The sequence below is a fragment of the Girardinichthys multiradiatus genome, chromosome 12 (genome assembly GCF_021462225.1).
Source record: "Girardinichthys multiradiatus isolate DD_20200921_A chromosome 12, DD_fGirMul_XY1, whole genome shotgun sequence".
Classification (NCBI taxonomy): Eukaryota; Metazoa; Chordata; class Actinopteri; order Cyprinodontiformes; family Goodeidae; genus Girardinichthys; species Girardinichthys multiradiatus.
The window spans coordinates 4,839,848-4,984,026 of NC_061805.1; the positions used below are offsets into that span (position 1 = coordinate 4,839,848).

General features: G+C 42.0%; 1 protein-coding gene across 6 annotated transcripts; it reads left to right on the plus strand.

Moving 5' to 3' along the window:
• The first annotated feature begins 597 nt into the window (after positions 1-597).
• LOC124877366 (cyclin-dependent kinase 1-like) lies at positions 598-110,931 on the plus strand. Of its 6 annotated transcripts, XR_007040502.1 has the most exons (9): positions 598-736; positions 58,897-59,090; positions 61,453-61,574; positions 62,016-62,064; positions 75,631-75,734; positions 107,802-107,842; positions 108,163-108,340; positions 108,686-108,769; positions 110,286-110,931. XR_007040502.1 is itself a non-coding variant. In XM_047380487.1 (6 exons), the coding sequence occupies exons 2-6, from the start codon at positions 86,004-86,006 to the stop codon at positions 110,589-110,591; spliced, it is 612 nt and encodes a 203-aa protein (XP_047236443.1). In that variant the 5' UTR covers positions 77,778-79,125; positions 85,890-86,003; the 3' UTR covers positions 110,592-110,931. The 6 variants fall into 6 exon arrangements, 5 of the variants coding, with proteins under 5 accessions (XP_047236444.1, XP_047236442.1, XP_047236443.1 ...); XM_047380487.1 differs by lacking the exons at positions 598-736; positions 58,897-59,090; positions 61,453-61,574; positions 62,016-62,064; positions 75,631-75,734 and adding exons at positions 77,778-79,125; positions 85,890-86,006; XM_047380488.1 differs by lacking the exons at positions 75,631-75,734; positions 107,802-107,842; positions 108,163-108,340; positions 108,686-108,769; positions 110,286-110,931 and adding an exon at positions 64,625-67,171.
• Positions 110,932-144,179: the final 33,248 nt, after the last annotated feature.

Below are 144,179 nucleotides of genomic sequence, written 5' to 3' on the forward strand. Positions count from 1 at the left end.
GAGCAGACCTGTTGTAGCTGATTTCTAATGTCAGAAAGTATTGTCAGGTTAAAGATCTTTTGCCCTGTGCTGGCTATATCAGTTCAATTAACATGTTTGCGGAAAATGTTGTGACATGAGATGATTAAACCAAAGAGTGCCATGTGATAAATGTTATTGGAATTTTAATCAAACGTCATAATACCATCGTGATCTAAATTTTACATGGGTTTCACACCACTACCATGACAGTTTAACTCTCCTGTTTCTACATAAATTTGCTGATATTACAACAAAATAAAAATTTCTGGTTATTTTTTTTTTTTTACTTTCTATTTTCTTTTCTTTCAACTTTATTTCTAATGTTTGTAAATATATACATCAACAAAAATTTAATTTCTACTACAACTACAACTAAACAACACATTAAAGGAATTCCCATCCGCTCAGATAGAGGCGCACACCTCTCCGGCCTGCCTGCCTTAGGCAATGGCGTCCTTTTCCCTGTGTGGGCAGAGTTCCATCCGCCGACCTTCTCATGCAGCCGCTGCCTAGGCAACCGCAGAGGCATGCATTCACAGAAAGGAGGGTCCCTCACCCGCACCGTCCGCTCCGAAGTAAGCAGCGGGGACCTTAACACCATCCTGCATGCTTCTGGTGGAGAAGAGAGGCTGCCTGCACAGCAGACACCGGGCTGCAGCGGATATATGTGACGCTTTATTGACACATGAAAGCAGAGCTCATCTTCCTCAAGCAGGTAAATATTTCCATTATTATATCTGGTCAGCCACATAGACGAAACTTTTTACTCTTGGCTTATATTTACAACAGAAGAGACCAAAAAATATCAAGCTTGAGAAAGAAAAGTGAACTGAGTTCACATGATGTTGATTTTACACATTGTAAGTAATCATGTTAAAGTAATTATGCCAAAGGTAAACCAAACTAATATTCCCAAGCTCCGCTCTTTGTTGTATTTCTCTCCTGTCGACTTTTTAGACTTGCAGCCTTAAATAAGCTGTTTAAAGAATCAACACTGTAACCAGCTTCAGGATACAAAACAATTTGTTTTTCATGCGGTCAAACATTCCTCTTATCCTCTTTGGAACTACTTAATATATATACAGTACAGACCAAAAGTTTGGACACACCTTCTCATTCAAAGAGTTTTCTTTATTTTCATGACTATGAATATTGTAGCTTCACACTGAAGGCATCAAAACTATGAATTAACACATGTGGAATTATATACTGAACAAAATAGTGTGAAACAACTGAAGATATGTCTTATATTCTAGGTTTTTCAAAGTAGCCACCTTTTGCTTTGATTACTGCTCCGCACACTCTTGGCATTCTGTTGATGAGCTTCAAGAGGTAGTCACCTGAAATGGTTTTCCAACAGTCTTGAAGGAGTTCCCAGAGATGCTTAGCACTTGTTGGCCCTTTTGCCTTCACTGTGCGGTCCAGATCACCCCAAACCAAAGAAGGTCCTGGGTTCAATTCCCGACCGGGGATCTTTCTGCATGGATTTTGCATGTTCTCCCCGTGCATGCGTGGGTTCTCACCGGGTACTCCGGCTTCCTCCCACAGTCCACAGACATGCCTATTAGGTTAATTGGTCACTCTAAATTGCCCTTAGGTGTATGAATAAGTGTGTGCTTGGTTGTTTGCGTGTTGCCTTGTGATGGACTGGCGACCTGCCCAGGGTGTATCCTGCCTCTCGCCCATAGACTGCTGGAGATAGGCACCAGCTCCCCCATGACCCACTATGGAATAAGCGGTAGAAAATGACTGACTGATGACTATATAAATATATATATATATATATATATATATATATGCATGCATGCATATATCCCCCCAGTGCCACCCCAGCCCCTCCCCTTGCTTCGCCCCTAAGTACTAGCAAGAATTTAAAGCTACTTTCTACTTGGTTACCTGTTTTGTAGTGGGCACAGGTGTGACATGTACGGACATAAGCTCTGACATCCTCAAACAAAGAGGGCCACCAAAAGGAGCGTCTGATGAGGGCCGCAGTTCGACCCACCCCAGGATGGCAGGAAAACTTGGCTGTGTGTGCTCACTGGATCAGTCGGGCACTAACAGAACTGGGAATTAACATGTTATTAGTTGGGCCATTACCTCTATCAGGTTCGTACTTCTTTGCCTGGGCCACCTGTTTCTCAATATTCAGGGCAACGGCTCCAACAATGCATGAAGAGGGGATTATAGTGTCAACAGGAACCTCTTCATCAGGTGCAAACTGCCTTGACAGGGCGTTGGGTTTGGTGTTTTTGGATCCTGGTCGATAAGAGATGATGAACTGTTATTTAAACATTATTTAAACCAAGATGGCGCCGAAGATGGCAGCTTCGGAGCTTCGCTCTCTCTTTGTTTTTGTATTTTGTGTGTTTTTATGTGTTTCAAGCCACAGTACTGTGGTGTCGGGCCACAATCCTGTGGTCTCATTCAGTAGAGAGGAACTTCTCAACATCAGAGAGTCCTCTTTTGGGATTTTTACACCATCTTTCATCGATCCGAGGTTCACTGAGTTCCTGGCAAGCGGAACTGCGGCACTATACGGGTTACTGCGCCGAAAGCGGCGGAGGGGAAAGCGCGCGGGCGCGCTGGTAAAGCTCCGCAAAAGAGGACTTCGCACACCACTGCCTTCAATCCACCTGACAAATGTCCGCTCTCTAAACAACAAGATGGACGAGCTGCTTCTTCTCACCGATAAAAACACAGACTGCAATTCTCTGCTTTACCGAGACATGGCTGAGTGAAAACATCCTGGACCGCGCACTGCTGATGCCGGACTTCCAGCTGCTTAGAGCGGATCGCAGCACGGAGGTATCGGGGAAGAGGCGAGGAGGCGGAATTTGCTTTTATATAAATGAAGGTTGGTGCAGAGACGTAAAAGTGCTAGGAAAAACATGTAGTCCGGATCTGAAGTCAATTTCCATAATCTGTAAACCGTTTTATTCACCGAGAGAGTTTTCCTTGTTTATAATAATTGGCTCATATTTTTCACCGCATGGCTGCACTTCTGCCACGGAAAAACATCTTGCTGAGCTGATTACAGACGTGGAGAAAAAATACACGGACTCTTTCATCATAATACTGGGAGATTTTAACAGACCAAACCTCTCCAATGAACTCCCCAAATACAGACAGCATATTAAGTGTCCTACCAGAGACAAAAACACACTGGACCATTGTTACACAGCTTTAAAGGACTCATATCATGCGGTTACCAGGGCTGCTCTGGGTTTTTCGGATCATTCTCTTATCCACCTCATCCCAACCTACAGACAGAAACTAAGAGCTTCCAAACCCAAGGTTCACACTGTTAAGAAGTGGACTGAGGAATCAAAGCAGATGCTACAGGCCTGCTTTGAATGCACAGACTGGACTGTTTTGAAACCTCAGCCACTGACCTAAACCAACTAAATGATGTGGTGACATCATACATCAGTTTCTGTGAAGACATGTGTGTGCAGACTAAGACCTTCTGCACCTTTGGGAATAACAAGCCATGGTTTACTCCACACCTCAGGAATCTGCGCAGGGAAAAGGAAGAAGCTCACAGCAGTGGAGATTGGGCGCGGTACAGGCAGGCTAGGTACAGACTTACAATGGAGATCAAAGCAGCCAAGAGAAGCTACAGTGAGAAGCTTAAGAACAGCCTTTCCACTGGTGACACTTCAGCTGTATGGACCGGTCTGAGAAACCTGACTACCTATAGGAGCCCCCCCACCCATCCTGAATAGAGTCGTCTCCTGGCCAACCGTCTGAATGTCTTCTACTGCAGACATGACAAGAAGCCATTCACACCTCAAATCATCCCCTCCACATCCCATTCAGGAACAAGTTCTTCCCAACCCCCTACCTTCAGATCCTCTGCCTGCACTAAAGATCTCCAAGGAAGATGTAAATAGGCTCTTTCAGCGCATGAAAACAAAGAAAGCTGGAGGACCTGATAACGTCTCCCCATCATGCCTGAAAGCCAGTGCAAATCAACTCGCTCCGATCTTCACAAGGATCTTCAACAAGTCACTGGAGAAATGTGAGGTCCCTTCCTGCCTCAAACGATCCACCATCATCCCGGTGCCCAAGAAACCCACCATCCTAGGATTAAATGACTACAGGCCTGTAGCCCTGATGTCTGTGGTCATGAAATCCTTTGAGTGGCTGGTGTTGAAGCACCTGAAAGACATCGCTGGACCCCCTGCAATTTGCTTACCGAGTAAACAGGTCGGCAGATGATGCACCTTGACCACCCAGGGACATACGCCAGGATCCTGTTTGTAGACTTCAGCTCGGCCTTCAACACCATCATACCAGACATCCTCCACCAGAAGCTCACCCAGCTCAACGTCCCAGCGTCCACCTGTCAGAGGATCAACAGCTTCCTGACAGAATGACAGCAGCAGGTGAGATTGGGTAGCATCTTCTCCCGAACCAGATCAATAACTACTGGTGCCCCCCAGGGGTGTGTTCTATCCCCACTCCTCTTCTCCCTGTACACAAATAACTGCACCTCATCGGACTCATCCGTGAAACTCCTTAAGTTTGCAGACGACACCACTGTCATTGGACTGATCCAGGACGGTGATGAGTCTGCATACAGACAGCAGGTGGATAGGCTGGTACACTGGTGCAGTCAGAACTACCTTGAACTTAACCCACTCAAGACTGTGGAAATGGTGGTGGACTTTCGGAGAACACCACCCCCATACAACCCCTCACCATCCTCAACAACACTGTATCGGCCGTAGACCACTTCAGGTTCTTAGGAACCACCATCTCTGAGGACCTGAGATGGTCTTCACACATAGACACTGTTCGAAAGAAGGCCCAGCAGAGACTGTACTTCCTGAGGCAACTCAAGAAGTTCAACCTTCCACTGGAGCTGCTGGTCATCTTCTACACTGCCATCATTCAATCTGTCCTGTCTTCATCCATCTCAGTGTGGTTTGGCTCATCCACAAAACAGGACAGGTCCAGACTGCAACAAATAATCAGGAATGCAGAGAGAATAATTAGGGCTGACCTTCCCTCCATCCAGGACTTATACAGGTCTAAGGTCAGGAAAAGAGCTGCTAAAATCTGTGCAGACTAGAGGGTGACACGGGAGTGGATTTTCTCTCCTGTCCCATCCCGCTCCCACAGAAAAATTTCTTGTCCCATCCCAATCCCAGGCCAGCATAACAAAAAAAATCCTGTCCCGTCCCACTCCTGGTAAATTGACTCCCACTCCCATCCCGCTCCCATTCAGAACGACTCCCACTCCTGTGCCACTCCCATTTTTGTTTTCTTCATTTAGTCTTTTGGCAATTTCTTTCTTTGAAGGACCAGTTAGGTCCCTGTTTTTAGCTGTAGTAAAGGCTATTTAAAGTAAAAAGAATAATAATGAAGAAATAATAAAATATCAAACAAGGAAACAGACCATGCCTATCTTAGTTGAATAAACAAAATGTACCTAGTTGTATTTTACTTATTTATTAAGTGATAATTTCCTTTGAACAATGACATCACTTTTATGTTTCAAGTTGCTGGAACAAAAGAAAAATGCACCTAGTAAGAGAACTGTACTTGTTGAACAAAAGGACAAAAAGGCATTACCTTCATAATTTAGAAACTGTACCTCAATGGTTCACAGCCCTGGTCCTCAGGGACCCCTTCCTTGCAGGTTTTAGATGTGTGTCTGCTCCAGAACACCGGATTCAAATTCTGACATGACCTTCTATGCAGGCATCAAGAATGGAGGGTCAAACTGGACACAATTAATACAATAAAATCATCATTAAATAAATAAATGTTGTGAATGTCCCATAAGTGAAGTAAATGTAACATGAAAGAAATGTAACATTAAATGTGCCATTAAATTAAAGGTACCATTTATTTATTTAATACATCATTAGAAACAATAAACGTACCATTATATCATGAAATGGACTATTATGCAATTAAATGTGCCACTGAATAATTAAGTATAATTTTAAAGACGACATGACGTAATTAGTGGTACACTTAATATTTAATGATGTATTAAATAAATTGTACATTTAATGGTACATTAATTTTTTTTCTATTTCACAACATATTTATTTAATATCTTCCCTCGATGAAGCCTTTCTATAAGGAGCCCGCGAGGGGACAAGGGGGGATTTTTTTTATTTTTTGTGTCCCCACGCAATAGTCTTTGCGTTATTTCGCAATACTTTGTGGGATAGTTTCCAAACCAGATAACTGCAAAAATGAAACAAACACTACACCCGTTTTGAGATTTATTGAGTTTTATTTTGAAATCAGCCTTAAATAAAATTATCTTCAAATCAGACTAAAATACAGTTTTTATCCACAAGCTGTCAAACAAACTACTGAACTCTGGACAATAATACTGCACGAAACCACATCTGTGACTCTTTGTTTGCTTATTACTGCTGCCTGATGTGTACTTTTTTTGTACGCCATTAGTGTTTTGGTTTTTAAAGTGAGTTGAACGGTTCTTGTTATCCTAAGCATTTTATCGCATTGTTTACTGCGTGTTAACCTGCATATGACAAATAAACCATATCAATGACATATCAGTGCTGTTTGTTTTATGAGCAGTTTGTCATCTGTGCTGTTGCTCCAAAATGCCGAACGCAAAAGTATTGCGTGGGGATGCAAAATAAATAAATTTCCCCATGTCCCCTCACGGGCTTCCGTACCTTACCTCTTAAATCTTTAGTGCACATGCAGCAATTTTGTTGGTCAGATGAGACTTGACACATGATGGTACTTTTGGTTTGATGAATGAAGAGATGCAGGACTGATTCAATCCAGAATCTGTTTTACAAGTGTCCCTTAATCACTGGTGTCCTTGATTACGACTAAACACGTTTTACAAGCAGCAGACTGCGTGTTAACACCGCTACATTCAAATCTCCTGAAGTTCGGTAATATTTGCGACTTTCTTGTCAGATCTATGAGTTTAATAGATAAGTCCTTATTTCTGACTTTACGTTACAAATCCAATTTTACCACGTCCAGTTCTCCACCTGCGTTTGCTCCCTCCATTCTGAACGCAGGTGGAAAACATCGATCAGAAGCACTGTTGGCTTGTGGGTCGTGTAGTTCGTTTGACTCACATTATAGTATATGCTTCTTGGAAAAAAACTACACAATGGCAGTGTCGATCCAAGTTTTTTTTTTCTTAACGTTTATAACAAAGTCTCAGTTTTACATTTCCAAAGACAATTGATCCTAGTTTATTTTCCCTCCTATTGGTTAGCTCCCGCTTCCGTCTGCTCCCGTTCATTTTTTATCCTGTACCGTCCCAATCACGTGATCTTTACTGATGCCGTCTCCCGTCCCGCGGGATTCCCGTGGGAATCCCGAAAAAATGTCAGCCTCTAGTGCAGACCCCACACACCCTGCACATAAACTGTTCAGAGCTTTACCTTCAGGTCGCCGTTACAGAGCACTGTTCACTAAAACCAGCCACCACAGAGACAGTTTCTTCCCCCAGGCTGTTTCTCTGTTGAACATTCAATAGAGTACAAAACAACAGCATACAGATGTTGCAATGCACCTTTTTATTATATATGTGTATATTGTACATTGTGAATATGTATATTCTGTAATACAAAAACAAAACCAAAGAGCGAAGTGTACCGGAGCCAAATTCCTTGTTTGTATGTACAAACTTGGCAATAAAGCTGATTCTGATTCTGTTAAACTGTGCAAAAAATAAGGACCAACGGGTAGATAAGCAAGATTTTTATGGTGTGTCCACACTACAATGGGATGCTCAGCTCCCTCCAACCAGTGACGCCACTCTTCGAAGGCTAATTTGATGGCTAAGAGTTCTCTATCACCTACATCATAGTTTCTTTTGGGCAGTGTGAGCCATCTAGAAAAAGAAGACACATGGATGGAGCTTACCGTCTGGGTCTGAGTTTTGCGAGAGAACGGCCCCCGCCCCTACATCTGAGGCGTCTACTTCTAAAATTAACTGTTTAGAAGGATCAGGTTGTATAAGGACAGGGGCTTTAGCAAATCTCTCCTTCAGTTCAGTAAACGCCTTCTCGCCATCAGGGGTCGAGCAGAACTGTCTCTTAGTGGAGGTAAGATTTGTGAGCAGAGCAGCAGTCTGACTATAATTTCGTAAGTCTCAGGACGGTTTCAGCACAAGCTGCACTTTTTGTTGCAGGACTATACATCACCGGAAGATGTGTTGGTGCTTTGCTTTTACTTTCTTTTCTCCATTTTCATCAAGTGACACTCTACAACTAAGACAGCTAAATGGGTGTGAATCTGGTGTTCGCCAAATGAAAGAAATTATTTCAAGAAAGCAGGGAACTGCTATAATAAATAGCAACCTAAGCACAGGTACTGACATTTTAATTTTTCTGTATTCAGTGTTGGTACAGAGGACTGAAAGATGCAATGGTGTGGCCCCTCCTGACATCTAGGCCTCTCCTTTTTCCCCAAGAAGTCAGAAATTCTGTTTACACTACAGAGAGTTAGGTCATTTCCACATAACATAATCACCTTAGTTTAATTTTTGATTGTGCTATACATACAGTATACTGTATATATGCCTCTGTATCTACATTGCTATTGAATATATTCAGTCTCTTGGTTTTGTTTTTATTACTGTACTAACAATCATGGTCTACGAGTTGAAGGGGCGTGGTTAATTAGCATATCTTCTGAAGATTTAAATTCGAGATTTAGATTTAGATTTAACATTTAGATTAAGAAATATATTTAGATTCAAGATATAGATATAATATTTACGATATATATTTAGATTTAAGATTTAAATTTAAGATACATATTTAGATTTAGATTTAAGATATATATTTGAATTTAACATTTATATTTAAGATATATATTTAGATTTAAATTTAAGATTTAAATTTAAGATACATATTTAGATTTATATTTAAGATATATATATATAAATTTAGATTTAGATTTCAGATATATATTTAGATTCAAGATATATATTTAGATTTAGATTTAAGATATATATTTAGATTTAAGAAATATATTTAGATTTAAGATTTAGATTTAAGATATATATTTAGATTTAAGATATATATATAGATTTAGATATAACATTTAGATTTAAGAAATAGATTTAGATATATATTTAAGATTTAGATATAGATTTAAGGTTTGAATTTAGATTTAATATTTAGATTTAGGATATATTTCTAGATATAGATTTAAGATTTAGATATAGATTTAAGATTTATATTTAGCATTTCCCAATAAATGTAAGAAAAATTCACTAAAAGTAAAGAAAGCGTGCTAAATAACAGAAATGTGCTAGTGAATTATTTTTTTGCTGAATTTTTACATTAGGCACCCCATACCCAGGAAATGTACTGTTTGTCCCACTTCCGTCAATGAATACAATTTGGGAACATCTAATCAAAAACAAAATACACTCAGATACAGTTTCCGTCCCAAAGCAGTCAAGGGAATTGTCCCCCTGCAGACAGACACTAAACATTATTGCAGACAGACAATAAACAAACCACCGGCCCATCTCAGGACGGTTTCAGCACAAGCTGCACTTACGTAAATACTATGTCAAATAGAATGTCACATTCTATGTACATATGTTCTCTTTCTTTTAATTTTGCAAGTGTTTTTAATTTATGTCTGTGCAATACATGTGTATCTTTGGAGCAGGGTCTCAGCGAAATGTCATTATGGTGACATAATGACAATAAAGATGTTACGGTGTGGTGTGATTGACTGGTCCTGTGTGTGTGTTTGTGTGCATGCTTTTGTACATTTGTGAGTCTTGCTGTTCACCAGAAGCTCGGTGGTGGGTGTTTCACCAGCTGATCAGCACGCCTGCGGACAATCTCTACTGCTGTGCTTAAAAGGCTGGACAAACATTTATGGTGGACTGATCCTGACAAAATTAAAAATAAAAGCAGAAATATATATATTTTGTTTTTCCTTTTTCTTAGACATGCATTTTCATCAAGAAATGTATATATTTTCTTTTTCCTTTTCCTTACACATGCCTTTGTTCTTTTTACATTTCCTCGTCTGTCTTTTTCCTTTACCGTATGCATTTCTCCTTCATTGTGCAATGAGGAGAGCTGCCTTCTTCTCTCCAGTTCCTCTACTATTGGTCAATAAACAGGAAGGAGGAGGATCCATGTGCAGGCCGAGGGTGTGTCCCAATTCAGGGGCTAGATCCTTCCAAGTCCTTACTTGTTGGCTGATTACGTCACAGCGTGGCGCGGAAGGTCTGTCAAATGCGGCAGACAAATGTGTCCTTCTTTTGCCCGATTTGAAGGATGCGTTTTGAGTATCCTTCGCAGTCCATCTTTTCCCATGATTCATTGCGGGTCGAAGCGGTTTGGTCAAACAGGGGCAGCCATGGCGGACTACAGTGGCAATAGCTGTGAGTAAACTGTGAAAAATTACACTTTCTGTGACACAAATGAACTTTCACAATGTTTTTAGTGCGGGAATATAACTGTGTAGACGTGAAAAATCTGCTTGATTTATCAAGACATCGCTTAGTTTCAAACGTGCTCCGACGTGTTCGGAGTTTTCCGTCCCCGCCGTATTAACTCCCGGCTTGCCCCGCCAGCCCTACCGGTGGTGAGGCAAGCTAGCCCGGTAGAGATTTGGCCGGACTGTCGGCACTGAGCTCCTGCTGCCAGTCATCACAGTGAATGTTAAACACAAGTGATTTTTAACAGTTTATGTTAGTATTATTTTAATGTATTGTGTCATTTGTTCATGTAAGTCGATTTGATATTACAGGTGATATTAAAGTTAACCTGAATAAATGGACAATTTTATGTAATCTTACCGTATCGCCGGAGAGTGTGATTGAGAATAAATAAGCTTTTAAATATTCATTTTTGATGAAGAAATCTGCTATATGTGTTTTTAAAAGTGTATTTATAATTCAGCTAGCATTATAATTTGTTATTCCAGGTACAGCTGAAGAGAAATACACTTTCAAATGCAAGCAAATCTCAGTAAAGAAGTGAAAAGTTTGAAAGAGCTTGTTTTAGGCATTTGCATAGAAATATTTTTATATGTTCTGCAAATTAAGACAAATGTAAAATTAAAAAAGACTTTTTTTACACTGATAATAAGCAAGATGTTTTTTTGTTGTTGTTTTTACTGTTTATGTACAAAGCTACAAAGGATAATGACCACCTTTTTACTGGAGCTAAAAACTCAGCCACCGTGGCTTGGAGGAACAATAACAACATTCTTTGCAGTCAGTTTCTGTCCATTTTCAAAAACACCTATCTTTCTAACTTTCATAAATATCCTTCCTTCCTTCTAACTTTAGGATTGCAAGTATCCAGGGTCAGGAGAGGGAGTCAGTGAAAAGCACACTGCTGCCACTTGGCCCTGGTTTGTCCTTATGGATGAGATGTTGGGACAGAGGCCTTCCACAACACCTCCTGTCCTAATTGCCTCCATCCTTGAGAAAACTCCAGGGCCAATTGGAGCGGTGGGCACCCAGATGGAGAAGGAAGACAGTGAGCCACCCTGTATGCAAAGATGATCATGTTCAGTCTTCCTGGACCTCCTGTAATCCACCATGTCTTCCTTGGTCTTGTTGGTGTTCAGGATGAGGTTGTTCCTTGAGCACCACTGAGTCAGATTGTGGACATCATGTCTGTACTGGCTCTCATCATTGTTAGATATGAGACCCACCACAGTGGTGTTGTCTGCAAATTTCACAACCATGTTTGTTTTGTGAATAGCAGAGCGCTCGTGTGTGAATAGGTTGAAGAGGTCAGGGTTGAGAAAGCAACCCTGCAGCGTGCCAGTGTTGAGGATCAGCAGATATGAGTTTCCCTATCCTAACCACCCGGGGCCTGTTGGTGAGGAAGTTGCTGATCCAGGAGCAAAGTGGTGCAAATAAACCAAGTTTGTGGAGCTTCATGGCCAGCATTTCAGGAAGGAAGGTGTTGAAGGCTGAGCTGAAGTCTACAAATAGCATCCTAACAGTTGTCAGGGTGCTCAAGATGAGTCAGAGCTGTGTGGAGTGCTAACGAGACAGCATCTTTTGTGGAGCAATTCCCTGTAGGCGAACTACAGGCTATCCAAGCCAGCAGGGATAGCATTCTTGATGTACTTCAGGAGGATCCTTTCAAAGCAATTCATGAGGTCAGAGCAACATGACGGTGTGAGAGAAAATTTAAATTGCTTTGTTGGAAGTGCTCCTCGATGCACTGCTTGTACCTTTCAGATAATTATACATTAAGGGCCTGGTCTTCAAAAGATTTCCGCACGCAAGCCTGTTTGCGTCGGCAAAGCTGATCTACAAATGAGGTGGTAATTGGATTGCCTTTGCAAAATCAGCGGAACCGCGGGTGCAAACTTCTCACTGTGTCTGCCTTCATGAATATGCAAAACATATGATAATGACCCAAACACGCAAATTCATGGGAAGAGGATATGCAAATGTCATCTCTTACCACCCGTAATGCGATTTTCAAAACCTGAAACTGTTTGCGGGCGCAATTTTTGCATGTGGGTTTAGCACATTTAAAGTGCAGATGCTAACTGGGACGAAAAAATGTCCGCTGTCACTTTGGCCAGAAGGAGGCATAGATAGAATGACAGCTTACAGGGAGAGAGAATCTTCTGTACATGTGCCAACAGATTTGGGTTTTCAAAAATAAAAATATTAAACATAGATGAGAATAGAGGATTGTATGTAGGATTATCTAAGCTCTGATTTGGAGCCACAAACAAACATCACAAACAAAAGCCATGATATTTCTCCTATGGTAAAACTCCTTGCAACACTTCAACATCATTCCAGCGTCACATCGCTGTCAGTGATCATCTTCTGAAGGCGCACAAACCTGATTATGGCAAAGTACGCACATAACTGATCAAACACGCACAGTCTGTACTCGCACATCATGCAAAAGACCCACTGTGCTTTGAAGTTGATAATATAATTAATGGGAAAGAACTAAAGACATTATAAGGCGGATTAAATCCTTCATTTGCAAACCAGATGCTAAAATCACTTCTTACAAGGTGAAAAATCACCATTTCAAGGTAGCTTTTCCATGTGGTGACAAAGACAATGTATGCTTTAACCTTGTCACTAAACAAAACATATTGCATTATTGAAAGTAATGTTATGTCATTGCAGTGCAATCGGATCTGGATCAGTTTGATTACGTTTAAATGTGAACATATGCCAGGGGAGGGCTGTTCAATAAAAATGATTTTGTGTCACCAAAAAACAATTTAAACAATCAAACACATTGTATATAGTTAAAATATTTGTCATGATGTAGGGTTGTTTGGTTTTTGGTTTCGGGTTTCTTCTTATGTTTTTCACAGTTAAGGTTTTGACTCGTTCTTTTGTTATTATTCTTCTTAGATTTTGAATCACGCTTCTGTTATTTTCCTGGTCATGCTTTAGTTTTGTCAAGTTTGGTTTTCGGATCTGGTTATGCTTTAGCTTCATGTTTTTCTAGTTTGTTTATTAGAGTCTCTGTTTTTGCCGCAGCCACGTTTTGTTCTGTCTGCTCACCTGTCCAAGTTAACATGTCCCCTTGCTCCACCTGGTTTTCACTCGATAGATTCACACCTGCTCTGTTTGTCTTCGCGGAAACATCTTTCACTCTCATGCTCATGTCTAGCTTTGATTCTCATGTCTTATACTCCTGCTCATGTCAAGTTTTGATGCTCAAGTCTTGTTTTTGGATCATGCCATGCCTGTCTCGCCTGCCCGTCCGTTGTTTTGTTCCTGCCTCCTGCTGTGAGTGAGTTTTTGTTTTTTCGTCATTAAAACCTTTTCACTTACCATCACGCTGCCTGCTCGTCTGCATTCGGGGTCCGATATCAAGTAAACCGTGACAATATTGGCAAAACAAGCAAAACAATTTCAGTAAAATCATTGGAAAATAATTTATTTTTACAAAAAAGTTTCACGTTTGTACATAAATGTTCGAATGAATTTTTTTGCAGGATTGTTTGTTTTAAAATTAGCAAAGCTATAATATACAGATCAAGTCCTACAACAAATAGTTTGTTGTAGGAGTTGCTAATATTACTTTCAGGCTTAAATATTGTGGCTGTTTATGATAACTCCGAAGTCTTCAAACAGACGCTCACCGGCCACTTTATTAGGTACACCTTGCTAGTACCGGGTTGGACCCCCTTTTGCCTTCAGAACTGCCTAAATCCTTCATGGCATAGATTCAACAAGGTACTGGAAACATTCCTCAGAGAGTTTGGTCCATATTGACATGATAGCATCACACAGATGCTGCAGATTTGTGGGCTGCACATCCATGCGAATCTCCCATTCCACCACACCGGCAAGGTGCTCTATTAGATTGAGATCTGGTAACTATGGAGACCATTTAAGTACAGTAAACTCATTGTCATGTTCAAGAAACCAGTCTGAGATGATTTGTGCTTTATGACATGGCGTGTTATCCTGGTGGAAGTAACCATCAGAAGATGGGTACACTGTGGTCATAAAGGGATGGACATGGTCAGCAACAATACTGAGGTAGGCTGTGGCGTTGACACGATGCTCAATTGGTACTAAGGAGCCCAAAGTGTGCCAAGAAAATATCCTCCACACCATTACCACTAGCCTGAACTGTTGATACAAGGCAGGATGGATCCATGCTTTCATGTTGTTGACGCCAAATTCTGACCCTACCATACGAATGTTGCTGCAGAAATCAAGACTCATCAGATCAGGCAACATTTTTCCAATCTTCTATTGTCCACTTTCGGTGAGCCTGTGCGAATTGTAGCCTCAGTTTCCTGTTTTTAGCTGACAGGAGTGGGACCCGGTGTGGTCTTCGGCTGCTGTAGCCCATCCGCCTCAAGGTTCAAGGTGTTGTGCGTTCAGAGATGCTCTTCTGATGCATTGGTTGTAACGAGTGGTTTATTTGAGTTACTGTTGCCTTTCTATCAGCTCAAACCAGTCTGGCCATTCTCCTCTGACCTCTGGCATCAACAAGGCATTTGCGCCCACAGACGTTCCGCCCACTGGATATTTTCTATTTTTCGGACCATTCTCTGCAGAGATGGTAGTGCATTAAAATCCCAGTAGATCAGCAGTTTCTGAAATACTCAGACCAGCCCATCTGGCACCAACAACCATGCCACGTTCAAAGTCACTTAAATCACCTTTCTTCCCCATTCTGATGCTTGGCTTGAACTGCAGCAGATCGTCTTGACCATGTCTACATGCCTAAATGCATTGAGTTGCTGCCTTGTGATTGGCTGATTAGAAATGTGCGTTAACGAGCAGGTGTACCTAATAAAGTGGCTGGTGAGTGTATATACACTGCATTAGTTATGAACAGAAAATATGATTTTTGACAGTATGTCATTTTTTAACACAACTGAGAGAAAATGCAAAGCTAGGTTGTGTGTACACCATTTTTCAGCAGCTTATAAAACCTTAAGCAGCATTTACCTAAAGTAGTTTTCTCTATGACATCATCAGTCACAGTGGGGAAATTCTGGCGCACAGTTTTACTATTATTCTTTTAATATTGAATTTTGCAATGACAAGATAGCTTAGGATAAACAATAATCAAATTTACTTAAACCCACTGTTTCACTTCTGTCATCACAAAGGTTACTCTAAAACTATAACATATTTTTTATACATGGTTTGCAGCTCTAAAATCCATGAAAAAGTTCAGATGCAACTTTGTTAAGTAAGCCTTGCTGTCATATTCTATTTAAAGAGACTGGCAACTGTTCCAAACAAGCCCAACTAATTGAGTATTTTGCTAATTATACGGTCATGAACTCCAACATTTAACATGTAAACTGTGACCTGTAGTGCCTAAGATGATGCTCTTGAGTTTTCAGCATTTCCCTGAGTATTGCATATTGTGACCTTAAGGTGAAATTACAACTCATCTCCTGGGAAGATTAATGGCTTTCTTGAACTAATAAAATGTATCACTATGAAATTGTGGACTCCTGATTGCTCCTGATTTCTGATCTTCTTAATGCAGGGCATTGTGTTATCCCACACCTGAATTCAATTATATTCAGTTCAGTTGAAATGGAAGTTAGATACTGGAAGAAACTAAAGAAAGTTGTAAATATAATTAAACTGCACTTAACTAAGAGTGTCCAGGGTGTACCCCGCTTCTCGCCCATAGACTGCTGGAGATAGGCACCAGCTTCCCCGCGACCCACTATGGAATAAGTGGTAGAAAATGACTGATGACTGACTGAACTAAGAGTCTATGGCAGCCTGTCTCTACTAGAAACTCATGTTCTGTTCATGGTTGTAAACATAAACCACAGTGTTTTTCGAAATGCATTCAGGCCTTTTTGGAAATTGAGACTGTCCACCCCCATCAGCGTCTTATCTCTCTGGTTATGCAGCCATCTAAAAATACTGCGCAGATTTGATTACATAACAGAGTTCAATTCAGTTCAATTCAGTTTATTTATATAGCGCCAATTCACAACATGTCATTTCAAGGCACTTCACAAAGTGAGGTACATACATTCCAATTAATCCTAACCATTGAACAGTGTAGTCAGATTTAGTTATTTATTAAAATTGGGTAAAAAGTTTTTCTATCTAAGGAAACCCAGCAGATTGCATCGAGTCAGAGACTTGTACCAGTCACTCCTCCTGGATGAGCATGTAGCAACAGTGGACAGTCACTGGTGTTGACTTTGCAGCAATCCCTCATACTGAGCATGCATGTAGCGACAGTGGCGAGAAAAACTCCCTTTTAACAAGTAGAAACCTCCATCAGAACCAGGCTCAGTGTGAGCGGCCATCTGCCACGACCGACTGGGGGTTTGAGAGAACAGAGCAGAGACACATAAAGAATACAGAAGCACTGATTCAGGAGTACATTCTATGAGAAGGAAAAGTAAATGTTAGTGGATGTAGCTCCTTTAGTCGTCTCATCTAGAAAGAAAGAACAGATAAACTCTGAGCCAGTTTTCAAGGTAGGAGTGTGAAAGAGAGCACATATAGTAAACGCTCAGTCAGTAGCTATGTCTAGGAGAGAGACAGGGTTAAACACTGAAAGACAGGGCCAAGTATATCAACGGTAGAAGGTGAGCATTAAGTTGTTGCCAGCAGAAGCTTGGACAATGCCCCCCTCCAGAAAGGTGTCTGTTGGACCACTTGTTTGCTGAGTATTGGATTATCTGCACGTTGTTGGACGTCACTGTGCCCCTCCAATGGCATCGGCCATTTTGCACCCAGGACAGCCCGCTCCTACATATCCCATCAAGCATTGCGACTGATATGACTGGGCGTCCCAAGTCTGACGTGACAGGGTGCTATATAGGAAGGCTCTCATGTTTGAAAACTTGCCTTCTGCTAGAAACCTGTCTAGTGACTGAAGCGCACCACTTTAAGAGAAGAGCTCTTTGCAGAGTTCATTCATTCTCTCTCGTTGGACAACGAACAATTCATAACTGAGGTTTTTGGACTAAGAAGGCCAGAGATTTCACTTTGCCGATCGAAGACGTGAGTTAACACGTAACTGAGAACACGGAGTTTCGGAGAGACGAACCGCTATCGTGTTTCATTTTCAAGTCGACTTTGATGGTCAGATCATATTTTTCCTTTTTGTCAAGAAGACCAAAGGACGAAGACTGACCGCTCCCCTGAAGTTGATTGTGGACGCACAATTAACTTACCCCCACTTTTCCTCGCTCGAATTCCCTCACTCAGGAAGAAGACAACACCAAGTAAAACCAATCTTTTTATTTTATCTTTTATTTCTTTATTAGAAGGCCTGGGCAGGGTCAGAGGTTGTAGAAGCGATCAGAATCGCTGGTTAGGATCTCATGTGTTCTGAATAATATGTGCATGTAACCTTGCTTATTGAACTTTGAGGTGTTATGTTGATGTCGGGATCCGCCGCATTCCCAGAGCTGTTTGTGTTTTTACTATCTGAGAGTCAACGCGGGTGCGTTGCAAGACTGGACTGTTAAAACAACCTCATGGTAAAATTCTCCATTTCCCTTTGTCTTCAATCCCACTGTGCTAGCTTGCCGCCAAAAGTTAGAATCCTTTGTGCTCAGGAGTTAGGGGGAAGTTTTATGATCAGAAGACCATAAGGACAGTCGGAGCTGCGCTCCAACCCCCACCACTCGCCACCACACCCCTTTCATATCCTCATTTTCCTTCGTCTGTAGTGCCATAAACTGCTGGCTGACTCAATACATACCCACTACCGTTGGTTGATTTTTGCTTATTTAGATGTGTTACCCCTGTGTTTGTAGAATTTTGCATGTTGAGTAGGTGAAAATTAATAAATATTCACATAGATAAAGAGAGAGCGTTTTGTGTTTCATTGTGTGCAAAAGGTGATGTGTCAGTCAAAATAAGGTTCAAGTTCCACACGTTTCGGCAGAAACGGTCGATTAAACAGTGACATCTCCGGCAATAGTTATTAATTATTACGGAGTATTCAACGGTTGTAATTGTCAAAGGCGTTGAGCCACAATTACAACACCAGAAACATCTCTGGTCTCGATTCATAAATGAGGATTTTTGGTTAAGAAATTGATTTTGTCAGATTATGATTTGTAATTATAATTATTGATCAAGATTAATCAATCAATAATCATAAACCCAACATATGGCGTCCCTTTGACAGGCCTTAAAAAGACAGACATCAAATCACTGTTGCACAGAATGAACAGTTGTGATCTCTGTTAACAAGACGTTTATTGGGAGACTTGAGTTTTGCACAGAACGTTTGGGAATTAGGGGATTTTGATTAGGTTGTGCTCAGTTCTACTGCAAAGGATAACATTATCTTTCAGAGGTGTTTGTTGTGGATGCAAGGTGAAAGTTGGTTTAACCTGTGGAAAAGTTAAAGTTAATTTCCAGTCGCCAGCCTGCTGCAGCTGTAAAAACCAGTGCTGATAAGCAGCAGACCTGCCCCAGTGTCCGCTGGGCGTAATTACAGTTGTGACCAACATTCTCCCAGTCGGTTAGAGAACAACACCTACATCTGGTGGCCATTTAATAGATTACAGATTGCAGCTGGATTTCCCAAACCGCAGACCTGCACTCAGTACCATCTGGTGGTCACTAGCGCGAATTGCATTTCCTACTTTGATTTTTCATTAACACAGGCAGATTATTCCATCACCTATGATCAAAAGGGCATAACTTAAAGTTGAAAGTTGAAGTTACAGATCATTCATTACCACTTTTGGATAAAATGTAAGCATTTTTGCTGGGTTTTATTGTGTGAAGCATGTTTTGATCTGACTCATAAAACTAACTTAGTTGTCTAACAGGAAGGTAGGTGATTCATATTAGAGAACACTAACACTTATTTGAAGCTAAGAACAGCATTGAATGTTTAGTTTCGTTTTCCCATTTTTAAAATTTTATTTTGAACTTGGTTTCTGGGTTATTTCAAAATTCTTTCCCTTCTTCCCCTTTTTTGCGTGTTTGCTTGATTAACCCTATTAAAGCATAGACTTGGGTAAGCCACAGTTTGAACGGTCAAACCTGTGTGCCCATTTTAAGCAAACCCATACACCTGGAAGATACAGGTATGAATCAGACAGCTAGCTGAATAGCTTAGCCTGTTGTGTGCAGCTAATTAAGTTTAGCAATCCTTAATCACTGAACAGCTTAGCCTGTTGTGTGCAGCTAATTAAGTTTAGCAATCCTTAATCACTGAACAGCTTAGCCTGTTGTGTGCAGCTAATTAAGTTTAGCAATCCTTAATCACTGAACAGCTTAGCCTGTTGTGTGCAGCTAATTAAGTTTAGCAATCCTTAATCACTGAACAGCTTAGCCTGTTTGTGTGCAGCTAATTAATTTAGCAATCGTTAATCACTTAATAGCTTAGCCTGTTGGATTGCTGCTAATTTCTTTAGTGGTGGTTCATAAATAAACAGTTTGTGTGTGTGCATTGTGCATTTTGGGCCAAAGATGGAGGGAACATCCCAGACTGCAGCTGGAGATGTGTGTATGGTGGAGGACCCCATAGGAATGCAGGCACAAGAGGTGATTGGGTCATTGATTCTGTTGTCCCCCGAGGAGCGTAAAGGCCTCAATGATTATGGCATTGAGCAATGTGAAGCCAGGATTCAGGAGTTGCTCCAAGTCATTATAAACCCACCGAAGGACAGACGGGTCTCAGATGTGTTAGGACAGCTCACTCTGTTGTATCAGTGAAGGTTAATGTTGGAAGTTGACCAGCGCGTTAAACTGCAGTTCGAGCTGAATGATACTTTGCAGACGGTGGATGTCCTTCGAGGTGAAATAACAGAAGTGGGAAATAGATTGGAAGCAATAGAGGGTAGCCATGCCACCCCTCCCCCCCTGAAAGAATGGGGGGACGAACCGAAACCCACCTCACAGGTTGAAACCTTTAGAGGTGAGCCACACCTGCGAAACCCTGAGAGAACCTGCAGGTCAGATCTGGAGGATGTAGAAGCTGCTCTCCAGAGATTACCTTTCCAGGCTCATAGGGTTCCCCAGACATCCAACGAGGCAAGAACAGGGGTAAGTAGTCAGAATAGGTTCAGTGGTGCGGTGCCCCACCCCACTGCAATCAGCAGCCATGAACGGTACCTAGCTGGGGACCCAGCAGGTGTAAATAGTTCACGGTTCAGATGCGAGCAGCCGTCAAACGTGACTCGCAGTACGGTCCTCTACGATCCCTCACCTCCGCCAAGGCGACAGGAGTGCCGCCTCTGGGATTCAGGTGGCTCCTACCGCCCTCAACCGCTGCCCAGGACCCGAGTCCGGGAAGCACAGGGCCCACAGTTATACCGGGAGCAGCCTCCACTGCCTCCTCCGAGGATGAGGCGTGATGCACCGACAACCCCTGAGTGCAGCCGGAGTGAACTCTCCGATGATGACTCAGATGGGCCGGGACCAATCCCTGAGAGTGGATTACGCACCCGCCAGCTTGAGTCCCTGGCTAAAGACATAGAGCGTTTCGACCCTAATAAGGCAGAATCAAACGTTGATGATTACCTTAGGCAAGTGGAATGCTGTCTTCTAGATTTGTACTGCCCATCAGCACGGGAGAAACTGAAGCTCATCTGGAAGACAACGTCCAGGAGCGTCCATGTTTTCATGGAGAGCCTGACACCTGCAGTCCGAGACCGTTATTCAACCCTTTGCGAAGCTTTAAGGGAAGAATATTCTGTGTACACGGACCGGTCCTCAGCCACACTTGGTGCTTTCACGATCCAGCAAAAGAAAAGCGAAGCACCCAGGGAGTATTACCGGCACTTGAGAGCCGTTTACTTCCAAGGACGCAATGCGCCAGGCATTGAGGAGGAACATGCTTTTAAATCCCTGTTCCTCCACAACCTTCATGAAAGTGTGCGATACGATGTTACTATGTATTGCAGAACCAAGGCCATGAGCATGCAAGAGATCTGCAAATATGCTCAGATGGCGTGGGAAACACGTGCTCGCCCGACCAAGGGATCGGAGAGCGAGGCTAGGGTTTTACAGGTCCAAACTGACAGAACCAGCCTCGCATTAGAAGGTCAGGAAATACCTCCAGCAGTAACCCACGCCAAGAACCGGTTCAAGGAACAACGTAGGTTTAGTCCGCAGGACCGGGGGGGAGCAATGAACGGCACCCAAAGCCTGGTAAATCTGATAACCCTAGGTCCAACAGGCGCCCTGACTACCAAGCGAGGCCGAAAGGTTAGACTGATGGAAAGGGATGGGACCGACCTGCAGAGGGAATTATGGGGAGAGAGATGAAGGAGGCCTTACGTAACAGAAGCGGTGCGTGAGGCAACCGCACCACCACCACCTTCAAAACGCGAAACCAACCACCTAGATAAACCAGATCCGAAACCCCCGTCAGCGTGACTAGGCGTAGATTCCGCCTCCACGGCAACCAGAGTCTATCTGGTCGGGTGGGGAGAAAAACCTGAGAAACCTCAAGTACCCCTTGAGACCTCGTCAGGAAAAACACCCCGGACTCCCTTCCTAAAATTCTTAGGTGAACTAACCCACAACACACATGCCAGTCGCCTATACTGTCCGACAATTATAGGGGGGTGCGTCAAGGCGAACGCACTCCTGGACACCGGATCAGAAATTAGCCTGATGTGCTCAACCCTGTTTGAGGAGGTGAGTAGAGCTATGCTCGCTCTCGGTAAACCATTTCAAATTGAGGGTTGCGATGTAAGCATAACCAGCTACACCCAAGACCGCTCATACATAACCAGTCGGGTGTGGTTGGATGTTTCATTCCAAGACATGACTTTGGTCCACCCCATTTACATTTGCACACTGGACACAGAGCCTCTACTTGTCGGCCAGGACCTGCTGGGCAGGTTAGCCCCGCTCATTGACTGCCACCAGGGCCAACTCTGGGCCCTTGTGGAGACGCCAAAACCCCTGGGCACGAGCAGTAAACCGCCGTTTTCCATCAACCAAGTTTCCAGTGTGGAGGGTCCCAAAGAACCTCTGGCGAAGCTTATGCTTTCGACAGAACCAGTCTCGGGCACCTGTGGGGCACAAGTGCATCCGGCCACCCAGGGAAATGCCCTTCGCGGTCATGACTCGTTTCTCTGCTCTCTGGGAAATGAAGGGGTGAAACCTTACAACCCCAAAATAGTGGAAGGTGTGCACCTGGAGGACACCTTCACACCGGAAGTGATGTTAGCACTTTGGCTGGAGAAGTCCGCAATCAGCAGGGAGTTATATGACCGTCTGTCCCAAGAAAACCCACATCTAATTGAGGCGCGACGTAGCCACAGTCTGCTCTCAGCAGGCTGGCCATGCCGCCTGCTGAAGGCAACCGGAGTCTGCATCCTCAAGGTGCAGCTGGGCGTGAGACAGCTCGCCCATACCTTCAGTATTGCTCAACACCTGCACCCACCGGTTTTCATCGGGGCAGATCTACTGGTTCAGCTGGGCGCCCAGTTAGACACCTTTAACCAGGTTGTTTGGGCCCGAGCCAACGCTCCCTCAAGCCCCTTCCTGGGAACCCCTGAGGTCATGCTGTCGGGAAAAACTACCCCTCAGGCCTGCCAGGCCATCAGTGAGACCGAGTCACTAATACCGCAGCGAACAGCAGGGGTACCGATGCGACTGACGGTCAAAACCAGACAGAAGCTTCAGAACACCCGCGTTTTTTCCAACCTCTTCCCTACTTCCGGGACTTGAACCTGGTGGTCTGTGGCACGCCCATGCTTGAGTTGAACAACTGTTCGACTTATCTTTTGGTGGGGAATCCAACCCAAGTGCCGATCCAGGTAGCCGCAAGGAAACCCCCGGGCATGCTCATAGACAGTTCTCATAATGACTTCGAGCTAACCATCCCCGTGATTGGAGACATGCCCTTATTTGTATCCGATAGACAGGACTCTCCAGACGTGGTGTCCACGTTCCCGTCGGGCATGATCACAATTGAGAGACATGAGGTTTTAACAACCAAATCCACCTGTGGTGCTACCCTGGGGCCTGAATGCAACCTGGTAGTGTACGCACTGGCGACACACCCAGAGCAGCCAGCTCAAGAAGAGCCTGGGACCCAGGCCCTACCCCGGTTTTGAGACCGAGGTCCGCGAGCAGCTGGAGAAAGCCAATGCGCTAAGCACGGAAGAGGAAAGAACAGCTCTTAACAAGTTGTTCTATGAATACCAGTCAGTCCTCTCGAAGGACTCCCATGACTGTGGGGTCACCGACCTCCACATGGTTCGTATTCCAACGAACCCAAACGCACCCCCCACGTTCGTGCGTCAATATAAGATACCTCTGGCCGCTTACGAGTCGATTCAAGAGATCCTCGACAAGCTGTTGGAGAAACATATAATACGTGAATGCAACTCCACGTGCAACTCCCCAATCTGGCCGGTGTTGAAACCGACCGGGAAATGGCGTCTGACAATCGACTACTGTTCACTGAACAAGCAGGCACCCCTCTCACGCTGGCCCATGATTCATCTGGCCAGGAGCTGGCTAAGGTGAGAGACGCTCGCTTCTTCTCCACAGTGGACGTGGCGAATGGCTTTTGGACAATGAAGGTAGACCCGGCCGACCAGTACAAATTTGCACAGGTGCCCCTTTGGGTACTCGAACTCTCCAGCTGAATTTAACATCTTCCTTCACAAAGCCATGTCCGATGCCGCAACCCGGGGAAACCTCATTTACGTCGATGACATCCTTATGAGGAGCAGGACCTTTGAGGAACACCTAGACGAACTTTGGCACGTCCTGGACCAGCTTGGCGCGGCAGGGGCTAAGCTAGCACTCGCCAAAGGAAAATGGTGCAGGACAAAGGTGGATTACGTCGGTTTAACCGTGGGCCCAAACGGCATTGAGCCCCAAGCCTGCAGGATCCGAGCCATCCAAGACATAAAGGCTCCAACGAACGTGTCTGAACTTCGGAGTTTCTTAGGGGTCTGTAACTACTCCCGCCAGTTTATTGAGGACTATGCAGAGATGGCCAGATCCCTCACAGAACTCCTGCGCAAAGACACGCCTTTTACATGGGGGGAACCCCAAGAGCATGCCTTCCAACTCCTGAAACAGAAACTTGGTTCTGCTCCCTGCCTGGCCTACCCAGATAAGGACAAGGAGTTCTACCTGGAAGCGGGTTTCTCCTCCAAGTGTCTAAGTGCTGCTTTGAAGCAGAAACATGACCGGGACATGCGAGTTGTCGCATACGCAAGCCGACCTTTGAGTGACATAGAGGTTAAGTTCTCCGACTGTGAGAGAGCTCTGCTTTCTACAGTTTGGGCAGTTGAACATTTCCGCAGTTACATTGGGGGGCAGAAAGTCATTATTGAGACGAGCCACCAACCGGTCATTTTCTTGAACAGCGAACGTTTGAGAGAGGGAAGAGTGTCCAACAGCCGCATCGCAACATGGATGATGGCACTCCAAGGTTATGACGTTGAGGTCAAGTACGGTCAGAATAATAAAATGGTGTTGGGACAAGGGTTAGCAGAATGTCAGCACTGTGAATGTGACACCGTAGCGACCACCATTGACAAACTGGCCACCTCCCAGTCTTCCTCGGATCACCGCTATTTAGATGAAAACGTGTGTGAAGGGCTTCCAAGAGCCTACATTGACGGGTGCGCCTTTCTTCATGAAGGTCGACTACAGGCCGGTGTGGGCATCATCTGGGTTGGACACCACGTCACCGAACCAAACCACTACCAACTGGGGCCGAAAACAAGTCAATATACAGAGATCGTAGCAGTACTCATCACCCTCCAGCAGGCTACAGCCCTGGACATTAAACAAATGGTGATCTGCTCCGACTCCAACTATGCCCGGCACAGTTTCGTCTCCCATCTCCCGGTGTGGAAAGAGAATAGAATGAAGAATGCCAGGAATAAAGAGGTAAAACACTCCGAACTCTTCCTGGCATGTGACCATCTCACCACAGGGCAGGGAATGGTAGTGTATTGGAAAAAGGTGAAAGGTCACTCCCGGACGTTGGGCCCAGACAAGGAGACAAGGACGGAAATGATGAGGCAGACCGTCTAGCCTGATTGGGAGCTGAAAGTGGAACCCCATGGAGTTTCCAAAAAGAACAGCGTCCTACCTCTCATACCCATGTCATCTGTGCCGTTACTCGGCGACAGACGAAGGAGAGGCGTGAAAACCCCCAAAGCTCTGGGGAGACTCTCCACCTTGGACGAAAACCCAGTGACACAGACTTGGCAACCATGCAGAGAGCATTAGAGAGCTAGTGGCCAATGGTCGGTCAACGGAAACGTCGCCATTGGCGACGGGCGAGACCAAAGAACTGAGAACCCTCTGACGTAACCTGTCCCACCTGAAGCTGGAGAAAGGTTTGCTGGTCTACACCCACAACGGGTGCGGGACGCCCCGATGGGTGGTACCCACTGACCACAGGGGGGTCATGTTAGCCTACGCTCATGACTCTCCTGTAGAGGGTCACAGGGGTCTTAAAGCCACACTCCACACCCTACAACAGGTGGCATACTGGCCTTCGATGGCTCACGACGCCCAAATCTACATCCAAGGATGTTTGACTTGCTGTCAGTCCCAACCGTCACAACCACTCGGTCGGGCCCCACTTCAGCGTAGGGGGGTCACATTCCTGTGGTCCCACCTGCAAATCGACTGGGTTGGACCAGTCCCCAAATCGGCCAGAGGTAACAAATACTTCCTAACAGTGACGTGCAGTTTCACCAAGTGGGTTGAATGCTTACCTGCACCAAACGACACAGCTGTAACCACAGCTGTTCTTCTACTGAACCACGTTTTCAGCCGGTGGGGCCTTCCCCTGTCCATTAACTCGGACAGAGGGACGCATTTCACCTCAAGCGTCATGACAGCGCTGTTTGACATTCTAGGGGTGGAAGTAAAATTTCACATTCCCTACCACCCTCAATCGTCGGGTCAGGTGGAGCGGATGAACCGTACCATAGTGGCCATGCTAAAGAAGTATGTTAGCGGCAATGGAAAGGACTGGGACATCAAACTCCCTTTAGTCCTGATGGCCATCCGGTTCACCCCCCAACGCTCTACAGGAGTGACACCCTTTGAGATGATGACTGGAAGGCAAATGACTCTCCCACTCCATCTATTGTACCACCCAGAAGATGTGAGTGTGACAACTGCCTACACAGCACACCAATATGTCGCAGACTTGAAGGAGCACCTCAGATCCACATTCGCTTGGGCGCAAACAAACCTGGAAGCCAGCGTAGAGGGCGCAAAAGCATATTATGACAAAGCAGCCCACCGTGAATACGAAGTGGGTGAAAAAGTCTTCTATTTCAGATTTGCCCTACCAACCGGACGCTCTAGAAAATTTCTCCCAAAATGGGCTGGCCCCTTCGAAATTGTAGGTAAACTCTCACCGGTGGCCTACAGAATAAGAATCTCAAAATCCAAACAGGCCCCGATGTACAAATGGGTTCACGCGAACCAGATCAAACCCTACCACAGACTCTCCTCCACAGAAACAGGGCTCCCTTCTGGAACTGAGGGAGGAGAGGGGAGCGCATAGGGTCAGTCAGATAGGTGCATGTAAATAAACTCCACACTAACATGCACTAACCACTAACAACTCCATCCATAAATTTTTCCCTTCTATAATCAGGATTTCTCTGTTGCAGGATGGAGGTCATCTGGAAGATTGGCATTCTTATTGGCTCCACACTTGCTCTACCAACCGGCGTAGTACAGATAGGACCACCAACCGGCACAGTCCTGCAAGACACCCCCGGGCTCCTTATTACGCACTGTAGACTCCACACGCAGAGGGTCTTCGTGCGCCTAGACCCGTGGGACGTATACCGTAAACACATTCGTCTTCCGCCACTGATGACTGAAGGAAGACCTCAGGGGACTCAAAACCCCGACACCATAGACCATGCCAAACAGACTACAATCTATATCCTCAAACAACTGCAGAAATTCATGGTCACCGAAGAGGACCTCAGCGGCAGTAAACGCCCAAAGAGATTCCTAGGTGGATTGATAGCCTCAGCTGCGGCGCTGGGATCTCTGTTTTCCATTGGCCTTTCAGCAGCAAATTCCGTTAGCCTGAAAACTATTCAGAGACACATGCAAGAATTGGATGACGAAATGCCAGAAATCCAACAAAGACTCCTCCTCCAACAGAGACTATTAGACATACAAACCAAGACCCTCCAGGGCACCGTGGTTACTGTAAACTTACACTCCACCCTTATTAACAATACCCTGCATGCACTGCAAACCCTCACAGAAGTGGTCAGGAATGATTTGATGTACACACAGGTTGTAAGAGATTTGATGCAGGACCTGATTAGGGAAGTTGGTTCATCGGTAGACAGCCTAACCGAAGGACGGATAACCACTTACCTAGTCCCGCTGGATTTGGTGGAGAAAATCCTAAAGTCCACCACAACAGACACCTTGCAACCTCCACAAACACACCTAGCTTGTAGCTTAGGCAGTGCAATCCCAATTTTCGTAAATCCGGATAACCTAGAGATAGGATTTATGCTCAATCTTCCTATCATCAAAAGAGCAAACGTATACAAGCTTAAAACAGTGTTAAATGTCGGGTTTTGGAAGGAAAACACACACGTACAACTGAAAACCCCATCACTTTTGGCTTACCACGAGGCCGACCCAAAACTTTATTTGATTCCCAATTTAGACCTGTGCACCAAAACCAAGGACCTCCATTGGGTGTGCCCGAGTAACCCGTTTATTAGAAATGTCACCGATTACATGTGTGGTTTAAGGGAGGGAGCTCCCGAACAAAACTGTCAGGCAAAGATAACTCTGAAGGATGTAGGGTTAGAAACCAAGGTCGAACATGTGGGTAACCGATGGCTTGTAAGCACCCCAGTAACAGAAGCCTTGCTATCCTACGATCAGCACAACACCGTTACCAGAATAAAATTACCCAACCAAACAATGTTCGTCTCCGTACCCCAAGGTGCACTCCTACATCTCAGGGACATAATCCTTCATCACCTTAATCTCGATCGATACGATACAGAAATTGAAATTATGGATGCTTTCAAGGGATATAATTTCAGCATTGACGCTAGTATTGAAAAGCAACTGATAGTGGAAGGTACCAAACAGATTAAGTTCAGCCTCACCCCTGCGGAACTAAGTGTCACACCTTTCCCTCGGTTTCCCCAGCGTACAGAATGGACAGAAACCCACACTATGACCGTTACGGTAGTTCTCCTTGTGATCGGGTGGGTCGTGACGGCAGGAATGGCACTCACCGACAGACAGGTTAAGCGTTTACAGGTCAGGATTGATTCCCTCACATTCATTCCCCCACGGTTCATAGCACCGCCTTTGCCAACGACACAGCCAGGGTCCAGTGCCTAATAGAAGTTGGATGAATAAGCTATGAACCATGATTTTGTTTTGTTCTTTTTTTATTTTTATATATACATATAAATACAATACATAAAAGTACAATATCTTTTATTGTTTCATTTTGTCTCAGGATTAGCAAAGCTGATGACCAAAGAATGTAATGATGATATGAATGTATTGTCCTGTATTTTTCTCATTGAACAATGTAGAAAGGTATGAGTTTAGTCAGAGTTTAGTCCTGCCCAGGCTAACCTATATCCTGCCCAGTCGTAGGTTTTGAGGAACACAGAGACAGTTTTGTTTTGTTCTGCTTCGTCACGGATCACTGATTGTTCAGCAAAGGACAGAATGGTCCCAGTAGCTTCAAAGACTGCGATTCGTCTCACCCTTTGAACCTAGGGGGGAATGTTGGACCACTTGTTTGCTGAGTATTGGATTATCTGCACGTTGTTGGACGTCACTGTGCCCCTCCAATGGCATCGGCCATTTTGCACCCAGGACAGCCCGCTCCTACATATCCCATCGAGCATTGCGACTGATATGACTGAGCGTCCCAAGTCTGACGTCACAGGACGCTATATAGAAAGACTCTCATGTTTGAAAACTTGCCTTCTGCTAGAAACCGGTCTAGTGACTGAAGCGCACCACTTTAAGAGAAGAGCTCTTTGCAGAGTTCATTCATTCTCTCTCGTTGGACAACGAACAATTCATAACTGAGGTTTTTGGACTAAGAAGGCCAGAGATTTCACTTTGCCGATCGAAGACGTGAGTTAACACGTAACTGAGAACACGGAGTTTCGGAGAGACGAACCGCTATCGTGTTTCATTTTCAAGTCGACTTTGATGGTCAGATCATATTTTTCCTTTTTGTCAAGACCAAAGGACGAAGACTGACCGCTCCCCTGAAGTTGATTGTGGACGCACAATTAACTTACCCCCACTTTTCCTCGCTCGAATTCCCTCACTCAGGAAGAAGAAGACACCAAGTAAAACCAATCTTTTTATTTTATCTTTTATTTCTTTATTAGAAGGCCTGGGCAGGGTCAGAGGTTGTAGAAGCAATCAGAATCGCTGGTTAGGATCTCATGTGTTCTGAATAATATGTGCATGTAACCTTGCTTATTGAACTTTGATGTGTCATGTTGATGTCGGGATCCGCCGCGTTGCAAGACTGGACTGTTAAAACAACCTCATGGTAAAATTCTCCATTTCCCTTTGTCTTCAATCCCACTGTGCTAGCTTGCCGCCAAAAGTTAGAATCCTTTGTGCTCAGGAGTTAGGGGGAAGTTTTATGATCAGAAGACCATAAGGACAGTCGGAGCTGCGCTCCAACCCCCACCACTCGCCACCACACCCCTTTCATATCCTCGTCTGTAGTGCCATAAACTGCTGGCTGACTCAATACATACCCACTACCGTTGGTTGATTTTTGCTTATTTAGATGTGTTACCCCTGTGTTTGTAGAATTTTGCATGTTGAGTAGGTGAAAATTAATAAATATTCACATAGATAAAGAGAGAGCGTTTTGTGTTTCATTGTGTGCAAAAGGTGATGTGTCAGTCAAAATAAGGTTCAAGTTCCACACGTTTCGGCAGAAACGGTCGATTAAACAGTGACATCTCCGGCAATAGTTATTAGTTATTACGGAGTATTCAACGGTTGTAATTGTCAGAGGCGTTGAGCCACAATTACAACACCAGAAACATCTCTGGTCTCAATTCATAAATGAGGATTTTTGGTTAAGAAATTGATTTTGTCAGATTATGATTTGTAATTATAATTATTGATCAAGATTAATCAATCAAAAATCATAAACCCAACATGTCACAGGTAGACACAGAGTCAGGCCAGGTGTAGCTTCTAGGAAGAGAAAAGAGAGAGAACATAAAGTTAAAAGCTGAAATAACAGCAAATAATGCAAAATTGGAGAGTAGTGTGAGAATGTAGTGAAGAGGGTGAAAGTGGTCATTATGTCCTCCAGCAGCCTAAGCTTATAGCAGCATAACTACAGAGATAGCTCAGGATAACCTAAGCCACTCTCAATATAAGCTTTATCAAAAGGGAAAGTTTTAAGCCTAGCCTTAAAAGTAGACAGGGTGTCTGCCTCAAGGACTGAAACCGGGAGCTGGTTCCACAGGACAGGAGCCTGATAACTAAAGGATCTGCCTCCCATTCTACTTCTAGCGACTCTAGGAACCACCAGTAAACCTGCAGTCTGAGAACAAAGTGTTCTGTTAGGAATATATGGAACAATCAGATCTTTGATGTATGATGGAACAAGATCATTAAGGGCTTTATATGTGAGGAGGAGAGTTTTAAATTCTATTCTAGATTTAACAAGGAGCCAATGAAGGGAAGCTAAAATAGGAGAAATATGATCTCTGATTTTCATCAGAACTCTTGCTGCAGCATTTTGAATCAGCTGAAAACTGCATTTTGTGGACATCCTGATAGTAAAGAATTACAATAGTCCAGCCTTAAAGTAACAAATGCATGGACTAGTTTTTCAGCGTCACTCCTGGATAGGATATTTCTAAAGATAGATTGATGCCCCAAACACTTTGAGAATGCCAGCGATGCTTCACTCTGTTTTTTCGGCAAAGATCATTTCTCTCTGAGAACAACATGTCACTTGTTGAGTATTTCTGTTCGTGTCAGCAGCTTCTCTCCACTTCGACAAACTTGGACTCACCCGGAACTCAACCAGACTGCAAAGTTGGTCAGGTACATGATATAGCTGGCACATTGTTGCTCATTAGCTGGAGGTTTGAGACCACCAGAGAGTAATAATGGTATTTGAATCATATTGTTTGGTAACATCACCTGCCAAAGGGAGTCATTTTGAACTCCTGTCAGAAGGGTACTGGTAATCAAAAAGATTAAATTAAAATGTTTAGTTTTTTTCCATAGAGATGGGGCCAGTTCAGTTGATAATGGACACAAAATTAAAATCAATATTGACTGGGATACTGGAATGAAGCCACAATGCAGACATCATGGTTGTGTGCATTTAGTAATATCATATTTGACTTAAATGTTTTAACATACTGGTGGAGCCTGTTAAGGAAGACTACACTCCAGAGATTTCAGATCTTTGTTTTGTGCAGACATTTATAATGATGGAAGTTGTTCGTTCGTTCGTTCGTTGTCTTCCGCTTATCCAGGACCGGGTCGCGGGGGCAGCAGACTCAGCAGAGACGCCCAGACGTCCCTCTCTCCAGACACCTCCTCCAGCTCCTCCAGGGGGAGCCCAAGGCGTTCCCAGGCCAGCCAAGAGACATAGTCCCTCCAGCGTGTCCTGGGCCGTGTCCTGGGCCTCCTCCCGGTGGGACGTGCCTGGAACACCTCCCGAGGAAGGCGTCCAGGAGGCATCCGGTATAGATGCCCGAGCCACCTCAACTGGCTCCTCTCAATGTGGAGGAGCAGCGGCTCTACTCCGAGCTCCTCCCGGATGGCCGAGCTCCTCACCCTATCTCTAAGGGAGTGCCCGGCCACCCTACGGAGGAAGCTCATTTCAGCCGCTTGTATCCGTGATCTCGTTCTTTCGGTCATGACCCAAAGTTCATGGCCATAGGTGAGGGTAGGAACGTAGACCGACCAGTAAATTGAGAGCTTTGCTTTTCGGCTCAGCTCTCTCTTCACCACAATGGACCGGCACAGCGCCCCCATTACAGTGGCAGCTGCACCGATCCGTCTGTCGATCTCCCGCTCCATTCTTCCCTCACTCGGGAACAAGACCCCGAGATACTTAAACTCCTCCACTTGAGGCAGGAACTCCCCTCCAACCTGAAGAGGACAAGCCACCATTTTCCGGTCGAGTACCATGGCCTCGGACTTGGAGGAGCTGATCCTCATCCCAGCCGCTTCACACTCGGCTGCGAACCACCACAGCGCATGCTGTAGGTCTTGGCTAGAGGGGGCCAGCAGGACCACGTCATTCGCAAAAAGAAGAGACGAAATCCACTGGTCCCCAAACCAGACCCCCTCCGGCCCTTGGCTGCGTCTAGAAATCCTGTCCATAAAAGTTATGAACAGGACCGGCGACAAAGGGCAGCCCTGCCGGAGTCCAACATGCACTGGGAACAGGTCCGACTTAGTGCCGGCAATGCGGACCAAACTCCTGCTCCGCTCGTACAGGGACCGGATGGCCCCTAATAAAGGGCCCCCGATTCCATACTCCTGGAGCACCCCCCACAGGGCATCACGAGGGACACAGTCGAATGCCTTCTCCAGGTCCACAAAACACATGTGAACCGGTTGGGCAAACTCCCATGAACCCTCGAGCACCCTGTAGAGGGTATAGAGCTGGTCCAGTGTTCCACGGCTGGGACGAAAACCACACTGTTCCTCCTGAAGCCGAGGTTCGACTATCGGTCGGACTCTCCTCTCCAATACCCTGGCGTAGGCCTTACCAGGGAGGCTGAGGAGTGTGATCCCCCTGTAGTTGGAACACACCCTCCGGTCCCCCTTCTTATAAAGGGGGACCACCACCCCAGTCTGCCAGTCCAGAGGCACTGTCCCCGACCGCCACGCAATGTTGAAGAGGCGTGTCAACCATGACAGCCCTACAACATCCAGACACTTGAGGTACTCAGGGCGGATCTCATCCACCCCCGAAGCCTTGCCACCGCGGAGCTTTTTAACCACCTCGGTGACTTCAGCCTGGGTGATGAAAGAGTCCAACCCCGAGTCCCCAGCCTCTGTTTCCACCACGGAATGCGTGATGGCAGGATTGAGGAGATCCTCGAAGTACTCCTTCCACCGCCCGATAATGTCCTCAGTCGAGGTCAGCAGACTCCCGCCCACACTATAAACAGTGTTGGCAAAACACTGCTTCCCCCTCCCGAGGCGCCGGACGGTTTGCCAGAATCGCTTCGAGGCCAACCGGTAGTCCTTCTCCATGGCCTCACCGAACACTTCCCAGGCCCGAGTTTTTGCCTCTGCCACAGCCCGGGCCGCAGCACGCTTGGCCTCACGGTACCCGTCAGCCGCCTCAGGAGTCCCACAAGCCAACCACAGCCGATAGGACTCCTTCTTCAGCTTAACTGCATCCCTTACTGCCGGTGTCCACCACCGGGTTCTGGGATTGCCGCCACGACAGGCACCGCAGACCTTACGGCCGCAGCTATGGGCAGCAGCATCGACAATAGATGCAGAGAACATGGTCCACTCGGACTCTATGTCTCCAACATCCCCCGGGATCTGGTCGAAGCTCTCCCGGAGGTGGGAGTTGAATACATCCCTGGCCGAGGGCTCCACCAGGCGTTCCCAGCAGACCCTCACTATGCGCTTGGGCCTGCCGAGTCTGTCGGGCTTTCTCCTCCTCCAGCGGATCCAACTCACCACCAGGTGATGATCAGTGGACAGCTCAGCCCCTCTCTTCACCCGAGTATCCAAAACACGCGGCCGAAGGTCTGATGACACGACAACAAAGTCGATCATCGACCTCCTGCCTAGGGTGTCCTGGTGCCAAGTGCACTGATGGACACCCTTATGTTTGAACATGGTGTTCGTTATGGACAATCCGTGACTAGCACAGAAGTCCAATAACAAAACACCACTCGGATTCAGATCGGGGAGGCCATTCCTCCCGATCACGCCTCTCCAGGTGTCACTGTCGTTCCCCACGTGGGCGTTGAAGTCCCCCAGCAGAATAATGGAGTCCCCGGGAGGGGCACTATCCAGCACCCCCGACAGGGACGCCAAGAAGGCAGGGTACTCTGCACTACCACTCGGCCCGTAGGCTGAAATGATAGTCAGAGACCTCTCCCCAACCCGAAGGCGCAGGGATACAACCCTCTCATCCACTGGGGTAAACCCCAACACGAGACGGCTGAGCTGGGGGGCAACAAGCAAACCCACACCAGCCCGCCGCCTCTCCCCGTGGGCCACTCCAGAGTAGAAGAGAAGTGGAAGTTGTTACAGTAATAATAACTGAAAACTGTAGGAGCTCTACAGTGGATTGACAAGGTGCATCGGCAAACAACAGTAAGGCTACGGAGTACACAGGGTGGACTTTTTTTTATTTTTACTTTAACATCTCTCTGCCACTGAGCATAAATGATTTAGAACTGTCAGCAGCATTCTGGAAGACTGACACAAGGTTTACAGTATTGCAAATACACTGATACTGTTACAGTTATCAATGCTAACAGTGCTAATGCTACTTGTACCATTTCTCATTTCTATACATGGCTACGGCTCCACTTATGACTAACTATTCAGTTCTGCTTGTTAGAGAGGCATTTTATCCCTGGATGTAGCAGAATTTCAGAGATGACTTTCACACTCCTTTTTTTAAATTATAATAATCAATGTTCTAATGTTTTAGCAGCAGGAAGGATTATTGTTTGAGTAAAACAGAAACACTTTTATTCTTCCCATGTATTCCCAGCAATTTTTAGATGCTTTGGTGTTTGTCTGAATACTTAGGGCCTGATCTTCAAAGATCCCAAATAAAAAAATTTGCGTGTACTATAAATAAATTGCATGTGCAATGAGTGGGAATGTTTCATGCGATTTTCAAAGATTGCGCATGCTATGGATAACAGCTGCAAAGCAGGTGCAGAGCGCCCTATTTAAATGAGTAAAATTGCGTGTGCTACTGGCTGGAACAAAAGGAAAAGCAAACAGATCCTCTGCTGTGTTGCTAGAAATATGCAGGGATTGTTACGCTGAATCAATATAAATGATCCAGTTGCTGATTTTTTCCTCATGTTCCGTTCAGCCGTTGCTTTTCTGGACTGTTACAGTTAGTTTACTTTTGTTGTGCTACTCACAGCAGGTTTGTCATTGGCCCTGATGAGATTATTTCTCTTATGTTGCTCGACGCAACAAATTTGCAAATCAATATTAACAATATAAAAGACAAATAATTTATTTGTCTCCTTTGATCTTTTAATTCTTTTCAGAGACTCACCAGGTTCTGTTGTTTTTTGAGAGTAAACAGTATGTATTCATTATTTCCACATGAATGGTAGTTACTGTCATTTGATTAATATTATTTTTAATGCATAAAGCAGTGACATTAATCAGCCTAAAACCAATTACTTACAGCAAGGTTTTAATTTTCAGATGGGTTTATGTCATGTTTGCAGTTTTAATTCAACTTAAATGTAAAAAGCAAGAAATTCAAAGTCCACATTTATTTCCTTCCCTCCTAATTATTTTAAAGTTCAGAATAAACCAAGTACGGAGTCATAAGAGGTGGTACCTAGCATAATCTCCTTTAAATTGAGTTCATTCTCATGACGTATCCCTTTAGCATTTATTTCCCATAGCTTCGACTGTTACATATGCCATGAAGCTCAGGTTTGTAACAGTACCCACTTGGTATTAGATGGTGTACAACAAGGCACCACTAGAGTTGTGTTTAAATGTCAGTCAGTCAGTCCCTGAGAGGAGACCCCAGAGCAGACCCAGAGCTTCCTTGACGAACTGAATATATAACTTCTGGCCTGGGAACACTGGAACCCATGAGGAGGAACTAGAGAGAGACATTAGGATTTCCTCTTGGACCTGTGACCTTTATGACCTCACCTCATTTAAGTGGAAGTAAATGGGTGAATAGGCTTCATAGCGAGTTTTATACACCTATCTGGTCTTTCATCTGACATTTGAGAACAATCACATTTGTTTCTGTAAATAAAAAGTGATCAGGTTTACTGCTCTTCCAACGTCTTTTTCAGCTGTTGAAACCCTGCATCGAACATTGGGGTTCAAGGTTACTTTATTTGTACCTGTAGGTAGATTTGTTTTGCAGGGTTCAAGAAACACTGAAAAAGAAAAAAAAACATCTTAACATAACCAGAACCATAAAATATAGCAATGCTCAAAAACCTCAAGATTCCACAAATCAAGTCAAAGGACACAGAAGAGAACAGCAAGGCTAAATCAAGATAAATAAATAAAAAACAATCAGGTATACTGGGAATATACCCAATACAGCCAAAACAGAACCAGACTTTGTTAAAAATAAGTAAAAGAACAAATAAAACATGACTAAATAACTTGTGGTCAGTAAATACTAAATTTAAAGAAAATATTAAATTGTAGTAAACTGTCAAGTCAAATTTATTTATTTAGCGCTTTTCAGCAACAAGGCACTCAAGGCGCTGTACATGAGGAAAAACATCACAACGATACAGAAAATCAAACACAGAAAAACAAATCAAATGACACTAATAATCCTTGGGAGTTTACTGGTAAGAGCTGGTTCTAATCCAATCTTTCTAATAGAGGTATTTAGCTCATTAAGTCCTCTTTGGTAAGGAATTCATCCGGTGCTAGAAGAAAAATTATAATATTAATCCTTGAGGTCGCTGGTATAAAACTGCTTTAGTTCCAACATTTTAAATACTAATAATGTTTGGCAGTCACTGGTATGATATAGTTGTAATACAATCCTTTTAAGAACTCAAAAATTATCTGGTCATTGGTGTAAAAACAGCTTTAGTCCAAATTTTCAAATACTAATAATATTATTTGGCTTTCGCTGGTAATCCTTCTGAGAAATCTGAAAATCTATGAAAAGTAATGAAATCACACATTTAGGTAGATGAAAAAAGAGAACACATTAGGTAAGAAGAGGGGGAAAAAATCATATTTCACACTTCATCCTTAGCAGGAAGCAGTTTGAGATTGCAAAAAAAAAAAACCTCAGCACAAAGAAGCGACATATATACGAAACAACATCATGCAGGGGATCCAGTGAAGGCAGTGTGAAGGGCTGCATATGTTTATCTTGAGCATGTGTGTGTGTGCATGTGAGTGTGTGCAAAGTAAGTCCGTGAAGCACTGTCACAGAGGCCATTGTCCATGATACAATGAAATGTTCATCAACCGGCCATACAGTTCTGAGCAGGTCCACAGATGTCCTCAGGGAAGGGAGGGGACAGAGGGAGCAGAGCATCATGTTTACATAACTTCCAGGAGAAGTTGAAGATAGCCAGCCATCAAGGCCATGCAGAGGAACCAGATTCAGAAAAACAACAATTATTTGGGTTAGGCTGACTCTTATTTTTCCGTCAACCTTGAGAGTCTCGCTGGTGCTTCTCAATGGCGAATCTAAACAACCAAATTCTAGGTCCTTTTCGCCAGAGCGAACAACTTTCTCCAAGATTTAACTCATTTCACCCCTGAGTCCAGGAACCGCAACATGCCTGCGATCCTGTGTAAGGATCACATCCAGTCTATGATTCAGCTCACGTAATGTCTCAGTCTGAGTATTGATCGCTCTGCAGATCCCAACATACATGCCAGGCAGCCTTAAGATGGCCAGAACAGTTGCCGCCGTTCTTCGAATTTCTCGATATGCCAGGTAACCGGCAACTCCAAAAAGCAGAAATCCTGTTATTAAACATCCAATTGTGTACACATCTTCGACATCCTCGACTGACAATATCGACAGACACACAATCCTCCACTTCTGCCAGGAGTCCAGTCTGGACTAGAGGGTTCCCCTTCACCTTGTCTTCTCGTCAAGAAAATTTGATCAATTGCATTGAGAGACCAGCTGACCAAATCCATAACTCAGAATTTTGGAAAACATGCAAAAAGAGGCTCCAAAAAGAAAGACAAGACACAGAGCTGAAGCAGGGCAGATATGCGAGGGTGCGGGAGACAGAGAAAAGCATCCTCCTTCACTGAGAGCAGAAAGACACAAAAAAAAAAAAAACTGGCGACAAGGTCAGTGGGTGGTCAACACACAGTGATGCTCATAAGGCAGCAAAGGCTGGTCCAAGTGGTCCAACTCAACAGACAAGCTTCTTTAGCTCAAACTATTGAAGAAGTTCATGCTAATTCTGATGGAAATATGTCAGAATACACAAAGCATTGTAGTTTGTTGCATATGGGGCTGCATAGGTGTAGATGAATTAGGGTCATAATGCTGGGCCTGCTTGGTGAGTTCCATAGTGTGCAGTGTCTAGACCCAATAAAGACGCTATTGAGTCTGGATTATGTTCATGGTGATGTAGATAACTGGGAGACTGCATTTTTCTCTAATGTGTGTTTCTTGTCTGTATAGAGACACAGTTCTGATTCTTGTGACCTGTGTCATGATTGCTTTAAGCCGTAGCCTGTAACCTTTCCTAAATGATGAAATGACGCTAATCACTTAGCCTGCAAGACACAAGAAGATTTTGTTCCCCTCCCTCCTCTTCCACAGTTAGCCTAATGTTTAAACTACACACTGGCATTGCCTGTAATGTAGTTCTGCTTAGCATTCAAGCTAGCACTATACTGGCCAATAGTAAATGCAGCATTTTACCATCTTTTGTATTATTTAAAAAGATCTTCATGTTACTCATGAAGCACGATAAATTATTTAGTTTTTATCTATTCAAAATAAACTTTTCCATCTTTTAATCAGTTTTGAGCCGTGGTTGATCACAAAGCTCCCTCCTTTTTTTTAAAGTATCTCCTATGTAAATTGTACTAGAAAGTTGTAAACATCTCACAGCAAGTTTTGTAGATGGACACTTACACTGTCTAAACCTCCTTTGAGATGTAGAAAGTAGCCGAAGAAAAGAAACACAGAAAACTGTTGACATACACTCATATACAATCAAATGCCACAAACTTTAATGTATTGTATTGGGATTTTAAATGAAAGACTGACATAAAGTAACACACAACTATGAAGTGGAAGGGAAATGGATCTGAGATCTTGTATCCAGACCTTTTTACTTCAGAAGTCGCCTAATTAGTTATCAGAGTCCACCTGTGTGTAATTTAATCTCAGTATGAAGTGAACCAAACTTACAAAATGAGAACATTTTGTAACCTAGAGTCCCAGAAAAGCAGGCAAGAGGTCGAGGGAGCAGAGAAGAGAGGCACAGAATGACAGATTCAATAGCTGCACTGTAAGCATTTCTCTCTGACAGAGTTTGAGCCATAATTGTTTAGTTTTAAGCCAAATGCAGCAAAACAAAAGCAGCATGAATAGCTGGGGTTGAGTCTTCTGACTTTTTGTTAAAAGCTTGTTTATTGTGTTAAGCGTGCCAGCACACGCTTTCCACTGGTGTCATTGTGAGGGCCAGCGATGCAACTGTAGAGTGAACTTCTGTGCTGCCACGCTAGCTCACTGTGGTATAAGTAAGGCCAGGACATACCTGAATGGAGAACAATTATTATCTAGTGAAGTTTATTTCAAACAAAGCTACGGCTGGCAATTCAGTACAATCATAAATCACAAGCAGCATAGGAACAGCTGTAAAAAGTATTGTTTATTGAGAATATACAAAGAAATATACAGTGCTGTGAAAAATTTGCCCCCTTACTTATCAGATGTCAGATGTAAATGTTTTTGGCAATCACATGTTAATCAGACAAAAGATAACCCGTGCAAATACAATTTCAACTGATGATTTTATTTATTAAGGTGGAAAAGCTACCCAAAAAACCTGGCGAAATGTAAAAAAAGTATTCATTTGCTCTAAAAGATTAAAAAAACACACAGTACCCCAATCTAAACTAAATCAAGAATAGATGAAAAGTCATTGACATTTATCAGTCTTAATATGGTCACAGAGCCCTTTCTGAGGCTTTAGGACTCCAATGAACCACAGTGATATCCATTACACACATGGAGAAAATATGGAACAGTGGGGAATCTCACCAGCAGGTCATGCAAAACAACCCAGAAAAATTTAAACCTCTGCAGACCTCACTGCTTCAGTTAAGGTCAGTCTATGATTAAGCAATAAGAAAGAGTCTGGATAAAAAGGCATCAATCGACAGGTTTGAAGGCCAAAATCACGACTGAGCAAAAAGAACATAAAATTTCCATCTCACATTTTCCCAAAAAACATCTTGATGTACCTAATGAGTTTTGGAAAAATGTTCTGTGGACTGATGAGACAGAGGTGGAACGTTTTACAAGGTGTGTGTCATGTTACATTTGTAACCAATTCAGAAAAAGAGCATCGTACCAACATTCAAACATCATGGTGCTAGTGTGACAGTCTGGGGCTCTCAAGACAATAGCTCAGATTGACTCTCTTTTATATTAATTTCAGGACTAATAGAATATTCTAGAATTCATACACCTGCTTAAACAAACCCACTGTCATCTGGACAAAGCCAGTAGCACTGTGAGGATCATGTTCTTTGATTTCTCCAGTGCATTTAATACAATCCAACCTGATTTGCTTTGTCAGAAACTCCACAAGACTCAGGTGGAGGCCTCAACAATCTCCTGGATCAAAGACTACCTGACAAACAGACCACTGTTTATGAGACTGAAGGGTTGGGAGTCTAACCAGGTAGTCAGCAGCACAGGAGCACCACAGGGGACTTTACTCTGACCATTCCTTTTCGCTCTGTACACCTCAGACTTCCAGTACAAGACAGACTCCTGTCATCTGCAGAAATACTCGGATGATTCTGCAGTCGTGGGGTGGATCAGAGAAGAACAAGAAGCTGAGTACAGGAAGGTGGTGGACCGCTTTGTGGCATGGTGTGGAAACAATCATCTCATTTTGAACGTGACTAAAACAAAGGAGATGATTGTAGATTTTAAGAGAAACAGGAATAAGTCAAAAACTATTTCTATTATGGGAGAAGTGGAGGTGGTGGAGGAGTATAAATACATCGGTGTTCACCTGTACAACTGACTAAAGTGGAGATGCAACTTTAGTGGCTGAAGTGTGGTGGGGTAGGTCATGGAAATGATATCAGAATCAGAATCAGAATCAGAAAAGCTTTATTGCCAAGTACGTTTTTGGACATACAAGGAATTTGTTTTGGCGTAGTCGGTGCAATACAGTACAAATTAAACAGTACAAACATATCTACAATATAATATAAATATAAGTGCACAGTTTTAAGTGAGTGAGAGTAAATATAGAGCAGTATAAGATGCAAGAGCAATACAACAGTGCAGGTGATCATTGTGCAAGTATGGCAGGAGTCCAAGCTGAGCGTTAATGTAACGCATAGAGTTACAAGTTACAGGTGTCCTGTCAGCAAAAAAAAAGGGGGGGTGTGGGGGAAAGGGACAGTGTCAGGGTGGTTTCCGGGCTTTGTTAACCAGGCTGGTGGCAGATGGGAAAAAACTGTTCTTGTGGCGTGAGGTTTTGCTCCGGATGGACCGCAGCCTCCTGCCAGAGGGGAGAGTCTCAAAGAGTCTGTGACCGGGGTGGGAGGGATCAGCCAGAATCTTCCCTGCCCGCTTCAGGGTCCTGGAGGTGTACAGTTCCTGGAGCGACAGTAGACTGCAGCCAATCACCTTCTCAGCAGACCGAATGACACGCTGCAGCCTGCCCTTATCCTTGGCTGTAGCAGCGGCGTACCAGATGGTGATGGAGGAGGTGAGGATGGACTCAATGATGGCTGTGTAGAAGTGCACCATCATAGTCTTTGGCAGGTTGAATTTCTTCAGCTGCCGCAGGAAGAACATCCTCTGCTGGGCTTTCTTGATGAGGGAGCTGATGTTTGGCTCCCACTTGAGATCCTGGGAGATGATGGTTCCCAGGAAGCGGAAAGATTCCACAGTGTCAATTGTGGAGTCACAGAGGGTGATGGGGGCAGGTGGGGCTGGGTTCTGCCTGAAGTCCACAACCATCTCTACTGTCTTTAGAGCGTTGAGCTCAAGGTTGTTCTGGCTGCACCAGTCCAACAGATGGTCCACCTCCCATCTGTACGCAGACTCGTCACCATCAGAGATGAGTCCGATCAGGGTGGTGTCGTCCGCAAACTTCAGAAGCTTGACAGACTGGTGACTGGAGGTGCAGCTGTTGGTGTACAGGGAGAAGAGCAGAGGAGAGAGAACACAGCCTTGGGGGGAACCGGTGCTGATGGTCAGGGAGTCAGAGACGTACTTCCCCAGCCTCACGCGCTGCTTCCTGTCAGACAGGAAGTCAGTGATCCACCTGCAGGTGGAGTCGGGCACACTCAGCTGGGAGAGCTTCTCCTGTAGCAGAGCTGGGACGATGGTGTTGAAGGCAGAGCTGAAATCCACAAACAGGATCCTGGCATAGGTTCCTGTGGAGTCCAGGTGCCGGAGGATGAAGTGAAGGGCTAGGTTGACTGCATCATCTACAGACCTGTTGGCTCTGTAGGCAAACTGCAGGGGGTCCAGGAGGGGGTCGGTGATGTCTTTTAGGTATATAAATAAATCTTATAAAATTTGTATCTATTTTATTTGAAACTTGTATGTAATGCATCAGACAGTGAAACCAAGTACAAGATCCTTTGTAAATGAGTACAAAATGAAACTTATATGATATGGGTACTTATCAGAACAATACACTCACCGGCCACTTTATTAGGTACACCTGTCCAACTGCTCATTAACGCAAACTTCTAATTAGCCAATCACATGGCAGCAACTCAATGCATTTAGGCATGTAGACATGGTCAAAACGATCAGTTGCAGTTCAAACCAAGCATCAGCATGGAGAAGAAAGGTGATTTAACATTGACTTTGAACGTGGCACGGTGCCAGACAGGCTGGTCTGAGTATTTCAGAAACTGCTGATCTACTGGGATTTTCACGCACTACCATCTCTAGGGTTTACAGAGAATGGCCCGAAAAAGAGAAAATTTCCAGTGAGCGGCAGTTCTGTGGGCACAAATGCCTTGTTGATGCCAGAGGTCAGAGGAGAATGGCCAGACTGGTTCGAGCTGATAGAAAGGCAACAGTAACTCAAATAACCACTCCTTACAACCAAGGCATGCAGAAGAGCATCTCTGAACGCACAACACCTCGAACCTTGAGGCGGATGGGCTGCAGCAGCAGAAAACCACAACAGGTGCCACTTCTGTCAGCTAAGAAAAGGAAACTGAGGCTACAATTCGCACAGGCTCACCAAAATTGGACAGTAGAAGATTGGAAAAACTTTGCCTGGTCTGATGAGTCTCGATTTCTGTTGCAACATTCGGATGGTAGGGCCAGAATTTGACATCAACAACATGAAAGCATGGATCCATCCTGCCTCATATTAACGGTTCAGGCTGGTGGTGGAGGATATTTTCTTGGCACACTTTGGGCTCCTTAGTAGCAATTGAGCATCATGTCAATGCTACAGCCTACCTGAGTATTGTTGCTGACCATATCCATCTTGTAAGAATTATGATTATCGATTAATTAATATTTATCAAGAATTATAATTTAAAATCATAATTTGAGAAAAATTAATTTCTTGACCAAAAATCCTTATTTATTAATCGAAATCAGAGATGTCGTCTGGTGTTGTAATTGTGGCTCAAGGCCCTTGATAATTACAATTGTTAAATTCTCAGTTATAATTGATAACTATTACTAGATGTTACTGTTTAATCAACCGTTTCACCGCAGGTGGAAGATCTTCAACCTTATTTTGACCGACAAATCAATCTTGCTCAAAATAAACACACAAACGCTCTCTCTTTATCTAAGTGAATATTTATTAAATCAACAGCCGTGATAGACCACGCTATTCCGATTCAATAATCTTCACCTAATCAAACATGCAAAGTTCTACAAGAAAAAGGGGTAAAATATCTAACTTAGCAAAATAAAACAGCATTGAGTGTGTAGGAAATCAAACCAGCAGTTATGGCAAAATACAAGAGAAATTTGGTGCTGAACGAAGCTTTGGGGTGCGGCCCCCACTAGGCGCCAGGTATCATAAAACCCCCAAAGTTGGAACGCCGTGAGACAAAAGATCATAAAACTTTTCACCAAGAGGTTATTATAGCAGTTCAATTTTACAGTACACCTGTGCTCAGGTTTTCACACCGTGAGACACACACACACACTTCAAAGCTCGACGGCTTTCAGAAATCAACAGCAATCAAGTTTCAATGAAACGTGGCATACACATACAATTTAGAACACATTGGACTATAAGTGCCAATTCTAAATCACCCTGCCCAAGTTATTTCTAAAAAAAAAAGTAAAAGCAAACTGGATTACTTGGTGCTGTTTCCTCTGAGCAGAGGGAGAGAAGGGGGGGAAAAGTTTCCACGCGTCCGTGGATAACTCAGGAGAGTGGTCAGTTTTGTCCTCTGGCCTCCTTGGCGAAAAGGAACAATATGACGGACCGTCAACAGTCGACAGGAACAAAAACAAGGATGGCAATTCCATCTTCTTGAAACCTCCATGGGGTTTTTCCTTTTGTTACGTGTTAAACTCACACCTTCGAACGGTAAAGTGAAATTTCTGCCTGTCCTATTCCTAAAACGTCTTTCATGAATTTTTCTTCTCGTTGGCCAACGAGGGAGACTGAATGAAAGTCCACGTGGGATTTTCTTCTCCAGAATGATGCTCCTGTTGCGTGGGAGCTGCGTCTCGGTTTCCAGCGTGAAAAGCAAGGATTAAAGGGAGCTCATTTTACTATATAGTCCACTGTGATGTCAGAGCTGCGACACCCCCATCCTATCAGCCGCGGTGCCCACTGGGATTTGTAGTTGCGGCCTATCCTGGGGTACAAAATAGCCGATGACGCCGGAAGGCATTGTGGCGTCCAGCAACGTACAAATGGTCCAATATTCAGCAAATAAATGGTCCAACAATCTCTTTATGACCACAGTGTACCCATCTTCTGATGGTTACTTCCACCAGGATAACGCGCCATGTTATAAAGCACGAATCATCGCAGACTGATTTCTTGAACATGACAATGAGTTCATTGTACTCAAATGGCCTCCACAGTCACCAGATCTCAATCCAATAGAGCACCTTTGGGATGTGGTGGAACGGGAGATTCGCATCATGGATGTGCAGCTGACAAATCTGCTCATCTGTGATGCTATCATGTCAATATGGACCAAACTCTGAGGAATGTTTCCAGTACCTTGTTGAATCTATGCCACGAAGGAGTAAGGCAGTTCTGAAGGCAAAAGGGGGTCCAACCCGGTACTAGCAAGGTGTACCTAATAAAGTGACCAGTGAGTGTATATAACAGTAATTTCACATACAATATCCTTGGTAGAAAAATTTAATATCAAACTTATATGAGTTGGCCAATTATCAGTGAAACTAAACTATTGCAAGAATTATAGAAAATTCTTGTGGTATCACAAATGTGGGACATATATCAAGTACAATGCAATCTGATGATAAAATTACAGGTAAAAACAAGTGTTGACTAAAAGCAGGTTTCTCACAAAATCTACAATTATCTCCTTTGTTTTATTCACGTTCAAGATTAGATGATTGATTCCACACCATGCCACAAAGCAGTCCACCAGCTCCCTGTACTCAGCTTCTTGTCCATCACTGATCCACAACATGATTGCAGAACCATCAAAGTATTTCTGCAGGTGACAGGAGTTTGTCTTGTACTGGAAGTCTGAGGTGTACAGAGTGAAGAGGAATGGTGAGAGTATTGTGGTGCTCCTGTGCTGCTGACTACCTGGTTAGACACACAACCCTTCATTCTCACAAACTGTGGTCTGTTTGTCAGGTAGTCTTTGATCCAGGAGATTGCTGAGGCCTCCACCTGAGTCTTCTGGAGTTTCTGACAAAGCAAATCAGGTTGAATTGTGTTGAATGCACTGGAGAAATCAAAGAACATGCGCCTCACAGTGCTGCTGGCTTTGTGCAGATGACAGTGGGTTTGTTAAAGCAGGTGTGTGATGGCATCTTCAACTCTAAATCCACAGCGATAAGCAAACTGAAGAGAGTCTTGATAGTTTATTGTTTGCTTATTCAGGTGGGCCAACAGGAGTCTTACTAGGACCTTCATGGTGTGGGATGTCAGGACAACAGATCTATAGTCATTGAGGACTGATGGGTGAGTTTTCTTTGGTATCGAAACAAGACTGGAGGTCTTCCACAACACTGGAACCTTCATCTGGGCCATGCTAAGGTTGAAGAGGTGCTGCAGAATCCCACAGAGCTGCTCTGCACTGGCCTTAAGGACTCTAGGGCTGACATCATCTAGACCTGCAGCCTTATTCCAGTTCAGTCTTTGCAGTTGTCGCTTCACCTGACTTCTTGAGACACATAGGTGGAAGGTGGAGGTAAAGGGGGCATCGGTATCTTCTTATTTGGTCGAAGGCGAACATGTAGAAGCAGAAGGGTCCATGGCTGAGATGGAAGATAAAACATTTGAGGTGTGACAGGAAAGCTGTGGTCATAGGAGGGTGGGATGTCTGTTTGGCTGTGAGCAGGAGAGGAGGATGCTGAGCTTGTCTCTGAACTGAACCTATTGAAGAATGTGTTTAGTTCATTGGCTCTGTCCAGGCATCCATCGGTCCAGTTGTCCTGCTTGAAACCTGTGATCTTCTTCATCCCTGACCACACATCTCTGATATTGTTTTGCTGGAGCTTCTTTGGCTGACTGTACTTAGCATGGAGGATAAAAATAAGCCACAACATATTTAAGAAAGATTAAGGTAAAAGTATTGATAGAAAGCACACACATAAATGAACTGCAGAATATGTTGTAGTTAGTTTACTTACAAATGAATCTGAAGACAAAAAATGTAATCAACCTCATATGTGAATGCTTATGTTTTGTCATACCTCGTTCCTCTTCTCTTTGGCCATCATCTTCATCACTTTCCTAAAAATATGACAAATGAACAAAATAAATAATACCTACTTTACTGTAGGAGTTAACAGCAGAGATAGTTGTTCAATACTGTTGTTTTGTCTCACTTGTGGCACTGTTAGAGGTTCTGCTCTCGCCTCATCTATTTGGATGGCATCTTCACTTTCCTGAGAGGAACACAAGTCCATCATTTACTGTATAGATCATAGAATTAGAGATTTTACTGAACCAATTCAACAGTGACATAAGTCATTGAAAGGTAAAGGTATGCACATGGAAACATCCAAGAACTCTACATCTCTCTCTTCTGCACTGTGATGGAGCGGTATAGAAGAGACTTGATGTGCATGCAACAGCATGAGATTGGATGGAAGACGGCAGCCTATGGTCTGGTTGCATACATGCAGCTTTTAGAGATGAAGGAGAATCAAATCAATACTCAATTCAAATCAAAACTTAATATGAAATACTTATGTTATGCAATAAAAGACTAATTAATTACTTAAAAATCACACAATGTGATTTTCGGGATTTATGTTTTAGATTCCGTCACTCACAGTTGAAGAGTACCTATGATAAAAATTAAAGACTTGTACATGCTTTGTATCAAATGCTTGTTCTATACATAAACTATTATAAGCTAATAATACAGAGGAAAATAAATACACTGCACTTGCATGGTGTTGCGTGGTGTGCTTTCCATTTTCAGTCAAAGCTCTGTTGATTTTCCTAATACATTTTGTATTAGGAAAATGTATTGCTCATTTTTGTTCTCACAGTTGAGTTTTTAAATCTCTTTCTGTTTATTGTTTTAGAGGTGGTGCTGTAGTTGTTTAAGTTTGTTTACTTGTGGATGTTTTCAGTTCATAGTGCTTTCAGGTTTATGTTCTGTTACAGTTATGTTTCTTAGGTTTGAAAATGTTTTTAGATTTCTGTTTTACCCAGTTACGTTTTGTTTTTCCCTGCCTCTTTTAACCTTAGAAATCAGCTTCATTTGGTCCACCTACATCTTGTAATCAGTTTCCATCTTTCACCTGGTTCATTCTCCATATATACACCTCTGTTCTGTTTACTCCTCGCAGAAACATTCACTCTGTTATCTCAATTCATGTCAAGTCCTGTTCATGCCAAGCCTGTCTTGCCTGCCTGTCCATGCCTGTTTTTGCCACCACCTGCTGAAGTGAGTTTTATTTATTAAATCAGTTTACTCACCACCGCTGCTTGCTGTTGTCTGCATTCTGGGGTCCACCATTACACCACTCCTGACATCACCTAAAAATAAAAAAATTTTTTTTTTTTACTGTGTCCTGCCCAGTAGAGTAGCACTCAGAATTGTTGTCTGAGTGCCAGTAAAAAAGCCCAACAGATTTACTTTCACAAGTGGAGCATTACAGCTAACGCTCTAAAGATCTGCTTGATGTTCACAAAAATAAATTTATTAGAAATTGCTTTGGGATTATTTCAATTGTTACGGACAAGGAGACAGAAATGGAAAGGAAAAAAAAGAGGCACCAAAGAGAGAAAGGGGGGCAAAAAGGAAAAGCGGAGAGAAGTAGGAAAGAATGGAGGAAAGAAAGAAGGATGAATAGAATACAAGATAACACCCTGCTTGCTTCTACACCTGCAGAAACATTCATATCAACAGCTTTTTTACCAAAAGGTGCATGCTACTTATGCATGCAAGATGTATTTAGTGGTAAATGCAGCTCAATATGAGGATTCACAGACTTGTGCCCCTGGACCCAGGACAGATATGGAGGAGATCCAAGCCACAGACATCCAAAGGCCCCCCAGAGCACAGGAACCCCAGGAGAACCACCACCGGGACTACCGAAACCCCCCCCCCCCCCAGAGAAGAGCAGGGGAGAGTCCCAGGGGAACCATCCAGCAGCCACAGTGCATAAGCACCAGGGAGCTGCAGCGACGAGCCCACAGGCACCGCAGGCAGCCGTCTACGCCCGAGCAGATCAAGCCATGGGCCCAGAGACCCCGGGACATATCACCCACCAAGCAGAGGCTCAACAGAGCCCAGGGTTCCAGGCCCCAGCAATCAGCCACCGGGAATGAGCCAGCACACACCAAAGCACCCAGCCCAGACACCGAGAACCACAAGTACACCAGCAGGCAGAGACACCAACCACTGGCAAATAGTGCGACCCCACATAGACCGCACATTTGATGGGTGGCCTAAACTGATCCAGGAGAGCTGAAATTTAATCTGATTGAGGTGCTGTGGCATGACCTTAAAGAGTCCAGAGTGTGCCTGAATGGCTTCCCATGGAGGATTGTTTTCACATAAGGCCAGGTTGGTTTGTATAGCTTCAATCCTCAAATAAATGAAATCATCATTTCAAAACTGCATTTTATAAACTATTGGTTTTAGACACACTCTCACATTTACTGGTTTTCTTTATGTTTATCACTATTGACATTAGCGCTGCAACAACGAATTGATAAAATCGTTAAAAATGTATTATTAATAGTGTTGGCAACAAAGAGCGGAGGCGGGATTTTCAAAGAAAATTAAGTAAATTCTACAAATGACTGACAGAGAGAAAACGGTTCGACCAAGTCTTCTAAAGTATGGAAGCACTTCACACTTCACAAAACAAAAACATGCGTTACATATAAGCTTTGCAAAGTGATTTGACATGGGACTGCAGCACCAATGTGATGATATAGCACCTGAAACTGAAACATGTTGGAGTCAATTAGGGTGAAGGGAGCTCAACAGCAGCGTAAGCCACGTTTGTTCCTTTTCGAAGTGAAGACGCGTTAGTCTCTCTGGTAGCAAGTCTGATGGCACTGTTTGCTTGTTAGCTGGTTAATGACAGTGACAGAGTATGTGTGTGTTACTTTTTATTTAGTTTAATTAGCTTAATCAGTGTTTACATGTGCTTTATAATGATTACGCTTCAAGTTTTAATTTGCTGACAAAGTCTGATCGAATACATTGCACTGTATATGAGGGAGATGTTAGGCAGGATGGATTGCATTCAGACAGGGATTCAAGTAACTTAGATTTACTCAAATTTATGCAATTATGTATTTTTTATGATACTTGTTTCTGTGTGTATATATATGTATATATAGTTTAATGCAAATAAAACAAGACATTTATTAAGTTGCTGTAAATTATGCTTCAGTACATACTCATACTATACTGTCTTTCTCATTCCAGAAAAAAAAAACAGCAAACAATGACAGGCTTCATAATAGGAAAGACATGATGCACATACCTTTTTTGTTTTGCTGAAGGTATTTGAAAAACATTTATGCATTTTTTATTATTTAGAATTATTGTAACAGAACACCTAAGTAGCAACTTGGTTTTTTTTGTGTGCTTATTTGCTTGGTCAGTCCAAATATTCCATTTTGGAATAAAGAGGTGAAAATTAAAAATTAATTGAATAATCGACCGATTCATAGATTATTAAAATAATCGTTAATTGCAGCCCTAATTTATATTGCACGTAGATTTTCACTGAAAACAGTGAATGAACAGATATAGAATTATGTAGCAAAAAAATGTAAAATAACTCTTCTTTCAAGACTCTTTGGAAAAGCTTTTCAGGTGTCCACCTGATGAAGCTCATTGAAAGAATGCTAAAAGAGCAAAGCATTAGTCAAAACAAAGGGTGGCTACATTGATGAATCTAAAATATAAAAAGTTTTATATAAAGAGTTATTTCACACTTTTGGTTTACTATATAGTCCCATGTGTGTTCATTCACAATTTCGTTGGTGAGAATCTACAATGTAAATAGTCATGAAAAAAGAGACCCATTAAGTGAGAAAGTGTATCTAAAAAACTTTGAGTGTATTTACTCAGTGTATCTTTCTTTGATGTCTACATTTGTTTGATGGTCTTAAACATTGAAGTGTGACAAAAGCAGAATAAATCTATAAGGGAGCACATAAATTTTCACCAGACTTTGAGCTGAGTTGCTCAGTATTGAGAGGTTTCAGATGAATTTCAGTGCATTATACCCACATAATTATATGTTATATGGCTTGCAAAACATTATTTTACCTTTTAGATAGCTAAAGCTTTAGATGCCCTAAGGGAAAAAGCAGTACCCTTTTTCCAATTAGGGCATACTGCTTGTAGTAAACAAGCAGTGTACCTTAAATGGAAGAAATGGTTGGAAACCAGAAAAAGGTAGAATGCTCCCTCTGGGTTCAGTGTAAGGTTCTAAAGCAAAGAGTGTTTTTCTGTCTACTTCACCAATGGTGGCATTATAAAGTCAGAAACTGGTAGATAAATGTGGTCTTTTCTGCAGTGAGGGGACTTTTCCACTGTGTTGTGGTGAAAAAGGATCTGCGTTGGAAGATGAAGCTGCATTCTATCATAAGGTTATTGACAGTGAATTGACATGAATACCTGAGCTCAGATGCACTGAAAAAAGAGAATAGTTGATCCAACTTAAATAATTTGCTTCAATTGGTACAAGTAATTGAATTAAATTTGTCTGAGTTAACTTATTACGTTTGTTCAACTTTCTTAAATCGTTCAGTTTCTTTCAAATAACGAATTTGAAACCATTTGATTTAATTTCATGGAAACAACTCAAACTATTAAATTGTTACAAAATAAAAAAAACTGAATCATCCAAAAGTACAATATCACTCTTGCTATATTAAAATACAGATTGAATGTAAATCATCTTAAATGTGTGTTTTAGCATATTATTTTAGTTTTTCTAATGGGCATAAAATTATTTCATGTTAATCAGATATTAAGCTGGCTAAAAAAATTAATCTCCATTGTATAAAAGAAACATTTGAAATTTTATTGAGAAAACATCAAAAATTCATGAACAATTTTCCAGAAATTATTATGCATGAAGCTTACTAGACATTTCTTTTGAAACTTCCATCCATCAATTTTTTATACCCGCTTCTTCTGTACAGGGTCAAGGGGGAGCTGGTGCCTATCCCCTACGGTCTGCGGGCGAAAGGTGGGGTACACCCTGGACTGGTCGCCAGTCCATCGCAGGGCAATACAGAAACACGCAGGACAAGCAAGCATTCACACACCCATGCATACCTAAGAGCAATTTAGAGAGACCAATCAAACTAATAATCCTGTTTTGCACAGTGGAAGGGAGCCGAAATCCCCGGAGAAAATCCACGCATACACAGGGAGAACATGCCAGCTTTTTATGCAGACTGGTTGTTACCAGTGATGCTTTGAAACTAAAATTTTAATTCATTTATGATCATTGAGGGTCAACTTGGTTTACATTTTGAAAAATTGCCTTCTGTCAGGACTGCGTTTTGAGTAGCCAATAGATTAGCTTGGATCCCTGTCAGAAATAAGTATTAGTGGCCTTTATTTTTTTATGTTTTTAAAAGTAAGTTGACAGGAACTTAGGGCAGAGAGCAGGGTAGGGAATGCAGCAAACGTTGATGGGCCGGGATTTGATTCCGCAACAGCCTGCGTCGAGGACTAAGGCAGCCCTGCTGGATTTTTTTAATGAACCTTTCCAAGAGTAGTAGATAATAAATAACATCACAAAACAGCTACACTCATGTACATGTGTGTGAGAAAATACACTCGATACTACACTGAAATTAGGATTTGAAATTTTAGAATGAATTTGTAAAAACATTTTGAAGAACGTTCTAAGACTTTGTGTTTTCCCAGCTTTAGTAAGGCACTTCTTAGCTTTGGTGAGAACAGTTTCCTGGTGTAACGAATACCCTAGCATATATTTCCAGAACTCGCTGTCTGAGGTTAGTGATCACCTCAGTCTTTTTTAAGCCTCACATTATGCAGCGTCTTTGTTTCTTTCTGTAAAGAAGAAGCCCTTTGCCTCATCTATGCAGTTAGTAAGTGGGATGGTGAAACCGGGGCTTTTGTGAGCTTCTCTTTTATCCAGGGTCGTTTTCATGCTGATAAATTCATAAATTGCCCTTTTGGTTGTCTTCCTTTGTCATGCCTTGATCAGTTTAGTAAAAGTGGGAATTTCAAGCTGGTGTTTGCTTGATAAATGCAAGAAATCAGATCAAGGAAATGCAAATTAGGGCATCATTAGATGTATTTTTTCATTGTTCCAGTTCCCCAGTTAGCTTGCCAACATGGTTATGCTGATAATATCTCTGTTTCTCAAATTGAGTGAAAACTAATACTTAAAATTATTTTATAAAGCCATTATTTGTCTCTTTTGCTTATATGTCATGTGTTCACACCATGGAAGGTGGGAATGGCCCCACAAAATATGTTCTTTCTTAAAAAAACAGTAATTATTCATTATGGTGTCAGTTGCTCTCAGCGTTTCAGATCAGTGGAAACATAAACAGTTATTTTATAGCATTTTCTATATGAAAGGCAACCAACTAGAGCTGCAAAATCACACACATCATTGCAACATCAGTGTGTGCAATACTGCAATTGAAAATGTCTACATATATGGAATCTTTGGTGGAAATCTATATTTCAAGTGCAGGATGAACTCTAACTCCCCTTCACAAGGAGGAGTAGCAACCATCTTCCAGTCCGATTTATTTATTAGTCAAAGACCAATTAATGGCTACAACTCTTGAATATTTAATCCTTAGTTTTCCTCATCCAAATTGGAAAGCACTAAAACCACTTCAGTTTGTTGTCTTTTACTGTCCACCTTATTCTAAATTTGTAGATCAGTTCCCAGACTTCTTATTTGATTTAGTGTTAAATACAGATAGGGTCATTATAGTGGGGGATTTTAACATTCATGTTGATGCCCAATTGTCTAAATATAGCCTTTAATGCTATCTTGGACTTAATGGCGTAATTCAAAACATTAGCAAACCTACTTACCATAATTTTGTTTCTTCACCTTCACAAATTGATTCTCTTTTTCATAGCGTTCCTCACTGCGTGTTGCATGACACATTGCAGACCCCCTAAAAAGGAGGTAATTATTCATAGGAGACTGGCTCCCTGGTTTAATTCAGGGCTGCGTACTTTAAAGCACACTTTTAGAAAATTAGAGAGAAATTGGTGCTCTACACTCCTGGAGGACTCCTACTTAATCTGGAAAAATAGTTTACTGTTGTATAAAAAGACACTTTGCCAAGCTAGAACAGCTTTTTCCTCATCATTAGTAGAAGAGAATGAGAATAATTCTAGGTTTCTTTTTAGTACAGTTGCTAAACTTACACAGAGTCATAGCTCAGTTGAGCCATCCATACCCCAGCTCTCAGCAGTAATGACTTTATAGGATTCTTTTGAAACAAAATGATTCTATTAAAAATAAAATCATTGACACTCTCGAACACAATTACTTCATCCTCAGTGAGACAGCAATGGAAGTAACTGTAGAATCTGATCTGTGTTTGCACTGCTTTGATCCAGTGGAGCTTCCTGAGTTATCAAAAATATTAGCTTCATCTAAACCTTCAACTTTTATTATTTAAGAAGGTGTTCCTTTTGATTACCAGCCCCATTCTAGATTTGATTAATCTATCCTTAGTAAATGGATATGTACCACAGGCTTTTAAGGTAGCTGTAATTAAACCTTTGCTTAAGAAACCTTCGCTTGATGATGATTTAATAAATTACAGACCTATATCCAATTTTCTGTTTTTATCTAAAATTCTTGAGAAAATAGTTGCTAATCACGTGTGTTAGCATTTAGACAAATGATCTGGTTGAAGAGTTTCAGTCAGGTTTCAGGGCTCATCATACCACAGAAGCAGCACTAGTGAAAGTCACTAATGATATTCTTATGGCCACAGATAATGGACTTGTGTCTGTACTTGTTCTGTTACATCTCAGTGCTGCGTTTGATACAGTTGATCACAATATTCTCTTAGAAAGGCTGGAATAAGCTATAGGTATCAGGGGAACAGCATTAGGCTGGTTTAAATTTGTCTGACAGATTCCAGTTTGTCCATGTATATGATAAATCATCTTTAAACGCCGGGGTTAATTGTGGAGTACCACAGGGTTCAGTCCTTGAGCCAATTCTCTTCACTATATATATGCCTCAAATAGGTACATTTATCAGGAGGCATTGAATACATTTTCAGCCCAAGACCCAACCTGACACAAAAAAACAGGCACATACAAAAGACATGTACAAGAGAGGGGTCTGCATGGTCGAAACTAGCCCACCAACCAGAGCCGTCACAGAATAGAATAGTCCCAATCCCCAATAAGTTCCGATTTCAACCGCATGGGCCTTCCACCCCCAATGAACCCGACATGAATCTCCCCATTGGGCCACCCCCAACCAGGAAACAGATATCAAACACATACTCCCGAATCCAAACGGCATGGAGGTGGGGCGTCGGCCAGACCTTCAGTGACTTGAGCAAGAACTGAGGCGTCGGCCATAAATCAGCACATGGGCACACTCCCACAGGAGAGCTTCATCCCCGACAGGCTGACGAAGCAACACCCACACAGCGCAAGCACCACACACAGCCCTGCTTCAAGCACCCCACCGTGTCTCCGTGCCAATCCAGATGCCCGTGACCCCGCATCCAAGAAGAAGACACAACCCCCTTACATGCTGTAGTCCCCCCTGCTCAAGTCAGGATGCTCTACCCCCGATGCCTCACCTCCTGCCTCCACCTCAGTGACTTGAGCAGGAGCTGAGGCATCGCCGAGACCCTCAGTGGCTTGAGCAGGAGCTGAGGTGTCGCCGAGACCCCTGATGACTTGAGCCGAGGCGTCGCCGGGACCCCCGATGACTTGAGCCGAGGTGTCCCTCTTCCGACGTCCTCTTCGGCGTGTGGAGGAGGTTGAGGCAGATTGGGCTGTACAATGGCAGCGCTCTGGAGTCCTGGCGTGGGCAGAACTGCAGCAGTGGCGCTTTGGGGACCTGGCATGGGCCGAGCTGCAGCAGCAGCGCTCTGAAGACCTGACGTGGGCCGGACTGCAGCAGCGCTCTGAAGACCTGACGTGGGCCGGACAGCAGCAGAGCTCTGAAGACCTGACGTGTGCTGGACAGCAGCACCGCTCCGGAGAGCTAATGAGGATGGAGGTGGGCGCCAGTAAAACTGCTTTACTGCTATCTCATAATCCTTCTCCATCTGCCTGATTATCTCCCTAAGCTCAGGAGAGGAATACAGGAGACTGGTCCTCCTGAAGCTCTTGATTTGGCGAGCAAAAAACCTTAACCGCCCCTCCAACTCGTCTGGTGTTGCCTCAGAACACCGGGCTAGAGCGATCGAATACGTCATGGGCAGAGCTGCAGCCCTCACATCAGCTGGCAGGCAATCGACAGCTCCACATCTCACAGCAGCGGCCATGGGAGACTCCTCCTCGCCGGGTGAAAGGCAGGGAAAGGCTCCACGCCGGCGTTTTCTGTGGCAGGAGGAAGACGATGGCTTCGCAGCTAGATCAGGGTGTGCAACTAGGGAAGCAGGTGGAGAACGACGCTGAACTGCCTCACGCTCCATCTGCTCCAGCAGTAGTGGTGAGGGCAGAACCTCCAGATTGGCCGGCAGATGTCTCAATGCCTCCTCCATCTGCTGCTGAGCCCTGCGATCACTGGCGCTCTCTTGCTTACCGTCTGCGAGATCCATGTTAGGCAGAAACATTCTGTCAGGTGCGGTGTAACGGAGGACCCCGGAATGCAGACGAGCAGGCAGCATGATGGTAAGTGAAATGGTTTAATAAATGAAACTTACTTCGAAGGGTGGTGGCAAGGCAGGGAAAGGCTTGGCATGAACAGCATGAACTGCTGAACACAGAGTGACATGATCCGAAATGTTTCCGCGAGGAATGAACAGAACAGAGTGTATATATGGAGCAAGAACAAGGTGAAACGAGGAGAATGATTTGCTTAGTGCAGGTGAACCGAATAAGGTTAATTGACAGACAGGACAGAACACAAAGTGACTGGAGCAAAACAGAAATTCAAGGATACAAACTTATTGAAACTTAACTAGAAAAACATGAAACTAAAGCATAACCAGATCCAAAAACCTAACTTGACAAAACATGAACTAGAAGACAAAAACTAAACCACAACCAGGAAAATAATAAACAGAAGCATTATTCAAACCCTTAACTGTGAGAAACATATGAGGAAAAACCCACAACCAAAAACCAAACAACCCCAAATCATAACAGTGCACTGTTGTCCCGAGTGGGCCCTAAGTTCAGGCTGACTGAGGAGTCTGGGAGGTCTGCAACGATTGAGGAGAAGGAGCTGAAGCTTCTTGCTGACCTGCAGCAGAGGCTGAGGCGTTTGGCTGACCCCCAGCGGAGATTGCAGCAGGTGCTGAAGCACCTAGCTGACCTCCAGCAAAGACAGGAGCTGAAGCGGTGGCAGAACTCTCTGGAAAGACTGGAGCAGGAGCTGAGGCATCTGTTTGACCTCCAGCGGAGACAGGAACTGAAGCACCGGCAGAGCCCTCAGGGAAAACTGAAGGAGGAGCTGAGGGTGGTGATGATTGTGGAGGCTGAGCCAGGATTGTAGTTAGTGACGAAGATACAGGCAACAAAGGCTGAACTAGGAGTGTCCATGTTAAAGATGATGCCGATGGCAGAGTCAGGAGTGTAGACGGCAGTGATGATGGTGGCAGAATCAGGAGTGTAGATGACAACGATGATGGTAACAGAGTCAGGAGTGTAGATGGTGATGGCTGGTCAGGAGCAGGACCTGAGGCTTTGAGAAGACCCTCAGTAGAAGCGAGAACTGAAACATCGAGCTGACATTCAGTGGAAGCAAGAGCTAAAGTGTCGAGCCGACTCTTGGTGGAACCAGGAGCTGAAGCTGAGGCGTCCGACTGACCTCCAGTGGAACCAGGAGCTGAAGCGTCGAGTCGACCCTCAGTGGAACCAGGAGCTGAAGCTGGGGCATCCGGCTGACCCCTAGAGCAACTAGGAGCTGAAGCGTCGAGCCAACCCCCAGTGGACCCAGAAGCTGAGGCGTCCAACTGACCACCAGTAGAAGCAGCAGCTGAGACCAAGGTGCCCAGCTGACCCTCAAAGGAACTAGGAGCTGAAGTGTCAAGCCGACCCTCAGTGGAACCAGGAGCTGAAGTGTCGAGCCAATCCTTGGTGGAAACAGGAACTGAGGCCTTGAGCCGACCTTCAGTGGAAACAGGAGCTGAGGCGTCCATCTTTGGACGGCATCTGTGGCGTGCAGAAGAGGCTGAGGGAAACCTCCCTGCGCTCTTTTGGGGACCTGGAGTGGGCTATGCAATAGCGCCCTGGAGAAAGTACCTGACTTTATTTCTGTATGATTTGATTGAATTGACTTTGTAAAGTGACTTAAGATGACATGTGTTAAGATGACTGGTGTAATTGTGTTTTTATTGTTGTAAAGTGTCCTTGGGTGTTTTGAAAGGTGCTATCAAATAAAATGCATTATTATTATTATGTGTTGTGAATTGGTGCTGCATAAATAAAGCTGAATTTAATTGAATTTAATTTAATTTAATTGAGTTGTAATGCCACGGTAGGACTCTTTTTTTTTTTCTTTTTTTAAAAAGGCCAAATTGATACCTGGTTTTGCATCAGAACATTTTGAACTAAACACTAATCTGATGTGATCAATTCCCAAAGTCTTTGTTTTCTCTGAAGAATGATTGATCTCTGTCTTTTTTCATCATGAAGCAGAACTAAGTACACTTTTAACACTCCACGTCTGCATGTTTCTCTTTTTCTAGCAGACATTTCCAGGATGTGTGATGTGGACATGTCCTCAGAGCCCACCAGTCCCACCTTGTACAGTGAGTCTTCAGACAAGTACTACCATGTGGACCGCTGGCAGAAACTCCGCACAGCTCTGCGCAAACTGGAATTCTGGGAAAACTTCCGAGCTGAACTTATTGGGAGTGGTTTCTTCTCCAGAGTCTACAAGGTATTCCATCTGTCCCTCCTCCTCCGGATTTGCAAGTTGCTGGTCTACACCTGAGCTGCCATCAAAGCTTTGTTTGTTTGAGGGTCTAATATGGACATTCTTGCCATTCTGTGATTGGCCCACCTGCTTTTGAAACTGTGTGGGCACAAAGGTTTCTCACCTTACATAATTCTCATTCTGAAGCTAATTTCTGTCCATCTTAAATATTCGGATTCCTCCAAAGACACGGGAAAAATAAGTTTCTATGATTGTCAGTGCAGTTTGGGGAAATGCTGAGTATACCATTGGTGCTTCAGTAGGATTTAGTAGTGAAAGTAGCATTCAGGGGCTGCTGAGGAAATGACTTTGTACAATTAAACATTATCAGTGTCACCACCTTTATAAAAGCAGCATTTTGGTCGTTTGCTGGTGTAGAGAATACAGATTAACACGATGCCAAATGGAGAGACATCAGCTTAGAGAAGCTACTGGTAATGCTCATCATTCTGGGAAGGGATAGCCAGCTATTTCCCAACAATTTGAAGACCCTCACCCTACAGAGAGAAAGATGAGTCACAAGTTAAAAGCATGTTATACAGTTGTCAGTCTTCAAGGAAAAGATGTATAAAATCCCCCCATGTGGAGATCATGCTTAGAAAAATTGCAAAGGAGCCAAGAGCTACAGTTCAAACTCTAGAGGCATCAGTCAACATGATACTTTTATGTTCATAAGCATCCAATCAGAAAATGTCTGAACAACTATTGTGTGTTGGAAATGTTTACAGGAGAAAGCCTTTTCTCAATAAGAATATGAAACCCAATTGGTTTCCAAAGTTGCATTTCAATAACGAACAGGGTGTCTGGAAGCAATGTTAATAGATAAGAGCAAAGTGGACATATTTGGCCAAAATACACAACAGCATGTTTAGTGAAAACTCAACTCAGCACTTCAGCACTAACATCTCACACAAGGTCTCAAGCATGGTAGTGGAGGGGTGATGGTCATGTGGAGGCAAAATCAACTCATATCACCACCCATTTAAGTTGTTTGCATGGCTGAAATTGGGTCAACAGCAGGATAATATTCTCAAACAGAAAGGCAAATGAACATCAGAATGGTTGTGAACAAAAGAATTTAGGGTGTTAAAGAGGTCTAATTCAAAGTCCAGACTTCCACCCAATTGAAGGTTTTCAGGTGTCAATTTAAATCATTTAAAAATTACAAAAGAGCAAAAAGATAAAACATTGACAAGTTTCAAATGCTCTGATGTTTTACTGTTCAAAGCCGGGTCTTTAAATTTGGTTTTTCACACCCTTTAAGCCAACTTGGACTAATGTTGTAGCATCACAATAAACTTGTTTTCCAGTGAATGTTTTGAGTTTATGTGGAAAATTGTAGTGCAAAGTAACGGTTTTTCTACACAAATCATATTATCTATCTCAGTATAAAATAACCTCTTTTATTTATTTGTGCAGTAGTAAACAGCAAGCTGTTTGTGAATGCTTTATAATCTCAATTAACTGATCTCTGAGCAGTGCTGGGGACACTCAAAAACAGGAGTTCATCATATCATTTACAGCATGATTAACAGCACCTGGTGATATTAAAAGACTGATTCCCAGAAGTGGTTTCATGGATTTAGCAAAGAATATCAGTAAGTGCAGCTCTGTGTGGTTCATGGACCTACAATTTGTAAAAGGACTGATGCTCAAACATTAGTGCTGGTTTGGTTTAAAGGTGCTTAAGAGAGCCTTTGCTAAATCTAAAGGTTTATTTCCACTTAAGGATTATTTTCAAGTTTTGTGTATAGAAAATGTTCTACTGGCACAAGGCTAAGCATTTTTACTTCTTGAATATCCCCAGCATTTTGATTTAGCCATCTCCCAGTTTGTACTCCTCTGCAGTTCATATGAATATCAGTGTTTTATAGATTTGCTAATGATTTGCTTTCAATTTCCCTGCTTAACCACGGTGCAATTGCCATATTATTTTTAAATAGCAGGTTGTAGCTCTCTCATTTTTCTTTCTCTAGCTGTCATGATTGATATAGTTAATTTAAAACTAATCTAAAGCTAATTCTGCCTACACATTTTCACACAGTTTGGAGTGGAAGTCCGTATCAAAACCGCATGAAAAAATTGAGATTAATTCTGTTGTGGTTTGATTTCATTGTTTTTATTGGATTCTGGACTCCGTTGTTGCACTGGCCGATATCTGTGTTCCCAGATCGCCACAACATGCAGGAGGAGCAGGATGGATAGATGGATGGATAGATGGATGCATGCTGGGTTTTCACACAACTCATTGCTGAGCCAACATGGCAGTTTTCAGAAAACAATCAGAAACCATCAGCTCTGTTTAAAGTATACCTCTGTTTCTCAGGTGATGCATAGCACTACTCAGAAGGTGATGGTAGTGAAGATCTACAAAAATGATGTTGACCAAGACAGCATTGTACGGGAGATCAGCCTGCTGCAGAAGCTCTCCCACCCCAACGTTGTCAGGTAAAAGCACTGACCCGTCCTACTGCACAGCCAAAGTTGTTACAATTAAGGCTCAGTCTAAATCATCTAAAACATTATTAGTCCCCTGGAGCAAAATAAATCCTTTGAGGCAGTCTCTCCGCCGGCTTTACACTCTCCCACACATCACCCTTTCCTTTCTACAACCCGTTTTTGCGATGTAGAAGCAGATGGCAAAAATGGCAACAGACATTTTAGAAAAACATCCTTACATGTTTTTCTTTAAGAAATATTATTTCAGGTTATTGTGTTTATAATTATTAAATAAAGACAAAGTACAAAATGTCAAAAATGAGAGTCAACATTTCCATGTGTCATTACATTTGCCGTATATAATTTAACACCCTCAGAAATAAAAGCTATTGCACACAAATGAAATAATGCATCTATAATCTATATTTTAACCTTTGCTCTTTATTTCAGATATCTGGGTATCTGTGTGAAAGAAGACAAACTGTACCCGATCTTAGAGGTCAGTTCTGCTCTCTGCTTTTCATGTTTGCCATTTGTGATTTAATGTTATTATATACGTCTTTTATGAGACACGAAACATATTGCTCTTATATACTCTAAGCACCATTGAAACAGTTTGCTGTGTGGTTTGTAGTGCAACCAATGCATTTGTTTCCTTGTTATTCTTTGTTATATTCTTGTTAATGTTATTATTCATTTTCCAAAAAAAACACACCAGTAGTTTTGTAACGTCATACATACTGCATACTATTAGACACCAACAAGCTTGTCCAGATATCTAGGTAGATCAGAATATTCATGTTGAAGTTCATAAGAAAGGCGTTCTGCACACATCCTCTCTTGAAAGAAACAATAAAACAAAACAGCTGACCAGCTAATTCATGGTGCACAAATGATAGGATTAATTTCTATTATTTATATCTTTATAATACTGCACCTTTCAGCAACTGCCATGAATGTACATCTTGTATCACTTCAACTACAGGTCCTTCTCAAAATATTAGCATATTGTGATGAAGTTCATTATTTTCCATAATGTAATGATGACAATTTAACATTCATATATTTTAGATTCATTGCACACTAACTGAAATATTTCAGGTCTTTTATTGTCTTAATACGGATGATTTTGGCATACAGCTCATGAAAAGCCAAAATTCCTATCTCACAAAATTAGCATATTTCATCCGACCAATAAAAGAAAAGTGTTTTTAATACAAAAAACATCAACCTTCAAATAATCATGTACAGTTATGCACTCAATACTTGGTCGGGAATCCTTTGGCAGAAATGACTGCTTCAATGCGGCGTGGCATGGAGGCAATCAGCTTGTGGTACTGCTGAGGTCTTATGGAGGCCCAGGATGCTTCGATAGCGGCCTTTAGCTCATCCAGAGTGTTGGGTCTTGAGTCTCTCAACGTTCTCTTCACAATATCCCACAGATTCTCTATGGGGTTCAGGTCAGGAGAATTGGCAAGCCAACAATTGAGCACAGTGATACCATGGTCAGTAAACCGTTTACCAGTGGTTTTGGCACTGTGAGCAGGTTCCAGGTCGTGCTGAAAAATTAAATCTTCATCTCCATAAAGCTTTTCAGCAGATCGAAGCATGAAGTGCTCCAAAATCTCCTGATAGCTAGCTGCATTGACCCTGCCCTTGATAAAACACAGTGGACCAACACCAGCAGCTGACACCGCACCCCAGACCATCACTGACTGTGGGTACTTGACACCGGACTTCTGGCATTTTGGCATTTCCTTCTCCCCAGTCTTCCTCCAGACTCTGGCACCTTGATTTCCGAATGACATGCAGAATTTGCTTTCATCCGAAAAAAGTACTTTGGACCACTGAGCAACAGTCCAGTGCTGCTTCTCTGTAGCCCAGAAAAATCCTCCATTACATTTATTTTAAAGGAATTGTTAGGGGTACCAATAATTGTATCACAAGTGATTTCAAAACCACTGGTGCCACCTATTTACCTTTGCCAACAGACTTTTTCAGCAGCTTCTATGGAGGCCTTGAAACTTTAGGTTCAAGAAGAGCGTAGAACTTGCTGTATGGTCATTGTTGTGTTCATGGGAGCTTAACCTGGACTTGTTGCCATGTGCTAGTTTAGTGTTAATGGGCACGTAATTGTAGCCAACTACTGCCACATTTTCCAATGGTATTGATCTTCCCCAGAACTACTGGGCAGCTGTTCAAGATGTCCTCCAGGAATTCTATACCACAGCATAGGAGGCAAGCTAAAAAGCTGATCTTGCCTCAGATCTGGTGGTTTGTTGGCTTTGATAAGGTGGGATAAGGTGGACCAAAAACTTAAAAATGCTGGGGTTTTCTCTGCCACATGTAATTTTATGGGTTCATCCTCTCTACTACTCACTTCAACCAAATCTATGCTCCCTACAGTAAGCATTATAGCTGAAAAAGGGTACCAGCCTGGATCACCTGCAATGAGCTGGCCGAGACAGATAATATGAGAATTCTGAACTCAAGAATTCTGCAACGGCCACTCAGCTCCCATGAACCCTAAACAATGTTACATGAAAAGTTGTTTATAGGAAGTTCTTTAAGAAGGTTTTTTTTAAGTCTTTAAGTGTTCTGATAATATTGGACTGAACAGTGGTTCAGCGGTTGATAGCACTTATACCTTGTAGCATGATGGGTTAGAATCCCGGCTGGGCGTTTTCTGAATGCAGTTTACATGCATAGGTTCTCTCCAGGTACTCTGGCTTCTTCCAGCAGGCCAAAATATTAACTCTTAATTGGTCTTCCTAAAACATATCCATTAGGTGTGAGTGTGTGTGTGCATGGTTGTGTGTCCAGTGTGTCTCTGTGTTGCTTTGTGATGGATTAGAGACCAGTCCAGGGTGTACCCCGACTCTTACCCAATGACCACTGAAGGTAGTCACCAGCTCCCACCACCCAACAACGCAAACAAAGAACAATATATTTTTTTATTTTATTTAAGTTTGTTTTCACAGTAGAAATAATGTAGATCACTACCAGATGGGCAAAGACAAATGCTCATCTCACTGTTTTTTTTCTCTCTCTCCTTTAAGTACAGCTACAGGGAGAATTCTCTTCATCTACATACCATACAGCAGCTGGCTGCTATCTCCAGCAGATGCTGCGGGCAGTCAGGGACCAGCTTACTGAAGGCCTTCACATCCAGCCCATAGTCTTGAAATTCACCATCATCAATATTCACTTCACTATGGGCAGTAAAATTTTTACTTAGTACACCATATCTTTGTCATATATAAATTGGTTGCTTTTTACAAAGTAGTGTACAGATGTGCCATTGGATGACAAATGCAGGCAGGTTGTTCCTGATCTCTACCTTGGTTCTGGGGAGGATCTCTGGGTCAGCCGGGATTCTGGCCAATATTTCACAGAGAACAATGCCAAAGGAGAAAACATCTACCTGAAATAAGTAGGAAACCCATTTCTTTTAGAAAACATAAATATCCAGATTTTCATGTAATCTGGGAGTATTAAATTTCACTTTTACTGACATTTTACATTTAAAACAAGGATCAGTATTTTCTTTCTTTCAAGGTCACATGCTTTACCTTCCAGCACACAGAACTAAATATAATTTCTGGCAAATGACTGAGGACAAACCAGGACTTGCCTTGCGGTCATAGGGTTCTCCTCGGAGCATCTCAGGAGCCATCCAGAAGGCTGAGCCCACCAAGGACAACTTCCTGGCAGGATCTTTCACAGGCAGCTCCACCACTTCTCTCGCCAGCCCGAAATCCGTCACCAAGGCCTCCCATCCGCGAGGCGTCACCCGAATCAGACAGTTCTGGAGGGACACACGTGGAAAGGACTGCAAAGTGAGAAATTGACAGCAGGGGGCAGCATGAAGAAAAAAAAAATATATAGAAAAATAAAAGCTTTATAGGCTCATTATGTCATCTATGTTTTAACTCTAGAGAGGCAGATCTTTTCACATGCTTCAGCTGTGTTTCATGGAACAACTTTAGCTTTTCCTGTCATTACAGGGTAAATGAGACTGCCAGCACCTTTCAAGCACACTAAATAATTACACTGGAACTGTGTGGAACAAGGTAGCCTCCAATATACTGATAAGGTGGTACAAACCAAAATCTTTCATCATGCATTTGCTCTTTAATAAAAAGCAATCACTTTTAATGGAAAACAGAACCCGGAATGTTTACAGCATGTAAGCAGGAGGTGTGACAACAGAGAAATGCAGGACGTGGGAGAGCTGCTTAGAGATATCATTGCATAACATTCAGTTGTCCCAAATATGTGTGTAATGTCTAATTGAAGTTTTCTATCAGGATTGATGGGTGAAAGCGGGTTTGCATGGAGTTCCCTGTGTGGCTATATGTACAAGTGACATCTTTGCAGTCTGACTCATTCTCCAACAAACCTCTTCCCTCCAGTAACCTTTCATTACGAGGCCTTCCTAGGGAAAAACTTCAATTTAAGACCTACGTTTTAAATTTAGCAGTGTCATTTATTCCTTTCTTTGGCAGCAAAATCAACAGCTTTAGCGAGGAAATGGAAAGCTCTGCAGACACAAGGAGAAAACCCCAAAAAAGCTCTAAATAGAACAACGTACTTTTCACTTTCATTCTCTACATTACATCTACATTAGTCTACATTGTTTCAGGGACCATTTCAACATCATTGACATTTTGGAGGTTAGAAATACTCTTCTCTGAAACTTAACATGTTCACCAGATTATGATTGGGGCAGGAGAATTTTCATCCTTATTGGACCTGACAGACGACTAGGTTTATTTATATTTTTTATCAATAAAAGCACCATATTTAAGCTTTTTTAGGTCTCAATAATTACATTCTTTAGTGTGGATGCACCTACTGAGTAAAAAAGACTCCAGGTTAGCTATTTTCACTATCAGTGTCAGAAGAAAAGTCTCAAGTCAAAGGTGGAGATTCTCAAGGAAATACACACGAAGTTTGCGGTTTCACTAATGCTAACCATGCTTACCACACTAATAAATAATATAAGATACTAAAGTCAGTTTAAAATGTCAACTCTGTAATTTTGTCTGTTTTAAAACAACAGTAAAACAGCAACTAACACATTGTGACATTACCCTGATCCAAATGTAAATGATTAATAGCTTATCTCAGCAGGTAGGCAAAATAATTTGAGAAAAATTATTTTCAGGCAGATGTCAAAGTTCTGCTCAAAATAATTGCAGGCCAGCATCAACAGCCAGATCAATCACTGTTTTTGACGTTATATTTCTATAGTAGAGTAACACGAAACCAACAGACCCAAAAGTCATAGCTGTAGGTGTCATAAATAACAGGATGGGCACAAACTGCTACAATACGTTTATCCTCCATCTTCTTCCACCACTTTGTGGGATTTCCTGGGATCTTCGTCACATGATAAAATACGTCACTACGTCAGAAAGCTAAGCTTCTCTGTTTGGTTGACAAAGGTTCAGGTTTCCCAACTCAAGCGTCTGCCGCTTTGGTCGCGCGAAACACACGTCAGAAATCTCATAATGGTGCGTTCACACCGAATGCGGATTCTGCAAATTTTTCACCTCATTTATGTGCTTTTGCCCGCTTGACATTCCGCGTCAACGCTGCGTTGGCATTTGGCAACAAGCGGCAACGCTTCGCCGCATCATCAAATAGGAGGAGCTTCCATCTGCTGTTTGCTGGTTTCAACTGAACATGGCGGACATGGATTTCATGGATAATCACGGTGTTTTACCTGTGGAGCGCCGAAAATCGCCGCCGACGTCAATGTCCCTGGGTTCACCAGATTCTTCAGGGACGGGAACAGTTCGGAGAGTACCACCACCTACTCCAGGAGCTGCATCTGGATGACAGTCGATTTCAGCGGTGGAGCAGTGTGTATCCTAAATGTAATATATATTTTATTGATATTATAGTTATCGTTTCTGTAGTATTTTCCAAGGTCGTTAAGAGTGCAATGCATTTCAGGAATGATAGGAGCTACAATATTTGCAAGAAACTAAATTTATTGCAATAAAAAAACTATTTACATAAGTGTCTGAGTTGTATGACTCAACACTGAGGGAGACAAGTACAGAAGGACCTTGTACTGAGAAGAGTGATGGAGTGCCATGGAGAGAAGGAACGAGAGGAAGTTTAGGTTCATCCCTGGAGAAACTGCCACATGCATAAAAATGTCACATTATTCGGGGTCCATATGGTCCAAATTTAGCACAACTGTGCTATGTTCAAAAATCATCTGCATTAATTTGAACTTTATGATTTCTTGTTTATCTAGTGGCAGTCCTTCCAGGGATGAAGCTAAATCCAGGAGAAAGTGTTCCATGGAGGAGTAGACCCGTGGGGGTGGAGGTGGTGGCCGGTTCCGGAGAGCTTCTAGAAGCTCCCGTTCCACCTCAGATGGCTCCTCCCGGGTCGCACTGTCCTCCTCCTCCTCCTTCCTGCAAGATTACACAGTTCTTAAATTAGATACCACACTGAGCTATTGTGTTGATGTGCAGGTCTACTCCTGTATACTTTGACATGTACACACCTACGGGAGGTTGTGCAGCAGCAGAGGATGAAGGAGCAAAGTCGGAGACAGATGAGGCAGCAGGTGCTTCGGATGGAGTGGACCCATCCTCTGTGTCCTCACCATTTGTGTCTGTCAAAAAAGACATGGCAAGATAGTGCAATATTAACATAAGTCAAAGTTAATGTTTTCTTTTTCATTATTAAATGTTTTTTGGCAACGTACCTTCTGTCTCCGACGTCTCCTCTTCTGGGGGTGGAGCAGGTAGGTCCTCTGCCATCTCCTTGACCTGGCCCGTGGTGGGCCGTGGAGCCACAAAGGGGTCGAGGAATGAGAGGACGCAGAGAACCTCCACTTTTCCCGCACCTGCTGCTGCTCCACTCCTCCTCTTCTCCAGCTCCTTCCTTCTCTCCTTCAGGTACGTGTCCCGCAAACCCTTCCACTTTTTTCGGCACACGTCCTCTGAAAATATAGGGATTTTTTGTGAGATGAAGTCACATGAATATTTGTGTATTCCAGAAAGAGGCAATCGGCGACAAGCAGGTTTTCCCTCTATTTTTTTTTGGGGGGGCGGGGGAGTGAAGTGCAGTTGTAGCCTGTCTGCGGTTGCCATTTCACGGATGAATCGTGATATTGTCTTATTCTTATTATGCTTTTATGAGTTTTACTTATAAAGGTTATAGAGAATATTTCCCCCTTTTAAAAATTAGCCCAACGACAGACAGGGTACAGCTTCACGTTAGCAAGTGACGTGCCGATATAAATTAGCCAAAAGACAGTAGTTCAATTGCGCTTTTTTAAAGTTTTACCTGCTACTCCAGTCTCCTCACTGAATCTTGTCCAGGCTAGGTCCTTCCTGTACTTGTCTCGGTAAAAGTAATTAGTTGAGTCATTCAACTCAGGCTTGCCGCACACCGCCACTATGATTTTGTCCTCCATCTTCAACCGCTTCTTCTCTGCTGCGGTCTTTCACCCTATGTCACAGCCACATCCAGTCCCTGATTGGTTGACGCGACGCGAATTTAGGAAAAAGTTCAGATTTTTCAACTCGTCCATCGCTCCGCTCCGCTCCCGCTTCGTTTGCCGCGTCTTCCGCGCCTCAACGCTCCGCTCCTGAACGCGCCTCTACATAGGGATAACATGTAAATTGGCCGCGCGCGAAGCGGGAGCGAAGCTGGAGCGGCGCGATGGACGAGTTGAAAAATCTGAACTTTTTCCTAAATTCGCGTCACGTCAACCAATCAGGGACTGGATGTTGTTGTGATGTAGGGCGAAGGACCAAAGCGGAGAAGAAGCGGTTGTCAGTTAAGATGGAGGACCAGATCATAGTGGCGGTGTGCAGCAAGCCAGAGTTGTATGACTCAGAACGAATTACTTTTACTGAAACAAGTACAGAAAGGACCTGGCCTGGTTATGTTTAGGCACAAATATCTTATATTTAGGAGATGTGGACATTAAAAATCGGCTGTTTTTTTATTGAGCTGAGATTTATTTACTCACCGAAGACAGATGGACAGGCGTTCAGCAGCGGGGATACAGCGCCGGTAGACCGCGGTGAAGTTAGTTTGAAGTTGGATGTTCAAGCTCCGCGGAGTTAGCGGCATCTAGCTCACGGTCGATCCGATTCAGGCACTTAGATTTTCCACGATTGTTTGGTTTGGAAACTTATTGACGGTCCCTAGTGAACCACCGCGTGTCAGAAGAGGGAGCAACAGAGAGCAGCTAGCTGAAATCTGGGTGCCTGACTCGGATCGGCCGTGGGCTGGATGCTGCTGGCTCCGCAGAGCTTGAGTGTCCGGTGTCCGGCTTCGGACTGGCTTCACTGCGGTCGCCGGCAGTTGGTGTCCTGGAAGCCGATTCATCTCCCAACGCGGGGCAGCAGATCTTCGAACTGGGTCCTGGATAGACGGAAGTACCGCTGAAATCGACTGTCATCCAGACGCAGCTCCTGGAGTAGGTGGTGGTACTCTCCGAACTGTTCCCGTCCCTGAAGAATCTGGTGAACCCAGGGACATTGACGTCGGTGGCGTTTTTCGGCTCTCCACAGGTAAAACACCGTGATTATCCGTGAAATCCATGTCCGCCATGTTCAGCTGAAACCAGCAAGCTGCAGATGGAAGCTCCTCCTATTTGATGACGTGGCAAAGCGTTGCCACTTGTTGCCAAATGCCAACGCAGCGTTCACGCGGAATGTCAAGCGGGCAAAAGCACACAAATGAGGTGAAAAATTAGCAGAATCCGCGTTTGGTGTGAACACACCATAATGTTATCATGGTTGCCATTTTGTTTGTGTATGCCTCTGCTGACTTACGCTGCGTTTGTGGTGCTGGTCATGTGGGCGGGGAAACCGCCAAGGCGGGAGAGAGAGGATGGGGTGCAGTCCAAAAAGAAAGGGCGAGTGGCAGCCTAGAGACGGTGCAGTTATTATTGTTGTGGTTGAATAAAAAACCCAGTTCAACAGAACATCGTGTCAGCGTCATTACACTATCTTGGAAAAAAGTTTTAATCTCAAGGAGGCTTCACCTGGTTAAATAAAGACCGTTATTATAAGTATTATTGGTATAAGTAACATAAGCAGATTCACATCACAACCCTCCCCCATATTTGTTTCCACTTTTCCTTTTGATCCCGCCATTGTATCATTAAGACACATTAAGATCATATTGACACCATATTCAGAATTTATCGGCATCACAAACACCATTCATTTATTTTGTCAATTTAAAGCTTTACACAAGAAATTTACATCATTGTAATTGTTCTGCCTATTTTATATTTATTGTCCACTTGATGGCGCAGTAGGGCAAATAAAGCATGTTGATGCCATGGCTCATGAGTTGAGCAATTGGATGGAAAGCCTCAATGATTCAAGAGGCTTCATCTCGCCATCACTACCTCGCACTTCCTCCTCTGGACTCCAGGAGTGATTACCTGGGATGTGCCTCAGCGTACCGCCTTGCTGTTTCTCTGGTTGCTCTCCTGTTGCCTGCTGCTTCTCTGGTTGCTCTCTTGTTGCCTGCTGATGGATCTCTCTTGGATACTCCTCGCTCACCTACCTGTCTGCTCTCTTATGCTCTCCATCCGACAAGACACCAGCTAGTATAAAACCTCCAACTGTCCACCCTCCGACGGCGATGCACTTCTTCACAGATGTTCGCATCACCACCTCAAGCTTGTCACCTCTGGCAAACAGCAATAAGAACTCAAACAATATCCAAAACACCCTCTTACCACAATATTCCTGCACCAGTTTTTACTCCATTCTTTCTTCCTTAGTGCTCCCTCTGGAGGCCTGTGTGATACCCATCTGAAACTCTGCTTGTTTACCTGTTTTAATAAACCCTATTCAACCATCCATTGTGTCCGTACTTGTTGCTTCCACCAGAGTCGAATAAACAAACAATTATGACAAGTACAAGGTATAATTAATTCTGAAGTGGTTACTTTTCTTGACAAATTGTGGGATTTTCCATCAAGATGTAAAGTGATGAGGGACTAACAGTAGTGAATGTTGTTTCAATTATTTCAATGTTACTTCAATCAATTACTGTTGATATTTAGAAGTTAAAATGTGATTGTTCTTGCAAATATATTCTAAAAATTAAAGTGCTTGTTTTTAGACATAAATGCAATAAAAAACTGAATAAAAACATTTGTATTTTGTTTTTATGTTTTTTTTATTTTCCTAATTTCCCTTTTATTATTTGTTTGTCTTCGCAATAGCAGAGGAGAGATTTTGGCAGTTTCAAGGGGAACAATGGCTCCGAGCTGAATCCCAGACAGAGTTGAGAACATTTAGAAATGCCTAAGATTCAATTAGAAAATGGTTCCAATATCTAAGAATGAACTAGGAATTTGTTACAAACTTTTTTGATTTGGGGATTTGACACCCAAATGTAATACTGCTTAAAACATTTGCCACGATTTCTAGATGGCTCAAGAATTGCAATAAGTGACTAAGAATAAAATAGCAACTTATGATTCAACTAATAATCCTAACATTGTGACATTCTTGGAAATTTAAGGTATTTGTAGTCTGTGTTGAATTAGGGCTTTATCTTTTTAAAATTATTTTACATTGAAACTAGTCTTTTAACATGTTGAAACTATTCAATATTTTGTACATTTATGTTATAATTGGTGCTCAGAAAGAAAAACAATTTTTCTCATTTGTGCACCAATATGGTACAATGTTGCTTACAGAGAATAAACTCCAACAACTTCAAACATAAAAAAATATTAAATTGATTTAGACCATGTTCACTTAGTCTATTTTAGGACATACCAAAATCTTGATCTTTTTACCTTACTAGTATCATAATGCACACCATAGGGAGTTAAAAAATGTAAATCTTTTTATTTGTTCATCTTAGATGGTATTTTCGTCATTTTAGAATTAGATCAGGTAATTGGCAACTCCATAGTCAGAAACGTGACATTAGAGACACCAGCGACCATAGTCAAATGTTTGCCAGGAGCAAGAACGGGCGACATCAAATCCTACCTGAAACTGTTGGCTAAGGATAAGCGTAAATACAGTAAGATTGTTATTCACGCTGGCGGTAATGACACTCGTTTATGCCAATCGGAGGTCGCCAAAGATAGTGTTGCCTCAGTGTGTTAGTTTGCCAAACCAATGTCGGACTGTGTAATTTTCTCTGGTCCCCTCCCCGATCTAACCAGTGACGACATGTTTAGCCGTATGCTGTCATTCAACCGCTGGCTGTCTAGGTGGTGTTCACAAAACGATGTGGGCTACATTGATAATTGGCGGAAAACATGGTCTGATCCGGAGAGACGGCATCCACCCCACTTTGGATGGAGCATCTCTCCTTTCTAGGAATCTGGCTGAATTTATTAGATCTCCAAAACTCTGACAACCCAGGGTTCCGACCAGGAAGCAGGGTCATAGTTTACCAATCCTCTCTGCAGCTTCTGTACTGCTACCCATCCATTACCCTATTAAGACAGTGTCCCGCCCATGGCCAAAATTTAATAGATTAACAAATAATCTAAAACAAGGAAATCAGGAAAATCTAACAAAAATAAACACAACTCAGACTAAAACGAAAAATAAAACTATTAAATGTGGCTTACTGAACATAACATTTCTCTCTTCAAAGACTTTGTTAGTTAGTGACTTGATTTGTGACAATAAGACTGATTTATTTTGCCTCACAGAAACCTGGCTGCAGCAAGAGGATTATGTTACTATAAATGAGTCAACTCCTATTAATTATTTAAATTTTCACATTCCTGGCAATACTGGGCGAGGAGGAGTAAGTAAGTAAGTAAGTAAGTAAAATTTTATTTATATAGCACCTCTCAAGACACAGATCACAAAGTGCTTCACAACACTAATACAAAGTACAATTGGAATATTTATAAATGTAAAATAGAAGAAGATAAGATAAAATCAAAAATAAACTAACCAAACGCAAGCCTAAAAAGATGAGTTTTTAGCAGTTTTTTAAAAGACACCACCGAATCCGCAGTCCTTATACACAAGAGGATAGAGTTCCAGAGTCGGGGAGCTACTGTTGCAAAAGCTCTATCACCCTTAGTTTTCAGCCTTGTGTGATGTACAGCCAGTAGGACTTTACCGCATGACCTCAGAGACCTGGGGGGATTTAACGGATATAAGAGTTCACTGATATAAGTTGGGGCTTGACCATGAAGACCTTTATAAGTCAGGACCAGAATTTTAAACTGAGCTCTGAATTTAATGGGGAGCCAGTGCAGCTGGATGAGTATCGGTGTGGAGTGGGAATACTTAGAAGATTTTGTCAGCAGTCTAGCTGCAGCATTTTGAACAACCTGGAGACGTTCCAGGGAGTTTTTGCTAAGACAGGTAAATAAAGCATTACAGTAATCCAAACGTGAGGAAATGAATGCATGGATAGTAATCTCAAGTTCATAACGTGACACAATGGGACTTAACTTAGCAAGGTTAGCAACCATCTTTCAGTCCGATTTATTGATTAGTCCCATACCAATTAATAGCTACAACTCTTTTGAATATTTAATCCTTAGTTTTCCTCATCCAAATTGCGAAGCACTAAAACCACTTCTGTTTGTTGATTTGTACCGTCCACCAGGCCCTTACTCTCAATTTTTAGATCGGATTTCAGACCTTTTATCTGATTTAGTGTTAAATACAGATAAGGTTATTATAGTGGTGGATTTTAACATTCATGTTGACACTGAAAATGTTTGCCTAAATATAGCCTTTAATGCTATCTTAGCTCAAAACATTAACAAACCTACCCACCTTTGTCTTCATTCTCTGAACCTTGTGCTGACATATGACATTGAGTGTAAAGAGATAGCATTTCCTCATAACCCTGTCCTGTCTGACCATTTTTTAATAACCTTTGAGTTTAATTTAACTGAATACTCCACACCTGAAAGAAAATTTCATTATAGTAAATCATTATCAGACAATGCTGTAACAACCTTTAAAGAATCTGTTCCACTTTTAATTTCCTCATTATCAGAAAAAAAACCCAAAGTGGAGGTCATTAATTTTGTTCTTCTCCTTCACAAATTGATTCTCTTGATCATAGTTTTACTTCATGATTGCGTGGCAGACCCCTTGAAAAAAAAAGTTGATTATTCATAGAAGGCTCCCTGGTTTAATTCAGAGCTGCATTCTTTAAAGCACAATATTAGAAAATTGGAGAGAAAATGACGCCCTACACACCTAGAGGATTCATACTTAATCTGGAAAAATACTAATAAACATAAGAAAGCTCATAGACCTGTCTTAAATTTTTCACAATTATTTTACAAACAGGGTAATGAAACTTTTATGTGGCCAATGTCTGTCCATTTTGTCTGTCTGTTTTTGTGAAATGAATGACTGTTTCATGTTATGTAAAAATTAGGGTATATGTGGCAAGGTACATTTAATTGAAATTGTTTTCTGATATGAGACTAATTGGAATTTTGAGTTTTTAGGTTCTGGAAACAATTCAAAAAAGAGGTAAACTGGGGAAGCAGTCCTGGCGCTCGGTGGTATTTATTGAATAAGATATTATCTATATGCCACCAAAGGGTTGCCATGGTAGTAACTAAGGAAGTGCCAGAAAGGGAAAATCTCTCCTTTCAAAACATGATTTTAACAGATGTTTGGACTTTTTCCAGTCAGGTTCAGAATGATCAAATTAGACTCAAATTTTACACAAGATGAAATGCACCTTAGCAGAATTATTGGACTGGACTGAAATGGAGAAAACTTGAGTTAATTGAAACAAACTTTAGTTACTTGAAATAAATGCAAAGTAATTAAAAGGGAAAGAACTATAGCTGACTGAAACTGTACAGTGTTATTATAAAACTGGGTAAGGCAAACTAAGATTATAAGATGTAACATACCCTTCATTGTTGTGTTCATCAATTTTATTAACCCCTCTAAACTGATGAGTGAGTTTTTTTTTAGAACTAAGAGACCCACAACCGCATAGAACGTTGGCAAATTATATGAGAAAAACATTAAAATCTAGAAAGATACAAAGTGCAAATTATCTAAAAAAATATGTTTTTGACACCCCGCAGACCTCCTCAGATGTGAAGGAAGGTGACTGGTAGTTCTCACAACTCCCAATGCTGTGAAAATCCAGGAAAGAGCTACTTGGATACATAAAGTACAGTGTAAGAAGGTGAGTCAGTCAATACTTTCTCCCAACACCTAGGAGGTGACAAAGTCTGACTACAAAGGGGTTGTAACCGTTTAGAGGTGCTTTGTCTCAATATCAGTGAAGAAACCAACGGTCCTTCCTAGCATTTAGGGGAGGTAAGTGGTTGACTGATAACTACTACATAAAAAAAAAGGTTTGAAAAATATTACTGAAGCAATTAATTAGAGCTGTTTTTTGTACTTTAGCATTAATTCAATTCAATTCAGTTTTATTTATACAGGTCCTTCTCAAAATATTAGCATATTGTGATAAAGTTAATTATTTTCCATAATGTCATGGTGAAAATTTAACATTCCTATATTTTAGATTCATTGCACACTAACTGAAATATTTCAGGTCTTTTATTGTCTTAATACGGAGGATTTTGGCATACAGCTCATGAAAACCCAAAATTCCTATCTCACAAAATTAGCATATTTCATCCGACCAATAAAAGAAAAGTGTTTTTAATACAAAAAACGTCAACCTTCAAATAATTATGTACAGTTATGCACTCAATACTTGGTCGGGAATCCTTTGGCAGAAATTACTGCTTCAATGCGGCGTGGCATGGAGGCAATCAGCCTGTGGCACTGCTGAGGTCTTATGGAGGCCCAGGATGCTTCGATAGCGGCCTTTAGCTCATCCAGAGTGTTGGGTCTTGAGTCTCTCAACGTTCTCTTCACAATATCCCACAGATTCTTTATGGGGTTCAGGTCAGGAGGGTTGGCAAGCCAATTGAGCACAGTGATACCATGGTCAGTAAACCATTTACCAGTGGTTTTGGCACTGTGAGCAGGTGCCAGGTCGTGCTGAAAAATGAAATCTTCATCTCCATAAAGCTTTTCAGCAGATGGAAGCATGAAGTGCTCCAAAATCTCCTGATAGCTAGTTGCATTGACCCTTCCCTTGATAAAACACAGTGGACCAACACCAGCAGCTGACACGGCACCCCGGACCATCACTGACTGTGGGTACTTGACACTGGACTTCTGGCATTTTGGCATTTCCTTCTCCCCAGTCTTCCTCCAGACTCTGGTACCTTGATTTCTGAATGACATGCAGAATTTGCTTTCATCCGAAAAAAGTACTTTGGACCACTGAGCAACAGTCCAGTGCTGCTTCTCTGTAGCCCACGTCTGGGGAATGCGGCACCTGTAGCCCATTTCCTGCACACACCTGTGCACGGTGGCTCTGGATGTTTCTACTCCACACTCAGTCCACTGCTTCCGCAGGTCCCCCAAGGTCTGGAATCGGCCCTTCTCCACAATCTTCCTCAGGGTCCGGTCACCTCTTCTCGTTGTGCAGCGTTTTCTGCCACACTTTTTCCTTTCCACAGACTTCCCACTGAGGTGCCTTGATACAGCACTCTGGGAACAGCCTATTAGTACAGAAATTTCTTTCTGTGTCTTACCCTCTTGCTTGAGGGTGTCAATAGTGGCCTTCTGGACAGCAGTCAGGTCGGCAGTCTTACCCATGATTGGGGTTTTGAGGGATGAACCAGGCTGGGAGTTTTAAAGGCCTCAGGAATCTTTTGCAGGTGTTTAGAGTTAACTCGTTGATTCAGATGATTAGGTTCATAGCTCGTTTAGAGACACTTTTAATGATATGCTAATTTTGTGAGATAGGAATTTTGGGTTTTCATGAGCTGTATGCCAAAATCATCCGTATTAAGACAATAAAAGACCTGAAATATTTCAGTTAGTGTGCAATGAATCTAAAATATATGAATGTTAAATTTTCATCATGACATTATGGAAAATAATGAACTTTATCACAATATGCTAATATTTTGAGAAGGACCAGTATAGCGCCAATTCACAACACACTTCACAACAGTTAAGTACATACATTCCAATTAATCCTAACAATTGAACAGTGCAGTCGGAGTTAGCTTTTTATTCAAATTGGATAAATAGTTTTTCTATCTAAGGAAACCCAGCAGATTGCATCCAGTCAGTGACTTGCAGCATTCCCTCATACTGAGCATGCATGTAGTGACAGCGGAGAGGAACAACTCCCTTTTAACAGGAAGAAACCTCCAGCAGTACCAGGCTCAGTGTGAGCGGCCATCTGCCACGACCGACAGGGGGTTTGAGAGAACGTGTGTTTCATTATTAATTTTGTTTGATGAAAAAAGCCCCAGCATAAGGTCAAAAGGTGGATCGATGAAGGATTCCATGACATCTTTTATCAAGATATAGCACATGTATATGAAACAAATATATGGTACCAATATGTGAAAGTCATTGCTAAAAAATTAAATGTCTCTGATTGCTTTGTATGCTCCAGACTTCCTATTTCTTCCAGCCAACCTACACTAATAGCCAGACCAGTCCCAACACCAGAGGACGTGTGTTTCATAAGGCAGAGCCTCGAAGGAAAGTGAGAATTTTCGTTTGGTACTGGGAGTAAACTTTACTAAATTCCACACCTGTAATTTCACAATTTTTAACAAGTTAAATGTCACTGCTCCTGTCTTTTAACTATGTCGAACTATTAGCAAGTTCTCGGTTCCCTCATTGTGTAGACGGAAGGTGTTCTGTCCCAGTAGGTGCCCTCTCGAGCCGTCTGTGTAAATTGTAATCATATTACAATGCTCATAACACACCCATGGAAGAAAGAGGTACATTTGCTGTAGATGTATGTTATTATATGTGCGGCATGCATTGTGCATACAGCTACCTTAAAATTGGAGTGGTGTTTGTGCACCTGTGTATGTAACTGACCATACTGTTATTATCACCCGAGCATTTTCCACTCTAAACAGAATTAAAAGTGAACTCTTTCAAGTCAAACCACATGATAGTATATGGGGAACAGATGTCCCTGACGAGTTTAAACATAGATCAACAGGAGATAAGATTTTGATTATAGGTCGGGGTTATATGTAAATGCCTCTGATAAAGCTCTTACAGGAATGTCCAAGGAAATAACAGCACTCCGCACAGTGTTACTGCAAAACAGGGTGGTGTCGGATTTGGTAACGGCCCCGTCTGGGGGAGTTTGCACTCTTCTGAATGAGACCTGTTGCACCTACATCCCTGATGAAACCGGAGATGGTCACACTGTGAATGAGGCGTTAGCTTAGCTCTAAGAGATAAGGAAAGGTATGCAGCAGGATCCACACCCGGGACAGGGAGGCCTGTTCTCATGGCTTACCTCTGGACCATGGTGGCAATTGCTATTGAAAATCATGACTCCTTTTCTTATAATATTAGTGCTGTTTTGCCTTTTCACCATGTGTGTCATTCCTTGTATCAGAGCAATGATTTCCAAGATGGTTGCAGGCATAGTTGGAACAATGCTGTCCCAGGATTACCAGCTGTTGGAGAGAGAGGATCCAGATCCTGATGACGACACAAAAATTGTTGTAAGCATTAAAGGATGAACTAAGTTAATGTTGGCCAACATACTAGTGATAGCCCACATGCTAATGTTAGCATTTGAGCTTGGTTTAAACTTTATTACAATTTTTTCAGATTTTCAGTTTTATAATGTAATCCAATGATGGAATGTTCATGCTGCTAGAGTGCACACTAACCTTTTGAATAACCTGAGAAAGGATGAACTAACTCTCCTCACTTGCTCAATTTTCACTCTACCTATACAAATTATACATCAAAACGTAGGATTCTCTTTCGCTATTAAGAAAATGTCAACCTCATTGAAGTGGTTTTTTGGTAACACGCCCCAAAGCAACGCAAAGTCAAGACACCTTGAATGGGCCACCTATAGGAATTTCACAAGAAATCAGAGCAAAAAATCCTTAAACTCACATGTTTTTGAATCGTCGCCTCTCGTAAACCATTCAAGCTAGGGACATGAGCCTTGTGCCAATTTATCTTCTGACCTTGCTGGTGCTCAAAGTCAAGGAATTATTTTGATACATTTTACGGTTTTATAATAAAAAAAGGTTTGTTCAAGAGTACCAAATCTGTCCTTCCTAAAAAAGCTTAAAATGAGAACATTTGAAGATGATCGACTTTTTTTACACTCTCACTTCTCCTACATGGATTATTGTAAACACATGAAAATCTCCAGTATTGTTTCTCATGCCTGCTGATACCTTTTACCGTTTTCTCGTGAAGTAGGTTTGTTTCAGAGTAAAAAATCCACCTTCGCTAAGGTTAAAAATGTTCAAAATGATTGACTTTTTTACAGGGTCATACCACCTGGACAGATTTTTGTAGAAACATGAACATTTCCATGATTGTTCACCAAAGCCTGCTGATTAATATGGTGCATGAATCACATCCATAGCCCTTATATTTTCCAAGTTATTAGACGTTGTTCAAGAGCACGTTCAGGCATTTTTGTCCTTTTTTTCATTTTTCTCTTTTTTTTTTACCAAGCGTTGCACCTTATTATTATATTTTCAACAAAAAATGATTGATATTATCCTTCCCCTGTTCGTTCTGTTAAAAACGGTTCAAGAATGACATCAATAGCCCTTACAGATTCCGAGTTATGGGCAGTAGTTCGGGAGCATGCGCCTCCATGTTAAAAAGCCATGCCAGGATGAGACACAATGTTGTGCTGTGTGTGTGAGAAACAGCAGGTGTCAAGTTACACTGACACTCTTTGCTGATTGGCTGATTCATTCCTCACTGTTCTATTAATATTTTTGTGTATCTCCTACTGTATATGTCTGTCTGTGATTTTGTCTATTTTTCGGCCTCTGTTCTCTCCATGTCTCACACTTAGACACACACCCACACAGAACCCCAACCCCCCCACACACACATTCATGGTTTACTATCTTTTTGAGGACTCTGCATTTACTTCCATTAATTTTCAGTAATTTCAATGGCCTAAACCTAACCCTTCCACAAACCCTTTCACCATCTTCATAGGAGGCAACTACATGGTGGCCATTTTATGCTGGCTCCTTAAACAGCATGTAGTGCTGTTCCAACACCTAGACAACACTGTCTATCTGTGATTCTCTTTTTTTCTGCTCTCACTGTCTCTCTCTCACCATTACACACACACACATGCACACACACACACACACACACATATATTCCTGTTTTACTGTCTTTGTGAGGAGTTTGCATTGATTTCCATTCATTTTTATTCATTTCTATGGCCTAACTCTGACCCTACAATTAACCCTGTGACCATCTCCATAGGAGGCAACATGATGGCGGCCTTTTTGTGTTGGGTACTTAAACAGCATGTACTACTGTTCCAACACCTAGACAACAGTGATTAATCTGAAAGGGCAATTTCATAGACTTTTGCAAATCGGCACTTGTAAGCAATATAGATGGACTAAGTTAATGTTTGCCAACATGCTAGTAATAACATGTTAATGTTAGCATTTAATCTAAAATTAGCATTTAGGCAAATATTAGCTTATAAGTCTAAATTGACATACTGAATGGAATGAGCCAATGTTAGCCAACATGCTAGTGACAGGGCACATGCTAATGTTAGCATTTGGGCTAACATTAGCATTTAGGGTACCTTTAGTTTATAAGGCTAAATTGACATATTGAATGGAATGAGTCAATGTTAGCCAACATGATAGTGATAGACCACATGCTAATGTTAGCATTTAATCTAATATTAGCAATTAGGCTAATTTAAGTGTATGAGGCTAAATTGACATATTGAGCGGAATGAGTCAATGTTAGGCAACATACTAGTCATAGCCCACATGCTAACGTTAGCATTTAATCTAACATTGACAGTTAGCATAAAATTCACTTACAAGCCTAAATTGACATATTGAATGGAATAATTCATTGTTAGCTAACATGCTAGTGTTAGCCGACATGTTAATGTTATCATTTAGGCTAACATTAGCAATTAGGCTAAAATTTGTTTATGAGGTTAAATTTACATTTTGAGTGGAACAATTCAATGTTAGCCAGCATGCTAGTGTTAGCCCACGTGTTAATGTTAGCCTTTAAGCAAACAGTAGCATTTAGGGTAAGTTTAAATCCCAAGGCTAAATTAACATATTGAATGGAATGAGTTAATGTTAGCCAACATACTAGTCATAACCCATATGCTAATGTTAGCATCTAAGCTAACTTAATTATAACTTATATTATTCATTATATTTAAGCAAATTTTCTGCAGTCAACCTCAGATTGTATCTGCTAGTTTACAGCAAGAATTCGACTTACAAAATTCACACTGCATTTTCAGAGGAAATGCAATTTTTCTAGTTACATTAGTATTTTAATCTTCATCCCTATTACCAGATGCTAAAGCATCTCCAAGATCCTGTATATTTGCTCAGTTTAGACAACAAAAGAGACACAATTGTGGTTCTGTCAGATGGCCCCACCTTTGAGTTGAGATCTCTGTGGTAAATGTTCTTGTAGTGCAGGTAGATCATTCCTCTGCTTATGTCACAAGCCAGGTCCACCTTCTCTCTCCAGCACAGGGGAACATCTTTCCTGGCCAGAAGCTCCTCCAGACAGCCACCGTTTACATACTGAAACATGTAGCCAATGTTCAGTTTAAGGAATGTTTTAAAGACATCCATTAGAGGTCAAAGAAAGTGAGGTCAGAAAAATAACCGTACAATTACACTTAATGGGTAATGGATGTACACCCACAATAAGTAATCACGCTATTTAACAAGCACTATCGTCTCTTTCCTGAATCACACTTAGTTCAATTCAATTCAATTTTCAATTCAGTTTATTTATATAGCGCCAATTCACAACAAATGTTGTCTCAAGGCACTTCACAAAAGTCAGGTACATACATTCCACTTAATCCTAACCATTGAACAGTGCAGTCAGATTCAGTTACTTACTCAAATTGGATAAAAAGTTTTTCTATCTAAGGAAACCCAGCAGATTACATCGAGTCAGAGATTTGTAGCAGTCACTCCTCCTGGATGAGCATGTAGAGACAGCGGACAATCACTGGCGTTGACTTTGCAGCAATCCCTCATACTGAGCATGCAGTGACAGTGGAGAGAAAAAACTCCCTTTTAACAGGAGGAAACCTCCAGCAGAACCAGGCTCAGTGTGAGCGGCCATCTGCCACGACCCACTGGGGGTTTGAGAGAACAGAGCAGAGACACAAAAGAACACAGAAGCATTGATCCAGGAGTACTTTCTATGGGAAGGAAAAGTAAATGTTAGTGGATGTAGCTCCTTTAGTCATTTCTTCTAGAAAGAAAGAACAGATAAACTTTGAGCCAGTTTTCAAGGATATAGTCTGAAAGAGAGCACATATAATTAGTTACAGTAAAAGCTCAGTCAATTGCTATATCTAGGAGAGAGAAAGGGTTAAACACTGAAAGACAGGGCCAAGTGGATCATCTGTAGAAGGTGAGCATTAATTTGTTGCCAGCAGAAGCTTGGACAATGCCCCTCTCCAGAAAGGTGTCACAGGTAGACACAGAGTCAGGCCAGGTGTCGCTTCTAGGAAGAGAAAAGAGAGATAACATAAAGTTAAAAACTGAAATAACAGCAAATAATGCAAAATTGAATAAGTGATAAGAAAAAGTTCATCAAGAGGGATTAAACAAAAGATAAATTGGACCAAGTAGCCTAGACCCCAGCACATATAGATCTTGATGATGTGGGTACTTTTACTTATCTGGGGGAAAACGTTGTTAAGCAGGTGCAAATGTGTGGCACACATCAGGAATGCAAGAACAACATTTAACCAACAAAAGAAAATCTGGACCTCAAGGGTATCTGTCACTTTGAACAAAGTGAATATTTTCAGCATCAATGTCAAATTAATGCACCTGAGAGTTGGAGGACAACAATAATAGCCATGAAAGTACTGAAAAACCTCATCAATAGCTGTCCCTGAAAGATACTGGCCAGATAGTCAGCAACCTACCAACCAACTGCCTGTGGAAAAAGATATTCTCAAGAGACAATGGCATTGGATTAACCATACTCTTTACAATCCCTGTCAAAACACCCCGAGGCAAGCTCTAACCTGACACCAAACATCAAAGAGCAGAGGTGCCTTCTAGGAGAGTCATTGAGCATCTGGGTGGTATAATAAGTACAGAAATACTTTTTTTAGGAAGTTGTAAAACAAAATTTCAAGTACAGGTCAATAGACACAGAAAATCATTGGAGATAAGTTCCCTAACTTATCTCCAATGAATCCTCGGAATCCACATTTGCCTATGGCCAGCCCATGTCTTATCTAATCCAACATGTATGGGATCACCTCAGCTGTTAATGCTAATCCACCACATTTTGAAAACAGCTTATGGCCAAAGAGCAGTCGGAGAGGGCTGACCGACTGTATGACTCTGTTCACACTGAATTATCCTTGATTTCAGGCCTAGGGGGGGTCCACACAATATTGATCTGGGAGAATCAGTGCCCATGGTATCAACACCATAACAACTGGAAAGCTAGAGGTTCAATGCCAGCTTCCATAACCTTCCACATGACAATGCACACTAGTCCATTCGAGTGGTTGTTATGACTAGAAAAGCCTATTATAAGTTCATTTATCATACTGTGGTCAATGTTATACAGTCACGTCACTTTCAGCATGTTTAGATTCATTTCCACAATTCTGTCTAGGTGCTTAATTTTTTTCAATGAGTATGTTTAAAGAACATTACTCCCCCTCTCCCCCCAACCCAACATATTATATGCCTGCTTTTGCATTTCAGTGCATATGATATGATGCATTGGGTAAATCATGCTACGTAATAGTTAGATGAAAGCTAAACAAAGCTATTCATTACATTTTTGTAAGAAACTATTTAAATATTGCAACACAATGATGGGGTAGACTGGAAATCTGTCCATTCTGGAGTCCTGAACAGCTGTCCAGTTCAGAGCTGTCAAAAAGTTACACTGAGCTCCTCTAACAGCCAACAACAGCGGGGGACATGATGCCTGTAAAAGCAGCTGAGAATGGACGTGTGCGTCAGAGCAGAGTGCCAGCTCCAAATTCTGTACATAAGCACCATCATATAGGTGGAAGCAAATTGACATGAGAGAGACTTAAGTTAGCATCAGTATCTGACTTTTTATTAAGAATGGGCCAACAATAACAACAACAAGCGCTATTGCTTCTCAAGCAGAGAGCTGATACATGTGTCTGTTTCCCTCAGCTGGACGCAGTTAAGTATCTCTGCTGCTGTAATTATTTGGAAGCTGAAGCAACAAAAGTTTGCCCGAATAAAAAGAGAAACCCCAGCATAAATAGCACCATTTGTAGTCAGAGTAACGGTGAGCAGTAAATTAAGAGGGAAGATGGAGGGAAAGAAAAGATTAGTGGGAACATGGAGGGAAAGAAAAGAGAGCCCTAAAATAATGGATTGAAAATATGAAAATCACTCAGTCTTTTTGATGCTGTGTAACTGTCAGCAAATGTAATGTTGTCTTAGAGTTCAACCAAATCATTGATTTGCCCAGCAAGACACCAGATCACAGTTTACCCTCATGAGCCTCAACAGGTTGGTCATGATGAAGGGCAAACAGCAGAGGACATTACACCTGTTGGGCCCACAGCCATAGATTAAAAACATGGACTGAACTGTACACAAAAGCTGGTCTGAACCTCTGCATCTTTAAATCACACTATCCTAGGTCTAACCCAGCCCAGAAATGAGGAATCACAGCTAGAATTCCAGTGAAGTCTCCGAAACAAAAACTCCTTGTTCCAACATAGCTGCCTCTTCCACACGACTCTGAACCAAGAGCTGGACAGGATGAGGCTCCGCGTGTGAATGTCTCCTTGCGAGCGAGAAGGCATAACTTTTCAAACTTGGATCCAAAATGTCTTCAATCTGACGGTTGAATACCCGCCGATCAAAAGCAACTACAAAGTTATGTATGATCTGATGCTCAAAATGCTCTAGCATTAATATGAAAGGGGGTAATTCAGACAACTTTCCTTTCTGAGGTCTACAGAGATATTAAATATAAGGATAATGATAATTACAACACACCTGAGATACTGATACCTATAGGTAAGTGCCCAGGCAGTGATAGAAACCTGTAGAAGACCTTTGAGTCAACATCAAGCTGGATTTTTTGATGACGATGTGAAAAAATATTTTTTCATCCAGTGCTGGCAAATTTGAAGTATTAAATATTACCTGTCAAGACATTTTAAAAATAACACATGTATAGATAATTCAGAAGTTCATCAAATTGCATCTTGTTTCTGCAGCCTGTTCATGTCTACATCTGCGCAGAAGACAGTGGTGTTAAATAAACCTTACAAATTGTCAGCGTTGTGGGTTTGGTGGCAGGACTAAAATGCAGATCATGGCGAGGAGGTCGCATGGTGAGTAGGTGACGATTTAATTTAAAGAAAACTGACTTACAGGCAAGTAGGCAGGGTACAAGGTACAGACAAGTAGTCCAAGTGTAAAGTCAGGAGGCAAACGGCGACAAAACCACAAGGAGGATCTCGGAAAGACAACTAGGGAAGCGACGTGTCATAACATGTTGAACCAGCGGGGAATGATGAGCACAACCAGGTATATAAGCAGGGAGACGAGGAGAATGGATCAATGAGAGGAAGACTAAGATGATCAGAGGAATGGTGGGAACAGGTGCGAGAACCATATGTAGAGACTGAGGGAATGAGTGGTTACTATGACAACAGAGCAGAGGGAATGCAGGGACACGAGGAACTAAACTAGACTGAAAACGTAAACAAACTAGAAACCAGGAAGTGGGAGACTGGGTAAGAAAGAGACAATAAATACAGAACTAGCAGGGGGGAGCCGAGAACGTGAAGACCTAAGATAATAGATGACCTAAACAAAAACAATAAGTGGAAACTAAACTTAGCAGGAACAAATAATCAAATAAAACTAACTGCCAGAAAGGAACTGCAACATAAGGGACTAACACAGATAACTAAACTAGAATAAATAAACCAAGAAGGACAAGATAAATATAAGGAACTAATACAGAAGGGAATTCTACTACAAGCAAAGCTGGGGAGAACAACTAATCTAAAGGGAAACAAACCACAGCGTAAACAATAACTGAAAGGGATCTAAGGACAAGGGGAGGAACTACTAAGGGACACAAGTGAAGGAAAGTTGGAACACAGAAAAACAGAAAGACATAAATAAACCAGTGAGTGGGTGGACTTAAAGAATACAAAGAACACGGGAAGAATAAATGACAGAAACTATAACCAAACTAAGAATCACAACATCAGAAAAAAGCACTTCCCCACAAAACCAAAACAAAGCCAAAACTGGCAGATCCTGACGCAAATATGGTAATACAGTCATAAGAAGAACAAATTTAGCTTTTTTAACGAAAGGTTTAGAGAAAATGTTAGTTTACAGCTGCTATTTAACTGAGTGTTTGTCTTTTCTTTCACAATTCTGTGGTGGGCTATACAGGTCCTTCTCAAAATATTAGCATATAGTGATAAAGTTCATTATTTTCCATAATGTAATGATTAAAATTTAACATTCATATATTTTAGATTCATTGCACACTAACTGAAATATTTCAGGTCTTTTATTGTCTTAATACGGATGATTTTGGCATACAGCTCATGAAAACCCAAAATTCCTATCTCACAAAATTAGCATATCATTAAAAGGGTCTCTAAACGAGCTGTGAACCAAATCATCTGATTCAACGAGTTAACTCTAAACACCTGCAAAAGATTCCTGAGGCCTTTAAAACTCCCAGCCTGGTTCATCACTCAAAACCCCAATAATGGGTAAGACTGCCGACCTGACTGCTGTCCAGAAGGCCACTATTGACACCCTCAAGCAAGAGGGTAAGACACAGAAAGAAATTTCTGAACAAATAGGCTGTTCCCAGAGTGCTGTATCAAGGCACCTCAGTGGGAAGTCTGTGGGAAGGAAAAAGTGTGGCAGAAAACGCTGCACAACGAGAAGAGGTGACCGGACCCTGAGGAAGATTGTGGAGAAGGGCCGATTCCAGACCTTGGGGGACCTGCGGAAGCAGTGGACTGAGTCTGGAGTAGAAACATCCAGAGCCACCGTGTACAGGCGTGTGCAGGAAATGGGCTACAGGTGCCGCATTCCCCAGGTCAAGCCACTTTTGAACCAGAAACAGCGGCAGAAGCGTCTGACCTGGGCTACAGAGAAGCAGCACTGGACTGTTGCTCAGTGGTCCAAAGTACTTTTTTCGGATGAAAGCAAATTCTGCATGTCATTCGGAAATCAAGGTGCCAGAGTCTGGAGGAAGACTGGGGAGAAGGAAATGCCAAATTGCCAGAAGTCCAGTGTCAAGTACCCACAGTCAGTGATGGTCTGGGGTGCCGTGTCAGCTGCTGGTGTTGGTCCACTATGTTTTATCAAGGGCAGGGTCAATGCAGCTAGCTATCAGGAGATTTTGGAGCACTTCATGCTTCGATCTGCTGAAAGGCTTTATGAAGATGAAGATTTAATTTTTCAGCACGACCTGGCACCTGCTCACAGTGCCAAAACCACTGGTAAATGGTTTACTGACCATGGTATCACTGTGCTCAATTGGCCTGCCAACTCTCCTGACCTGATATTGTGAAGAGAACATTGAGAGACTCAAGACCCAACACTCTGGATGAGCTAAAGGCCGCTATCGAAGCATCCTGGGCCTCCATAAGACCTCAGCAGTGCCACAGGCTGATTGCCTCCATGCCACGCCGCATTGAAGCAGTCATTTCTGCCAAAGGATTCCCGACCAAGTATTTAGTGCATAACTGTACATGATTATTTGAAGGTTGATGTTTTTTGTATTAAAAACACTTTTATTTTATTGGTCGGATGAAATATGCTAATTTTGTGAGATAGGAATTTTGGCTTTTCATGAGCTGTATGCCAAAATCATCCGTATTAAGACAATAAAAGACCTGAAATATTTCAATTAGTGTGCAATGAATCTAAAATATATGAATGTTAAATTTTCATCATTACATTATGGAAAATAATGAACTTTATCACAATATGCTAATATTTTGAGAAGGACCTGTATTAGCCAGGTCTGACCTTTAGAAGACAGTCCCTCTGTTTTATAGTGTCATTCATTAGTTCAGACATGGAGAAAATAGGACATTATTTTCACATGTATGACACAGCCAGTACTTAGTCAGAACTTGCATCTTCAGTGTTGCCACTGGTCTGTAGGCAGCCTTATGGAGCAGTTTTCATTTTGTCTTTTAATCAGTGTGGAGAGACATTTCGTTTTCGCAATGTCATGTTTTAGATTTTTCTCATCATTAATGTCTCTCTTAACTGTGCCACATAATGTACGTTAGCAAGGAATTTTTTGTAGCCTTCTCCTGACTGATCACTTTGTACAGTAATTCTTTTGGTCCTTTGTAACATGAAAATGTGAGGAAAATACTAGGATGACTGAATTTTATGTTGGGGTAATCACATTTACTATAACTGGAAGCACATGCGAAATCAACAAAACTAATGCTACGTTCACACTGCAGGTCTTGAGGCTCAATTCAGATTTTTTCTAAAATCTGATTGTTGTGCACTATCATCCACCTTACTCTTTTCTTTCTGCTCTCCGTGGAGGAGGACGCTTTTTCTCTGTCTCCCGCACCCCTCCCATATGTGCCCTGCTTCAGCTCTGTGTCTTGTCTTCTTTTTGGAGCCTCTTTTTGCATATCTTCAAAAATTCTGAGTTATGGATTTGGTCAGCTGGTCTCTCAATGCAATTGATCAAATTTTCTCGAAGAGAAGACAGGGTGAAGGAGAGCCCTCTTGTCCGGGCGGGACATTTTTCTCTGGATACACAATGGACTCCTGGCAGAAGTGGAGGATTGTGTGTCTGTCGATAATGTCAGTTGAGGATGTGGAAGATGTGTACATAATTGGATGTTTGATATCAGGATTTCTGCTTTTTGGAGTCAGCGGTTACCTGGCATATCGAGAAATTCGGAGAATGTCAGCAGCTGTTCTGGCAATTGTGAGGCTGCCTGGCATGTGTGATGGGATCTTCAGGGCGATGAGCACTCAGACTGAGATGTTATGTGAGCTGAATCGCAGACTGGATGTGATCCTTACACAGGATCGCAGGCAGGTTGCGGTTCCTGGACTCAGGGGTGAAATGGTATAAATCTTGGAGAAAGTTGTTCGCTTGGATCTGGCAGAAAGACCAGGAATTTGGCTATTTGGATTCGCCTTTGAGAAGCACCAGTGAGACTCAAGGCTGACGGAAAATTAAGAGTCAGCCTAACCCAAATAATTATTGTTTTTCCGAATCTGGCTCCCCTGCACGGCCTTGATGGCTGGCTATCATCAACCTCTCCTGGAAGTTATGTAAACATGACGCTCTGCTCCCTCTGCCCCCTCCCTTCCCTGAGGACATCTGTGGACCTGCTTAGAACGGCCGGTTGATGAACATTCCAACGTACCATCAAGGACAATGGCCTCTGTGACAGTGCTTCATGGACTTACTTGCACACACTCACTTGCACACACACACATGCTTAAGATAAACATATGCACCCCCTCACACCACCTTCACCATTCCTGGCATGATGTTGTTTTGTAAACTTGTTGCTTCTTTGTGCTGAGGTTTTTTGCCATCTCAAACTGTATCCTGCTAAGGATAAAGTGTGAAATATGATTTTTTCCCTCTACTTACCTAATGTGGTCTCTTTTCTCATCTAGCAAGGGCAGTGCCTGTGAGTGGGCAGCAAAGCCTCGGTGACCCGTCCCCCCTTGTCTTGTGTCATGATGTATGTTTGGATGGGTTGTACTGGAATTCGGGGATCAATAAAGTATCTTTGAATTGAATTTTAATTGAATTTTAAAATGTTGCCTATGTCTGACTCCAATATGAACTATTTGCAGTTCCAAACTGACCAACATGGGCAAAAGAACAGTTGCAATGACATCACACCCTGCACGCATCCAGCAAACATGGAAGAAATAGGTGTTATAGCTTTTGTAAAGTGTCTGTCCAACGGAAGTTGTTTAATGTGTCAGAAGTTGCTGATGAGGAAACATACAAATAAAGCATAAATGAAACTATGTATTCTAGCATTTCGTAGAGCTTTTGCTACCAATTCATCACAGAGGTCTGTTTGTATGTGGGGGCGATCTAAATCCTAATTTGGCTTGAATAGAGGTGTCACTCCATGTATTAATGAGGTCCAGCATATCACTGTCTTCCCACTGTGCAGTAGAGGGTGACACGGGAGTATATTTTCTCTACTGTCCCATCCCGCTCCCACAGAAAAATGTCTTGTCCCATCCCAATCCCAGGCCAGCATAATGAAAAAAATCCTGTCCCGTCCCACTCCTGGTAAATTGACTCCCACTCCCATCCCGCTCCCATTTAGAACGACTCCCACTCCTGTGCTACTCCCATTTTTGTTTTCTTCATTTAGTCTTTTGGCAATTTCTTTGAAGAACCAGTTAGGTCCCTGTTTTTAGCTATAGTAAAGGCCAGTTAAAGTAAAAAGAATAATCATGAAGAAATAATAAAATATCAAACAAGGAAACAGACCATGCCTATCTTAGCTGAATAAACAAAATGTACTTAGTTGTATTTTACTCATTTATTAAGTGATTGTTTCCTTTGAACAATGACATCACTTTTGTGTTTCAAGTTGCTGAAACGAAATAAAAATGCACCTAGCAAGAGAACTGTTCTTGGTGAACAAAAGGGCATAAAGGCATTACCTTCACAATTTAGAAACTGTACCTCAATGGTTCACAGCCCTGGTCCTCAGGGACCCCTTCCCTGCAAGTTTTAGATGTGTGTCTGTTCCAGAACACCTGATTCAAATTCTGACATGACCTCCTATACAGGCATCAAGAATGGAGGGTCAAACTGGACAAATTTAATACAATAAAATCATCATAAAATAAATAAATATTGTGAATGTCCCATAAGTGAAGTAAATGTAACATGAAATGTGCCATTAAATTAAAGGTACCATTTATTTATTTAGTACATTATTAGAAACAATAAATGTACCATTATATCATGAAATGGACTATTATGCAATTAAATGTGCCACTGAATAATTAAGTATAATTTTAAAGACGACATGACGTAATTAGTGGTACATTTAATATTTAATGATGTATTAAATAAATTGAACATTTAATGGTACATTCAATTTTTTTCACAACATATTTATTTAATATCTTCCCTTGATGAAGCCTTTCAACGAGGTCCGCGAGAGGACATGGGGAATTTTTTCTCTTTTTGCGTTCTCACGCAATAGTCTTTGCGTTATCTTGCAATACTTTGTGGGATAGTTTCCAAACCAGATAACTGCAAAAATGAAACAAACACTACACCCGTTTTGAGATTTATTGAGTTTTATTTTGAAATCGGCCTTAAAAAAAATTATCTTCAAATCAGACTAAAAGACAGTTTTTATCCACAAGCTGTCAAACAAACTACTGAACTCTGGACCATAATACTGCACGAAACCACATCTGTGACACTTTGTTTGCATATTATTGCTGCATGATGTGTACTTTTTTTTTTTTTGCACGCCATTAGTGTTTTTGTTTTAATCGTGATTTGAACGGTTCTTCTTATCCTAAGCATTTCATCGCATTGTTGACTGCATGTTAACCTGCATATGACAAATAAACCATATCATTGACATATCAGTGCTGTTTGTTTTATGAGCAGTTTGTCATCTGTGCTGCTGTTCCAAAATGCCGAACGCAAAAGTATTGCGTGGGGACGCAAAAAAATAAAACAATTCCCCCATGTCCCTTCTCGGGCTTCGTACTTTTCCCCTCTACTGTGGCAAAGGCTCTTAAATCTTTAGTGCACATGGAGCAGTTTTGTTGGTCAGATGAGACTTGACACATGATGGTACTTTTGGTTTGACGAATGAAGATAAGCAGGGCTGATTTAATCCAGAATCTGTCATACAAGTGTCCCTTAATCACTGATGTACTTGATTATGACTAATCACGTTTTACAGCCAGCAGACTGCGTGTTAACACCGCTACATTCAACTCTCCTGAAGTTCGGTAATATTTGCGACTTTCCTGTCAGCTCTATGAGTTTAATAGATAAGTCCTTACTTCTGACTTTACGTTGCAAATCCAATTTTACCACATCCAGTTCTCCACCTGCGTTTGCTCCCTCCATCCTGAACGCAGGTGGAAAACATCGATCAGAAGCACTGTTGGCTTGTGGGTTGTGTAGTTCGTTTGACTCACATTATAGTGTATGCTTCTTGGAAAAAAACTACACAATGGCAGCGTCGATCCAAGTTTTTTTTTCTTAAAGTTTATAACAAAGTCTCAGTTTTACATTTCCAAAGACAAATGATCCTAGTTTATTTTCACTCCTATTGCTTAGCTCCCGCTCCCGTCTGCTCCCGTTCATTTTTTATCCTGTACCGTCCCAATCACGTGATCTTTACTGATGCTGTCTCCCGTCCCGTTCGTGACCTGTGGGACTCCCGAAAAAATGTCAGCCTCTACTGTGCAGTACTGTTGAAGCTGCCGTCCATCTTGCTAACTGCTATCACTTTCCCCCTTTTAAAGTTGTAACAAATGTCAATGGAAAGTGATGTCAAAGTCACGTCAAATCCGCCTTGGTTGTTCCCACTGGAGTCGCATTCAAAAAGATTAGAGATGAGTAGGATTCAGGACCATATATGGAACTCTAGGAGTGTCATGAGTATTGGAAAATGTCTGCATTCATTGTTTCATATTCAGACATGCCTATAAAACTGAACATAACTCAGTCTGAGTACAGTACCACAATATGTTATCATATACTTCTCTGAAACAATTTTCCCTAGGTGATGCTGTAAAACATTGCAGGTAAAACCATGGAAGTGTGGAGAGTAATGATTTATACACTCACAAAACAAAAACAAAATATTTGCATATTCACCATATTACATTTTTTAAACTGAACTGTATGTCAGTGCTGCCATCATTACATAAAAACAAACTGAAAGGATAACTGAAACCCAAGCAGCTCACCTTGGACAAGAGATTAGATAGACTTTAGACAGGTCTTTATTACAGAAGGACAGACAGACATACTTGCTCGTACATATGGCCTATTTATAGCAATAAAATTGATCCATTCAGAGCACCTTCTGTAAATCAAGATTTTTATAGCACACAAAATGTTGAGACCACAGATAACTGGACTGGCATCTCAGTCCTGCACCTGGAGATATCAAAATTATTTTCATTTTGATTAGCAACCAATGGCCCTTATTATAGATGAAACTTCAGGACGTTCTCATCAGAGGCTTGCCTACTTCACACAGGCTGGATTGAAATTTTTTTTTATTTTAGAATGCTACATTATTATTTTTATTATTATTAATTACAGGTTTTGTCAGGCAATCATGGTTATACATAAAAATATATATTTTTAAATATTGGCTTAACACCGCCCCCTGCTGGCCAAATTACATAACGTTTCTACTGTCAAAGCTGCTAGGCCTAAAGTGACATGTCCAGTACAGTAAAAAAAAAAAAAAAGAGACAATTTGCCCCATTACAGTTTTTTTATCGGTTATTTTTGTTACATTTAAAAGTTTCAGATAATCAAAAAATATCAGGAAAACATAACCTGAGTAAATACAAAATGCAGTTTTCCGATGATGATTTCAGATGATTTAATTTACTAAGCGAGAAAAGCTTTCCAAACCATCATGGCCCATGTGAAACAGTATTTGCCACATTTATTAAATCATGATTAGCCACATTTTTTTAGAAAGGGGTTGCGGTTTGTTTTGTAAAAATTTCTATAGGCTGCAAAGCTATTTTGACTCATCTAGAAGGTAAGAGAAGAGCCCAGAACAAAATCTAAAGCACTCCAGGTCTTACTTGCCTCAGTTAAGGTTAGTTTATGATTCACCAATAAGAAAGAGAATGGGCAAAAAAGCATAGATGGGAGAGTTCATTCGTCAAAAAGGACATTATACCAACAGTTAAGCATGGTGGTGAGAGTGTGGTCTGGTGCTGCCTCAGGACCTGGATGGCTTGCTGTAATTGATGGATCCATGAATTCTGTTGTTTACCAAAAATCTGAAAGTTGAATGTATGATTCTGGAATGGCCTAGTAAAGGTTGGGACTTAAATCCAATTGAGATACTGTGGCATGACCCTGAACAGGCCATTTATGCTTAAAAACCCTCCAGTGTGGCTGAATTAAAACAATTCTCCAAAAAAGAGTGGGCCAGAATTCCACCACGACTCATGTCAGTCATCAGAAATACTTGATGGTAGTTGATCAAGTATTGTGCTGCTAAATGTGGCACAACAGTTATTGTGTTTAGGGGACAGTTACTTTTTCACATAGGGCCAGGTTGGTTTGGTTTAGCTGTGTTCCTTAATAAACGATTGTATGATTTGAAAACAAAATTTTTTATATAATCAAGATACTGAATTAATTTCAATTCAATTTTATTTATATACCGCCAATCCACAATACTTGTCGTCTCAAGGCACTTCACAAAGAGTTTGGAATGGTGTAGGGTTGTTGGGGAGGTTAGATTAAACTACTGAGTGTTAGAGTTTGGCCATTTTAGAATAGGTTATGTGTAGGGGTACTAAGTAAAATAATAAACTGATAGTAGTAGTAACTGAAGTTTGTCCATGTAGAGCCCACTGATGGCCATTGTTATACTAAAAACCATAAGGATTGGGGTTACGTCTCTCTGTCAGACTGATTATAACCACAGGAAAAGAGAAGGGGTCGAACAGGTAGCAGAAATGGAGGGTGTGTCGTTGTTTTCGAGACAGCTTTCACCCACATACAGAAAAACGCTCAGAAGTAAGAACAGAATGTAAGGTGTTTTTATTGTCAGCAAAATAATCAGGAGCGGGGACGGGAAATGCCAAGGGTACGGGAAGAAAGGAAAAATGACTGATGAACCAAGGATAATGTAGAAAAATGACTAAAAGATCTGAGAAATTGTTTACTAAATTGTTGCTGCTTGAATCACCAGGGGTAGAGGGATTCAGGGTCTTGGCTTGCGAAGTAGAAGTTGCTCAGCTGTTCTCTCTGGCGCTATCTGAGAGGACTTGGTGAAAAGCAGAGATAGCTTGGGTGCGGGAACTTGTGTTGGAGGGTGGAACAAGGTACGCTTATTCCTTTGTCCTGAAAGAGGAGGAAGCGGGAAGCCGCCAGCTTGGTCCGTGTCCAAAAAGTACAGGTGGTTGGGAAGTCCACAAAAACGAAGATTCAATTTCCAATAGGCAGTAATCTTAATTCCCCAGAAACTTCTGGAGTGTAGTTGAGCCTCAGCAAGGTAAACAAAGCCTTAGGTTAGAAACCACTAAGGCAAACACTGTGGCATCGAAGTGCTGGCAGCCTCCCGCTTAAGTACACCTCCATGCAATCAGCAGATAGGACGCACCTGTCACCCAGAGCACCTTAGAACCTCGAGCACCAACTGAGAAACACTGAGAATGAATACAAGTACACAGTACACACACACACACACACAAATCCTGACAATGCGTTTGCACCTCAACCATAAGTGAGCCGGTTCAGGCTAAACCTGACTCCCCCTTACTCAATCCAACAGGGAGGGAAAAAGGCAGAGGTAAAAGTAATTGACGAGTGTTGTTTCCTGTTGCATTGTTTGAAAGATGGGTAACTCTAAAATGGGCTAAGTCACTTACACAAATTTGTGTATTTCAAAAATGAAGTTATGAAAACATTCCAAATAAATTTTCTGTGGTTTGAAACGGTTTTGTGCAACTTTTTTATATTGTTTTTATATTATTTTATATTGTTTGTAGTTATGCTGCTATAGGCTTAGGCTGCTGGAGGACATAATGACCACTTTCACCCTCTTCGCTACATTCTCACACTACTTTCCAATTTTGCATTATTTGCTGTTATTTCAGTTTTTTACTTTATGTTCTCTCTCTTTTCTCTTCCTAGAAGCTACACCTGGCCTGACTCTGCATCTACTTGTGACACCTTTCTGGAGAGGGGCATTGTCCAAGCTTCTGCTGGCAACAACTTAATGCTTACCTTCTACAGATGATCCACTTGGCCCTGTCTTTCAGTGTTTAACCCTTTCTCTCTCCTAGATATAGCAATTGACTGAACCTTTACAGTAACTAATTGTATGTGCTCTCTGTCTGACTCTATCCTTGAAAACTGGCTCAAAGTTTATCTGTTCTTTCTTTCTAGATGAAATGACTAAAGGAGCTACATCCACTAACATGTACTTCTCCTTCCCAAAGAAAATACTCCTGGATCAGTGCTTCTGTGTTCTTTGTGTGTCTCTGCTCTGTTCTCTCAAACCCCCAGTCAGTCGTCGCAGATTTCCGCTCAGACTGAGCCCGGTTCTGCTGGAGGTTTCTTCCTGTTAAAAGGGAGTTTTCCCTCTCCACTGTCGCTGCATGCATGCTCAGTATGGGGGATTGCTGCAAAGTCGACGCCAGTGACTGTCCACTGTCGCTACATGCTCATCCAGGAGGAGTGACTACTACAAATCTCTGACTCGATGCAATCTGCCGGGCTTCCTTAGATAGAAAAACGTTTTATCAAATTTGAATAAATAACTGAATCTGAACCATTGAACTGAAACTGTTCAATGGTTAGGATTAATTGGAATGTATGTACCTGACTTTTGTGAAGTGACTTGAGACAACATGTGTTGTAATTCGGCGCTATATAAATAAACTGAATTGGATTTAAATGAATTGAATTGAATTTCAGCATTCTCACTTATTGCATACTTCTGCATACTTTGTGCTGTTACAACCATTCAATTTTCACAATATTCAGCTCATTCAGGATATGGGGCAGATTTTTGCCTTATTGAAATGAATGGAAAATCTAAAAGTTTCTGCAAAATTCAGCAAAATGTTTGTGCTTTTTCACAGCTAACTACTTCCACCTACTTTCAGCTAGAAACTCCATTCAACTTTTAAAATATTCAAAGCCATTAGGCTACCTTCAAATAATTCAGCTTTTTAGATATGTCTGTTATGGTTCTTCTACAATAAAGATTCAAATTTTATCCATGATATTTGAGGTTTTCTATTTTACAATGTAATCCAAAGGCAGAATTCTCAGCCTGCTAGGGCGTACACTAACGTTTTGAAAAACCTGAGAAAGGACGAACAAACTCTACCAACACAAATTATATATCAAAACGAAGTATTCTCTTTCATGATTCAGAAAATTTCAACCTCATTGACATGGGACTCAGATTTCTGGCAAAACACCTCAAGGCAACACAAAGTCAGCATGCCTTGTCAATACTAAGTCTGGGCTGGTGCTTTCATTTGTGGATTGACCCAAAGTGATTGTTGAGTCACTCGAAATGGTTTCATCTGTGTCATGTTTCTCTTCGGGACGATGTCTCTTTGTAGAGCTGCGAGGATTAGTCAAATAATCAGTACTTGGACACAGTTGATTTTTTTGACTTTTTGTGGGGTATGAAAACAACCAATTAATCTGGAATGCTATTGACATATTTATCACTGAGGAAATTAATCTTTAGTTGCAGCTTTGCCTCTTTGATTGTCTCCCATTTGTAGTGTTGTTTTTGGGGGGATCTTACATTTTGCAATCTCTTATTTTACAGTGACCTGAACAACACATTTATTACATTTTTCAAATTAATAATAAAACATAAAACACTTTATTATTCATTATTATTCTTTAATTGGATGTATTTCACTTACCCATGCATTCTTTATAGCTTGCTCCTGTGGCATGGTGTAGTACAGCACTATTCCTTTTGCCATTGCTGTGATTTCAGGTTTTGATGGGTATCTGTGTGATTCCCCATCCTCTTATCCTCAGGATTGTAATCGTGTTTTGTATGAACCGACATCTGAGCTCCTTTGACATTTGGCAGTTGCGCTCTTCCCCTTTCTTCGACAGCTTAAAGTACTGTTGTATTACTTGCTCAAGTTCAGTGTCAGTGTGGAGTACATATTCTGGAAAGGATAACTTCACAACCTTTTCAGGGGTTCCATATTTAGGAAGAGTGGCCTTCATTGGAGTGGATGCCTGTTGCAAAGGTGACACATTAATGGTGGAACCGCTCACCAACTTTGAATGTTCCAGACCAGATTCCTGTACATAAAAGATAATGAACTAATCCAAAGTGAACATTAGGTTCTGATATATATTGCTGCTGCACTATATTGCCAAAAGCATTTGTCTGTGTACTTTAACATGTACATGAACTTTGGTGACAGCCTATTCTTAATCTATAGGGTCCAACCTGTTGATGATTTAAGTCAGGACTTTATGCAGGCCAGTCAGGTTTCTCTACACCAAACATTAGATACCTACAGCCTTGGAAGTGATTGAAACACATCCAAATTAATTGATTTAGTGGAGTGAACCAATACTTGAGTCTACTTTGCATCCTCAGAATCAAAACCAAACATGGAGAAGCAGCATTCTGTTCTTATGCTCCATTTATCTGAAACAAACTTCCAGAAAACTCCAAAAATGCTGAAACCCCGAGTCCCTGTGCTACACAAATAAACTTTCCTTACATAGTTTTGGCAATCTAGCATGTCAACTCAAAGTGCTACTGCCAACTTAAATAGATGGTTTGTTAAGGCTATGTCATTGAGAAACTGACATCCTCTGATGCACCATGACAAGCAATCCAGATGGCTTTTCTTCTTAAAATGTTCTCTGGTCCTGGGAAAAGATCCCCCAAGTCTTCACGAGACAGGGTGCCCATCTTTACCTCACTGATGTTTGCAGCTCTTAATGTGTTTTAAGAAAATGAAAAAGTTGTTGTCTTCCGCTTCATCCGGGACTGGGTCGTGGGGGCAGCAGACTCAGTAGAGAAATTAAGGTGTACCTCTCCCCAGAAACCTCCAGCAGCTGACACGGCACCCCAGACCATCACTGACTGTGGGTACTTGACACTGGACTTCTGGCATTTTGGCATTTCCTTCTCCCCAGTCTTCCTCCAGACTCTGGCACCTTGATTTCCGAATGACATGCAGAATTTGCTTTCATCCGAAAAAAGTACTTTGGACCACTGAGCAACAGTCCAGTGCTGCTTCTCCGTAGCCCAGGTCAGGCGCTTCTGCCGCTTTTTCTGGTTCAAAAGTGGCTTGACCTGGGGAATGCGGCACCTGTAGCCCATTTCCTGCACAAGCCTGTGCAAGGTGGCTCTGGATGTTTCTTCTCCAGACTCAGTCCACTGCTTCCGCAGGTCCCCCAAGGTCTGGAATCGGCCCTTCTCCACAATCTTCCTCAGGGTCCGGTCACCTCTTCTCGTTGTGCAGCGTTTTCTGCCACACTTTTTCCTTCCCACAGACTTCCCACCGAGGTGCCTTGATACAGCACTCTGGGAACAGCCTATTCGTTCAGAAATTTCTTTCTGTGTCTTACCCTCTTGCTTGACGGTGTCAATAGTGGCCTTCTGGACAGCAGTCAGGTCGGCAGTCTTACCCATGATTGGGGTTTTGAGTGATGAACCAGGCTGGAGTTTTAAAGGCCTCAGGAATCTTTTGCAGGTGTTTAGAGTTAACTTGTCGATTCAGATGATTAGGTTCATAGCTCGTTTAGAGACCCTTTTAATGATATGCTAATTTTGTGAGATAGGAATTTTGGGTTTTCATGAGCTGTATGCCAAAATCATCCGTATTAAGACAATAAAAGACCTGAAATATTTCAGTTAGTGTGCAATGAATCTAAAATATATGAATGTAAAATTTTCATCATGACATTATGGAAAATAATGAACTTTATCACAATATGATAATATTTTGAGAAGGACCTGTAGATGCCCGAGCCACCTCAACTGGCTCCTCTCGATGTGGAGGAACAGGGGCTCTACTCTGAGCCCCTACCGGATGGCCGAGCTCCTCGCCCTATCTCAAAGGGAGTGCCTGGTCACCCTATGGAGGAAGCTCCTTTCAGCCACTTGTATCTGGGATCTCATTCTTGCGGTCATGAACCAATGTTCATGGCCATAGGTGATGGTAGAAATGTAGACCGACCCGTAAATTGAGAGGTTTCCTTTTCAGCTCAACTCTTTCTTGACCATTGTCGGGAACCATGGCGTCAGACTTGGAGGAGCTGATCTTCATCCCAGCCGCTTCACACTTGTCTGCGAACCACCCCAGTGCATGCTGTAGGTCTTGGCTAGAGGGGGCCAGCAAGACCACATCATCTGCAAAAAGAAGGTCCCCAAACCAGACCCCCTCCGGCCATTGGTTGCACCTAGAAATCCTGACCGGTGACAAAGGGCAGCCCTGCCGGAGTCCAACATGCATGGAGAAAAGGTCTGACTTAGTGCCGGCAATGTGGGCTAAACGTCTGCTCCGCTTGTACAGAGACCGGATGGCCCCAAATAAAGGGCCCCCGACCCCATACTCCTGGAGCACTCCCCACAGGGCACCATTAGGGACACAGTCGAATGCCTTCTTGAGGTCCACAAAACACATGTGGACCAGTTGGGCAAACTCCCATGAACCCACGAGTACCCTGCAGAGGGTGTAGAGCTGGTCCAGTGTTCCACTGCCAGGCCGAAAACCGCGCTGCTCCTCCTGAAGCTGAGGTTCGACTATCAGCCGGACTCTGCTGTCAACACCCTGGGATAGGCCTTACCAGGGAGGCTGAGGAGTGTGATCCCCCCTATAGTTGGAACACACCCTCTGGTCACCCTTCTTATGAAGGGGGACCACCACCCCAGTCTGCCAGTCCAGAGGCACTGTCCCCGACCCAGACTTGAGGTACTCAGGGCAGATTACATCCACCCCTGAAGCCCTTTTTAGCTTCTCCAGGGGGAAGGAGCCTGAGCTGGTGCAGGAGGTCGAGAGATATCGATTAGAAATAGTCGGGCTCGCCTCCACGCACAGCGTGGGCTCTGGAACCCATCTCCTCAAGAGGGGCTGGACTCTCTTCTACTCTGGAGTGGCCCGCGGGGAGAGGCGGCGGGCTGGGGTGGGTTTGCTTGTTGCCCCCCAGCTCAGCCGTCTCGTGTTGGGGTTTACCCCATTGGATGAGAGGGTCGCATCCCTGCGCCTTCGGGTTGGGGAGAGGTCTCTGACTATCATTTCGGCCTACGGGCCGAGTGGTAGTGCGGAGTACTCGGCCTTCTTGGCGTCCCTGTCGGGGTTGCTGGATAGTGCCCCTCCTGGGGACGACTCCATTATTCTGCTGGGGGACTTCAACGCCCACGTGGGAAACAACAGTGACACCTGGAGAGGTGTGATCAGGAGGAATGGCCTCCCCGATCTGAATCCAAGCGGTGTTTTGTTATTGGACTTCTGTGCTAGTCACGGATTGTCCATAATGAACACCATGTTCAAACATAAGGGTGTCCATCAGTGCACTTGGCACCAGGATACCCTAGGCAGGAGGTCAATGATCGACTTTGTTGTTGTATCATCAGACCTTCGGCCGCATGTTTTGGACACTCGGGTGAAGAGAGGGGCTGAGCTGTCCACTGATCACCACCTGGTGGTGAGTTGGATCCGCTGGAGGAGGAGAAAGCCGGACAGACTTGGCAGGCCCAAGCGCATAGTGAGTGTCTGCTGGGAGCGTCTGGCGGACCCCTTGGCCAGGGATGTATTCAACTCTCATCTCCGGGAGAGCTTTGACCAGATTCCGAGGGATGTTGAAGACATAGAGTCCGAATGGACCATGTTCTCCACATCTATTATCGATTCTGCTGCCCGTAGATGCAGCCGTAAGGTCTACAGTGCCTGTCGCGGCGGCAATCCCCGAACCCGGTAGTGGACACCGGCAGTAAGGGACGCTGTCCAGCTGAAGAAGGAGTCCTATCGGCTGTGGTTGGCTTGTGGAACTCCTGAGGCGGCTGACAGGTACTGTGGGGCCAAGCGTGCCGCGGTCCGGGCGGTGGCAGAGGCAAAAAGTTGGACCTGGGAGGAGTTCGGTGAGGCCATGGAGAAGGACTACCGGTTGGCCCCGAAGCGATTCTGGCAAACCATCCAGCGCCTACGGAGGGGGAAGCAGTGCTTCGCCAACACTGTTTACAGTGGGGGTGGGGAGCTGCTGACCTCGACTGGGGATATTATCGGCCGGTGGAAGAAGTACTTCGAGGATCTCCTCAATCCTGCCATCACGCATTCCCTGGTGGAAACAGAGGCTGGGGACTCGGGGTTGGACTCTTTCATCACCCAGGCTGAAGTAACCGAGGTGGTTAAAAAGCTCCGCGGTGGCAAGGCTTCGGGGTTGGATGAGATCCGCCCTGAGTACCTCAAGTCTTTGGATGTTGTGGGGCTGTCATGGTTGGCACACCTCTTCAACACTGCGTGGGGGACGGGGACAGTGCCTTTGGATTGGCAGACTGGGGTGGTGGTCCCCTACATAAGAAGGGTGACCGGAGGGTGTGTTCCAACTACAGGGGGATTAAACTCCTCAGCCTCCCTGGTAAGGCCTACGCCAGGGTATTGGAGAGGAGAGTCCGGCCGATAGTCGAACCCCGGCTTCAGGAGGAGCAGTGTGGTTTTCGTCTCGGCCGTGGAACACTGGACCAGCTCTATACCCTCTACAGGGTACTCGAGGGTTCATGGAAGTTTGCCCAACCGGTCCACATGTGTTTTGTGGACATGGAGAAGGCATTCAACTGTGTCCCTTGTGGTGCCCTGTGGGGGGTGCTCCAGGATTATGGAATCAGGGGCCCTTTACTAGGGGCCATCCGGTCTCTGTACGAGCGGAGCAGGAGTTTGGTCCGCATTGTCGGCACTAAGTCGGACCTGTTCCCGGTGCATGTTGGACTCCGGCAGGGCTGCCCTTGTCACCGGTCCTGTTCATAACCTTTATGGACAGGATTTCTAGGCGCAGCCAAGGGCCGGAGGGGGTCTGGTTTGGGGACCAGAATATTTCGTCTCTTCTTTTTGCAGATGACGTGGTCCTGCTGGCTCCATCTAGCCAATACCTACAGCATGCACTGGGGCGGTTCGCAGCCGAGTGTGAAGCGGTTGGGATGAAGATCAACTCCTCCAAGTCCGAGGCCATGGTTCTCGACCGGAAAAGGGTGGCTTGTCCTCTTCAGGTTGGAGGGGAGTTCCTGCCTCAAGTGGAGGAGTTTAAGTATCTTGGGGTCTTGTTCACAAGTGAAGGAAGAATGGAGCGGGAGATCGACAGACGGATCGGTGCGGCTGCCACAGTAATGTGGGCACTGTGGTGAAGAGAGAGCTGAGCCGAAAAATGAAGCTCTCGATTTACCGGTCGGTCTACGTTCCTACCCTCACCTATGGCCATGAACTTTGGGTGATGACCGAAAGAACGAGATCACGGATACAAGTGGCTGAAATGAGCTTCCTCCATAGGGTGGCCGGGCACTCCCTTAGAGATATGGTGAGGAGCTCGGCCATCCGGGAGGGGATCGGAGTAGAGCCGCTGCTCCTCCACATCGAGAGGAGCCAGTTGAGGTGGCTTGGGCATCTATATCGGATGCCTCCTGGACCCGTTCCTAGCGAGGTGTTCCAGGCACGTTCCACCGGGAGGAGGCCCAGGGGACAGCCCAGGACACGCTGGAGGGACTATGTCTCTCGGCTGGCATGGGAACGCGTTGGGCTCCACACAGAGGAGCTGGAGGAGGTTTCTGGGGAGAAGTACACCTTAATTTCTGGGGAGAGGTACACCTTAGAGATATGGTGAGGAGCTCGGCCATCCGGGAGGGGCTCGGAGTAGAGCCGCTGCTCCTCCACATCGAGAGGAGCCAGTTGAGGTGGCTTGGGCATCTATATCGGATGCCTCCTGGACCCGTTCCTAGGGAGGTGTTCCAGGCACGTCCCACCGGGAGGAGGCCCAGGGGACGGCCCAGGACACGCTGGAGGGACTATGTCTCTTGGTTGGCCTGGGAACGCCTTGGGCTCCCCCCGGAGGAGCTGGAAGAGGTGTCTGGGGAGAGGGACGTCTGGGCGTCTCTGCTGAGTCTGCTGCCCCCGCGAACCGGTCCCGGATAAAGCGGAAGACGATGAGCACGAGTACGAGTACGAGGAAACATGTTTGAAATAAGTAAAATGTTGTGTGATCAACGCAACGCTCATAACACATTTTACTTCTAAGCATGCGCTGTAGAGATCTCATACCCGGAAGATAGTCATCTTTTTTATGTTAGTTTTTTCTTTTTCCTTCTCAAGCATCTATAAAAATGTGTTTTATCTCTCCTAATCACTTATCTCTTTTATCAAAATCAAGAATCTTCTTGTCGATTAATTATGTAAGAAAACTGAAAGAGAATTAAACTTAACCCCACATTCACATCTATGGTAATTTCGCTGGCAGATGTCACCATAGAAACAGCCTTTTTACAACACACAACACAACAGCCCGCTAGCATCTTAATCAACCCTTTGACCAGCAACATCCCCATATCCAAAATGATTTGGCGTTGTTTTCTATGCTACGTATGTGTGCCTTGACTCTGAGGCATCTTTGAGTCAGATTAACACAATGCACAGTCGCAGTCCTGGCTTTTGTGTGTTGTGTGGAATTGATGACTGTCCTAGTGGGTATAGAGTGTATAACTCCTTTTACTATCACATAAAGCGCATCATCTTAACATTGAGGCAGTTAAGAAGCAAGGATCGCCTTGCCACGGAGCAGGTGAAAGAACAGCCACAAATGGTTTTGTTTTTCTTCTTTTGTTATTGGTTAAAACTAGCAACTAACACACTTACAATTTTCAGTAAGTGAGTCACCTTTATTTAAAGCATTCACTTTTATTTTATGTTATCAGGAATTAATTGCACTTCCAAAGTAACTGGCCCAAAGTAACTGGCCCAAAATTGTCAAAGTTAACATTACTTTCTGAAAAAAAAAATCTTTTTCCAACATTCTTTTTCAGTCTTTTTAAAATTACCTTATTTCATTGAACAAATAAGTAATGCTAATCATTTTAACATCCAAGTGAAAACTAAAGGGTAACTGTTTTGAATCAAGAATAGAAGTTGTATTATTAGATTATCAATCACAAAGTTATGTGAGGTGGGGTCTTCATGAAGTTTGTGACAAGTAGACTTTGTTTTACTGTATTATGAACATGTATAGTTTTAACAGTCATAGACTGCCCACCCAATTTTGGAGACAAGCACAATTGTACCGCCCCAAAAATTATACTGTTGAGGAGAAAAATACTTGATTGTGAAATCTTTATCTCTCGTGCTTTTATTGTGAAAGTGGAATGCAGCGTGATGTCTTTTTTTTTTTTTTTTAACCATGTCAATTCAATACAGTTTATTTATATAGCGCCAATTCACAACACATGTTGTCTCAAGGCACTTCACAAAAGTCAGGTACATACATACCAATTAATCCTAACCATTGAACAGTACAATCAGATCCAGTTATTTATTCAAATTGGATAAAAAGATTTTCTATCTAAGGAAATCCAGCAGGTTGCATCGAGTCAGAGATTTGTATCAGTCACTCCTCCTGGATGAGCATGTAGCAACAGTGGACAGTCACTGGCGTCGACTTTGCAGCAATCCCTCATACTGAGCATGCATGCAGCGACAGTGGAGAGGAAAAACTCCCTTTTAACAGGAAGAAACCTCCAGCAGAACCAGGCTCAGTGTGAGTGGCCATCTGCCACGACTGAATGGGGGTTTGAGAGAACAGACCAGAGACACAAAAACAACACAGAAGCACTGATCCAGAAGTACTTTCTATGGGAAGGAAAAGTAAATGTTAGTGGATATAGCTCCTTTAGTTGTTTCATCTAGAAAGAAAGAACAGATAAACTTTGAGCCAGTTTTCAAGGTTAGACTCTGAAAGAGAGCACATATAATTAGTTACTGTAAAAGCTCAGTCAATTGCTATATGTAGGAGAGAGAAAGGGTTAAACACTGAAAGACAGGGCCAAGTGGATCATCTGTAGAGGGTGAGCATTAAGTTGTTGCCAGCAGTAGCTTGGACGATGCCCCTCTCCAGAAAGGTGTCACAGGTAGACACAGAGTCAGGCCAGGTGTAGCTTCTAGGAAGAGAAAAGAGAGAGAACATAAAGTTAAAAACTGAAATAACAGCAAATAATGCAAAATTGGAGAGTAGTGTGAGTATGTAGCGAAGAGGGTGAAAGTGGTCATTATGTCCTCCAGCAGCCTAAGTCTATAGTAGCATAACTAGATAGTTTCGGTTTGAGTTTATTTATTTATAGGGCCGCCGGGGAGGCCAGACCAAACCACCGAGTGCCAGAACCTGGCCACACCAGAATGTGTAGGGGCACTAAGTAAAATGATAAACTGATAAAGTTTGTCCATCTAGAGCCCACTGATGCCCATTGTTATACGAAAAGCAAAAATGATTGGGATACCTCTCTCTGTCAGACTGATTATAACCATTGGAAAAGAGAAGGGGTTATACAGGTAGCAGAAATGGAGGGTGTGTTTGCACCTCAACCATAACTGAGCCGGTTTAGGCTAAACCTGACTCCCCCTTACTCCATCCAACAGGGAGGGAGGAAGGCAGAGGTACTTCGCAACGCTTTGCTTCGTGCTTGTGCTTTGCCCATTGCAGCACGAAACTGCCCTTACGCGTTGCAAGCCATTAAAAATAATAGGTAACAGAGCGTAGCGGCCATGTTGTCATTGTGCCCATGTGGAGGGCAGTGCATAATGAAAGTACGTTTTGTGAGCAAACTCATTACGGTGAACTATTTACAAGCCTTTATCTTGTCTTGCTTCATAAGTGTGTATTTGTACTACTACATGCTATGCGCTAATGGGTTTAGTTAATTAAGTAGTCATTGTAACCATTTGGCCAGAGCAATAGGTATGGACCTTCTCGAACAATTCTGCTGTATTTTCTCTTTACTGCACCATAGTCCCACCTGTCTCCGTTGTTAATGGGTGAGGGTATATTAATCCATGTTTTTCAGTAGGACCTATTTTTTATCAATCTGTAACTTTGTGTAGTGACGTCACACGCGCATAAAGTAGACTTTTATTCAGTTGAATTTTTTAAATTGCTTGAATTGCACCGTGTATATTTTGTTTCTTTGCAAGTGGGTGCGTTATAGTAATTCATGAGCAATGTGTGAAACTACCCTGATGCCCTTATATTGAGAGAGCTTTGTATTGCATATGCCTAAAGCTAAAAATATGTAACAATATTACATTCTATTGGATCACATGGTAATACAATAGACAATGTATTAGGCAATATGCCCACATTACGAAGAAATATTAAAATTGTCTTTTTATTTTAGCTTCTTGTGACAGGTCTTTCTGGAACAGTGAAGCTGGACAGGTATGTTTGTTTTTTTATCATTGTCACACGTTTTTGGTCGGATGTAAATGGAAGCTGAGGGTTAGACCTCTCTTATAGATAATATAGATACTTGCACTGTCCCAAACAAATAATATTGTCAATGTTGTAATGTATTCATAAACACACAATTTAGTCATATTTCAGTAAACACACACATAGAAAGGTACAAATGTGGCTTGATGAAGAGCCATTTATCTCCACTACAAAATAATATTTGCCATGTTAATGTTGGTTAAAACAATGACACTATCAGTGAAGCACGCTGTAATTCTTTGATTATTTCCTTAATTTCTGCGCAGTTACAGCTGCCATTATTCAATGAATAACAGTGAAATGAAGAAAAGAAAAATTGACTGGAAGCTAGTTGACAAAATGAGGGACAATACTTACTCTTTGCGGAGGAAGGAGATCGTAAAAGATGAGCCACTGGTCGCACAAGTTCAAGAAAGGTGCCCTGCCTTGTTCTTCGTACCTCAGGTGTGTTGAATGGATTGCACAGTATTGTTGAAAGAATTGTTTAAAAGTGCGCTTTGATGGAGTTTTCTTTTTTGTGCCTTGACCCCCATCCGTTTATGCAGATTGAATCAGAATTTGCTCGCCTCACATCGGTAAACCTGAAAGAAGTCTTCTTCTCTGGGCTTGACCAGTACCTGGACAGGTTCCTTGAGCTTTTCAAAGCCAAGAGTGGATTGCCAGAACTAACCAAGCTTACAAGAGCTCTTGATCCTAAGATGAAGATTTTTCTGACAGGGGGAAATAATAATTTCCACCGTTAATTTTATTAACGTGAGAAATGTTTGTACTTTTTGTTCTGTTTTTTAGAACTCTACTCACACAAAAAGAACCATTCTTCTGTTAGGCCTTTCTCATTTCCTCAGAGATGATGCCTTGGCCAAGACTGTGGAGGTAGGTAAATCACTACTATCTGGCATTTTCATATTATACACACATACAATCATGGAAAAGTCATAAGACCACCCTTGTTTTTTTCAGTTTCTTGTTCATTTTAATGCGGTACACCTAAAGGTATATCACGTGAAGATTACAATTCCTGGGGTAATGTGTACCCCCCCCGTATACAATTAGGCTTAAACATGTCAAATAGGAAAGTAGTATGGAATCAGCTGCATCTTTTGTGGTGTTTATTATATTCTTCAGGTGATAAATCTTTAGTGGTACCAGCATTAAAATGAACAAGAACAAAAAACAAGGGTGGTCTAATCATTTTCTCAAATAGGAGTTACCTGCTATCGCCTTGTCACGGGTGACGGCTTTGGTTGGGGTTGTTAATGTGTAATTCCAGTGTAATCAGTGGTTCCCAGAGCTCTAATAAAGATTATATTTCCAGGGTGTCTGCAGGGTCTTAAAAAGTACTACAAGTTAATAAACTGATTTCAGGACAATTAAGACCATAAAAAAAGTATGAACGTGTTCAATTTTGCACTACCGTATTTTACCGTATAAGTCACAACAGTAATAAAAATGTGTCATGAAGAGGGAAAAAACATATGTCGCATTTTGACATTTTTTTTCACAAAATCCACAAAGTCCAAGAACAAACAATCTGGAAAGTCAAGTTAATCAACTACCCAATAGAACACAACAACAGACTGAGTAGGTGTTCGCTATGATAACTTGTGTTAATGTCAAACATTAAGTTATCAAACTACACAATAGCATAAAGAGCATACCTGGGAGGCAGAATAGGCTAAATTAACATAGCAAGACAGCGAGTCCAGTTAGCTACCTGTAAGCAAGTTTGCCAAGCTCCCGATCACATTGAACATCACTGAATCCATTAAATCCTTCATCCTCTGTGTTGCTTCTGAACAACTCCGCCAACTTCAGAGGAATCGCCTTCTCCTCTTCTGCAGAATATTATTTTCTTTTTGGGGGCATTTTGTTCAGTCTCTCTCTCAGTTGTCTTTAAATTAATGTTTCGGTTAATTTTTCAGTGGTACAGGAGCAGCATATACCATATCGGTAGTTGTCACCCACTTATGCCTCTGTTCCACTGGATGCGGAAGCGTTCGCAGAAACGCTTCACTCTGTTCACTCTGACTGCTCATTGTGACACCTTTGTGTTTATCTAACGCTGTACACAGCAGTTCCTCATGACACTGACTGTGCCCCTTTGGTGCCCCGCTCATTTTCCCCCAGGGTCCTCCAAGCAACATTGATACTGGCTCCAATTTTCAAACTTCAAATCTGGCCGAAGTTGGGGGGTATAATTGTACAGTAAAAAATAAATAAATCTGTTAGTAACATTTGTTTATTAAAATATTTATTTCAAACATTTTTCTTGTAATCTGTATACATTTTATTGGTGTAAAAATGTAAACGTGCTTGTCCTTGATGTCATGAATTCAATTTACAACTAGTGACCAACAATACTTTATTTGACAACTCGTTATTTTTGCAGGCTACTGAAGATGAAGGGGTTTTCTGCAAAGGGATGAAAGTTGGTCCAGTGATGGTGAAAGATGGAGAAGAGATCGTTGACGTGTCTGTGGTCTTGGAGGAAGCGGTGGTCCTGACTGATCTTAAGGACATCCCAAGTGCTGTTGCCATGCTCATGGGTCTGCTCTACTGTCTGAACATAGACTACCCTAAAAATCAGAAATACGCCTTTGAGGTGATTCAGAAGGTGTTCATGAACATTGGCGGAGGGCAGTGTTCATCCCTTGTTCATGGCCTGAGAAACAGACTTTTGCGGAAGACAATGTAAAACCTCAGTTGAGTTCGGATCTTTATTGTGGAATGTGGCTGATTCAGTTTTTTCAGATTTTCAGCATTGAATTAGATTAAGATTGTTAAATGGCTCATTACAAATATTCAAATACAAGGATAATGATAGTGGTATACAATATGTTGTAGTGTTACTTTAGATTTAGATTTAAAAAAAACATTGCTTATGAATATTTGAGCCATTTTGATAGGCTTGGTTGAACTGTAGGCTGCTATGGCCTGTTTGAGGTCCTTCTTTCTGAAGAATGTTTTTTTACTTCAGACTAAATTGTCCTAAGCTTCAAAGTGGTTTATTCCATGCATGACAAATAATTAATAAAAGTTGCTCATTTAAAAAAATCATTTTTGAGCAAGCTTCATTGATTTTTATTATGGGGTAATGGGGGTAGATGCTGTATTATGGGGTAATGGGGGTAGATGCTGATTTCATGTCAATGTCTATATCTCAATTGACTTAATTGGCAAATGTTTAAGATGAATCAGATTTAAGAGTTAAAACAACTAATTGAAGTAGTTACATCAAGTAATGAATTTCTATTGATTTAATTCACAGAAATATTGAAGATGAAATATATATCAGTGTTTAAACAACTAGTTTAACTAGCTAAATCAACTACAAAGGTTTAATTAGTTCAATTAAGACAAATAGTTAAGATAAAATGCATTTTCTAGCACAAATGACTACATCAAGCATTTATGTTAAAGTATTAATGCAGATTAGCTCAACTCAAAGAAGAGTTTAAATTGATTGAAATTGGCATGTTCTGTTAACAATCTTTGACAGTTTAGTAAACTAACAACATTGAGTCAACTATACTGTACACTTTTACTGGACTTAATCTAAAATTTTGAGGCAGCCCTTGGAATTGTTTTTTTTTTTTTTTTGAGTTAAAACAACATGTTACATTTTACAGTGAATAGGAACCATCAATAAACCTGCAGTCTGAGAACGAAGTGCTTTGTTAGGGACATATGGAACAATCATTAAGGGCTTTATATGTGAGGAGGAGAAGTTTAAATTCTATTCTGGATTTAACAGGGAGCCAATGAAGGGAAGCTAAAATAGGAGAAATATGATCTATCTTTTTAATTTTCATCAGAACTCTTGTTGCAGCATTTTGAATCAGCTGAAGGCTTTTAACTGCATTTTGTGGACATCCTGATAGTAAAGAATTACAATAGTCCAGCCTTGTAACAAATGCATGGACTAGTTTTTCAGCGTCACTCCTGGATAAGATATTTCTAATTTTGGCAATGTTCCGGAGCTGAAAGAAGGAAATCCTAGAAACCTGTTTAATATGGGATTTAAATGACATGTCCTGGTCAAAAATAACACCAAGGTTTTTTACTTTATTACCGGAGGTCAATTTAATGCCATCCAGGTTAAGTGATTGACTAAGCAATTTCTTTTTTAAAGACTCCGGTCCAAAGACGACAACTTCTGTCTTGTCTGAATTTAGAAGCAAAAAATTTTAAGTCATCCAAGTTTTTATGTCTTCAAGACATGCTTGTAGTCTAACTGGTTGGGTTCATCAGGATTTATGGATAAGTAAAGCTGAGTATCATCAGTAAAAATTTGTTCTATGCTGCCTGATAATTTGACCTATTGGTCAAATTATCTATGCTGGCTGATAATTTGACTTATTGGAAGCATATATATTGTAAAGAGAATTGGCCCAAGTACTGAACCCTGGAGTTTAAAGATTATTTATCATTTACATGAACAAACTGGAGTCTGTTAGACAAATAAGATTTAAACCAGCCTAGCGCTGTTCCCCTGATCCCTACAGCATATTCCAGCCTTTCTAAGAGAATATTATGATCGACTCTATCAAATGCAGAACTGAGATCTAACAGGACAAGTACAGACACAAGTCCATTATCTAAGGCCATAAGAATATCAATAGTGACTTTCAGCAGAGCTGTTTCAGTTCTATGATGAGCTCTGAAGTCTGACTGAAACTCTTCAAACAGGTCATTGCTGTGTAAATGCTCACACATTTTATTAGCAACTATTTTCTAAAGAATTTTAGATAAGAATGGAAGATTGGATATAGGTCTGTAATTTTTCAAGTCATCTTGATCAAGCGAAGGTTTCTTAAGTAAATGTTTAATTACAGCTACCTTAAAAGCTGGTTGTACATATCAATTTACTAAGGATAGATTAATCATATCTAAAATGGGGCTGGTGATCAGAGGAAACACTTTTTTAAATAATTTGGTTGGTGTTAGGTATTATTTAGTCAACTCAGAGGTAAGGAACGACACAGATGTACTTGCAGCAAGGGTAGCTCACACTTTGCAGTGCAAATCTACAAAGCATTAACACCCCTCTCTCTTTATTTATAACATGCTGGTTCACACATAGTTCAACAAACATTCAGGGTGTGTGTGTGTGTGTGAAAGGTTAGGGTTCATGTGTCTTGATTTTAAGCAGAGAGAAAGGAGTGAGGATTGGTGCCAGTCCCTAGATGTTGCTGATAATAGCATAACTCACCCTTCTCTCTTATCTCTTTGTCTATGGCATGTGGGGGAAGAAAGCACTTAGAGCAGACACAAGTGATAAACAATATAAAAGTATTAAAAACCCTAACAGTTGGGATTGGGTCTAACATGCAAGTTGAAGGTTTAGATGAAGCTAATATTTCTGATAACTCAGGAAGCTCCACAGGATCAAAACAGTCCAAACACAGATCAAATTCTGCAGTTATTTCCAATGTTGTCTCACTTGCTGAGGATGAAGTAATCATCTTCGGGAGTATGTCAAAGATTTTATTTTTAATAGAATCAATTTTACTTAAGAAGAATCCCATAAAGTCATTACTGCTGAGAGCTAAGGGAATGGATGGGTTAACAGAGCTATGACTCTATGTAAGTTTAGCAACTGTACTAAAGAGAAACCTAGGATTATTCTTGTTCTCTTCTATTAATGAGGAGAAATAAGCTCTTCTGGCTTGGCGAAGTGTCTTTATATACAACAGTAGGCTGTTTTTCCAGATTAAGTAGGAGTCCTCTAGGTGTGTAGAGCGCCATTTTCTCTCCAATTTTCTAACATTGTGCTTTAAAGTACGCAGATCTAAATTTAACCAAGGAACCTGCCTCCTATGAATAATTACCTTCTTTTTCAAGGGGGCTGCCTTGTCTAATGCACTACGCAATGATGAAGTAACACTATGAACAAAATAATCAATTTGTGAAGGGGCAGAAACAAAATTATTGCCCTCCACTGTGCTTTTCTGTGATAATGATAATACGTACCGTCACCCAGCTGCCCTGAGGCCCCAGCTGCGTGGGTTCTGCTGAAGGACTGCTACGGGGAGCTACCCTCGGTGGCTCCGCGCTGGCTAAGTGGCCTCGGCTATCTGCTGGTTTTTCAACATTGCGGAGCCGGGCCTCCAATTCCAACACCCTCGCCTCCAAAAATGCTACATTTATTACATGTACCATTATCACTAAAGGAGGCAGAGGAGTAACTGAATATCTGACACAGAGAGCAGGAGAGAGGAGGAGGCTCAGAGAGAGAAACAGCAGAACGGGTAGCCATGGTGGAGCTAAAGCTAAGCTAGCGACCCCTTACAACTACTAGAAAAACCGTGTAAGACACGGGGAGTCCCCAAATGTTAAAAGTAGCAACAGAAAGTATGTGTTTTAACGTGCTTATGTATTAGAACAAGTAAGAGATATCACAGTAGAGAGAAATCAGATCAAACGAGAGAGCCTTCACAAACCAAACAATCAACCGAGTGCTACAGTGAAAACAGGAAGTGACGAATACGCTTTACCGACCATATCACAAAGTGTCCTGTCCGGCAGCGCTCAGAATTGTCTGAGTGCCACGAAAAAGCCCAACAGATTTACTTTCACAAGTGGAGCATTACAGCTAACACTTTAAAGCTATGCTTGATATTTATAAAAGAAACTTTATTAGAAACTGCTTTGGGATTATTTCAATTGTTACAGACACAGAGACAGAAATAAAAAAGAAAAAAATAAGAAGCACAAAAGAGAGAGAGGTGGGGCAAAAAGGAAAAGGGAAGAGAAGGACAAAAGAATGGAGAAAGCAAGAAGGATGAAGAGAATACAAGATAACACCCTGCTTGCCTCTACACCTGTAGAAATGTTCATATTAAAAGCTTTTTTACCAAAATGTGCACGGTACTTATGAATGCAAGATGTATTTGGTGGTCAATGTGGCTCAATATAGAACATTTCTGTATTTGTTAAGACCTGAATCTAAACACTTGTGGGTCTGAGTGTGAGCGCGCTTGTGTATACAAGGTTTCTCCATAAAAATATGCAATAGCGAGTGTGAGGAGCCACAGACCTACCACCCTGGACCTGGGACAGATATGGAGGAGATCCGAGCCACAGACATTGAAAGGCCACCCAGCGCACAGGAGCAAGGACCCCGTGCAACACTACCCCAGCCTCTGCACACAACAGGACAGACACCAGCGAGCACCGCACCCAATCGAAACCCCCGACCCCACACCAAGACAGATGCCGGCCACCCACTCTCCCACATGGTACACCTCGCCACAACAAGCAGGTCGGCAGCGTGATGTCACTGGCTTGCCCCCTCCCTTAGCTGCCCTGAGTCTTTGGGAAGTGGGGCAGATGCAGGAGACTGCGCTATCAGCTACAATCTGGTAAGAGACCTCTGAATGAGGTAAAATTGTCTCTAGGGAATGTTGTCATGAATGTGGCTGGTTTATAACATCTTGTTGTTAGTTTACATTTATATTTAGAAACCATATCTTTTGAGTTAGGTTATCTTAATCATGGGATGGGCAACCTTCCATTATTGAACTGCTAACTTTGTCACTGATCCCAAGTAACGACAACACCATCCAAAAATGTTTTGTCATCTTATTTCAGCAAAATGCCACCACCAAAGCAAAGACCTAAACAACAGCGGGACCTACTTTGTTTTCTTAAAAAGAGTAACATCAGTGTGAGTAACGGCTACACATCACAAGACACCGAGAACCACAAGTACACCAGCGGGCAGGAACACCAACCACCGGCACGTAGTGTGGCCGGAAGGAAATAGGCCCCCCATTTGATGGAGCTGCTCCCTCTCCTAAACTAATCCAGGAGAGGGAGCAGCCCAAGACCCAACCTGTTGGAATAATTGAATATAGATTTATCTTATATTTTCTCCTATTCTTTAACTTGACTATTTGATCTTATAACCTTTCATGATGTATGTGTGAGTAAAGGATGTGTGAGTTTGTCTGCAGGCAAAGATCATAAATGGAGCTGAACTAGCAGAGAAGGAAGCAGTCCAGTTGAGGAGGTCATAAAGATGAAGGCTGATTACACTCAACAAAAAGTCACAACTGACCCTACCAGTTGTAGGAGACTGTGGGAAATGTGTTGTTAATGTATAAATCTGTTTATGACCTGTTTACGATGCAGTTGTTGTTTCCCCCCATCCTTTAGAGAACAATGTTTTTGTAAACTAGGGACCCCCGAAAGACAATAAAAAGAGGAAGCGGTCGGATAGGCTTCAGAGCGGTGCGAGATCTGTAACTGAGCAAATCTTGACTGTCTCTCCTCGCAAAGCGAGTAAAAGGAACTAATACTTTGTCTCTCTTTTCTTTTTGTGTTGTTATAAATATTGTTAGGTTGGTTAAACCTGACATTAATTTGGTCCTTCGAGAGCCGGATTCCAACTACGCCTGATGATTCCAGCGGGTCGGTAGACTCCAGGAAAAGACCGTGCGCACGGCTGTTTTCAACAGGAAGACACACAGACCCTTTCCGGGACTGGATTTCGGCCCGCCCGCTGGAGTCTGACGGCTGACGGAACTCTGAGAGAGAGAGGAGAGGACAAAGTGGTGAGTTGAATCTGGATTTAAAACAAAAGTGTGACGAATGACTGGGGGTCATTGCGTGAAGTGAAACCCTGTGAACCTAGGCACTGACAGGTAACAGCAGTGCGCCGGAGTTCTGCTTAAAGTATTAGTAAAAATACTGAAAATTCCGAGGTTATCAGCAGTGCGCCGGAGTTCTGCTTAAAGTATTAGTGAAAATACTGAAAATTCCGAGGTTAACAGCAGTGCGCCGGAGTTCTGCTTAAAGTATTAGTGAAAATACTGAAAATTCCGAGGTTATAGGGGACGACAGAGTCCTCTTAAGTATTAAGAAAGTAATACTACAATTCCGTGTTTCCAGAATGGCGGAGTCTGTGTTTAAGTATTTTAAACAACAAAAAATACTAAGTAAAATCTGCATTTAAGTATTTTAAACAACAAAAAAATACTAAGTAAAATCTGCGTTTAAATGTGTGTATGTGAGAAATAAATGGAGGATTTAAACCACTAGGTTTTACCTCATACCAAAAACAGTAGGATTGTAAGTGACTAACTTTTGTGGAAGCAAAGGCAAGATTTCTCCACTCGAAAGAGTTGAAGTGAGAATTACCACAGAAGGAGATTTTTCTGTCACCCTACTGAAGAGAAAAATCCAGTATTTAGAATACCCTAGGTATTTATATGCTGGACCAAATTTAAATCAAAAAATGGGAAAAGGGTGATTCAAATACACTAAAATTAATAATAATGTAAAGATTGGAAATTTATGGAAGCACAGGATCAAATGAAAATATTAAAATGAAAATATTTAGATAAATGGATAACCACATATCATTATGATGGTCGTTTAAACTCTAAAAAATTTGTTAATCTATAGGATGCAATAATTAAAAGTACATTAAAGTAAACGTGATTTAAGAAAAATGGACAAAGCAGTAATGTAGATGAGGATGTAGATTATTGCTTAAAAATAACTAAAAAGAGAGAGATGTGATGCAGGAGATAAGAATGGACGTTTTTGTGGAAAGCAGAAAAGGTCAGAGGGCTAAGAAGTAATTTTTGATAGACTTGCAAAGTGGAATAGCAGGACAGAAGAAGGGGAGTAAAAAGAGTAGGTGGAAAGTTTTTGTTTTGTACCAAAGATCTGATGAGGTTTGACAGGATAAGATGGGCTATAATGAGTCCCTTTGGTGAATAAATCCATCCCCACCATGGCTGTACCTCATGTATGTTTTATTTGTGTTTATTTTTTATTATTATTGTTTTGAGATGCTGAAGGCTGTTGATACAGCGTGTCACGGAGGTTCATGGCATGACATGGTTTTTTCTGTGTAACCTTAGAAAATATTTTACTCTTTTTAATAGCCAGAGTGAAACAAAAAGAGGAATGACCATTTGAAGAATATAGGATTAGACTGACAAAAGTGTTTAAAATACATAGTGGTCTACAATAAGCAAGGAGCTTATTGACAGCAGTTAAAAAATGCACTACATGCTGGTTCCAGGGATGCAATTAATACCTGGGTAAGGAGATATTTTATAGGGTTCCCCACAGCAAATCTAGAAGACTCTGTTAATCATGCCCTCCATGCAGAAAAAGTTATGAAGGAGAAAAAAAAAAAAAAAAAAAAAAGGGAAATAAATAATTAAATAGGCAACACCTTTTTTTTCAGCAAGAAGAAGAAGAAGAGCAGAATTTATTATTAAAATAACAGAGGAAGAGAAAAATTTAGAGGCAGAGGACAAAAACCGCAGGGGTCAGAGAGGAGTGAGCAGAGGAGATTACAGATAATACACATCAGGGTGTTGATGTTAAAAAAGGAGTAGGACCACCTTATTACCACTATTAACTGGATGTTCTGAATAAGCCACCCCTAGACGTAGGGACAGCTTTATTAACAGAAGGAAGAAATGTCATTACTCGACTACAAGATCAGATGACACCAGATGATATACATATTACCATGTGGTATAAAAATACTCCTGGACAAGATAAAATTTATGAAGAAGCATTAAATAAAGTAACCCCTATAAAAGTCATGGTAACCTATGTTTATACAGAAAGGAAGAGTACCTCAGTTGCTGAAGTAGTGTTAGAGGAAGACACTAGGAAGCTCTGCAACATGTGGTCACCTCCACACATATCTTTATTTAAGGATAAAGAACTCAAGTAGCATGATATGAGTAGAATAGTGCAGAGGGGAAAAGATGTCACAGACTGGTTTGTAACAATAATGAATACAGAAATTAGTGCATCCACAGGATTAATTAGAAAATTATTATTATGGACAGTGACAGTGCAGGAAGGGATACATTTACATAAAAAACAACAATGAGAACTATTCCTTACTGAACAGGAGGAACAGTGTTTGAATGAAGTCCCTGATAAATTATGGTCAACAGACCCAACTGATGTGGGTTTAGTAAAGGAGCATTACCTGTTCAGATTAGAGCAAAAACAGAATACAGGCCCAGAATAAATAATACCCTTTGAAATATGATGCTCGTGAAGGAATAAAACCAGTAATAAAGGATTTAATAACTGCAGGGGTGATAATAAAATGCGAGGATTCACCATGTAACACCCCCATTTTTCCAGTTAAAAAACAAGCTCCATCAACAGGAAAGAGAGGCAGTTCGGGTTTGCATTTACCTTTGAGGGACAAAGATATACTTATACCAGACTACCTCAAGGTTACTGTGAAAGTCCAACTATATACTTTCAGGAAATGAGTGCAAGTATGGCCAAGTTTACCCTCCAGGAGGTAGTCAGGTTTTACTATATGTTGATGATGTGCTACTAGCCTCTCCTGATGAGGAGATTTGTAAAAATGATACAATAGCATTATTAAAACATTTAGCAGAAGAAGGACAAAGTTAGTAAAAACAAACTTCAGTTGTGTAAAAATGAGGTTAAATACTTAGGTCATAATTTTAGCGCAGGGGGACACACAATTGTAGAAGAAAGAAAGACTGCAATATTACAAGTTCTAAAACCAGTAACAAAAAAGCAAATAATGTCCTTCCTTGGACTAACTAATTATTGTAGAAACTGGGTGCCAAATTATGCAGAAATAGTAACTCCATTAAACAAATTAATGTATGAGGAAGAGCTGAAAATGACATCTAAATTGAAATGGAGTGTAGAAGCTGAAGAAGCATTTACCAACATAAAACAAGTTCTAGTTTCCAGTACTGCTTTAGCATTACCAGATTATAGTAAACCGTTTGTTCAGATGGTAGATTGCAAGGGACATTTTATGACTTCAGTTCTGGTTCAACAACATGGAGATAAAATGAAAACAATAGCCTATTTCTTTTCAAAATTAGACAGTGTTGTGTGTGTGCAACCATATTATGTGAGAGCTGTAATTGCAGCCTAAAATGACAGTTGCAGTGCTGCAATAGTGTTGTTTCACCTTTTAACCTTAAGAGTTTCCCATGCAGTTTCAGCATTATTACTGCAGAATTAGGGAAAAAAAAAAAAAAAAAAAATTAGAAGTGATTTGCAGGATCACAAAATAGTTTATGCGAATGATTTCTCTAAAAAGATGAGAGGGAGAAGACACAAACAGGATATGCATTGGTGACAATGGATAGTGTTAGAAAAGATGCAACAACAAAGCTCACTACAGGAGATAGAAATGTGGAAAAAACATGGAGCTGAATTAAAAGATGAAAACTATATATGACCAGATAATAAACCTGTCCTACCAAAGAACCTATAAATGGAAGCAATATTTGAGCCATCGTGTTTTCATAATGTCTCAACAGGGGGGAATAGTAGGACAGATATATTAATATTATATAACATATTGATTAAATTCTAAAAACATTCTTATTAAAAAAAAATTTTTTTGTAAAACATGTTTAGCATGTGTAAAACATTATCTGTTAGGTATTATTTAGTCAACTCAGAGGTAAGAACGATACAGTCATAGTTACTTGTGACAAGGGTAGCCCACTTTGCAGTGAAACTACAAAGTTTTGACACCCTATCTCTTTATTTATATACACAATTCAACAGACAGTTCAGACAGGGTGTGTGTGTGTGAGACGGAAAGGAGGCTGGTTCACACAGAGATAACAATGATCTCACACACACAGGGAGGAAGGCATAGTGCAGGTGCCTTGCAACACAAGGTTTTTACATGAGTGATAACAAGTTTGTGCACCCATCCAACAGTCCCTCCTTTTATCACAAGTAAAAACATTTAATATAAAAACGAGTAAGAAAAATACTTTGTATGAGCGAAAACCCACGGACGGTAAACAGATTATATTTTGTGGGAAATACTCATACGGCCCCGCCGCCCTCGGCGACCATTAAAAGTTAAATGTTGATTAATACTTGAAATCATAAAAATAAAAGAATGATACTTGAAATCATAAAAATAAAAGAATAATACTTGAAATCATAAAAATAAAAGAATAATACTTGAAATCATAAAAATAAAAGAATAATACTTGAAATCATAAAATAAAAGAATGATACTTGAAATCATAAAAATAAAAGAATAATACTTGAAATCATAAAAATAAAAGAATAATACTTGAAATCATAAAAATAAAGAATAATACTTGAAATCATAAAAATAAAAGAATAATACTTAATTAATGAAAACAGTGAAACATAATAAAGGAATTTCAAAATCTGCCCTGTTTATGTCATCATTGTACTTTTTCTCATTTCACTTAAGCAACAACTTCTTTCGATTTTCTGCTGTAAGGTCATTTTATGAAATACAATGTATGAGTACACTCAGGCTTTTGATGTGATTTATTTACAACATGTCATCATAATCGTCCCCTTCATTTTCGTGCATTTCTACCTAGTTCAGTGTTGCATATGCCACCGTGAACGATACCAGAAATTCTGTAGGAATGGATGTGCGTCATGTTCTTCCGTCAGTGTTCTGAGATGGGTCCCGTCTGATGTCCATCTCTTCTGGTTCGGTATCACCTCCTGTGGATCCTGCTTTAGATAGAGAAAGAGTCCTGCTACCAGAATTAAGCTCAGGCTTATCAGTCCTGTCCACATGTTACAGAGAGCCATTTTATAATTGGGCGCAGATCAGCTGTTTTCTTCACCGGTTTGAGACGCTGGGCCATCTTTGAACCCGGACTTCCTCTGCTACCCCGTCGGTTGGTTTGGCTCCTGTAACGGCAAAACTGGCTTACAGTGGCTTTTATGGATCCAGGAAGGCCTCTCTGCTATTTTCAGAGCTGTGGGCGTTGTCAGGAGTATTTGAAACGGCCCTTTCCACCAAGGAGTGCTCCAATCCTTCCGGTGGAGTGTCTTAATCAGGACCAGGTCTCCAGGCCTCATTCTGTGGGATAGGAGCAGAGATTATCGGCAGACCACTGGACATTTGTTCTTCTTTTGTCTGCAACATTTTATTCATCCACTCAGCTAATGAAGTTTCCTGTTGTGCTTTCTCTATTTCATTCATGTCAGAGGGCAGAGAAAACGGTCTGCCATGTACTATTTCTTTGAGAATACAAATTCACATCAGCAACTTGGTGTCACGTGATCTCAGACTCAGAATATAGTGGGTGGAGTTATACAATGATGTACAGTAGGTGGCAAATGGAGTAAGACCAGTTTGATTTGGAGTTATTCTCATCCATAATTTAACCAGGGATAGGCATTTGGGTCATGGCCTCCCTGTTTCTTCCATTGTTTTCCTTAATCTTTAACTGAAACCCTAATGCATTAGAACTTAGTTCTATTAATTTATTTACAAAATGAGTTCCATTATCTGACCTTATAATCTGTGGGATACCATATGTGGGGAAGAAATGTGTCACTAGGTTCATCTATTGCAACAAGGCAATATTTCTTCCCCCGTGTTTGCAACAAATTATGCATGATCTGCAAAAATGATTTGCATAGTCAGAAATATTTATAGTGTAGCATTAATGCTTTACCAGATGTGACATATTCCCCCCTTGACACGTGGGTCTTCCCAATGTGTCACTGTAGCCGCTGTGTTGTATAAATATTTTGGGAGGATTGGTTTATCTTCTATCTGATAGATGTCATCTTTTTTCTGTGCTCCTCTCTTTAGCCAGGCCTTTATTTCTGTCTTGGTTGCTGACTGTTGGGCGTCTTTCAGCACGTCTGTGTCTATAAATAGCAGATCTGACATTTTCTCTTTAATAGGTTGAAATGAGTTAGTTCTGTCCCTGATGATGTTTTAAAACCTCTATTTTGCCAAATCTTAGCATGGTGATGTACTGATCCGAAAACGTATTGGCTGTCTGTGTATATAGTAAATATTTGTCCCTCATGTAATTCACATGCTCTTACTACAGCATATAATTCTGCTGTTTGGGCTGAGCATGTATTGGGTAGAGATTTAGCTTCTATTATCCTATCGATGGTTGTTACTGCATAACCAACTCTATTCTTTCCATATTCATCTTTAGATGATGAGCCATCTACAAACACAACACATGAATCTGGTATAAGGGTTTGAGAAATGTCTTGTCTGGGTTTGGTGTCTTCTTCAACTTTTGCTTTATAAGAATGTGGTTTTCCATCTTCTGCAGTAGGTATTAGAGTACTTGGATTTAAAGGGCACATCTTTTTAGAGTTATGTTTGGCTGTGATAATAATAGCGATGTCAGTGTGATATGTCTTGCATGTAGCGTCAGGTGCTTCTTTTAATATTCCTGACTTCAACATATCTTGTATTACTGGCTTAGTACCTTCTTCAGCTTCTGGCTTTAAGGGGTATTGACGGACTGATTGCCTTTTTTCAGATATTAGTTTAACCTTGTATGGTGGGAACCCCTTTATAAGCCCTACATCAGTTGATGATTGGGACCACAGTTCAGGTGGGACAGCAGATAGGGCAGGATGCATGTTGCTCTCTTTGCTCTCAGCTAAGCCCTGTATTTGTCCCTCTGCCTCATCTAAATGTGTCCTTGGATGGACTTTGACTATCCACGCCAGAATGAGCTTCCAGATTCCTGTATTAGGATCCACTTTTGACAGTGTCAGTGCTGTTCCTGCAGAGGTTTAAAGCCTCTGTTTTTCCAAATTCTTATTATTCTTTTTTACCATATTTTATAAAGTAAGTCCTTATTACATTTAAAAATGAGATCACTATTTTTGGTAGTTGCTATTATTATAAATAATGCTTGGTTTAGTTCTTATTAAAAATAAAAAATAAAAACTCACTCACTGATGAACACAAAAAATGAAGGGCATATTATATCTTATAATCTTAGTTTATCTTACCCAGTTTTATAGATACAACATACAATTTCAGTCAGCTTTGTATTTAGTTCAAGTAACTAAAGTTTGTTTCAATTAACTAAAGTTTTATCTATTTCAGTCCAGTCCAATAATTCTGTTAAGGTTAATTTCATCTTATGTTAAGTTTGAGTCTAATTCAATCATTTTGAACCTGACTGGAAAAAGTCTAAACATCTGTTAAAATCTTTTTGTTTTACCATAGAGAACTGACCTAATATTATTATGGTAATGTTGAGGACTCTAATTTTTACATAACATGAAACAGACATTTATTTCACAAAAACAGAAAGTCAAACACAGACATTTGGCCACATGAAAGTTTAAATAACCTGTTTGTACAAGAATTGTGAAAAATTGAAGACAGATCTATGAACTTTCCTATGGTTATCAGTATTTTCAATACAGGTAGAACCTTTGCCATCTTTATATGATTTTTCGAAAAAGATTCTGGAAACCTTATTAAGATATAAATTTGGCAAAGATCATCAGAACATCAGACCTTTATTAGCGCTTTTAAGGTCCCTCAAAGATGCATTACAATGAAATCAGTCATTCCCATTCACACACATTCACACACTACTTACTTATTTCTCTGTCAGAGTAATTTTATTTGCAAAAATTTGAACATAATTTGACTTCTATTATTCTTAAAATGCACATTGTTTCCTCATAACCCCTTTTGTTTCCACTAGGTCTGTTTTGAACGCTTCAATTCTTCTTTTTTTTTATTCACCAAGAATCAATAAGGTGGTCTTAGTGGGTCCACCTTAAAGGTGTTATCTGTTGGGTGTCATGTTATCATTGTCAGGTCAGTGAGGTTCATAAGTCAGTCAGAACCTTGGTCATTTGTTCTGTGCACATAATGTTTCATAGATCCAGCCTATGATTAGTCAGCCAAAACTTCCACCTATAAGAGAAAAATTGATTGTTAATGAATGAGCTGCATTTCCTAGGAACACTGTCTTCCTTCTGGATGAGCATCACCTGTTGAAAAACTATCATTGTTTGTTTCACATATTCAATCAGATCTTTATATTATACCAGTAGGTGAAGTTGTTAGTATCTCATGTAGACTGACATATACTGTTGCATTTGGAGAAGATCTCAGATTAAATAAACTTAGTTAGAGCGTCAATCCAGGTTCATTTTGTGTCTGCAGACTTTAGCCAATTTTTCTTTTCTTTCTTTTTTTTTTATACATAAAGAGCAAGATTCAAAACATTTTCAAAAGGCAGATTGTGGCAGAATGTAGACAAAACTGCTTATTGATTGACAAAATAACATTCAAGCACACAATCACCATATTAAAAGGCTCTACTTCTAGAGAATCACTAAACTTTGGGGTCCGGTTTTGGCCCGCGGACCTTGAGTTTGACACATGCAGAGGTAGAGTTACAATTTTTTTCAGACCTTTCAGCAGAGACAGGCTTCTGCTGTTTGCAGAAGTTTTATCTTTGTTTTCAGGCAGCTGCATCTCTTTGTCAAGGTCGTTTCACAGAGCTGAAATTTAACTTCTCTCAAAGAGGAAAAATCAAGAATGCAAACAATCTGAGCCAAATATGGAATTATTTCCCTGTAAAATGAATCTTTTGCATTTTATCATGATATTGTTGGTAGTATAACACCATAGAATGATTTTTAAAGCACCTGTTTCTCACTAATGCTTGCCTACAAAATCTTTTACTCTCAGATTACTTCTTTAACAACATTCTGTTCTCTCTTCTCTAGTCATTGTTCACTGGGTTGTCCAGTTGGACAGTTTCCATGTTGTCCACATTGTCACCTCCTCTTTTAACTTCTTTTACCACGTCCTCTAAAACCACCTCTTAGTCTTTATAATTTGGGGCTACCTTGGTATTCTAAACTGGGATGGGTGGCAGTCCGCCCCCCTTTATTTGTTTTCAGTTAAGCTGAAAGTTTTTTTCTGTGCTTTTCTTAAGGCCTCAGTATTATGGCTATGTCAGTTAAAAGCTGCTCTTATTGTTGTTCTTTTAATTAAACTTTTTGTTTTAATCTGTTTATCAACTGTGTGCACTCAGGGACTGAAAAGTCCCCTTTGAAATTATAATCTGGCAAGGTTTTTTATTGTCTCTTGAATCTTTTGAATGCATAATCTCCAGTTTAAGATCCCCGTGTAGTTTTAGGATTTCAGTGATAATTAAGTTACCTGAAAATCCGTATTTTTATGCCATCGTGCACATATTTCTGTTAAATCAGAGCTTTTTCTCTGTTCTTCCCCCATTGTTCTTTGTTATTTTTCTCTTTTTAGTTTTCATTATTGCTAATTTTAGATCCCCTTGTAATTTTAAGACATCCTTTGTATCTAATTTGCCCAAAAACCCATGTTTTTTATTTTTTATTCCATCTATGACAGATCATACCTGCTCCTTTTACATAGTTCTCCATAAACTTTACCTCCCCTTCTAAGTCAATTAGTTTACTTTGTTTCTTCCCCATTATGTTTTATGTTAGTTTAATTATAGTATAAATGTCCCAGATAAAAGGTCACTGGCATGAGACTTTAAGGAGAGGACATTAACACGCCCTTCTACTGCAACTAATTCGCAGCGGTGTTAATTTTCTGGAATGAAATCCGACCTGAATCTCCAAAGTCACCAGTACGTAGTTTTAATCTGGGCAAAAGAAAACACAGGACTAGCAGAATCCTGCTATGATTCTATTAAAATGCTTAGTCCTCCATACACACACAACACAGTCACACAGTTAGTTTCAGGTACCTTGTAATTTTTCTAAGTTAACTTGGTGTTATTTTATGAGCTCAATTTACTTCGTTCTTTTTACTTTTATAGCGCTTATTCTATTCCCTCGCAGGGGAATAACCCTTAGTCGTTTTATTTGGCCCCCTTCTTGGCGGGGCCCTACCTTAATTTGTCACTATTCCTTTCACGGTGGAATAAAACCATCCCAATGCAGCGTCCTTACCGGCGACGCACTACCAACGACTTTTAAGTACTTTTCTTCTTTTATTTATATAGCGCTTACTCTATTCCCTCTCAGGAGAATAATCCTCAGTCGTTTTCTTTAATCCCCTTCACGGCGGGATTGTACCAAATTTGTCACTATCCCTTTCACGGTGGAATAAAACCATTCGAATGCAGCGTCCTTACCGGCGACGCACTACCAACGACTGTTAAGTACTTTTCCTATGAACTGTATTTTAAAACTGTCTCACCTCGGAGTTGACTTCTTGGTGACTCTTTGGACCCTGTGAGAGTCACCCCGCGCAGAGGAAGGCAATAACCCACTGGCCAGGTGTGAATTCACACACACCGGGACTTTCAGCCACTCCGGCTAATGGAGGCTGTGCAGCGGTGCTTCGCTCGACGTCAGGCTTCCCCCACGGATCCCAGAGTCACTGTTAAAGCAAAGAGAAATAAGGTTATTGAATTAATCCGGCTTCGAAGGACCAATAAATGTTAGGTATTATTTAGTCAACTCAGAGGTAAGAACGATACAGTCATAGTTACTTGTGACAAGGGTAGCCCACTTTGCAGTGAAACTACAAAGTTTTGACACCCTATCTCTTTATTTATATACACAATTCAACAGACAGTTCAGACAGGGTGTGTGTGTGTGAGACGGAAAGGAGGCTGGTTCACACAGAGATAACAATGATCTCACACACACAGGGAGGAAGGCATAGTGCAGGTGCCTTGCAACACAAGGTTTTTACATGAGTGATAACAAGTTTGTGCACCCATCCAACATTATCCACAAGGGAATTTAAGACAACGAAGGGGACAATTTGCAAAACTAAGATACCCTTTTCAAACAATTCATATGGATTTTATTGAGTTAAACTACAGTGAAGGGAAAAAGTTTTGTTTAGTCATTATAGATGCATTTTCTAAACAGATAGAACTATTTCCAACTAAACATTACAACTACCTCAGGGTTAACACCCTATGAAATGTTATGTGGAAGACCATACAGATTACCACAGTTAAAAAATAAGTGGGAGTTAGATGAAGAAGCTAACCTAGCTGATTATATGATGAGTATGTTAGAAAGCAACAGAAATATATTTAAGCTATGAGGAATGTTCTATTTCCCAGCAGGAAAACTAACTAGTGAAACCAGGAGACTGGGTGTTAATAAGGAGTGTAAAGAAGAAACATTGGTATTTCACCTAAGTGGGAGGATCCATATTAGTTATTATTAACCACTGCAAGGGCAGTAAAATAGCTGAGAGATCAACCTGGATTCACCTTATACATTGTAAAAATATCATTTTGGTTGAAAGCTCCGTCAGGGGAAGTGATTTACAGACTGATAATAGGGTGGACCCAGACATTTAGAGTCTGGAGAGATCCGAAAGTCAGTGAAGACAATTAAGACACTGGAACCATTTAGAGGAGTGAAAATTTCAGCCAAAATGATTTCTAGATGGATGAACAATGCTTTCCGATGCTGTGTGTTTATATATATTTTTTTTATATTGATTTTTTTGTTTTTCTGGTATTTCTGGAAACCAGTCAAGATGAATTAGAATGTAACAACATCTGTTATGAGTTATATGAAACAAGGAGTGCTAAATCAAGGTAGGAAAGATAACCTAACTATGTGTACTAAACAAACTTCTTATACTTATGGTATTCAAGTGTGCGTGAAATCTAAAACCATAGCTGTGGTGCTGATCTCACTCATTAGCTTGACCAAATGAGGAAGGAAAGGACAGGATTATAGAAGTTATAAATGGTACTTAACTAATGATAGAAGAGACACCTCATGGTCCATGATGGTAGCTGATGAAAGAAATAATTGGACACCAGAGTGAGCACCACTGCTTATGCTAGTTATTAAAAGAAGTTGTTTAAGTTCCATAAAGCTGATAATGCAATCCAGGTAACAGAGCGAAGAGAGTGAAAATTATGTTAGGAGAGTTAACCACAGATGACTAAGTTCCAGGTTATTACAGGAGTATCAGGAACAAATAATAACTGGTTATTGATGGTAGAACAAGAGGCTAACATGACTAAAAGAGATTGTGTTGTGTGTTTGGGTTCAAGGCTTTTATTATAAATAATTCCAGCTGTGATACCACAACTTTGTGTGATGGAAATAATGAATCAAACTAATCCTAATGAAATGTGTTAGCACTGGGATTCTGTTTTTTCTGTAATTAGAGCAGATAAGGATAAATCAGTTTTCCATAAGCGAGTCACCACTGGAAACTATACCTGTATAAATATGACAGAGAGAGGTAATAAATTGGGAAATCTCATTGCAGTATGGTGTATTACAATTGTAAAAGTAAATACGTATTTTAAACTAGTCTCTAGAGGAGATATTTGGTGGTGGTTGTTTGATTGATTACCTTCAAAAGTAACAGGACTCTGTGCTTAATTACTTCATGGTTATATCCTATGTTAGTAGATGAAGTAACAGATGGACTATTTAGTGTTAAATCCACATGATTGGTGTGACAGAAAGTGCAGAGAAGCAGCTTGGCAGACTGAGGAAGACTCTACGTACATAGATGCTATAGATGAATATAAATTAACTGATCAAGTAGCTGCAGGATTTGAATCAAGTATCTGTTGGTGATGTACGTTGAACAGAAACGTAGACAGGATAAACTATATTCATTACAATGTACAAAAACTAGGAAATTGGACACAAAGCGGGTTTGAAGCTGTCCATGATCAATTGGCTTCAACTTCCCTGATGGCATTCCAGAATAGAATTGCTTTGGACGTGTTGTTAGCTGAAAGAGGAGGAGTCTGTGCCATTTTTGGAGAAAAATTTTGCACATTTATACCTAACAACACGGCAGCTGATGGCAGCCTAACGAAAGCCATAGAAGGTTTGAGATCTCTAAATGGCAAAATGAAAGAGCATTCTGGAGTAGATACCTCGATGTGGGACTCCTGGCTGGATGTGTTTGGGAAGTATAAAATTTTAGTATCATCAGTAATAATTTCCTTTGCAGTGTTTGCTGCAATTTTGACATTGTGTGGATGTTGTTGTATTCCCTGTCTCCGTTCTCTGTTTAATCGTCTCATTACCACAGCTATTTCTCCTATGGAAAGCAGAGTTACACAACTCTATCCTTTACTTAAACCTCAGGATGATGGAGGTGATGAGGATGTGACGGACCACTTTTCTGATGTATACCCAGATCCATTTCTATATGATTCTGTATTTTAAATGTCAGTAAGTACCTCTTGTCTTTGTACTCATGAAGATAAACTTACAGTTACAAAATTTGACAGACGTGGCTGTTAAGTGATATGAGAGTATGAGCAGATATAAGATATACAGCGGGGAAATGTTGGAATAATTGAATATAGATTTATCTTATATTTTCTCCTATTCTTTAACTTGACTATTTGATCTTATAACCTTTCATGATGTATGTGTGAGTAAAGGATGTGTGAGTTTGTCTGCAGGCAAAGATCATAAATGGAGCTGAACTAGCAGAGAAGGAAGCAGTCCAGTTGAGGAGGTCATAAAGATGAAGGCTGATTACACTCAACAAAAAGTCACAACTGACCCTACCAGTTGTAGGAGACTGTGGGAAAGGTGTTGTTAATGTATAAAGCTGTTTATGACCTGTTTACGATGCAGTTGTTGTTTCCCCCCATCCTTTAGAGAACAATGTTTTTGTAAACTAGGGACCCCCGAAAGACAATAAAAAGAGGAAGCGGTCGGATAGGCTTCAGAGCGGTGCGAGATCTGTAACTGAGCAAATCTTGACTGTCTCTCCTCGCAAAGCGAGTAAAAGGAACTAATACTTTGTCTCTCTTTTCTTTTTGTGTTGTTATAAATATTGTTAGGTTGGTTAAACTTGACACAACCTCACACAAAAAACAGGCACACACAGTCACAATCACACATTCCCACCCTCGTGCGTACACATAGAAACTCTCACACCCACCTACCCAACGTAAAGACAAACAACAATGGACATTGTACACTCACACTCCCCATACATACTCAATACTCCCAGTTCCTGGTGCTGATACCCAATAGTGACAACCAGCCCCTGGACTCAGGAGGTGGTCCCCTTCCCTCCGGGGGTGGAGACAGGCAGACCGCCCCAGCACCTGAACCTGATCCAGGCTAGCCCGGGCTCGTGCCTGATCCTGAGCGACCCCGGCCTGAACCCCGACGCCCCATCCCAACCCCAGTCCCTAATGACCCCATCCTCATCCGGAGGGGGGGCCATATACAAAAGAGGGGTCTACATGGTCCAAACTAGCCCGCCAACCAGAGTTGCCACAGAAAATAGTCCCTATCCCCCAATGAACCCCAACATGAATTTCCCCACAGGGCCACTCCCAACCAGGACAGAGATATCGAACACATGTCTCCTGACCCAAATGCCATGAATCCCCTCACTACAGCACATGGGCACACCCCCACAGGTGAGCTTCATCCCCAAAAAGCCAACGAAACGACACCCACACAGCACAAGCTCCTCACACAGCCCCGCTCCAAGCACCCCTGCTGTATCCCGCCCCCAACACCTAATCATACTCGGCTATTTAACATGTCTGACATTATATTAGATTATCTGCAATGTCTTATCAGAAGAATGATAGTACATAAGTAGTGAGGCAGCGGAAGCATTAAAAGTTGGAGAGACGGGGGAAGTCTAAGTGAGGTCTTAAATGATTAGTAATAAAAATATTATTAGATCCAGGGGTAGCTTCAGGGTGTGAGGTAAGATAGACTAGATCCAGAAAGGAGAACAGGTGAAGACTGAGGTTGATTTTTTTTAAAGATAATTTCTTACTCATTATTTCATTATTTGCTCAGTACTATAAAGGTTTGGGTTAGAATATGAGGTTATCAGCTGCCCAAGAACACCCCACAGGTGCACATTTATATGGTGAAATGCTGCTCCATAGTAACCAAGAGGTGGATTTGTTCCCCCATTTATTTTTAAAATGTGCCACCTTTATGCTCAGCAGTGGTACCTTAGACATGCATCTCTGAAGCTATTTTGTATATTAGGAGGGGCAATGCAGCAGCAAAAACACAGAAAAAGTAAAGGATGGGACAGGTGAGGTGAGGTCTAAAAATAAATCTGTGAACATCTTTAATGTCAGGGTTTAATTATGCTATTAACATATTTGACTGTATGAGCCTAAACACATCTGTGAATCATTTGTTAAGAATCTTAATGTATAAGAAAAGCTTTCAAAGGTATGGAATTAGTTTTGTGCCTAAAATATTGCGAAAAACTCTTAGATGATCAAACAAAAAATAAGAATTTGAGAAAAAATATCATTTCAAAAGTCATTTCAAAAATAAAACATGCTATCTACGATCAGTCTCTTAAAGCAATACTGTAAAGTCTTTGTCTTGTCTTGGTTAGACTGAATATATTTTTGTTATCATTTTCCTCTGTTTCATTCTTGCTGATCAGAGTTTTGCTCTCGCTGCCAGCTTTGCAATTACACTTCCTCACGTTCTACTTTGCGCTCCCTCACTTGTTCTTTGCACTTCTGGCACAAACCTCTCAGGGGGGAAGGGTCTTCTGAGAAGTCTTTTGCCATTGGACAGAGATTTCTTGAGTGAAATATCAGTGACCCGGAAATTGCGTAACGGACGTGGCTGCAAGGGCGGGTTTTTTTTTCTTTAGCAGACAACTATGCTGAGATTCCAACCGTTCTGCATGCACAGAGGATCAGATGTGAGTATTGACCATATATTTAATGTCTTCTCATGCACTCTGTGTTTTAATCTTTAAGTAAAGCCAAGCGATATTTTGTAAGTTAGCTTTAAGCAGATAACTAGCTCTCAAAAGCAACCAGTGCTAACGTACAGGACAGGGGAGAGACAGCAAGCTCAATTTGTGGCAGTGGCAGGCAGAATTGGCAGTTCTGACTGCCACAGCCTGCCGTTGCTGCCACCGGAGCTGCCACAGCATGTCGGAGGGAGCCAGGGGATTCCGCGAGGGTGCCAGACCGGCCGTAAAAGCCTGCCACAGCGGTTGCTGATAATTGGCAAACGGATTGTCATTATAGTTAATATTGTTTGTGGAGCTGCCACCTGAAGTGATGCCATTGCTGATTATCGGCAAATGGGATGTCATTGTTGTTATAGCCTGTTACTTTTAAATAATTATGTCATTATTAATTATTACTTAATAAACAGCTTTAGACCCTGTTAGAATGGCCCTTGGCAACTGATTAAGGCAGGAGGCTTGAGGCAGAGAACAGGTGCAGGCCCACTGGGTGTTTATTCACCAACACTGAAGACATACAGGTACAAGACCCTGTTACACAAGTCACACATGGTCACAGCTACAGCCACCCTCATGACAGGTGAAACAAACATATACACTAACATACATACAACATAGCTAAAACATCACTTTATTTAACAAACATTATTACTAAACATCTCTAAAACAAGTCTGTACCTAGGCTGAAGTCGTTAACACTAAAGACTAAAATGCAAACAGTTTACTCCTCCCCTTCAATTTATAATGGTCTCTTCCGGAACCTTTAAAAGGTGCTCAGGCCCCCGGGGAATCTTTTAGCCCAAACACCCTACAGAGGAAGAGACAGAGGTAAGTCATTTCTTTAACAATACATTGGAAAACAATTAATTCCAAAGATTAGTCACAATACTGGTATTTTATCCTATTTGTTATGTTTGTTTACCAGGACAGGTCATCATCAGTACCAGCTGAGAAGAAGCTGCCTAAAACACCCTCAAACTAAGAAGAATAAAATACTCCAATCTCTTTCACAGTGTAATTTGTTCTTTCAACAATATTCAAAACAGCATTTTAAGTGTTCCAGCATACGTAATGAAGCTATTCATTACAGACCCATAACATAAGGTGATTGTATTTATTTGAGATGGAAAATAAATTGCACTATGTGCTGAAAGGATGACAACAATTTATTGCACAAACAGAAGGTTTATCAAAGAGCATGAGCGGCTATTCTGAATTGTCACTCACAGAAAATTTGTAAAATTAGTAAATCCTTAAAAACACGCTGGACATCCCAGGCCATAAGGCTGTCACGAGGGTGCCAGAGGATGCCATGGGGCTGCCAGAGGATGCCACGGGCTGCCAGAGGATGCCAGAAGGTGCCAGGGGGTGTCAGAGGATGCCATGGGGTGCCATAGGATGCCAGAAGGTGCCACGGGGTGCCAGAGGACGCCAAAAGGTGCCAGAGGGTGCCAGAGGATGCCATGGGGTGCCAAAGGATGCCAGAAGGTGCCAGAGGATGCCAGAGAGTGCCAGAGTATGCCAGAAGGTGCCAGGGGGTGCCAGAGGATGCCAGAAAGTGCCAGGGGGTGCCAGAGGATGCCAGAAGGTGCCAGAGGGTCACTGTTGTACATTTACTTTGGTTATACTCTTTAGTGTTCACAAAGACTAGTTAGTCTTCCTCAAACCTGGCAAAAATGTTTAGATTTTGGACATCAATAATTTCTGAGCAGAATTTTTCATAGTCCTCCTTTTTTTCAAAAACAAAAGTTAAAAGTTCAGCTGGAGAGCTGTCATCGTATTCAACTTCCCTGTTCTTTATGGCCTCGAGGGTTTCAGTTTGTTCAGTGTTCTCCATGTCAAGTACTTTTGAAAGTGTGACTCTACCCTGAAATGTTGTTTTTTTGCACCAATCGGTTGCAGTCTGGCTGTCAGTCAACATGTTGCTTCCCTACGAAAAAGACAGTTTGTTGAGGGTATTGAGTATCTGGATGCTGTTACCTGTTAATATTGTTACAGTATTGCAAATAGCTTATATTTTTATACTATTATATCTGCTTTACACTATCAAAGCTCTATCAATCCCATATTATTGTGTACCTGCGCCATTTAATAACTGTCAAAACGTTAGTGAAACTTTGTACACAAACACCTATGAGTTACCAAAGAAACAGTAAGTGCTTCCATCAAGTGGTTGCTGTTGAAAAAATGTTTAACCTTTTTTGTGCCTTTGGCTTCTGTTGTCATTTCCTTGGCTTCTGTTGTCATTTTCTCATCTATGAAAGCAAAATAACAATCAGTAAATTAGCCAGTACTGCACTCTATCCTGACTGGTGTATACATAGGTCTTCATCCTCAAATGTTAGTCACCCGTCATTTTCCCTGACAGACTTGGTCTTCATAAGCACAGTTTCTGCTTGATATCGGCATATGTTGTTGCTTCCTTGCAACCACTGTATCACAACCTGCAAAACGCATTTTAACAACAGCTACATTAAAATTACAGGTTCAACAGCATTTTTATATTAAATTATTTTAATTTGTTAATTATTATAATACACAGTGATTTACCAAATTGCAAAATACTTTTATGCTCAAGTCCATTGACACATTGCTACTTAGAAACCTATGGTATGAGTCATTTCTATCTAATTGTCAATTTTGGCACATAATTCAGCTCACCTCTGGCAGAAGAGCCTCGAGGATAAACTGTTGATTTTCAGCTCCGTTTCCAGGAACTGACAGAATGCTTTCAAGTCGTTGGATGATTGCTTCTCTCTGGAATAAAAAGGTATTCAGATATATGATAAAATTTTACAGTAAACTGAAATTATTTACGTGACAAATCCACATTTCAGACAAAACATTTTATTTTAGCTGAGGATAGCTTATATATTTAACAGCTTACTTGCAGAAATATAACATGTAACTGTTCTGCAACATCAGCAATTACTTAAATAATAATTTAGCTATTTACAGAAGTGCTTCTTATTGTGTATCTGTAACCACCCAATGAAAAGGCTGAATACACATTGGATACAGAAAAATCAAACAGCTCATAGGATTTAACCTAATTGTCTAACCAAAAAAATGTATGAAAAGAAAGCTATAAAATGTCAAAAGAGAAAGATTATAATTTACCAGCAGGTTTGCATGCAGCCTTCATGTTGAGACCACAGTGCCAATAACTGCAACACTTTAAAAGCCATCCTTCAAGTTTTATATAAAAAATATTTTTTCTGAATAATCGTCAAAAACTTTGCCAACATTTTTTAGGATTAGGAAATAAAGCATATATTGTCATAAAAAAATAAAGAAAAAAACATACCATCATATCATTGAATGTGGTGATATTTTCACTGTAATATTTGCGAAGCACTGAATCTAATCCTCTGTGTTTCCACAGATACGTTCGGTTAGAGAGAACATTCCCTGATTGCAGGTTTTTTTCCAAGTCCTCTAATATTTCATACATGTAATTAATTTTGTAGTTTGACTTGAATGACCTGAAAATATTGTGAGTGCCACTAAGGAAAATTAACAATGTATGTTATTACCTTAATTTCTGAATCTGTCCTCTGCATTAACTGACTCCAGGACCTTGTCACTGTAGAAGAAAAAATGTAAATGTATTTCATTTTACTGAGTTGACTTTATTGTATATGCAGTGAGGGTGAATTTATCCAATACATACCTCGTTTTCCCAGTTACTCGCTGAAACAAGCACACCCTGATCTTCCATGCCAGGCAAGTGGATTCCACCAGCATATCCAGAAATAAAATCTTAACTCATTTGGCAAATAAATGCACTTTATTCTGTCAGTCAAAAAAACATTTTTTATCTGTTTCTATGTTTTGCAGTTGCGCTCGCACACCCGAATTTACAGACAACCTACACACTGGCAAGGGGGCCGTTTTCTAGGTTGTGTAGAATATAAACTATCTATGTGTGTAACTGGAATGTGCAGATAGAGGTCATGAATTGGTGAAGGACAAGGGAGTAGAGGATAGAGAGACTGCAAGGTCATAAATTGGTAAGAACAGGGAGGGCCGGAGACAAGATAAGATGAGTCTGCTGGAAGTAATAACAAGAAGCACTCCTTATTTGGACATAAGGAACTGTTATGCTATACATGAGTGACATGATATATGTATATGTTGAACACACCCCTGAGACTCAATAAAACGAGCTGGAAGCGGAGAGAGACCAGAGTTGGGCTTGCAGGTGTTTGGCTGGGGCCTATCTTTCACTCTGCGCAGAAGCGAACATAAGCTGATTGTACTTTGTGTTTATTTCACTCTTTTGAAACCTGTGCCCAAATCAACGGACCCGGGGAAGCCGAGACGGCTTCGACAATTTGGGGGCGTCGTCCGGGATTGGGAAAACAGGTGAAAATTGGGATCACTGACAAGGACCAACAGACACCGGACACAGGCTAGCCAAAACTACAGAAAAGGTAAGCAGAACCTGTTTTATCAAACTCTGCTTTTGGATTTTCGATAGGCTAAATTTATATTGTGTCTGATGTTTCAGTAAGTCTGAGTCTGCTAAAACTTAAGAAAAAGAGTGTCATAAAGGTTGACTAGGATTTAAACTGCTGAATAGGATGTTGTTTTAAGAGAATTACAAGACTCAGTAGTGGTGTTGTGTGGAAAAATATAGTAGGTTCTCGAATGTGACGGTTCAGCATATGTCCTCGACGGGGAGTATGATTAAGTTGGGTTGAAAGCCCGGGGGAGTGAGAAACCTTGAATTCTACATATAACTGAGAACAAGATCAGGCAAAATACACTGTGTATGAATGCTGATGAGTAACGGAGATATTTCTCTGAGAAAACTCAGATTACAGACGTCTGCATAAACACAGAAGGAACAATATAAGCGGTGGAAGATAACACTGTAAGAATAGGTAGTCCTATGAGTTCGAGACGTTTTTCTTAAGAGCCGTGAACAGAAGTTATTACAACTGTAAGACCGGCCATGAGCTGTGAGTTGGGCACAACCAACAAGATCAGACAGAAATAAAAGTTAAATGAATGAGCTGTGAGTTAGATAAATAACCAACAACATCAGACGTTGTTAGGGTCAAAACATGAATGAGCTGTGAGTTGGACAAATAACCAACAACATCAGATGTTGTCAGGGCTAAAAAGTGAATGAGCTGTGAGCTGGATACACACTCCAGCAAGATCAGACAAGATTTATAGTTTAAGTGAATGAGCTGTGAGCTGGACACACACACCAGCAAGAACAGACTAATTAGGAAAACACGAGTGAATGAAAGCGGCTGTGTGAGTGGGGAAGAACACCAAGCAGCGAGCGGCTCCAAACAGTGTGAAAGGCCCGGGGGACTGGATAAGTGTTCGGTCTGGTAACCTGACAGTGATAACAAGGACTGGCCACTGAAAACAGGCTCCTGGGGGGTGGATGTGTTCTGGTGTCTTGAGGGTCGATTAGAGAACCTTCAATTGGGCCGGGAACTCGGGTCATAGTGTGCCATACGTCCCGGTGGGCCAGAACTGAATGAGTGACTGAGATAATGCATTAAAAATATATTTTTTAGAAAAAAGGATAGTAGTTGTCATAAGAATGGAAGGTGAATTTGATAGAGAAATAGATATTAGTCCAGAGAAACAGAATGGTCCATGGAAGAGCATAGAGAACCAGCTGCTAGTAATGAAAGCTGCTATTAAAAAATCACATGAAAATAGAGAGGAGCAGAGAGGTTGGTTAAACGGATGGATTCTAAAATAAATGAAGAATTGTCAAAAGATGGAAAGAGCAAGACAGATAGAGAGAATGTTGGCAAGTGGTTCTGGCTGAAGATGAAAAAATCAAAACAGGAGAAAGACTTGGCTGACAAACAGTGTAGAGACAGCAGGTGGTTGGGAAGAGGAAAGTGGAAGGAACTTGCAGACAAAGCAGAAAAAGATGAAACATTTTGGTCACAGATGGGTTTGCTGTGGCAGAGTAGTGATCATGCTATGACTGAGAACAGAGACATGAAAAGCACAGATTAAAGATAGCAGTACAGTTGAAATGCTGCCACCTTATACACTTCCCACTCCCCCCACTTCTCCCCTCACCGGATTATACCCCACGTTGCAAGTTACTGGGGGACACGTGAGCGTGTGTGATCTCCCGCCAGTAAATGCCCAGCCTTCTCCTGGCCCTTCACTGCCTGCTCCCTCCCCCTCAGCCCCCGCCTCTCTCAGCTCACATTGCAGTGCTGAGTCTGAGCTGTCCTCTGGAGGTTCATACATTTCACAGGCCCCACTAACTGACCCATTTGCTGACCGGTTACTACGGGACAAATTGCAGGCAACCTCTGGCCCAATAAAGTGTTCCGCCCCATATACTTCCCATTCACCTAGCGATATGGAATTGGTCACACCTCTGAAACCAGATGTAACTGAGGGGTCAGTTAATATGTCAGTGTCAGGGAAATGGGTAAAAGAAGAACCACTGACTGCAGTAACTTATTATGACGCTGCTATGCAGTCACCACCTATTACAGTACAGAATCAGTAACCAATTGAAAATGAGGAAGTTATGTCATCTCCCTCAACCCCAATGCCACCAGTACCTGAGGCTACTCCTCCCCCTGCTGGACATGGCTATAACATGAGACCCCGAACCCAGCCCAAATCTTCTTATATGGGTCCACTGTTCCAACAACAATTTGGAGGAAACAGATACAAGCCATTCACACTGGGAGATCTCACCACTTTGTGTGACAAACTTCCTCCAATCACAGAAGGTGCCTCTATATGGTTACAGACACTGGACTCCCTGACAGCAGGCACCACATTAGCTCTAGGGGATTGCTGGACGATGCATGAAGCCACACAGCTGTAGGGACATAGAGCTTGTTGCGGGTATAACAACAGCACCAGATGGGGACCCATTTACCTTCTATTCCACTCTCATAGGCATAGCTCTTAGACAAATGTATCCAGTAACCAGAAGATGTACCATTCCAAAATTTGAGTGGAACGCAAACACAAATCCTAGAGAATATTTTGATCAGTGCAAATCCATGTGGCAAACACAAACAGGAACTAGTCCAGACAGAGCTGGTCCCCAAAGGGACTGGTTTCGGGATGCTGTCTTAAGAGGGTTACCGTTGCAGGTTAAAACTAATATGGAGGATAATCCCGACCTCCCTGGATCAGAGACTGGAGTATGGGATCGCCATCTGATGCGTCATTTATCTAAACTCAAAGAGGCAAAACAAAATGAGGAGAGTGAATTAAAAACTTTACAAACTCAGCTCCTGAAAATGCAATTAGCACAAGCTAAACAGAAGGTCGGGGAAAAGAAAAAGGAGGGTAAAACACCTAAAATTATGTATGAAGGTGCAGTGTCTCAGCCCCCTCAGGCTCCTCCATTTCCTGGAAATCGAGAAACAGCAGGACAGTGGCATCAGGCCCGGTCCCATATCAGGGACATGCTGGTCGTTTTGGGGGACGTGGGGGGCCGAGAGCAAGGGGATTCCAGAGAGGACCACAGAGGACACTGGGTAGTGCTGATGTGTGCTACTACTGCAATGACCCTGGACATTGGGCCTGAGATTGCCCCCATAAGAATGGTCCACCCGGATGGTATGGGTGTCATGGTCCCGCCATGGCTCCTCCGGCCCGTCCATACAGAGGCAGAGGTGGCCCAGCACGCGGCGCACACGGACCACAACTCTAATTACCGGCCTGGGACAAGCCTAGTCTCTGGCCTGAGCACCACCGAAGGTCCCCACCGACCCCAGAAGACAGCGGGACTGCGGACCCCCTACTGTCTGTGACTTTGTCCGGAAATAGCCTTCCTTTTCTGGTGGACACTGGGCCACATGTTCAACCATCAAACAGGCTCCTCCAAACACACTCTCCACCAGGACTACAACTGTCATGGGGTTCTCGGGGGCAAAACAGGTCCTGCCATATACCAAGCCTTTAAAGACTGAAATTGGTGGACAGACACTGAATCACAGTTATCTAGTTTCCACTGAGACACCAGTAACTTTACTGGGTAGAGACATGTTAATAAAACTGGGAGCAACCATTTTATGCGGGACTGATGGACTGCAGGTTCACCTGCCCAATGGCACCCAGTTATTTTGTGGCAATAACACTTCTTTTTCACATGGACAATACCTCCTCCAGCCACTGCAGGACTCAATGGCTGACATATACTGGGTTTTGCTGCAACCTGAAACCACCGCGCACAGAGGCATTCTCTCGGCTTTCCATCAGTGGAAATCCTGGGTCTCCACTCTGGCACCCTATGTACCTCCTCCCGACCCCCCGCATGTCACCTTGTTTTATGATAGAAATAATTGTGAATGTTACCCGGAAAGCTTTGCTGACGAGTTGGAGGGTACGCACTGGGACATTGTCACCACAGACATTTATGTAGCACCAGAAGGAGTGGTGGCCGAGGTCCACTTGGCTGAAGAGCAGGAAGTGTGGTTTAGGATGTGGTCTGATGGCGTGCCTCATGTCTCTTTGGCCCTGCACCAGGTCATGAAGCACGTGAACTTGGAGGTGTGTTAAAACGCTCCCTGAACCTACAAGATTGGCAGCCTTTGGCAACCCCCAACCTTTTTTACTTGCCCTCACGTAACACTTATCGCATATTCAACCACTCCACGGATGTGGGCACACTGGAGCATGTTCAGTTAGACAGACACCATGGTAGGGAAAAAACAGACCATCTGCTGGCAGCTGCTATTGTGGAAAAAATGCCTTCCACCCTCTGGGCAGAGGGACCCACAGATGTAGGCCTTATTCAATGTTACCCAATGGGTTGGTTGGTCGGTGGTCAACTGAAAGGTAATGACCTTTCAGTTGACCACCGACCAACCAATATGGAAGCCCCAATACCCTCACAAACCAGCAGCAGAATTAGGCATTAAAAATACAGTGGAAGGCCTCTGCAACTTAGGCGTTTTAGAGTCTGCACATTCCTCTTCATGGAACACACCCATTTTGCCAGTGGAGAAAAAAGGGACGGGTAAATGGCGCATGGCACATGATTTACGGGCCATAAATGCAGCTTTGGCCACCCCTACCGTTCCCGTGCCCAATCCCTATGTTGCTCTGACAAATCTTAACCCTGACCATTGCTGGTTTACCTGCATTGACCTGGCCAACGCATTCTTCTGCCTTCCTTTAGCTAAGGAATGCAGGGACATTTTCGCATTTACCTATAAATCCCATAGGAATAGATACACTCATTTGCCGCAGGGATTCGCGCTTTCTCCAGGAATCTTCAATCAGGTTCTGAAAGACTCTCTCCAAGATTGCCCACTACCACCAAACACCACTCTGATTCAGTACGTGGATGACATTCTCCTCGCAACACCCACTGTGGCTGAATGCCTAGAGGCAACAGCAATTGTCCTGTCACATTTGGCTAAAAAAGGCTACAAGGTTAGCAAAGCCAAACTCCAGATCTGCAGACGCCAGGTTGACTTTCTGCTCAGAGTAGTTTCCCAACCTGGCACGGGGATGTCCCCAGCTCACCAATCTGCAGTTTTGTCCCACCCAAAACCAATCCTGGTTAAGGACATGTTGTCTTTCCTAGGACTCACAGGGTATAGCAGATCTTTTGTGCCCAGCTACACCGACCTCACTGCACCCCTTAGAGATCTTGTCAAAAAACAGGGCATGAGAATCCTCACTGCCCCGCTTGAATGGACCAGAGAAGCTGAAGAAGCATTCATTAACTTAAAAACCAGCCTCTCGCAAGCTGCACATTCGGCACACCCAGATTACACGTTGCCATTTCAGCTGGATGTTTCTGTAACAGCACACACAGCAAATGGTGTGCTGTTCCAGAAAAAAGGGGGGGTTAGGACAGTCCTCATGTACATAAGTGTAATGCTAGACAACATGGAACAAAGACATCATGAGTGCACCCGACACGCAGCAGGGATGGCTAAAATAATCCAAAAAACAGCTCACGTAGTGATGGGACACCCTCTTAACATATTGACATCACATGGTGTGGTGGCCTTTGTGAGCTCTCAGGCTTTCACACTCTCACCATTGAGACAACAGAGCCTGAGTAAGGTACTGGGGGCCCCAAACATCACATACACACATGAAGGAATAAACATGGCAGATAGAATAATTACAATACACCACATGTCTGCGCAGAAAAAGTGGAGTTCAATGAAAAAATCAGACCAGATTTACAAAGTACCTCCCTAACAGATGCCTGAAACCTGTACACAGACGGGTGCTGCTTCAGACATGACACAGAAGGACTTAAGGCAGCATACGCGGTGGTGGAAGACACAGGGACAGATTTTGTCACAATACAGGCAGAGGAACTGACAGACGCACAATCAGCGCAGAGAGCAGAAGTTTTGGCAGTAATAGCTGCTCTGGAACTAGGAGCAGGACAGAAGGTTAACATCTACACAGATTCCGCATACGCTACAGGAGCGGTACATGTAGAACTCAAACAGTGGCTGAGGACAGGATTCAGAACTGCAGGACAGAAACCCATTAAACATGAACAGGAAATGAGAAAGTATGCTGAAGCTTTGTTGATCCCTCAAGAAGTAGCCGTCATTAAATGCAAAGGACATGACAGCAGTAACACCAGAGTAGCACAAGGGAACCAGGCAGCTGACCAGGCAGCTAAACAGTGTGCAGGATATCAGCCCAGGCACATAATGCTGTGTTCAGAAGCAGGGTGGACACCAGAACCCACCATGGAAGAAGTAATGAAATTACAAAAGGGGGCCTCTCCTGAGGAAAAATCAGTTTGGAAGGCCCGAGGGGGCTCAGAGGATCAGAGTGGTCTCTGGAGAAGCCCAGACGGACATCCCATCTTGCCACCAGGTCTTACTAAAGTAGCCCTAGAAGAAGCACACGGAGTAGGACATGTGGGAACAACGCAAATGTTGAAAAATCTCGAACACTGGTGGCACCCTTTTTTGAAACCAATGGCAGTGCATTGGATTAATTCATGTGAGATGTGCAGGCAGTTCAATGTTAGACCAACCTTGAAGCCAGGACCTGGAAAGTTCCCAGTAGACCCAATAGCAGGAAAAGAGGTTATCATTGATTATACAGACATGACTGAGAGAGTAAATGGGTTCAGATTTCTGTTGGTGTGTGTCGATGCATTTACTGGATGGCCGGAGGCATGGCCTACAAAAAAGGAAGACAGCAAATCTGTAGTGAAGTGTTTGATAAATCATTATATACCTAGACACGGTTTTCCAGCTAAAATAAGGTCTGACAACAGAACACATTTCAAAAATGAGGAACTCAAGGAAGTGGAACAATTTCTGGGACTGAAACACTCATTTGGTACTGTGTACCATCCACAGTCACAGGGGAAGGTTGAAAGAATGAATCAAACCCTTAAAACCAAATTGGCTAAAATCTGTGCACAGACCAAAATGAATTGGGTTACTGCCTTACGATTAGCTCTGATGTATGTATGGAGTTCTAAAATCAGAAATATAGTTTGACCCCACATGAGCTGCAAACAGGGAGGCCATTTCCAGGCCCCCAAACAAGGTTACCGTTTCTCACTGAGTATGAACAATCGTGATTATTACAGATCTCTCCACAGTCTTGTTACAGCTTTCTCCAAACAGATCCCAGCAGAACCAGAGACCAGGGTCGGAACCACCACCTCGGAAGCCGAGTGGGTCCTCCTGAAAGTCATCAAAAGAAAGTGGTCAGAGCCAAGGTGGACCGGTCCATTTCAGGTCACAGAGAGGACAACCCATGCAGTCAGGCTGAAGGGCAAAGGTGCTACTTGGT

Bases quoted from the DNA above. Each gene is read 5' to 3' on its own strand.
- LOC124877366 (XM_047380484.1), top strand. From the start codon at position 78,865: ATGCAGCAGGATCCACACCCGGGACAGGGAGGCCTGTTCTCATGGCTT. The intron at 108,341-108,685 runs GTGTGTTGAATG...TCTGTTTTTTAG, and splicing joins CCTTGTTCTTCGTACCTCAG to AACTCTACTCACACAAAAAG. The intron at 108,770-110,285 runs GTAGGTAAATCA...TTATTTTTGCAG, and splicing joins CCTTGGCCAAGACTGTGGAG to GCTACTGAAGATGAAGGGGT.